The sequence below is a fragment of the Thamnophis elegans genome, chromosome 4 (assembly GCF_009769535.1).
Source record: "Thamnophis elegans isolate rThaEle1 chromosome 4, rThaEle1.pri, whole genome shotgun sequence".
In the NCBI taxonomy this organism is placed as follows: domain Eukaryota; kingdom Metazoa; phylum Chordata; class Lepidosauria; order Squamata; family Colubridae; genus Thamnophis; species Thamnophis elegans.
The window spans coordinates 4,879,981-5,024,159 of NC_045544.1; the positions used below are offsets into that span (position 1 = coordinate 4,879,981).

The 144,179-nt window shown below is 41.6% G+C and overlaps 1 protein-coding gene across 1 annotated transcript; it reads left to right on the top strand.

The window, feature by feature from the left end:
• The first annotated feature begins 6,250 nt into the window (after window positions 1–6,250).
• On the top strand, window positions 6,251–116,402 carry LRRC1 (leucine rich repeat containing 1). The gene is made up of 14 exons (XM_032216858.1): window positions 6,251–6,918; window positions 38,497–38,614; window positions 48,754–48,832; window positions 53,058–53,147; window positions 60,460–60,516; window positions 62,115–62,178; window positions 69,551–69,625; window positions 72,717–72,861; window positions 86,770–86,888; window positions 90,018–90,101; window positions 108,559–108,674; window positions 110,138–110,310; window positions 111,335–111,471; window positions 115,377–116,402. Exons 1-14 carry the CDS (start codon window positions 6,760–6,762, stop codon window positions 115,533–115,535), a joined length of 1,575 nt encoding a protein of 524 aa, XP_032072749.1. The 5' UTR covers window positions 6,251–6,759; the 3' UTR covers window positions 115,536–116,402.
• The last annotated feature ends 27,777 nt before the right edge of the window (window positions 116,403–144,179 follow it).

A 144,179-nucleotide genomic window follows, 5' to 3' on the forward strand; every position in this document is an offset into this window, starting at 1 on the left:
ACACCTATTTCCCCTTGTAATTTGAACACTACAGTAATTTCTTCAGAGAGTAAGCTTGGGGGCGGGGGGGGGGGTTCAGTGCCATAGGCATCCGTTTCTAAGCAAAATGATACAAAAAAGATGAAATCTGTGCTTTGATGTCATGATGCAAGTTCTACCTCTTTGCACTTCCCTTGTGTCACAATGCTGCCCTTAAGTATATGTGGGCTTGAGTTCATGTTGTGCCATTATAACTCCCATTCGATGACAACACCACCACCACCCCACACACAATTGACAACTAGTGTTCAGAGTCATACTTCATCAGGGTCAGAGGAGAATTAACTGGGAATAATAATTATTGGCTTATTGGTAAAGTGGAAGTGGAAATGGCTATTTTTATTTATTTTACTTCTGACGATATGAGAGTTTTGACATCTTTGGTTTTAAAATGACGTTAAAGCCTGCATTATTTTATTTATATTATATTAACCCATGCCTAGAAATGGCGAGAAGGCAACACTATCATATTTATGTCTTGCTTTGAAATGGCAGGCAAAAACACTAGCAATTTCCAACAGTTTCAGGTTGCCGGACTTTAGATTTGCAGGTCGTCCACCTTGCCTTAAATGAACTTGAACTCCAACTGAACTATCAGCTTTCTCTCTTTCGTCTCATAATTGGCACTGCTGTTATTTATTTGATATTCCACATCATTGCAATAGACAAACACACAGGATCAGGGGCACAAACACTGTGGAATGTATCGTAAATAACAGATTCCGGGTGGTGCAATAGGGCTGATGTCCTGCATGAGTCAGAATGTAAGCAGCTGTTAAATGTGGGAGAATGAAGAAGCCTGAACACTAATTCTAGCCACGACATTTGAACTTAAAGGCCCCTTGTGCAAGCTTTTGGCCTGAGTTTCAAAACCCATGGCTCACAGACCACACGACACTGTTGGAAGTGGAGCAATGCTTTTGTTTTTTCTGTGAAGGCACTCATAAAATGCCTATCAATGCATTCAGGTGGCAGCTATGTTGACCACTGTATCAGCCACAAAGGACATTGGCTACAAAATATCTGATGTGAATTGTATTGGGAAAAGAATGTATTTAAGAGAATGATAAGGACTGAAACTTGTGTCTTCTAGTTACAGTTGCAAAGAAATCCTCACACATCCTTCTCCATATCCATTCAAATGTTTTATTTAGGCTATGGAAATCCAGGGTTATGGAACTGCAAAACTGGAAATCTTGGTTGTTACTAAAAAGAGCTTAAAGAACAAGTAGGTGAAAAATGTGTTTTTCATGTATGGGCGTTGGCATTATTAGTTTAATTGGGAATCCAGGAGGCTGCATTTTGCATATGTGTATGGTTAATTTGCTAGGAAGAGTGTTTAACTTCAAAAAGGAGACAAACAATTTCAGAGTTTCGCAAAAGCAACGCCATCACAATCATCTGTCCTCCGTGACCTTGGATAGAGACTACACTTGCCCAATAGAAAGGAAAGGTACTTACCATCAGCCTAGAAATATTTTAGTGTATTTTTGGTGACGACTAGAGACATTTTTAGTGACCAATGCTAGATATAATTTGTGGATTCCTGGCCTCATATCATTTTAATCCTTAATTTACCTTGCAGGATTGTTAGTACAGGTAGTTTTCAATTTACAACAGTTGGCTTAGGGACTGAAGTTACGACACTGAAAAGTGTTTTATGATCGGTTTTCACACTTACGACCATTGCAGCATCTTCATGGTCACGTGATCAGAATTCAAATCCTTGGGAAATGACTCATATTTATGACAGTTGCAGTGTCTTAAGAGTGAAGTGATCGCCTTTTGCACCTTCTGATGAGCAAAGTGAATGGGAAAGCCAGATTCACTTTACAACCATGTCTACTGCAGCGATTCACTTAACAACAGTGGCAAGAAAGGTCTTGAAATGGGGCAAAACTCACTTATCAACTGTTGGGTTTAGCAATTAGAAATTAGCAATTAGAAATGTTGGGCTTAGATATCTTACTTCACCGAATTAGTTTTAGAACATGTCATAAAGGTGTAATGGTATTGGAGATCTGTTGTGACTCAGCAACAGTCTTCTGTGAGTCTTTTCGGAATGCAAGATTAACGATGCAGCTGGGGCTTGTTAGTGGGGTTTTGGAGATAAAAGGATGGATGCTGCCATGCCCTAGTGGCAGGAGTCAACGTTCCTTGGTTCGTTCAACGTTGATTGATCATCAGTTGTGGTTTATGTAAGATACACTTGGAAAAGTGCTTTGTTTTCTGTAACCCTGTTTCAAGAAGACACTTGGAGAAGTGCATTGCTTGTAAGAGTTTTGTTTTGTATTCTGTTATCTCGTGACCCGTCAAAACCGCACTCGACTAAGCCGCGCCCGATTAAACCGCGTAGCTGACGTCATCAACAGGGCGACAACAGCCAGCGCGGAGAAAGAAGGGCGCTTTAAATAGCGCTTTGAAAGCAAGCCGATTCAACTTAAGGTAAGGGTTAGGTTTAGGGTTAGGTTTAGGGTTAGGTTTAGGGTTAGGTTTAGGGTTAGGTTAAGGGTTAGGGTTAGGTTTAGGGTTAGGTTAAGGGTTAGGGTTAGGTTTAGGGTTAGGTTAAGGGTTAGGATTAGGTTTAGGGTTAGGTTAAGGGTTAGGTTTAGGGTTAGGTTTAGGGTTAGGTTTAGGATTAGGTTTAGGGGGGTTAGGTTTAGGTTTAGGGGTTAATTTTAGGTTTAGCGTTTACAGCGTGCTTCTGTCTCCGTGCTGTTGTCACCCTGTTCATGACGTCAGCTACGCGGTTTCGTCGAGCGCAGTTTAGTCGAACACGGTTTTGTGGTGGAACCCTGTTACCTAGTCTGAGACTTTATTTATGTTATTTTTGGGCTCGCAGCCAGTTTGAGCCGAGAACTGATAAAGAGAGTTCCTTTTAAGTTGTTTGCCTATCGTCTGTTTAACGAGCGGAGAAGGGGGGAACAGAACAGAGATCTATTGAAATTGCAAATGAACACCAGTAGGTGGTTGTGTCTTCCAATATAAATGATTCTAGATAAAAACATGTTTAAACAATGGGAACCAAATGAGAATTATGGTACAGGGACAGTAAAATACATAACTTTTCTTTCTTGTCTTAAAGTGTACAACCTGATTTGAATGAAGCGTATGTAAGGATTGTGGAAGAAACGCACGGGATGTATTTGTAACCAATCGATGCGCTTTGAACAACATGTAACGAAAGATGATTTTTTTTCTTATATTTTTTTTTGTTTAACTAAAAGAATCAAAAAAATTCTCAGAAAAAAAGAAAGAAATGTTGGGCTCAATTGTGGTTGCAAATTGAGGACCATCACCATAATCCAGTGGTCTCCAACCTTGGCAACTTTAAGACCTGTGAACTAAAGTTGGGCTCAATTGTGGTGGTAAATTGAGGACCATCACCATAATCCAGTGGTCTCCAACCTTGGCAACTTTAAGACCTGTGAACTAAAGTTGGGCTCAATTGTGGTGGTAAATTGAGGACCATCACCATAATCCAGTGGTCTCCAACCTTGGCAACTTTAAGACCTGTGAACTAATGTTGGGCTCAATTGTGGTGGTAAATTGAGGACCATCACCATAATCCAGTGGTCTCCAACCTTGGCAACTTTAAGACCTGTGGACTAATGTTGGGCTCAATTGTGGTTGAGGACCATTACCATAATCCAGTGGTCTCCAACCTTGGCAACTTTAAGACCTGTGGACTAATGTTGGGCTCAATTGTGGTTGAGGACCATCACCATAATCCAGTGGTCTCCAACCTTGGCAACTTTAAGACCTGTGGACTAATGTTGGGCTCAATTGTGGTGGTAAATTGAGGACCATCACCATAATCCAGTGGTCTCCAACCTTGGCAACTTTAAGACCTGTGAACTAATGTTGGGCTCAATTGTGGTTGAGGACCATCACAATAATCCAGTGGTCTCCAACCTTGGCAACTTTAAAACCTGTGAACTAATGTTGGGCTCAATTGTGGTTGCAAATTGAGGACCATCACCATAATCCAGTGGTCTCCAACCTTGGCAACTTTAAGACCTGTGAACTAATGTTGGGCTCAATTGTGGTGGTAAATTGAGGACCATCACCATAATCCAGTGGTCTCCAACCTTGGCAACTTTAAGACTTGTGGACTTCAACTCCCGGAGTTCCTCAGCCAGCAAAGCTGGCTGAGGAACTCTGAGAGTTGAAGTCCACAAGTCTTAAAGTTGCCAAGGTTGGAGACCACTGTCATAATCCACCTGACAAGGCAGAAAAATCTGATAGTTTAACAAAGGAATTGAAACCCAAAGGATTTCACATTATAGCTGTTTGCAGAGTCTTAACTCTGGGCTCCCTTAAAAAAAACAACAACCAAGTTTTCCATTTGTTCAAGTTCATTTTTTTAAATGGCCATTTGGCAGCAGCTTTCTTCTCTATCACACGTGCACCATACAACCTTCGCCTACAGAACTCTTAAATCCGCCAAATCCTTTGAAGACTCGAGGGTGGCGGCGACTTTCATCTCACGCCCCCCCCCCCCCCAAACTTCCTTCCGAGTTAAAAGACGCCAAAGACCCCGCGCAGAAAAACCTCGCTTTCTTTCCCCAAGAACGTGCTATTTGCTCAAGTAGCGCGCGGGGGAGACGCCGTGCCGACGGCCCGCGTTTCTAACAAAGGCGAAAGTTGGAGGAAAGACTCCTCTCGTCCGCTCCCGGGCCGATTCCGCCCGAAGTTCCCAGCCGCGAAGGCTGGCAAGAAAAGTTCCCTCCCAGGGAAGAAGGAAGGGAAAGGAGAGGAGAGTGGAAGGGAGAGAAAGAGAAGGAGAGATAGCAGGAAGGGAAGAGGAAGAGTGGAGGAGAGGCAAGGGAAGAAGAAAGGTAAGGAGAGGTGGGTGGAAGAGAGAGAAAGCGAAGGAGAAGAAGGTGGAAGGGAGAGAAAGAGAAGGAGAGAAGGCAAGAAGGGGAAGAGAGAGGGTAGGAGTAGGGGAGAGGTAAGGGAAGAAGGAAGGAGAAGGAGAGGAGGAAGGAAATAGGGAAGGGAGGGAAGAAGGAAGGGAAAGGAGAGGGGGGTGGAAGGGAGAGAAAGAGAGATAGCAGGAAGGGAAGAGGAAGAGTGGAGGAGAGGCAAGGGAAGAAGAAAGAGGTAAGGAGAGATGGGTGGAAGAGAGAAAGCGAAGGAGAGGAGGGTGGAAGGGAGAGAAAGAGAAGGAGAGAGGGCAGGAAGGGGAAGAGAGAGGGTAGGAGTAGGGGAGAGGTAAGGGAAGAAGGAAGGAGAAGGAGAGGAGGAAGGAAATAGGGAAGGGAGGGTAGAAGGAAGGGAAAGGAGAGGAGGGTGGAAGGGAGAGAAAGAGAAGGAGAGATAGCAGGAAGGGAAGAGGAAGAGTGGAGGAGAGGCAAGGGAAGAAGAAAGAGGTAAGGAGAGGTGGGTGGAAGAGAGAGAAAGAGAAGGAGAGGAGGGTGGAAGGGAGAGAAAGAGAAGGAGGGGTGGGTGGAAGAGAGAGAAAGAGGAGAGAGGGCAGGAAGGGGAAGAGAGAGGGTAGGAGTAGGGGAGAGGTAAGGGAAGAAGGAAGGGGAAGGAGAGGAGGAAGGAAGGAAGCAGAGAAGGAAAGGAGGGAGAAAAGAAAGAGAAAATAAGGTGGTGTTACAACAGGCGCTAGGGATGGTAAACAAAGCAACCCAAACTGTGTATTATAACCTTTTAAATGGAATAACAAAAGTATAAGAATGGCAAAGAAAAAGAATAACTATGTGAATGTATACCTATAACTGTATGTAAGAGAATAAATGACAGTAAAAATATAAAGCGCAATATAGGTAAATAATATTTGGTTATTAAATAGCTAAGTATAAATAAATAAAGAAATGTACATACAAATGGATAACGAATAAGGAGATTATGAACGCAAGATAGAAACGTATGGAAGGGAAAACACTAACTGCAAGGAAACCGATTCGGAACTGCGGTATGAGATACGACGGAACTTCTTGTTCCTACGTTGTCTTAAGTCACGTGTTTGCCTTTTGTTGCTGTGTTTCAAATAAAACATTAAAAGGGAAAAGCTCCCTCCTTGGGCGCCGGTTGTCACCCGACCCGGGGTCAGATCGCAGCACCGGAGCGGGAGGGAAGAAGGGGCGGGCCGAGGCCCTGGTGATGTCAGCTGGGCAAGAGAAAGGGAGCGAGCGAGTCAGCAGGAGGAGGAGAAGGAGGAGGGAGGGCGGCTGTTCCGGGTCAGGGAAAGGGAGGGGGGGGGAAACCCAAGCCTTCCCAAAGGTGCCTCGGCTCCAGCCAGCCGCCCGCCCAGCGCCTTTGCAAGCCAGCCAGCCGCAGGGCGCGAGAGTCGGCGCTGCAGCCGACTCAACCGGGAGCTCCCCGTGAGAAGCCGGATTTCTCCAGCCTCCCGTCTTCTCGTCTTCCCCGCGGCTCTTTCGCCGGCCGCACCAGGGGAGAAAGTGCCTCCGCAGCCGCCCCTTGCTCCCCGGAGCGATTGCAGAAGCCGCCGCCTCCTTCTGGAGAGGGCGCCCGCGAAGGAAGGACGGCCGTGGGGGAGCCCGGCGCCGGCGAGGTTGCTAAGCGGGGGAGCCCCGTGGGTCTCGCTCGGAGACGCGAAGGCGCAGACAGGCGGAGGCGGCCGGAGGACCCGGGCGACGCGCGCCTTCCCCTGCCCTCCGCGGCTTCGTCGGGTGCCTGGCAGGCGGAGGGAGGCGGGCGGGCCGGCGGGCGTCGTGGCTCCGCCGCCGCCGCTGCTTGGCCGCCGCGATGTTTCACTGCATCCCGCTGTGGCGGTGCAACCGGCATGTGGAGCTGGTCGATAAGCGGCACTGCTCGCTGGCCGCCGTGCCCGAGGAGATCTACCGCTACAGCCGCAGCTTAGAGGAGCTCCTGCTGGATGCCAACCAGCTGCGGGAGCTGCCCAAGGTGAGGAGGGAGGAGGAGGAGGAGGAGGAGGAGGAGGAGGGTGGGTGGGTGTGGGTGGCGAAGGAAGCGGAGTGGGCACGGGAGGAAAGGCGAACTTTCTCTCCTTCTCTTTCTCTCCCTTCCACCCTCTTCTCCTCTTTCTCTCCCTTCCACCCACCTCTCCTTTCCCTTCCTTCTTCCCACCCTTCCCTATTTCCTTCCTCTTCTCCTTCTCCTTCCTTCTTCCCTTACCTCTCCCCTACTCCTACCCTCTCTCTTCCCCTTCCTGCCCTCTCGCCTTCTTTCTCTCCCTTCCACCCTCTTCTCCTCTTTCTCTCCCTTCCACTCTCCTCTCCTTACCTCTTTCTTCTTCCCTTGCCTCTCCTCCACTCTTCCTCTTCCCTTCCTGCTATCTCTCCTTCTCTTTCTCTCCCTTCCACCCTCCTCTCCTTTCCCTTCCTTCTTCCCTCCCTTCCCTATTTCCTTCCTCTTCTCCTTCTCCTTCCTTCTTCCCTTACCTCTCCCCTACTCCTACCCTCTCTCTTCCCCCTCCTGCCCTCTCTCCTTCTCTTTCTCTCCCTTCCACCTTCCTCTCCTTCTCTTTCTCTCCCTTCCACCCTCCTCTCCTTACCTCTTTCTTCTTCCCTTGCCTCTCCTCCACTCTTCCTCTTCCCTTCCTGCTATCTCTCCTTCTCTTTCTCTCCCTTCCACCCTCCTCTCCTTTCCCTCCCTTCTTCCCTCCCTTCCCTATTTCCTTCCTCTTCTCCTTCTCCTTCCTTCTTCCCTTACCTCTCCCCTACTCCTACCCTCTCTCTTCCCCCTCCTGCCCTCTCTCCTTCTCTTTCTCTCCCTTCCACCCTCCTCTCCTTCGCTTTCTCTCTCTTCCACCCTCCTCTCCTTACCTCTTTCTTCTTCCCTTGCCTCTCCTCCACTCTTCCTCTTCCCTTCCTGCTATCTCTCCTTCTCTTTCTCTCCCTTCCACCCTCCTCTCCTTTCCCTTCCTTCTTCCCTCCCTTCCCTGTTTCCTTCCTCCTCTCCTTCTCCTTCCTTCTTCCCTTACCTCTCCCCTACTCCTACCCTTTCCCTCTTCCCCAGCTGGGAAGGAGGCAGCCCCCCGCGGGCGAGGGAGACCCTGGCCACCGAAGCTCCCAAGGGGCCGCTTGAGAAGTTTTGCTCCTGGGTGGAGGGTGGGTAGGGGTGGGTGGGTTGAAGCCGACCACCCTGGAGCAAAACTGGAGCAGTTGTCCGCCTCTGCCTCTCCCTTAGGCTGCTCACTCCCCTCTCCCCTTTTTTTGAGCATTTAGGGAAGCCCCTGACTTTACCTGTCCTTAAGTCCCTCTTGGGGTCCTCTCCTAACCCCCCCCCCCCGAGACGCGAACTCTTGTCTGGCGTAGAAACTCCGATCAGCCCCCCCACAGCAAAAGCCCCCCCTCCCTTCTCCCTCCCTCGGCCAGTTTGCAGAAGGGAGTCGGTGCGTGCGCGTGGAGTATTTGGGGGGGGGGTGTGTGTGGATGAGCGGCAGGGAAAAAGTCTGTTTTTGGCGCCTGACAATCTTCGGGGCTTGCAAGAGTTTTCCCGGAGTTTGGCATCCTGCTTTTGCTTTGGGGAAACGGAGAGACTTGGGAGCCCAGGCTCCAGCCTCGAAACAGCTTGTGCATCAGGGCTCCTGGAGGGGAAGGAGGGGATGTGGGGTCTGGCCTCGAGTGGGGTGCAGCTGAGCCGTTCCGGAGGCCTCTGTTCCTGGGGTATCTGTGAAGAGAAGGAGGCTGTTTTGGACGATTCCCTCTGTGGGTGAGCGGCAGGGAAAAGTCTGTTTTGGCGCCAGTCTTCCTGAGATCTATCTTTTATCTCCTTCCTTCCTTCCTTCCTTCCTTCCTGCCTTCCTGCCTTCCTGCCTTCCTGCCTGCCTTCCTGCCTGTCTTCCTGCCTGCCTGCCTTCTTTCCTTCCTTCTTTCCTTCTTTCCTTCCTTCCTCCCTTCCTTCCTGGCTGCCTGCCTTCCTTCCTTCCTTCCTTCCTTCCTTCCTGCCTTCCTGCCTGCCTTCCTGCCTGTCTTCCTGCCTGCCTGCCTTCTTTCCTTCCTTCTTTCCTTCTTTCCTTCCTTCCTGCCTGCCTTCCTTCCTTCCTTCCTTCCTTCCTTCCTTCCTTCCTCCCTCCCTTCCTGGCTGCCTGCCTTCCTTCCTTCCTTCCTTTCTGCCTTCCTTCCTTCCTTCCTTCCTTCCTTCCTTCCTTCCTGCCTGCCTGCCTGCCTGCCTGCCTGCCTGCCTGGCTGGCTGCCTGCCTGCCTGCCTGCCTGCCTTCCTTCCTTCCTTCCTTCCTTCCTTCCTTCCTTCCTTCCTTCCTTCCTTCCTTCCTTCCTATCTCTACCTACCTACCAACCACTCAAGGTGCCGAACACATCTTTCTCCTCCTAGTTGTCCCACCACAACAACCCTATGAGGTGGGTTGGGCTGAGAGAGAGTGACTGTCCCAAAATCACCCAGCTGGATTTCATGGCTAAAGCAGCACTTGAACTCATAAACTCCCCTTTTCTAGCCTGGTGCCTGAACCACTAGAGACCAAATGGATTCAGTGGCGTCCATTCAATGTCCTATATAGACAAAGGGAATTCGGGTATTTATGAGTTTGTCTACTGCTGGGTCAGGATGTCAGCCAAATGTAGTCTTGTCGTGTGTGTGTGTGTGTGTGTGTGTGTGTGTGTGTGTATCTATATCTATATATAGGTCTTTGGTTATTTGGGTTTTCTCCCGCGTAAAATTGGAGGTGTCTTGGCGACGTTTCGACGAAGTCTCATTCGTCATCTTCAGGCTTCGTGCTTCCAGGAGCAATGTGAGATCTCGGCTGTGCAGTTAAAAGGAAGAAACAGCTGAGATCTCACATTGCTCCTGGAAGCACAAAGCCTGAAGATGACGAATGAGACTTCGTCGAAACGTCGCCAAGACACCTCCAATTTTACGTGGGAGAAAACCCGAATAACCAAAGACCTACATACTAACAGCCGCGAAAACCTCAGAAAACATCTCTATCTCTATCTCTATCTCTATCTCTATCTCTATCTCTATCTCTATCTCTATCTCTATCTCTATCTCTATCTCTATCTCTATCTCTATCTCTATCTCTATCTCTATCTCTATCTATCTATCTATCTATCTATCTATCTATCTATCTATCTATCTGTTGTATGTATGTATATATATATATATATATGTTGAATGTATGTATGTATGTATGTATCTGTATCTGTATCTGTATATGTGTGTATATACTTTGCAAGTGAAAATGGGTGTGTAAGCTATCATTTTATGCATGGGACATAGCGAATACTATTTATATTCCTTTGTAGTGCTTTATTTGGATTTGAGTGGGGCACCCATTCCAGGAGGCTTGGGGGAGGAGTTATGTCATGTTTTAAGTGCGCAGATCCCATAGTTTGTATTTTCCATATAGCACCTCCTTGCGGGAGGATGAGTATCAAATCCTGCTTTGGATGTGTGAGCAGCGTAGCACGTACAGTGAGGTGGTGCTTCGCTAATTATTCCATCGTTCTTAAGCTGGTCTTTAGATCTGCCCACAAAACATTCTTCATGACCTCAAGCCCGCTTCCTCCCACAGCTAATGACTTTCATTATTAGAGTTACTTCCCGTGCTCTTTGCAGAAATTTGGAAAGCGAATGCCAGCGCAGCTACATTGTCTTGCCTTTCTGTTTTTAAAACCTCTGACACGAATTGGGCAAACTGGTGTGGCAGGATAGAATGATGAGCTGTTTAGGCAGCTAAGGAGTTTGCAGTGTGGTTTCCATGAGAAAAGTAAGAGTTGTCAGTATAGTTGGATTAAAGTCCAACAGTTCAGCATCATAGACAAGACTAAAGGTAGATAATAAAACTTGAGCAAAAATGGCTATTGAGACAATTAAAAACTTTACATTACGCTTAAGTTGGTTAAAAAAAATAGTGAAAAGATTAAATTGGGAATAAAGTAGAAAAGGAAGCAGGGAATCCTCTGGGAATGGGAGGATACTTTGGGTAATAGAAATTTGGACTTTAAGAAAAAAAATATCCAAGGAATTGAGGAGATATCTTCTCACTTCTGTAGTAAGATAGAATTGGTTTGGGAAGGCAGTCCTATCGGTGTGTTTTCTCTTTCCTGTTTATTTGTATTACTGCCTTTGGCTAATACTGAACAGAAGACCTAACTTTTGAATTATCTGTTAGTTACTTCTGTCATTTTGCTGGCCTGGGCACAGTTGTATGCTAATAATATAGCAATAGTAATAGCAATAGCAGTTAGACTTATATACCGCTTCATAGGGCTTTCAGCCCTCTCTAAGCGGTTTACAGAGTCAGCATATCACCCCCAACAATCCGGGTCCTCATTTTACCTACCTCGGAAGGATGGAAGGCTGAGTCAACCTTGAGCCGGTGAGATTTGAACTGCTGAACTGCAGAACTGCAGTCAGCTGAAGTAGCCTGCAGTGCTGCATTTAACCACTGCGCCACCTCGGCTCTATATAATGTATGTGTTCTGGATTTAGCATGATTCCTAAGCTACCCATTGAATGCACATATTAAATGTAATTCAAAAAGACAAAAAAAAAACACATTGCTTTCAACTACAGTTCATCGGATAGAATGGCATTAAACCAGTTATGAAGTAGACCATCTGAGCTCAAATGTGGCCTGACTACTAAACAGACAAATCAACTGATGAAGGGAATAATGATGTTTGCCTTGTCAATGTCCAGGCAGCAACTTTTTGATGTAGTATTATTTTTGAATACCGGCAAAAATTAAGTGTAACTTAAAGGACAGATACCCTACATTGTAGTCCTATACTTGTTCTTTTAGCTAGTGTGTGCCATTAGGAATTTTGTCCAAACATTGTCATTTATAGATACACATGCTGAATCAGCACTCCTAAAACCTTCTCATTTTTATCCAGCTACCATTGTACCATTGTAGAGCCGAGGTGGCGCAGTGGTTAAATGCAGCACTGCAGGCTACTTCAGCTGACTGCAGTTCTGCAGTTCGGCTGTTCAAATCTCACCGGCTCAGGGTTGACTCAGCCTTCCATCCTTCCGAGGTGGGTAAAATGAGGACCCGGATTGTTGTTGGGGGCAATATGCTGACTTTGTAAACCGTTTAGAGAGGGCTGAAAGCCCTATGAAGCGGTATATAAGTCTAACTGCTATTGCTATTGCTACTTAGAAAAAAATACTTAGACATACTTAGGATAGTTTTATCAAAACATTGAGGGTATCTGGATACATATTTACTAGAATAAAAGCAGAAGCAAAACTGACAAATCAAAAATAATATGTTGGATGTAGAGGGTTTTTTTTCCCCCTTGCTATTTTTACAGCACTTTGGCAAGGGTTTAGTGATTTGTGGCGATTTAGCCTGTCGATCTATTTCTGCAAGAGGACAACTAGCAATTAAAATATATAGTTACCAAATTTTTACTCAAGTTTTTTTCCCCCTTGCAATATGGGATGTGGGGGGATTTGCAAACAGTGCAACTTTAATTTTCAATATATCTGTACTGATGTGATTTATACACCATTGCCTGCTTATAGCAGAGTTTTAGCTACGACAGCAAAATATGATCAGGGAAACTCAACTGTGATAAAATGTCTAAGTTAACATGTGTGATTGTGTTTTGCAGTTGGATAGCAAATCAGAATAAGACTGCATGCCTGGAAATGTGTGTTTGTGCTAACTCTGACGTGGATTCTATTAATCTGTTGTTCATGAGGCAAGAAAAAAGTATATTAAGTGAGGCAGTGAGATTTTGTGTAGAGATGCATGTATGTTGAAAGCTTTTTCTCTTTTAAAAAAATCTATTTAAATAAGCTTCCACCATTTCTGAAATCCTAATAATGAAGGCATCTGAAACAGGTGGAAACTGATGTGTGTAGAAATTACACATGTAGGTATCACCTATGGATGGTGACAATTTTAACAAAAATAAATAAAGCAGTCTTTAATGTGAAGCCTAGGTTGTTTCTTTTAAAATACTGCATCCTTCATAGAAATGAAGTTGGGAGCGAACCTGGGAACTGAAGGCTAGACAGGCAAAAAGCAAAGATAAACCATTCTTGTCTTTTATGGATTCTTAGAGAAGAGAATCATAGCACAGTAGCTCCTCTACATTATAGTTACCATAATATGCAATTTTAGTGAATAGCTTGATTGACCCTAGGAATGTGATACATTCCTTATTTTTATTTCGCTTATCAAAAGCCACCTTGCCCAGTTCGGTTCACCGACAAAAGGGCGACCGACAAAAGCGCGCCCGACTAAACCGCGGTGACAAAACTGCGAATTCTAAACCGCGCTGACGAATGAGCGCTGAATCGCGCCAACAACAGCGCGCCGACAGAAGCGCGCTGTAAACCTAAACCTAAACCTAACCCTAACCCTAACCCTAACCCTAACCCTAACCCTAACCCTAACCCTAAACCTAACCCTTACCTTAACCCTTACCTTAACTTAAATCACGCTTCTGTCGGCGCTCTGTTGTCGGCGCGCTGTTGTCGGCACGTTGCTGACATCGCGGTTTTAGCGACGCGGTTTTGTCAGCGTGGTTTTGTCGTGCGCGCGTTTGTCGGGTCATGGCCCAATTCACTATTATTTTTTCCTTGCAGACACTTATAATAAATTGACAAAAATTGAAAGTGATCCCAGAGTGGTAGAGATAATTGAATCTAACTCACATTCCAGCTCTTAATCCAAACACATTATCCAATATATATATATATATATATATATATATATATATATATATATGTATATGTATATGTATATGTATATGTATATGTATATGTATATGTATATGTATATGTATATGTATATGTATATGTATATATATATATATATATATATATAGATATAGATATAGATATAGATATAGATATAGATATAGATATAGATATAGATATAGATATAGATATAGATATAGATATAGATATAGATATAGATATATATTTATTTATTTATTTAAAGTCACAACCCCTGGTATGCCCAAATATGGGAGGAAGGTCACACTTCCACTCTCTGTCTTCGGCTCTCTTGTGACGAGCCGAAGACAGAGAGTGGAAGTGTGACCTTCCTCCCATATTTGGGCATACCAGGGGTTGTGACTTTAAATATATACCTCTCACCCTGGCTGGCTGATAAGGAGTCGAGCCTTGTAGCTCAATGGTTAACACATCTGCCTAAGAGGCAATGGAACACAGGTTCGATTCCCAAACTTGGGTATGGCTAGCTGATGAGAGCTAAATAGCTTGAAATAGATCTATACTAGTCTCCCTTTATTTATTTATCAGCATAAATATAACAAATGTAACAAAAAAGGCAACAGTAAAAAATATTGGGTTTCTGTCTGGATGGACTCTTGTGACGAGCCTAATGACAGAGAGTGGAAGTGTGACCTTCCTCCCATACTTGGGCATACCAGGGGTTGTGACTTTAAGTATTTATATATATATATATATATATATATATATATATATATATATATATATATATATATATATATATATATATATATATATATATATATATATATATTTATATTTAGTGTCATAGTATTTATTAGTGTCATAGTATTTATCAGCACAAATAAAACACACACATATATATATATATAAATAAAAATAAAAATAATGGAATATACACACACACACACATATATACCCCAATCAATGTAATTCCATTTAAAAAAGTATTCATAAAACATTCTAAGTGCCGGCACAGGGGATTTGCATACTGTGATAACTGTTGCTATTACAGCTTCCCTTTAGTTTGCCACAGTTTGCATTTCATCTCCTCTGCCAACACTTTTCTCTGTTCTCGTGGAGTAAAACAATAATTTGTTCAGTTAACTAAGCATCTGTTGGGGATAGTAATTTCTTTTGAAAGTGTGTTCTTGGTCTTGACTTCCTGGCATGATCTTTTTTATGTCCTCTTCAGCATGTGAACCGAAAACTGGCATATAGAGCAGGTGGCTGTCATTAATGCATCCATTATTCATTGGGGGCTACAGCCTTCTCTGTGTTAGTTCCCGCCCTTTGGAATAACCCCTTCAAGGTGAGATCTGCCTCAAAGCTTCCTGAAGACCTGACCCTGCCAATTGGCCCTTAAAGAAGGGACCAATTGGGGATCCAGTCGGGGAGCCTTCTCTGTTGCAGCTCCGGCCCTCTGGAACGAGCTCCCTGTTGAGATCGGGACCCTCACTACCCTCCAGGCCTTCCGCAAAGCCACCAAGTCCTGGCTGTTCCAGCAGGCTGGGGGGGGGGGGCTGAGAAGCGTTTACCTCCACGGAAATTGTGAATGTTGGTTTTGTTTTTAATATGTTGTCTTTGTCTCGTTTTTCCCCTTTCCCTTGTCTTTTGTGAGCTGCCCGGAGTCCTCCGGGAGTGGGCGGCATACAAGACAAATAAATAAATAAATAAAAATAAATAAATAAATAAATAAATAAATAATAAATAGTACTACAGCAGAGGTCACTTCTGGATTGATGGCAGACTCTTCCTCCCTCCTCCCTCGCTCTCTACTCCTCACCTGTCCATCTTTTATTCTCATATCACTATATTCTCATGGTTTCTTTTTCATTGCTTATTCTATTCTTCCATTACTTTGCTTTTGTTAATGTTTATACTTCTGTTCATTTCTACATTTCAATTGTTGAAAGCTGCCTGGAGTAGCCCTACAGTGAGATAGGCGGGCAAATAAATGTAATAAATAATAACCTATATTTATAAATATTTATGTATCACGAACCCATTCATTCTTTCCTTGTTAACAAATTAGTAATCATATAGTAAGAGTTCTCTTTGACGGTTCCACCACAAATGCGCGAACGACAAAAGCGCGTGTGACTAAACCGCGGTGACAAAACTGCGCCGTCAAAACCGTGGAGACGAATGAGCGCTGAAGCGCGCCGATAACAGCGCGCTGACAACAGCGCACCGACAGAAGCACGCTGTAACATAATCCTAACCCTAACCCTAACCCTAACCCTAACCCTAACCCTAAACCTAACCCTAACCCTAACCCTAACCCTAACCCTAAACCTTACCTTAACTTAAATCGCGCTTCTGTCGGCGCGCTGTTGTTGGCGTGCTGTTGTCGGCGCGCTTTTGACATCGCGGTTTTAGCGCCGTGGTTTTGTCGGCGTGCTTTTGACGTTCGCGCTTATGTCGTGCCACGCTCTTTGACGTCCCGCTATAACAAGTCCCCAGGAGGAAATTCAGGATCATTTAGAGCAGGCGCGACAAACTCGTGGTGTCACATTGTCATCATGTGACGTATTGCGACTCCCCCCCTTCACTAAAATGGGGGTAGGCATGGCCAGCGCGTGATGCACCTGGCCCGCGGGTCACGAGTTTGACACCCCTGGTTAGAAGGCCAGTTTTTTCCAACCCTTTCTTAGATATTGTATATGAATTGAATTTGTTTGGCTTTCCTACTTTGTGTTGGAGTTATACAACTGATTATAACTATAACACCTGGCCCGAGGGTCACGAGTTTGACACCCCTGATTAGAAGGCCAGTTTTTTCCAACCCTTTCTTAGATATTGAATATGAATTGAAATTGTTTGGCTTTCCTACTTTGTGTTGGAGTTATACAACTGATTATAACTATAACAGTGTTTCTCAACCTTGGCGACTTTAAGTCCTTTGGACTTCAACTCCCAGAATTCCTCAGCCAGCTGTGCTGGCTGAGGAATTCTACGAGTTGAAGTCCAAAGGACTTAAAGTCTCCAAGGTTGAGAAACACTGAACTATAATCTTGTTTTAGTTTCAGTTTAATAATGAATATAACCAACTATGGATTGTTAAAACGCGATTAAACCATAGCTTAGTGTGAAATGCAAAGCAGGTCAGTGACTTAAAATATTAAACACAGCCTTGAAATTTGCTCTTATGCTTGTTATTTAACAATTCCTTCACCTTTATGTTTTCTAATTAAAAAAAGGCAGAGTTCACTTTTTGCAGAGCAGGTTTTATTAATGGAGTGACTGCCTTGTTATTTCAGCAGTCTTCTTTTGAAATATCTAGATTCTCTGGAACAGCAGGTTTAAGTCATGGCAAGACTTCAAGCCACTAAAATATGTAACAGATACTGTACTATGAGTTATGACTAAGGCCTTACCTATGTGAAACTAGAGTATTATAATTAATTATGTACTGTAATACTTCAATAATTTCCTCTAAACAGCTCAGTATCTGTTGTATTTTTTTTTCCTGAATATTCAGCCATCTTGTAAGGATAGATCTGATAGCTCTGGTCAACATTCTAGACCAGCTAGTCCCCACCTGACATCTTCTAGAAACATTTACAACAATTCCCACCATCTCACAAACTTTTTTGGCAATAGACATTTCCATGGAGATTACTGAGTAGCAGTGGTGGGATTCAGCCAGTTCGCACCTATTCGGGAGAACCGGTTGGTAACTTTCTAAGCAGTTCGGAGAACCGGTTGTTGGAAGAAATGTCCTTTTGATTATTTTCCCCACTTTAGAGGGCTAATCCTGTAAGGAAGGCAGGAAGGAAACATTCTGGTGTTGTTTCTAGCCTCATCTTTGTTGCCCTGCTTACAGAAACTGCCTGTCCAGTTAACCCTTATTACCATTGTAACAACTAAAGCGAAGTGTCCATCGACCTGAGTGACATTGACTTGGCCATTCCCACATGATCACATGATCACCGAGCCCCGCCTACCCAGCTGGTCATTAGGGCAGAGAACTGGTTGGTAAATTATTTGAATCCCACCACTGCTGAGTAGGTATATGTAAGTTTATTGTGCTTGCTTTTCCTTTGAACTAGTGTAGTTTGGGAACACAAGCCCAATTTGCGGCGTAGGTTGGTTTAGGTGGTATCAATCTGGCCTATTATGTGTTTTTTTTCTCCTGAAAACCAGTGATGTGTGAATCAGAATACTGCCAAATTAGCTTGTGAGATACTTCTAGGTCCAGGAAACAGGGTCATGTGATAAAGGAAATTTGGCCAGCTATTTTATGTTTCCACAGGTGATTAATCACCTTTTGGCTTCTGTTCGTCTTACAGGATGTTAACATGTCCAGCTTTGCTCCCATCATAAACATGAGGCAATTTGTTACTGTTGTGATAAAATAATGCGCTACTCTTACTGTGGAGAGCGCACTTAGTATGCCCCCCCACAGGTGTTCATGTGGGAATCAGTGCAGAACAAATATTTTCCATTTTAATCTACAGCGTTTTGGATGCTTCTGTCTCACCTTTTATCTGAAGAGAGTTTGTGATGATAAAATAGTAAAAGTTCATGGGAACTTTTGCATTTCTGTAAGATTAACAAATTGAAGTCTTCTTAAATGTTTTGTTTTAATGTTGTATTTTAATATAGATCTGTTTCTCAGTTGCAGCACCCTAAAATAAATCCCATTTAGCAATAACTTTCCACCATAGTCTGTTATTTTTGAACTAGGTTATCTCAAAGAGAATTAATGTAGGTATTTGATATAGCTACATTGTTTAAAACTGAGTTTTACACTAGAGTGGCAAAACAATTATATATTATTTGTATCAGATTGTATTTTTAAGGCTTTCTTGAAGTGTCACTTGAAGGAGAAAAAAAATGTTTAATAATAGGCAGTTTATCTAACTATCAAAACAGTATGAATGCACTTCTGACATAAAGCCAGATAGTAATTGAGGTCTTCAGGAATTTGATTAACCTTTGGATTTTGCTGTCTTGTTATTAATTTTCAACTTTTTATGATAGCTTTTCACTGTGAAGCTAGTGTCTTATGAATGGTTACTTCTACTGTATTCTCAAGCTACAGAATAACAGAGTGGGAAGGGATCTTAGAGGTCTTCTATTCCAACCCCATGCCCAAGCAGGAGACCCTATACCATTCTGCATAAATGGCTGTTCTTTAAAACCTCCAGCATTCCTTCAGGAATTCTCAAAGTCAATCTATTGATTAATGGTTCTCACTGTCAGGAAATTTCTCCTTAATTCTAAGTTGGTAAGTTTCCATCCATTATTTCTTGCCTTGACCTCAGTTGCTTTGGAGAATAGGTTGCCCCTCTCAGCCTTTCAAATATTGGAAGATTACAATGAATAGGAGGACAGCAATAGGTGTAAGCTGCTTTCAGAAACAGTACTGAACTAGTTAGCTATTCTGTGCATTTCCCACAATAAATTGCTATAACATGAAAAGTCTTTGGCGTACTAAGATAATTAGTTAAGGACAGTGGTGGGTTTCAAATTTTTTTTAGAACCCCTTCTGTAGGTGTGGCCTGCTTTGTGGGAGTGGTTTGCTGGCCATGTGACTGGGTGGGAGTGGCTTGCCGACCATGTGACCAGGTGGCTTGGCAGTCATGTGACTGGGTGGCTGTGGCCAACTTGTAAAATGTGGTGAAACTCACTTAACAATGCTCTTGCTTAGCAACCAAAATCTTGGCTCAGAAACTCTGGCATTTGAAGCACGCAAGTCTTAAAGCTGTCAAGTTACAAGACCCTCGCACCCCTAACCCTTTAGACAAAAAAGCCCAGGGGTGTTCAAACTTGACAGCTTTAAGACTTGTGGACTTCAACTCCCAGAATTCCTCCTCCAGTCATGTTGGCTCAGGAACTCTGGCATTTGAAGCACGCAAGTCTTAAAGCTGTCAAGTTACAAGACCCTTGCACCCCTAACCCTTTAGAAAAAAAAAACTCCAGGGGTGTTCAAACCTGACAGCTTTAAGACTTTAAGGTTTAGATAGGACTCTAAGAGGCAGGCAGGGAAATTGGTGAGCCAGCCAATCAGTGAGTGGTAGGCGGGGCAAGCGTGGTGCGGATGGACAGGGGGAGGGAGCTGGAACTGGTTCTAAACGGCACGGTAGATTTGTGGAACCTCTTCTATAGAAGAGGTTAGAACTGGCAGGAACCCACCCCTGGTTAAGGAGCATAACTAGAAGTTATTGTACAGTAACATAAATCTACAGGCAGGCTGTGTAAGCTGAACAACATTTTTATTGTGTGATCTCTGGGAGTCTAGTCTATTTTTGTATAGCAAGTAGTATGTTAAGCTAAAATAATTTATTAAAAAAAACACCTTTGTTGGTTATATTCATAACACAGTAAGCCATGAATCACGATATAGATGCACACAACATGCCAATTTATAAAAGAGGCAAGCCATACCCTGGTTTCATCTCTACTTGGGACATAGGTTTACCACATTCAAATGAAATTTGTATCAACAACATCAGGGAGTTTAGTGTTATGGAAAAAGAATCAGGGCTGGCCTCTCGTTTCCCCCTTTTTGGCAGTAATTTGCATCTCATATTCTGTACAAGTTTAGTCTTAGAAGAGCTTGATTGAATTGGCTTTAAAATAGCAACAGTAACTATCACATTTTACTGCCTCTCTCTGCTTAACTATAATTGCTTAATGACAAATGCTGTTCATCATTATTGCCCATTTTTTTATGATTACTTGCTACTTAAGGCAAAACATCTGCTTAATCCCACATTTTAATGCATGTTTTGGTGGCTTATTATTGAAGACATAATTTGAAACATGCCTTCCTACAAAATACTATGATTAGGAAATCACATTTGCCAGTAGAAAAAAGGTTAAAAAAATGGGAAGGGTAGCAGGCTGGATTGCAACATCACGAACCTGGTACAATCCTAATGTACTGAATTACTATTTCCTTGCTCTTCAGCATGTATGGCTAATATCTGCAGGGATTCAAGGAACCCTGCCAATTTTTTTTTACTGGAGATTTTTAGTTGCTTGGGATTTGGGTGAAATAGTTTTTCACGAAGTCCAACACAAATAGGCTTTCCCTGGATAGTAAAGTTCCTCAGTATTTTCATTTTTCATTTCATTTTAATTTATTTGTATGCCGCCCTTTTCCCTGAAAGGGACTCAGGGCGGCTCACAACTCAAAAAGGGAGGGGAAAAACAAACAAAGTTACAAAAAACATTAAAAAACCATGCATAATTAAAAAAGCACAACAGTCATACCATTCGAAGTGGGGCAGCGAGTCTTTAGCCCCAGGCCTGTCGGAACAGCCAGGTTTTAAGGGCTATGCGGAAGGCCTGGAGGGTGGTGAGGGTACGAATCTCCACGGGGAGTTCGTTCCAGAGGGTCGGAGCAGCCACAGAGAAGGCTCTCCTCCGGGTAGTCGCCAGTCGACACTGGCCGGCGGATGGAATTAGGAGGAGGCCTAGTCTGTGGGATCTAATCGGTTTAGTGGAGGTAATTGGCAGTAGGTGGTCTCTCAAGTACCCAGATCCAATACCATGAAGGGCTTTGTAGGTGACAACTAGCACCTTGAAGCGTACCCGGAGATCAACAGGCAGCCAGTGCAGCTCGCGGAGGATAGGTGTTACGTGGGTGAACCGAGGCGCACCCACGATCGCTCGCGCGGCTGCATTCTGGACAAGCTGAAGTCTCCGACTGCTCTTCAAGGGCTGCCCCATGTAGAGCACGTTGCAGTACTCCATTCTGGAGGTCACAAGGGCACGAGTGACTGTTGTGAGAGCCTCCCGGTTCAGGTAGGGACGCAACTGGTGCACCAGGCGAACTTGGGCAAATGCCCCCCTGGTCACAACTGACAAGTGGTGTTCAAAAGTCAGCTGTGGGTCCAGGAGGACTCCCAAGTTGCGGACCCAATCTGAGGGGTATACTATTTGACCCCCCAGCCTGAGTGGTGGATCACTTGGCCAATTAGTAGGAGGGAAGCAAGTAAATATCCTTTTTGAGGAATTTAGAATTGGACAGTAAATCCAGATATAGAAGTTAAATGAATCCACTGGGCTGCAATACACACTATTAATCACACCCCAAACCCAGTGGCAACTGTTTCTAATACAAGGGCATATGCTTTTATCTGTGTAAATCTGGTCATGTGGAGGATGTCTTGTTGAACACATCTCCAGCCACTGTCATAGAACTGTGGCCCCCTGTTTGCAGTTAAATTAGCCAGAGATACAGCAACATCCAGTCCTGCCTGATTATAGGTTTTCACTGCAGCAGCTGGAAGTGAAAGCTTTTCTCTGCTGTGATCTGGTGAGATTTTCACAGCAGATGTTCTTTAATCTTTCCTGTTCTTGCTGCTCATTCTACATAAAGTGGGGAGGAGGAGATAAATCCCTGTCCAGAGGAAAATAATAATAAAAAACATTGTTGTAATACATTAATCATGGCATGAAAAGAAGACCTTGCTGTTATTTTGAAGTGTCTGTAACAAAAGCACCTATTTTTTTGCTGACTTCTTGCTTCGTTCTTTTTCTACTTTGCAGTAGCAATGGCGAATCATTCCAAATTGGCCTCTCGGGAGAGATTTAGGTCACAATACTGAAAAGCTTTTGTGGGGCCTAGTTGCAGAAACTAATTTGATGACAACAGAACTAAGGCTGGCATTAGCTGGGCTTATTCTGTTAGGTGCTGTTTATTCCGTTCTTCTTTCCATTTTGTGCTTTGCTAACTTTATCTGAAGATCTGTCTGAAGACAGATGGGATACACCTCAATATGGTGAATGCTTTATTTGTGCTCTTTTAAGGCCAAGGACGAGGTGAATTCCATCTGGGAAGATCTATTGTTCTTAAAACTTAAGTCCTGAGGTTCACCAACTAAAGCCTACTGCAACAGAGAGGGTTGTAATAGTAAGAAATTTTAGCTACAGGAATTTGTATACAGAGGCAGAAAACATCTTTAGGATATCTGAGCACAAGTCCAAAATGTGTGCTACTGGGGGTGGGGGGCGGATGAGCCTGCCTACTCAAAAATATTGTGATGGGCATGGTCAGTCAACCAACAATGATTTATCAAAAAGCAAATTGCTAAGATGTTTTTTTGCAGGTATTTTCTGCCAAAGTTGCATTCTCCTTTTTAAGGGTAAATGGGCTTATTTCCCAAAATTACTGGGAAGGAAGGAAGGAAGGAAGGAAGGAAGGAAGGAAGGAAGGAAGGAAGGAAGGAAGGAAGGAAGGAATATTTCTGAAGCTTCATGTCAGTTTCCCACAAGGAAACTGGCAAGAAATTGAAAATTGCTTCTGCTCCCTCTGCTTTTTTGTTCACCTTTCGGTTTCTCTGTTAGGTAAGGAATAACTCTGAAATGATAAAGCCACGGTGCACAAGTTGTCTAGTGACATAAAAGAACAAACCAAACTCTTTCTATGTTATTATTGTGTTCCCTTTTGAAGTATATTTGTATTATTATTATTGTATGGGATAATTTGCTTTGTTTTTATAATCCTAGTCTGCACCTTAAGTTTGTTTACTCGGTATTATTTCAGTTTCTCCAGCTACCCACTTGTGCAAGGCTCTGGGCTGCTTCCAAGGATTAAAACAACAACATACACAATAATACAATGTAGACACATCTGTGCCGCTGTGGGGGTGGAGAACCACAATCATTAAGAACAATCCACCTAGATTTAGTAATGGGTTTATATAATGCCCTGGCACTTTGCCTGATGAAAGAGACAATCGGGGTTCTTTTGAAAGTTGGGAAGGTCAGGGCCGTGTGGATCTCAGAGCAAAAGGTATTTGCAATAGCAGAGGAGGTATATCCTCTGGGTCTCATCGGAAGACGCTCTTTAAGTTGGGATCTAAGGCACGGCAAACTCCTTTGGAACTTTTTAAAGGGAAAGACATAATTGGAGATAGGCAGTCCTGCAAATATCCAGATCCTATATCAATAGCAATAGCAATAGCAGTTAGACTTATATACCGCTTCATAGGGCTTTAAGCCCTCTCTAAGCGGTTTACAGAGTCAGCATATCACCCCCACAGTCTGGGTCCTCATTTTACCCACCTCGGAAGGATGGAAGGCTGAGTCAACCCTGAGCCGGAGAGATTTGAACAGCCGAACTGCAGAATTGCAGTCAGCTGAAGTAGCCTGCAGTGCTGCATTTAACCACTGCGCCACCTTGGCTCGGTCACATATGGCTTTATACACTACATGATGACCAGCACTTTGATTTGCTCCCATAAGTCAAGTCTGTAGCAGAAAGGTTAAATGGGTGTACTGAGATATGCCGGTTCACTGACAAAAGGGCCCCCGACAAAAGCGCGCCCGACGAAACCGCGGTGACAAAACCGCGAGTTCTAAACCGCCCCAATGAATGAGCGCTGAAGCGCGCCGACAACAGCGCGCCGACAGAAGCGTGCTCTAACCCTAACCCTAAACCTAACCCTGACCCTAACCCTTGCCTTAACTTAAATCGCGCTTCTGTCGGCACGCTGTTGTCGACGCGTTGATGACGTCACGGTTTTCGTGCCGCAGTTTTGTCGTGCGCGCATTTGTCGGGTCACGAGGTATGCCCATTAGTGCTGCATTCTGGACCAGCTGGACCTTCTGACTTGTCTTTAAGGGCAATCATATAGAGCATATTATGGTAGGCCATATATGACGTAACCAAGACATCACTGACTACAAGTAGGGCGTCTTGATGCAGGAAGGGGTGCGACTGCCACACGACATGAATCGGCACGGTGGTTTTCCACCAGCTCCTTGAGTGAATCCAGAAAAAAAATCCCAGGTTGCATACCAGTTCATCTGGGGAAGTGGTATCCCCTCAAGAACTAACGTTAAAAAATCTCCGGGATTGGTGGTCCATGGAAACCATGCACTTGATCTTCAACTAGGGTTGGACTTCTCTCCTTCCAACCCCCTAATAAGTTCCAGGCACTGAAATAACATTACAGATACTGTGCATTGCTTGTTCAGCGCAGGGAAGAGATACGTAACAGTGTGTCATCAGCGTTTCTCAACCTTGGCAACTTGAAGATGTCTGGACTTCAACTCCCAGAATTCCCCAGCCAGCTTGAGGTTGAGAAACACTGACCTATGTGGTTGGATGATCTTACCCAGTGATTTATTTATTTTATTTTATTTTATTTTTATAAATTTTTATTTTAAACACATAAGCACATCAACAGAAACAAACACATGACTTAAAAACAACATAGGAACAATAAGTTCCGTCGTATCTCATACCGCAGTTCCGAATCGGTTTCTTTGCAGTTAGTGTTTTCCCTTCTATACATTTCTATCTTTCTTCATAATCTCCTTATTCGTTATCCATTTGTATGTACAATTCTTTATTCATTTACACTTAGCTACTTATGACCAAATATTATTTACCTATATTATGCTTTATATTTTTACTGTCATTTATTCTCTTTCATACAGTTATAGGTATACATTCACATAATTATTCTTTTTCTTTGCCATTCTTATATTATTATTATTCCATTTGGAAGGTTATAAGGTATAGTTTGAAATGCTTTGTTTACCATCCTTCACACCTGCTATGACACCACCTTGTTTTCTCTTTCTTTTCTTTTCTCCCTCCCTTCCTTCTCTACTTCCTTCCTTCCTCCTCTCCATCCCCTTCTTCCTTCCCTACTCCTACCCTTTTCCTTCTCCTTCCTACCCTCTCTCCTTTCTTTCTTTCTCTTCCTCCCTCCTCTTCTTCTTTTTCTCTCCCTTCCACCCACCTTTCCTTACCTCTTTCTTCTTCCTTTACCTCTCCTCCACACTTCTTCTTCCTCTCCTACTATCTCTCCTTCTCTTCCCCTCTCTTCTACCCTCCATTCCTTACCCAGTGACTTAATGTAGACATTACATAGGAGCGGTAAGAGTGTCATGTCCCGAGGGACTCTCTGAGAATTAGGATTTGGCCTTCCCCTCCCCCTGAAAATTGATGGAAAAAGTAATCATGGAGAAAGAAGGAGAATCACTGCAACCCTAATCTGCTCCACCAATCACCATACATTTAGAAGAGTGCCATAATTGTTGATATCAAACCCAACCAAGAGACCAATGGGGACCATCCATATCCTAAGGCTAGTCTACATGAAGGAATCCCTTTAAATCTCCAGGTATAGCAGATATTATAAGCTTTTGTATAAGATTATATAGCTATTATGCAAGATCCCTTGATGTAGAACACGGCTGTCAAACTCCCAGCCTATGGGCCAGATGCTTCACGCGCTGGCGATGCCCACAACTGGTTTAGCAAAGGGGGAAAAAGTCACAATGTGTCACGTGATGCCACTGTGACGTTGTGAGTTTGACTCCCTGATGTAGAAGTTCTTACAGTATCTTCAAATTGTATAGGCAATGCTTGTTTCATGTCAATGTAAAGTATTACCCTGTTTTCCTGAAAATAAGACCAGTCGGGCTTTTGAACTCATGTGCTAAAATAAGCCCTCCCCCAAAAATAAGCCCTCCCCAAAAATATTGCAGCACAGCAGCAGTTGTGAGGTGACCACGCTCCACCTCAAAAATAATAAGATCTCCCTGAAAATAAGGCCAAGCACTTAGCAATAGCAGTTAGACTTATATACCGCTTCATAGGGCTTTCAGCCCCCTCTAAGCGGTTTACAGAGTCAGCATATCGCCCCCAACAACAATCCGGGTCCTCATTTCATCCACCTCGGAAGGATGGAAGGCTGAGTCAACCTTGAGCCGGTGAGATTTGAACCGCCGAACTGCAACTAACAGTCAGCTGAAGTGGCCTGCAGTACTGCACTCTAACCACTGCGCCACCTCGGCTCTTATTTCAAATAAGACCCTGTCTTATTTTCAGGGAAACACAGTATCAGAACTTATTTTGTTATTAGGGAACTGTTTTATGAAGTGGTTTCATACAGTTCTGATTTATGCATCGTGCGAGGAAATGATTCATTAAATAAACCACAATTAGATAGGTTCACACAGGATGCTAAGTCAAAGCTCAACGAACAAGATTTACTTGCTGTAAATTGTAAATTTAAATTGTAAATTGATGAATCCAGTCACCATTACTACAGTGTAAGAGTTGTAGTGAGCAATATGAAAAATGATGGAAAAAATATATTCTGAGTGGTTCTGGAATAGCCCACATTGCCACGTTTATATGGCATGGTTTCATATTTTTAAATCATGGTTTAGCCATGATTTGTTGAATCACATTAGCTGTTTCACACCTACTGTAAGCCACAGCCAAATAAATCATATTGTAGCTTATTTAGATTTTTAAATACTTTTTTTAAATCTTGCCTTTGTTACTTTTTAAGCAACTCAAGGTGATGAACATACCTAATATTCAGGGGTGAAATGCTACCGCTTGGACCGGTAGTAAAAAACCTGTTCGCCCGAACCAGTAGTAAAAAAAAATTCTACTGGTTTGGGCGAATCAGTATTTCAACTGTGACGCACGATTTATATTAGCTAGAAAGCAGGATTTCCCTAATCTAAATCGCGTGGCATAGCGGATTCCTCTCCCCGCTGTTCATTTACTTTTGCAGTCCGTTTTGATGCTCTGCGCATGCGAATGCGCCCGCCTGCCCTCACATTGCTACTGAACCGGTAGCAAAGATGGGCTATAGAGAGCCGAGGTGGCGCAGTGGTTAAATGCAGCACTGCAGGCTACTTCAGCTGACTGCAGTTCTGCAGTTTGGCTGTTCAAATCTCACTGGCTCAAGGTTGACTCAGCCTTCCATCCTTCCGAGGTGGGTAAAATGAGGACCCGGATTGTTGGGGGCAATATGCTGACTCTGTAAACCACTTAGAGAGGGCTGAAAGACCTATGAAGTGGTATATAAGTCTAACTGCTATTGCTATTGCTAAAGATAAGTTGATTTCACCCTGCTAATACTCCTCCCTCCACAACAATCCTGTGAGGTGGGATGTGACCGAGAGAGTGATGGGACTAGAACTCACACTCTCCCAGTTTCTAGCTTAGTGCGTTAACCACAGCACCAACTGGTGCAGTGTGTCAATCCAGCTTAATAAATAGAAAATGAAGGAAGAAGGGATTTTCTTCCTTTTGTTTTTCCTTAAAGAGAAACTTAACATTGTAAGTTTTCCCATAAGCTTATATTAGCCTAAGCCTTTTTTTAAAGGCTTTGCACTGATTATCTTGGAATGTTGCAATAATGACAGGGTGAAAATCTTTACCCCACCTTAATGTTCTTTGAGTGGAAAAAGTTGATAAAACAATCTTTTTGTTACTCTGTGTGCTAAAGGATAAGTTGATTTGACCTTGTCAACTCTCTTTGTGTACATATAACAACGTTGCTGCATTGGATGCTTGGATGAGGATGGAAAAACTTTGCTGTAATATTTTGTTTAGTTCTATAAAGAATTGGCCAGCTCCTAAGAAGCAAAATCAGTCGTTTTCTTTAGCTTTGCGTTCGGATTCACCATGCCAGTTGGCTCCCATTTAAATGAAGGAAGAATGAAGGGTTATTTCTATTTTTGACTGACATAAAAATAAAATTTCAAAAACCTCCCCCAACAATTCAAGGTGTTTGAGCTTTTCTATTTTCTTTATCAAGCTGTTGGGTTAGAATTCAGAAGCTCATTGAACAGAAATTATCTAAGGTGGGTTAGATCTGAGATTTGGTAATGCCTCACAAAGGAAGCTGGAACGTTTAATACATATGTGTGATGAAAATATTACTGTAAAGCGCTCTACATGGGTCTGCCCTTGAAGAGTGTTCGAAGACTTCAGTTAGTCCAGAACGCAGCCGCGCGAGCGATTGTGGGTGCACCTAGGTACACCCACGTCACACCTATCCTCCGCGAGCTGCACTGGCTACCCATTAGTCTCCGGACCCGCTTCAAGGTGCTGGTCGTTACCTATAAAGCCCTACATGGCATCGGACCTGGGTACCTGAGAGACCGCCTCCTGCCGATTACCTCCCATAGACCGATCAGATCTCACAGGTTGGGTCTCCTCCGGATTCCATCTGCCAGCCAATGTCGGCTGGCGACTCCCCGGGGGAGAGCCTTCTCTGTTGCAGCTCCGGCCCTCTGGAATGACCTCCCTGTGGAGATCCGGACCCTTACTACCCTCCCGGCCTTCCGCAAAGCCACCAAGTCCTGGCTGTTCCAGCAGGCCGGAGGGCTTGTGAAACATCCAGCCCCACGGAAACTGTGAATGTTGCGTATTTTAAAGTGTTGTTTTTGTCTATTTATCCCCCTTCCCTTGTTTATTGTGAGCCGCCCGGAGTCCTCCGGGAGTGGGCGGCATACAAGACCAAATAAACTAAACTAAACTAACTAAACTAAAATATATTTCCCTTTTTAATATGGAGTAGCTCCACATTTACCCTCCTTACTTTATTAAGAATATGTCTAGAGTTCCCAGGTTATGGATTTGTTTTTCAAAGTCCCTGTTCTATTCAGTTCTCTGTTAAAATTTATTTGGCTGTCCTTGGCTTGCTACAGATCTGTGCAAAGAGTCTAATTAGAAAATAGCATCCGATTTAGTTTTAATGCAGATTGAGAAACCAGTCCTGGTTTAAAGAGAGGTGGTTTCTGTGGTTTTATCATTTGTTTTTAAGTACGCAAGACACCATATCACATGGGAAAGGAAATGACCGCAAAACCTTGCTCTGCAATTTTTACGTAAACACAGTGGGAAGTAAATTCCAATAACATTTGCCGTAAGTGAATAGTATTTTATATAAACTCTTCTATAATATTATGGTTTGCAAGCCATGATTATGGTCCAGCCTATCTTAATCCAGCCAACTGTTAATTTGTTAACAATGGCTTACAGGTAGCACTTGACTTTTGATCGCTGTTGGGACTGGAACTCCCATCAGTAAATAATGTAGTTGTTAAATGACTCATCACATAAACTGTGTCTGCTTTTACAACCTTTTTTCTGTTGCAGTTGGTAAGCAAATCCAACTTCCCCCATTAATAGCAATAGCAATAGCAGTTCGACTTATATACCACTTCAAAGGGCTTTCAGCCCTCTCTAAGCGGTTTACAGAGTCAGCATATCGCCCCCACAGTCTGGGTCCTCATTTCACCCACCTCGGAAGGATGGAAGGCTGAGTCAACCTTGAGCCGGTGAGATTTGAACCGCTGAACTGCAGTTAGCAGTCAGCTGAAGTGGCCTGCAGTACTGCACCCTAACCACTGCGCCACCTCGGCTCATTAACTTTGCTTGTCAGAAGCCACTTGGGAAGGTCACAATTGGCAGTTCACATGACCATGTGTGACTGTGGTAAATGCACGATAGTTGGCAAGCGTCACAATTTTGTGACCATGCGGACCCTGCAATTGTCATAAGTGCAGGGGGCCAGTCATAAATCACTTTTTCCCAGGGCCATTGTAGCTTTGAAAAGTTGCTAAATGAATGATTATAATTCGAGGACTTCTTGTAGTGTCATTTGTAAATCTACTCAGTGTTTCTCAGGCAGTAGGAAATGCTTCTGTTAGGTAACCGATGCCTCTGTTTCCTTCCTGCTCTCTATATACCGAAAATTATTCTGTAAAATTGACAGACCACCTACTGGAGCAGATGTTAGATCATACTAGATTCCACCCACTGAGTTTTAGTTTTGTGTATAAACTATATAGTTAAGACAGTTTAATTCAAATCCTAAAGAATTGACAGCAAGGCTGCAGTGTTTTGCAATGATCACTTAATTTAATCGATTTTTTTTCCAAAAAAAAAGTGATTAATTTGAACGAGATTCCCAAATTAGTTGATTTACATCAGTGTCTTTTATAAAAGCTGCTGATACAGCCAGCATCTTAAAACAGGTTCCATACTGTCACACAGGAGAAATGCCTCTTTTGTGTTCATATCTGATCAGTGGTGGGTTTCAAAAATTGTTGGAACCTACTCTGTGGGTGTGGCCTCCTTTATGGGAGTGGCTTGCCACCCATGTGACCAGATGGGAGTGGCTTGCCGCCCATGTGACCGGATATGAAATTATGAATTAGTACTTAGGTCGGTCCAAGTAGCTATTCAGAAACTCTGGCATTGAAGCATGCAAGTCTTAAAGCTGTCAAGTTACAAGATCCTTGCCAGTGGTGGGTTTCACAAATGTTTGGAACCTTTTCTGTAGGTGTGGCCTGCTTTCCGGGTCCACTGGTGGAACTTCTTCTAACCGGCCACCAGGCCTAGCAGGGATTGTTGATTTTGTTTTCAAAATAGGAATATTTGGTCTTCCTTCCTTCCTTCCTTCCTTCCTTCCTTCCTTCCTTCCTTCCTTCCTTCCTTCCTTCCTTCCTTCCTTCCTTTTTCTGAGAAATCCCTGTTTCATTGTTTTCTTGTCTTCACTCCTTGAATAACAGTATTGTTTTCTTTATTTAGATATTATTTTTGAGATTGGGCTAGAATATCTAGACTCAATCAACTAATTTTGGAAAGCAAAAATAGATCGGACTTGTACTTATATGGAAGATGTGACTGAGAATTACTAGGATGGAAAGTTTAAAAAGTAGGAAACTACTTCTGCATTTTTGTTAAGCAAACTGGAGGGACTATAACTATGAAGTCACAGGATCTGAGCTTTACTTCATGGAGGCTTAATCTGATTTTGTACTTGGGAATTGCCTCTTCGGCTTAATTCTTGCCAAGTTTCTTCTTTGAGCCTGTATTTATATCTGAATGGTAGTATGCAATTCAGTGTTATTATGCCGTTTTAACACCTAAGCATTTGGACAATGAGCAGAGTTTTGTGCAATGGTTAATGTAAAGTCTTAAATTACAGTTTTTCCACAATTATATCTACAAAAAATCTCATTTCATAACTATTCTCTCAAGAAGCTAATCATGCTTACTTTCACCTGGCTCACACAGCTAACCACAATTTCTTAAACAATTCAGCTGTCTGGGTTTTACAGATCACAAACAGGATCAGCTGAAGACAAGAAATTTCCATCTCTCAAGACCTTCAATTTTAGGGAGTTGTGCAGATCAGTCTTCAGACTGGCACGCTGAGAATAGTGCTGTGACTGGTCTGTATTTTGTGGTTTCAACCACTTGAGATTAAGGAAACAAAAATAGTTTGAGCTTTGAGCCAAGAGACAAAAAGCATAGGAAATATCTCTAAGAATTAAGACTTATTTTTTTCCTACTTGAAGAACTATCAAGAGGAAGGGTTCGCTGTTGCTGTAATTTTATTTTGTGTAGTAAGGATAAATCTATGTTTGCATTAATGAACTTCTAACATATTACAAAAATTTCATTCAGTTACATAGAGTTGAAAATAGAGTAATACGTCCCACGGCCCTCACTGGCCTGCACAGCATCTCTGGTGCATATTTTCGCAACCCATGCAAGCCATCACATATTTGCACATATCATTCATATCCTGCACCATCAAGCAGCCCTTCATTCACTCTCTCACCCGACAGTAGCCATCTACGTGCCCGATGGCCTTGCACTTGAAACTTCCTAATGGCTTCCCAGCAGTGAATAGCAATAGCAATAGCAGTTAGACTTATATACCGCTTCATAGGGCTTTCAGCCCTCTCTAAGCGGTTTACAGAGTCAGCATATTGCCCCCAACAACAATCCGGCTCCTCATTTTACCCACCTCGGAAGGATGGAAGGCTGAGTCAACCCTGAGCCGGTGAGATTTGAACAGTCGAACTGCAGAACTGCAGTCAGCTGAAGTAGCCTGCAGTGCTGCATCTCTCAATGGGGAAGCTGGCTGGAAGCTGGCTGGAATCGAGGGAGGGAGGGAGTTTTCTGATATTCCTTGCCAGTTTCCCCCAAGGAAACTCAGTGTGAAGCCAGCTCAGAGGTGGGTTCCTACCAGTTCACACCTATTCGGTAGAACCGGTTCGTCAAATCTACCGAACCGGTTAGAAGAGGTTCCACCAGTGGACCCAGAAAGCAGGCCACACCTACAGAAGAGGTTCCAAGATTTTTTGAAACCCACCACTGGTGGGTGTGTAATGTCCCGCAGTTATCTACGCATTAATAATGATCTAGTAATATTTCCTTATACATTTTAGGGGCCTTTCCTTACGTAATTGGTGTTTTCTTTCATACTTCTGGATTTCTAATTTCTGTTTCCGTTAGTTGGCAATTGCTGAAACCAATCCCACGTGAAAAAGTATTCAAAGCCTTCTTGATTTTAATTGTCAATTTATTTATTCCTGCATATTGTAATATTTATTCATTTACATATCTCTGTTTTTCCACTGTTGTGCAAACACAATTCCAGCAGCTGCTAACATGCGTAACATTAAATATATGTTATACTCCCTTTCAAACAGCCAACAAAATATTTCTGGTTTTAATTCCATATCTTGCTTTACGATTGCTTCTAACCACTAACTTCTGAATAGCTACTTGGACCGACCCAAGTACTAATTCATAATTTCATATCCGGTCACATGGGTGGCAAGCCACTCCCATCCGGTCACATGGGTGGCAAGCCACTCCCACAAAGGAGGCCACACCCACAGAGTAGGTTCCAACAATTTTTGAAACCCACCACTGAGCCAGCTGGAAGTCAGAGGTCATCCCTGATCCCACTGCTTTTTTGCCCCCCCCCCCCCAAAAAAAAAAAAATTGGCCATTGTGCTTCTCTGTTTAGATAAGATCATTTGAAAAGATGATCCAGTGGAGCAGGGCTTGTTTAATTTCTGATAAGTGAAAAATTAAATTAATCCTCTACTTTTAAAAAAGCTTCTCTTTTGCTATGCCTGTTTCTTATTGCTGGGAACAAATTGAATAGAATAAGAGTGGTTGGCGGCACAGTAATTCCTTGATTTTTCTGCTAGAGGAAATACTGATCAGCTCATAATGCCATCAGCTGCAGTTCAAGCATCAGCAGAAAAGACAATCACAGGTTAGCTGAGCCGGTTCCACCACAAAACCGCGGTCGACTAAAGCGCGCTCGACAAAACCGCATACCTGACGTCATCACAGCGTGACGAAAAAAGCACGCTGTGAGCGCTAAAGCTAAAATTAACCCCTAACCCTAAACCTAACCCTAAACCTAACCCTAAACCTAACCCTAAACCTAACCCTTAACCTAAACCTAACCCTAAACCTAACCCTTAACCTAACGCTACACCTAACACTAACCCTTAACCTAACCCTAAACCTAACCCTAACGCTTAACCTAACCCTATACCTAACCCTAACCCTTAACCTAACCCGAACTCGAACCCTAAACCTAACCCTTACCTTAACGTGAATCGGCTTGCTTTCAAAGCGCTTTTTAAAGCGCCCTTTTTTCTCCGCGTTCGCTGTTGTCGCACTGCTGATGACGTCAGCGACGTGCTTTAATCGGGCGCGCTTTAGTGGACCGCGGTTTTGTCGTGCCACGAGCTGAGCCCCCTTGAAGGACCGAGGTGGGAAACTTTAATAGTGTTGAAGCATCCCTAAACTTCTGCATAAGAAAATTGCAGAGCTTGTAGGGCTGATAATTTTAGGATACTGCATACCTGCATTACATTTATGTACCTTTGAAAATAAATGCACGTTTTGTTCCCCCTTCTTGGCTGACTCCTTTCTAACGCTAGCGGCAATAATAAAATTATAATTCACAAATGATAATTTTTTTTTATTTTTATATACGGTACATTTTTATATAAAAATTATACAAAAAAGGCTTTTTTACTTACTGCTAGGTAAATCTAGAAAATTTCTGACGTACGCTACAAAACAGGTAGCATTAAGCCACATATTATATACTTTATTTTATTTCATGGATGCCAGTTACCCAGTTTCTGTTTCTGATCATTATATCAATTTAACGTTCAATCCAAGATTGTAAATGTATTTTGCCGCAAATCAGTTTAGAGGCAAGGGTTTAGCTTATCTAAGGAGGGAAAAAGCACATTTGAACCGAGGTTCCAGTTTGCTTGTTTATATGAAATCTATAATAGCAATAGCAATAGCAGTTAGACTTAAATACCGCTTCATAGGGCTTTCAGCCCTCTCTAAGCGGTTTACAAGAATCAGCATATCGCCCCCACAGTCTGGGTCCTCATTTCACCCACCTCGGAAGGATGGAAGGCTGAGTCAACCTTGAGCCGGTGAGATTAGAACCGATGAACTGCAGATAACAGTCAGCTGAAGTGGCCTGCAGTACTGCACCCTAACCACTGCGCCACCTGGGCTCTTTGATCTGATGTTGGGTCTCATACTTGAGAATACAGATTGCAAATGATTGGCAGGATGTTTTTCTTATCCTTATTAAGATTAGTAGTGACTTGTTCCTTTGGTTAGTACTAGAATTAAGTTTTGTTTGTACTATAAGAATATATAATTGGTAGTTCAAGTGTTTCCATCCTTCCCCTGTAGACTGATAGATGATTCAACCGTCAAGCTGTTTTTTCCCCCTTTATAATTATTGTCCTTTTTATTAATAGTTACAGCACTGTTTTACACTCATTTTTAAACTCTCTAAAATTAAAGGTTTGAGATATTATTTAAAACAATATCTTTGGGTTCAGCGTTTGGTAATGCATTATATTTACTAAAGTATACTGAATGGCACGAAGAGCCTGAAATGTCTCTTTTAGCAAATGTTGGGAAAATCCCATGATTAAGCAGATAACTGGTAGATGTAATAATGATGCTGTTATAAGAGTTGAGAAAAATCTCTTTTTAAAATTTTGCCGACAATTTTAAATGGCCTGTGTTGATTAAAACTTTGATTTTAGAAAGTTACAAAAGGACAAAGAGTTGAAATAAATTTGAAATAAGATTTTGGAATTAATTGTAAGAATGCAAAAATTCTTTTATTTTGAATTCTTTTTTAAGCAAACATAATAAGATAAGACTTAAGAATTGGATGCTAGAGAGAACTAAAGATTATAATAATGGAAAATAATGAAACTCAAGTCAGTTATAGAATAAGACAAGATATTTCAATATTGGACAAATCGAAGTATATTTTTGAACAATTAGCCCAGAAATCAATTTTAAGAGTATTTGCCTATATATAGATGAACTTTTAAAAGATGTTATGGAAGAGGAACAAGTTTAACCTGACAGTATTTAGACTGATTTGAAGGTGAATTTAAGAATGACAGGCCATAAGAGTGATCTACAAAAGTAACCAGCTGATGTCTTAATATTTAAAAGTATATACAAATAGCAAACTAAGAGAATGATCTGGAAACTATATATACACCCATCTTATAACCAACTCTAGGTGGCTCCAAATCAAATTTGGGAGGTTTTAGAAAATTATTTCGAGGAACTAAAAAACAAGAAATATAAGGCAGGAATATAAAGTTGCTTTATTTGATCAAGGTTAAAATATACATATTGTTATCACTGGTAACCCTTAATGTACTTTTGCTGACATTGGACCGAAATGACGATGATTTATTTATAGATAAGAGATGGGATATGGGAAGAAGATATCATTTATTACATTTTAAGAAAAGATGATAAATTACTGAAATTGCTTATACTTGTGATGAAGGGGGAAATTACTTCTTTACATATTTGATTTTTTATTATATCCCTTTTTCTATCTTTTTATTTCTTTTCCTATTTCTTTCTCCTTTATGTCCCGGCTTATTTGAAATAAATTTGGGGACCCATCCTCCATTATGTTATCCTTCTCCATCTCTCTAAGAGAGACATTAATAGGGAGAGAAGAATATGCAACATAGGATTTGCTGCTGGCACTATCATTTTAGTTGTAAACCCTTGATTAACTTTAAGTTTGCAGATTGCTGGTTGTGCACTAATGCTTTCCTTCAAGACTTTGGGTAGTCTTGAAATCAGGCTACGAGAGTCATAATTTGGTAGAAATATTAATACCAACAGATATAACACTTCTGTTTAAAAGTGTTCTTGGGGTTAGTGTGCTTTGTTTTTCATTAACAGAGAACTCAACTGGTCCCTATTAGGACCCTGCAGATGAAATTCTTTAAGACAAACGATGCATGAGAAAAATGGCAAATGAAGGTCTACTGTCTGGTTCTGTGCTTCTTACACTCTGTGTGATGAGTACCCTATTCATTGTGGGGAGATGAGCTCACACTTGTATTATTAAAGCTACATGGTGCTCCCTGTGTGGGCTGTAATACTTGAACAATGTACCATATAATTTCAAGCAATAGGTGGTGAAAGTAGACCTGAATCACTTGAATAAAATCTAGAGATCAACTTGGTGTGATCTGTATCTTTGTTTGTTAGATGTTATCGTGCATGTGCGCGATCACACTATGCACAGATAAATAACTTATCTCGATGATGTGAATGCCATAAAATTGTGTAAGCAACACAGATGTACTGGATTGGCTATGGGAAGGCTTTACGAAAGGCAGACAATACTTCTAGATCCATTTTTTTTGGCAACTTGAGATAGCATAAGTGCCATTTACTTAATGTATTTATTGAGTTGGCCCAATTAAAAAAATATTCTGGGCAGTATAAAGTATTAAAAAGAGAAAAAACTCATCAGATGATAACGGGGAACACAAATGGCCCCCCATAGGATTAGAACCCTTCAAGAACTCCAGTAGGTTGTTTGTTTGTTTGTTTTATTAGTTTTGTATGCTGCCCATTCCCGAAGGACTCCGGGCGGCTCACAATAAAACAGGGAAAGGGGGATAACTAGGACAATACAACAATTTAAAAAATATACAACATTCACAATTGAAGCGGGGCTGGATACTTCAACAGCCCCCAGCCTGTTGGAACAGCCAGGACTTAGTAGCTTTACAGAAGGCCAGGAGGGTAGTAAGGGTCCGGATCTCCATGGGGAGCTCGTTCCAGAGGGCCGGAGCAGCAACAGAGAAGGCTCTTCCCTGGGGGATCGCCAGCCGACATTGGCTGGCAGATGGAACCCGGAGAAGGCCAAGCCTGTGTGATCGAATCGGTCTTTGGGAGGTAATTGGCAGGAGGCGGTCTCTCAGGTACCCAGGTCCGATGCCATGCAGGGCTTTAAAAGTAACGACTAGCACCTTGAAGCGAGTCCGGAGACCAGCTCGCGGAGGATAGGTGTAACGGGGGGGTACCTAGGTGCACCCACAATCGCTCGCGCGGCTGCATTCTGGACTAGCTGAAGTCTTTGAACACTTTTCAAGGGCAGCCCCATGTAGACCGAGGTTGTGGGAGAATGGACATGGAAAGTTACAAATCTAGCCGAGATGGCTAAAATATCGGCATATCTTAAAGATCATTCAAATGAGAGATATAAACGAGACTGGAAAAAATGGATTGACTATATACAAAATAAATATGGGACCAAGAAATTCCAGTTAGCCTATGCTTAAGATCAGGAATGATTTAAACTGTTCAAAGTTAGCATAGCAAGAAGAAGCTAAGATCAATGTAGAGATGTTATTAACCCCTTTTTTAATTTCTTTTTTCTCAATATATTTTAGACTGTGTTTGTTAAAAATCTATACCGTGTACGGGCTCTGGGAAGTCGGGGGGGGGAGGGAGGTGGGGTGTTGGGGGGGAGGGTGGGGGGAGAGAGGGATATATACTAGGTTAGATATGATGTGTGTGTGTGTGTGTGTGTGTGTGTGTATATATATATATATATATATATATATATATATATATATATATATATATTATATATATATATATATATATATATATATATATATATATAACAATAAAAAACAAAAGGTCATGGGATAATGATACCAAAGTAGAATCTATAATATTGTCTCACATTGATCTTGGAATTGATTTATTTCCTCTCGTGCTGAAACACGGGCTGATTATGACAAACTCAGTTAACAGGATAATGCTAAATGTTCATCAGTGTTGGCCATACTTCCCCGTCCTTATTCTTCTCCGTACGAAGCACCGAAACTACCTATATATACATATATTGCATGTATTGAATGGAAAATTGTTTTCTCTTTCAGGCTTTTTTCCAACTTATAAAATTACGAAAACTTGGGCTTAGCGATAATGAAATCCAGCGACTTCCGCCAGAGATAGCAAACTTCATGCAGCTGGTAGAACTCGATTTGTCTCGAAATGGTAAGCATGAATATGATGTGTAAATCTGTATTAGGGCTTTTTTTTTTTTACAGCACGGTTGAAAATGAGTCAGCCTTAATTATCGCACTATAGAATTAGTTGGCAAATAGGTTAATGTACCTCTCCTTACTCTTCACGACTGACTTGGAAAAACAAACTATTCATATCCAAATGAAAAGCAAGCTAATGAAGGGCTTGCCTAAGACAATAAGGTCCCGTGTTAGCTTGGCATGAAATTGTCCCGGTCCATCCTCCTTTTGTTTGAATAGATCTTAATACTGGCCCAAACCCTGCATTATTACTGCCTTTTTTTTTATGCTGGCTAAACTGTGGCATGCGAAGTTTGCCACATATCCACATTATTCGAGCAAGAGCAGCTACTCTGCAGGACTGGACAAGATTTATGCAGTGTGTTCATCAAATGCCTGGATACACACTTTGCATAATGGGATATTTTTTTTTAGTTTTTCCTTGGTGTATGGTATTAACAAGGTCGTTGGGGTTTTTTTTTGGTGGGGGAGGATAGCGGGAAAAGTGTCTTGTTACAACTCAGTCACCTGTAAATTATTTAGTAAGCACTGCCAAGCACGAGGCGTAAACCCAGTCATTGTCTAGATTTTGCATTATTTCACATATTATTGTATAAGAAAAGGGGAAAAGCTTATTTTAATTGATTTTTGTAGACAGTATGGGGTAGGGGAACTCATAGTTTGAAATGGTTTTTTTTAAAAAAAATATTAAAGCTTGATATGAGGTTAAGAATCAACAAATGGAAGAAATATGCTGTTGAACATACCTTGATCCCAAAAGATTATTTTCATTGTCATGTTCACCCAGAGCATCATGTCGAAGTTGTGGTGTAGGCTGTGCAAACGGTATGTTTTCCGTGAATACTTTTGAGAAAAAAAATCGGCAGATACATTTGGTTGGGATCATTTTAAAACGTTCACAGTTGCTAAATATATTCCTGAGAATCCTATAACCAAAAGCCTGTCCAGGTATTATTTAAACCAGATTCCCCCTTCATATAGTACTTCCACAATAAAGGCTGATATCTCGTATATTTAGAGGGTGTTAGATTAGAAAATGATAATTTTAAGAGACAGTGGAGGCTAGTAACCTTCTCCTGTTGTTTTTAATAACAATTGCATTCTAAAAGCTAACAATTAGTTTCAAGTTTCAAGTTTTAATCGATTTATAGGCCGCCCAATCCTGAAGGACTCCGGGCGGCTTACAACGAAGGAAAAAAAATAATTAAAAATGAAAATAAAAATAAAAACAATTTAAAATCAACACGCATACATTCGTTACGATCGGGGCTGGACCTCAACAATGAGGTCAACAGCCCCAGGCCTGCCGGAATAGCCAGGTTTTAACAGCTTTTCTGAAGGCCACGAGAGTCTGGATTTTTGGGGGTAGCTCGTTCCAAAGGGTCGGAGCAGCCACAGAGAAGGCTCTCCTCTGGAGAGCCGCCAGCCGGCATTGTCTGGCTGACGGCATCTGAAGGAGGCCCAATCTGTGGGATCTCACCAGCCATTGGGAGGAATGTGGCAGTAGGCGGTCTCGCAGGTATGCTGGCCCTAAGCCATGTAGGGCTTTAAAGGTAATAACCAACATTTCATTTGATGAAACCTTGTTGTCACAAGCATAAAAGTTATAACTGACTTTTGGAAATCCCTGAAGGGAAGAAACTGCTTTTAAAATTCTCTACTATGACCCAGAATCTTTGCTCTTTGTGGATATAGTGATATTTGTGCCCACCAAATTTTAAATGCCTGTTTTTATTTTTGCTTCAATGTTCTCCTTTGCACTTTGAGTCCAGAAGTATTTTTTTTTAATCACTTGGGCATACAAATTGTGGTCCTAGACCACATGTGCCTCTTACTGTCATTTGTTTATTAGATTTCTTTCACACTTTTTGTCCAGGAGTTCTTTATTTGAGCCCCATAGGAACAACTTCATAGGGCAGATGAGCTTGAGTGTAATTAGCAATAGCTGTTAGACTTATATACCGCTTCATAGGGCTTTCAGCCCTCTCTAAGCGGTTTACAGAGTCAGCATATCGCCCCCACAGTCTGGGTCCTCATTTCACCCACCTCGGAAGGATGGAAGGCTGAGTCAACCTTGAGCTGGTGAGATTAGAACCGCTGAACTGCAGATAGCAGTCAGCTGAAGCGGCTGCAGTACTGCACTCTAACTACTGCGCCACCTCGGCTTAAAGTCACTCAGAGAATTTTCCTGGCAGAAGACAGAATTAAACTTGTGTTCTTCCAAGTCCTATTCCAGGATATTTCAGCCACTACATTTAAGCCTCTTTCTTGGCTTAATTTGAAAAAAAACCACCACTTTAATCATTCCGTAACATAATAAACATTAGCCCTTTCCCTGCAGTCTGCTGCATAGGGAAGATAGAAGAGACAAGGAGGAAGACTCTTAAGAATTAGTTCTCCATCGTTTGCTCACTTCAGCCCTGCCCAGAGAGTAGCTGGCAACAATTAAAACCGTGAGAAAAAAGAAATTGTCTTCCTTTGACCAATCCTTCCCATACCCATTATATAAGGATAGTTATTGTATTTTCTTTCCTCATCAATACAATAGTTAGTCTTGAACTTTATAACTGATCTGACACTTTCAGAGCCGAGGTGGCGCAGTGGGTAGAGTGCACTACTGCAGGCCACTTCAGCTGACTGCTATCTGCAGTTCAGCGGTTCAAATCTCACCGGCTCAAGGTTGACTCAGCCTTCCATCCTTCCGAGGTGGGTGAAATGAGGACCCGGATTGTTGTTGGGGGCGATATGCTGACTCTGTAAACCGCTTAGAGAGGGCTGAAAGCCCTATGAAGCGGTATATAAGTCTAACTGCTATTGCTATTGCTATTTCTTTAAGTCCTTTTCTTTTCAAGGGTCTAATTTGGAAACTACCTGACCAAAATTCTGGTTTTATGAGAGCTGGAAGTAGGTTTTGCTAGCCGTTGTGGATATAGTGATATCTGTATTCTTGTTATAATGAAATCATCCTATTGGGTGATCTTACTGCCATTTTTTAAAAAAAAATAAGTACTGTAAATATTTTACTGAAGAGACTAAAGGAGGACATTTTAAATATTGCTGAGTAATGCGCTTTGTGTTGAGCATTTGCTATAATTATTATTCTTTTTTTCTGCTGTAAGCTTTTCCTATTTTAGGCATTTTTAAAATGTGGCTACAGTGTAATATTTCACTTATCAGCTATTTCATTATGAGCGTCTTTGTGTGTTGCTTGATGTCTTAGTACTTAGAATTACACTAAGTTTCTTATTGAAGTAGCTTCACAGCTAAAATACAATTGAGCTTCATAGATTTGTTTTTCAGTGTAAATGTTGGAAATATCAAAATGTATGATGTTTGTTAGGAACTTTCTTTACTTCCACGTTATTTGTATTTAATTAAAACTACTTCTTCATTTACAGGTATTTCAGGTAGCATAATTAAGGGTGTGGAATATTTCTTAATCTCAAAGAGAATATGTATGTGAAGATACAGATCTAACTATATATACATACAGAAACACTCATTTTGAAAACAATCAAAGCATTAACTAGACGTGTTGTGCAGAATGCCATGAACGAGCACATTTTAATAGCGGATATTGGTAATTACTAATAGTTCTACAAGCTTGTACCATAAGTAATTGTATATTCTACCTGGTTTGTGAATCTTTTACACGTTTGCGTTGCCAAATACAGATTTTTCTTTTAAAAAGCTGCGAAGAAGTATTTCTTCCTTCTGAGACTAGTCCTGTTTTCATCCTTAAAAGCTGACTGTTTCATGTGGTTTAGTCAGGACAATCCTTCAAAATTAAAAACAAAGTTAATTTGATTGAGATTAATCCTAACAAGAATATGGATTTGGGAAATGGGTGAATCTCAGGTATTATCACATTGCCCTGAATGTGAGACTGAAGAAAGCAGAAAAGATGATCAGGATTCCTGTTGGCTTCCCCATTTATTTTGCTTATGGGAAGCTTGCAGGGAGAAAGTTAATGGGGAAGCCAGTAGGAAGTTGAATGTCCAAGGCAGCAGACAGATAAATGCTTCTGCTGAGTTGGAGGAGGGTGTGAGGAATTATGACATTGGCTGGGAAATTGTCACAGAACATTGAAGCTGAAGATCACATGACCACAGCAGCCTGTAGCATGGAAGCAATCACAACATCACCAAATCCATTCTCTCAGGAATCATGGATCCTGGATTTTGGACATATACTGTACATATTTGCCAGTGGTGGGATTCAAATAATTTAACAACCGGTTCTCTGCCCTAATGACCATCTGGGTAGGTGGGGCTCGGTGGTCATGTGACTGGGTGGGCTTGGCCAACTCAACATCACTCACGTTGATGGGCGCTTCACCTTAGCTGTTACAATGTAATAAGGGTTAACCGGAGAGGCAGTTTCTGTAAGCAGGGCAATAAAGATTAGGCTAGAAACAACACCAGAATGTTTCCTTCCCGCCTTCCTTACAGGATTAGCCCTGTAAAGTGGGAAAAAACAAAATGAGATTTCTTCCAACAACCGGTTCTCCTAACTGCTTAGAAAGTTATCAACCGGTTCTCCCGAATAAGTGCGAACTGGCTGAATCCCACCACTGATATTTGCCCAGTTAAGGGTCGTGACACCAATGGTTTTTGTAGTATATATATGTCAGACCTTGTTTTCATTTGGGTAACTTAGCCAAACATGTTAAACTACTTTTCCTTAACTACAGGTTAACACATTAGTTAGTTCTAGTTCAAGCATTATACCAGGCCTAACCATAAGAGTTTTTGTGTGCTGTACTAATCATGTTACTCTGGATAATAATTAAAATTTTGATTGGCAAACCCAAGTTACAATTCCCTCATTTGATAATGCTGTTTGTTGGTGTTGCATTTGTTTAAAGGAGGTTGAAAACTTCTCTTTTGCTAATATCAGTGGTGGGTTGCAAATATTTTTACTACCGGTTTGGGCTCGCTCATGAATTAGCTCAAAAGCCAGAAAAACAGCTAAACCTTTGAGATCTTTAAATCTCTTCAACAAGCAAACTGTAAAAAGAGGAAATTTTAGATAGAACTGAGAAGGGGCAAAGTTTTGAAAAAATCCAGAATCTCTATTGCCGTTATTTAAATCTCTAGTGGTTAGAAATCTGGGAAGAGAATCAGATGTCCACATTAGACTCCACCTAGTGGCACTTAAGTTAGGTCCATAAGTGTGGTTATTAAGTTCCAGGGATGCACTGTTATTCGTTTGAAAATATAGACATCCAGCTGTACTTAAACATCTCTCCATCTGCAAGGAAAACATATATATATATTCTCTGGAAGATGGAAATAACTATAGAAATGTTATGTTACGTTATATTGTTTTATGTTAAGTAATATTTTATGTTACGTTGTGTTATGTTTTATGTTATAAAACAAACTAGAATTAAACTTGGTATATTAAAACAAATATCTCTGAACATCTTAGAGCTGTGCTAATAAAGCTGTAGTTGGAAGAAGTATACTAACTGTTTAACTGTTTATTAAATTTATAGGCCGCCCAATCCCGAAGGACTCCGGGCGGCTTACAGAAACAGAAGTTAAGAGAAATTAAAAACAGATAAAACATGACAAATTTAAAAAGACACAACATGCACCCAATCTAAGCGGGGCTGGACCTCAATCCAGAGGTCAACAGCCCCAGGCCTGCCGGAATAGCCAGGTCTTAATAGCTTTTCGGAAGGCCATGAGAGTGGGTAGGGTCCGGATCTCTGGAGGCAGCTCATTCCATAGGGCTGGAGCAGCAACATAGAAGGCCCTACTCTGAGGCGTCGCCAGCCGGCATTGTCCAGCTGATGGCACCTGGAGAAGGCCCATCCTGTGCGATCTTATCGGTCTTAGGGAGGTGTGCAGCAGAAGACGGTCTCGAAAACTAAAATGTTTCTTGCAGCCACTATGGCTTAGTAGGCCCTTTTAATATTCTGAATTACTTTTGCAACATTTCATAAAAGATTATTACTTTTCTTTTCAAGAAAACTATCTCTGCCGATAATAGCCTAGCATAGGGAATTTTTCTTCCCTTCTTTTTTCTGTTCCTATTCTCTGCTTTCATTGTTTAGGATGATAAAGAATGCAAGAACCCCTGGTGAGCCATTGTACAATTTTATTTTACAAGTTATCTAAAGCCCTTAAGTATAAATTTATGCTGGTGTTAAATCTATGCGAGGGGGAAAAAAAGAAAGAAATTTCCACCTGGGTACGGTGTAGTTTAGGTTTTGCTTACAGAAACTTCACAGGAAGTCAAGAAAGGATAAAGCACGGTGGAATTGCTCCAACCACCTTCTTCCCTACCTTGGTTCAGATAACAGGGGGTTCACTTGCCATGTTCAATTTTTGTGGGATTTAAGTGAGGCATCATGAAGTAGTAATGTCAGAGTATCTTTCTTATTAGACTCCCAGGCTGCACTGTAGATAGGTTTTCAGCTGTGACTGCAACTCGCATTTTAGCTGTGATTCTCTTAGCATTAAGTGTATGGAGAGTAACGGGTGTCCTCGTATTCATAATCCTGCTTGCATGGCATTTTTCCCGTTAGCCATGCTAACCTTCAGTTGACGGAATGCCTGTTTACACCATCCTGCGTCATAGAGCTTATATTTTATAGCCTTACGGTTTAGCAGTGCCAGGGTATCCACTGCCAAAGCATCTGGTCGGTCACATGTATAAATAAAAGCATTCTGTGGTGCGTAGGACAGAAAGGCTCCTGCACATTCAAGGGAATTGGATCGATTAACTAGCACCATTAAACATTCTTTGACCCAGTTAGCTGTAGAACAGAAATTCATAAAACAGGTGCACATCAGTCTATTTCAGTGTTTCTCAACCTTGGTGACTTTAAGTCCTGTGGACTTAAGTCCCAGAATTCCCCAGCCAGCTATGCAATACTGGTCTATTAAGTATGGTCTATCCATACTTAATAGGGCATTTCCCCAATTATTCTACTTAGTACTGCTACCATCCCCAAACTATTGGCTTTTGGAAGAGTTTGCCAAAAATTCAATCCTGATGCATTTATTTCCCTTAAAATCATAGTTGTTAATTGAGAATAAGGTGTTAAAAAATCTTGTTAGGACAAGTTGACAGTGTTCAGAATCTCTGTTCTCTGGAAGTGAAAATTCCAAATACAGATGAAGAGTTTTAAATTCATTTATTTTGTTTCTTTGTTAGATTTATATGACTACCAAATCAGAAAACCTAAAGTTGTCTTATATAATTGTTTAAAAAAAAAAAAAAAAGCAATCAGGATGCAAATGATATAAATGAAACTATGTGTCTTAACTGATGCCCTAATTAAATTTATGAGCAGGTCAGGAATGCTTCCCTAGTTGACACTATGCTGTGTGTGTGGGGTGTCTTTCTTTATGGTCACAACATAGAGCCTGATTTCTTTGCTGGTAGTGTTGGTAATAGGATAAGTTACTACAAGGTTGTCAAAAGATTGTCAAATTAATACATATGAAATTCTTGGAATACTTTAGGCCCATGTAAAATCTGATATTTTTTTTCTTAATACTGCTTGTATGTGCTGACTGTGGCTAGATCCATACCATATGTAGCAAGCCACTCATGATTTAAGACACTGCCTACACCCACTCAGTTCATTCAATAAATCATGATTAAAGCAACCTCAGCTTAATGTGATATGTGAATCAGGCCTATTGTCAAACAAATAAGCTAACCATTTTCCTCTATGATGCATGGAATTCTGAATACTCACATATTAAATCTGATACAGCTAGCCTTTGACTTACTTGAGAGACCGCCTGCTGCCAATTACCTCCCAAAGACCCATTAGATCACACAGATTAGGCCTCCTCCGGGTTCCGTCTACTAGCCAATGCCATCTGGCTACTACCCGGGGGAGGGCCTTCTCTGTGGCGGCTCCGGCCCTTTGGAACGAACTCCCCGCAGAGATTCGGATCCTCACCTCTCTCCAGGCCTTCCGAAAAGCCGTTAAAACCTGGCTGTGTCGGCAGGCCTGGGGTTGATGAGTTCCCTTCCCCTCTCAAATCGTGTGGCTGTTGGTTCTTTTAAATTCCCTTGTACCTTTTCTGTTGTAGTTTTTGTGTTTCCCTTCCCCTCCTTGGGTTTGTGCGCTGCCCTGAGTCCCCCCGGGAATAGGGCGGCATATAAATAAAATGAACCTTGAACCTTACAACTGGTAATTGTTTGAAGTTATGATTCTGATTAACCAAGATCATAACTTCGATTCGTATGACCCAGATTCAAAGTTCTGACAATTGGACAAAGTTCTTCAATGGTCACATGATCAAAGTGTGGGGACTCAACACAGACACATTAACAGCTTATTATTATTATTATTATTATTATTATTATTATTATTATTATTATTTAATAAATTTATAGGCTGCCCAATCCCGAAGGACTCCGGGCGGCTGTTTACAGTGTCCCACAGTCATGTGACCATGTTTTACAGTGGCTTTGCAAAAACTTGGCACTTTCGATTCTTGGTAAAACTATACCCATAGCAAACCATTGGTTCACTTAATGACCCGTGGGGACTGCTTAATGACTTCTGAGGTGGACTACGCTATACTGCCAAATCCTAAAGACGATAATGTGTTGGTATTTTTTGCTAAAGCTTGGCTTACGTTTACAAAGCCTATTTAATATCTTTCCTCTAAATGCTATTTTGTAAAAGTCATGATTCATTTGTCATTGTTAAATCAAGTTTATTATTACAATTTAAAAAACAGCGTATTAAAAGAAAATAAAGCCAGAATGATAAAATTAATGAAATTAGAATTAATAATTGCCGCGCTTTCACAGAATTCGGCTACTCGGTGGGAGAAAGAAAGGTTGGAGACTGACAATAGATAGTTCATTTGATGTTCTTCTCTCCTTCCTGAGAGATATTGCAGCAGGCGTAGTATGTGATGTTGGTCCAGAAACCCTGCACAATTGCGGTGAAACTATAAATGTTAGGGTTTTTTTAAATTTCCCCAGCGTCACATGGGTAGGTTCTGTTCTGTTAGTGCAGTGGCCCCCCAAACTTTTTGGCACTAGGGACCGGTTCCATGGAGAAAGGTTTTCCGTGGACCAGAGGGATGTGGTTTCACGTGCTAGCTGCATCCCGCTTCGCTTGTTTGTGTGAACTGGTTTCCGGCATGCTGTGAAATGGTGCCAGTCCACGGATTGGGGGTTGGGACCCCTGTGTTATTGAGCATTTGGTGAATTTGCCCTGCAGATGTAAGCCTCTTTATTACTGGCTTCAAAAAAGTCCTAATTCAGCCTGTGGGAAGTTAATACTCGCATGTACCTTGTGGATTGCCAAATGCTTTTTGGTATTAGCATTCTGCTGTTACAGGAAAGACCTTAATTTGGTATTTAGTATCATTTAACTTTTTTCAGGGACTGCCTTTTTTCCCTGGTCAAAAGCAGAAGAGAGAAGTAGGTCTGTGGCAAGCTTGGAGCATCTTAATCTCTGATTCACCGCTAACGCCCATGGTGACAAGCAATCATGTTTCAGAATCAGTGGAACCAGGCCATTAGGAAAGAGAGTTGTCTTCAACCAATATATAGTATAGTTACTGTGTCCGGCTCTTACTTCGGTTCACCGACAAATGCGCGCTCGACAAAAGCGCGCCGATGAAACCGCGGCGAGAAAACCGTGAGGTCGAAATCGCGCCGATGAATGAGTGCAGAAATGCGCCGACAACAGCGCGCCGACAAAAGCGTGCCTTCAACAAAGAACTAATGAAAACCTAATAACCCTAACCCTAACCCTAACCCTAACCCTAACCCTGAACCTAACCTTGAACCTAACCCTGAACCTAACCCTTACCTTAACTTAAATCGCCCTTTTGTGGATGCGGTTTTGTTGACGCGTTGTGGGCACGTTTATGAAGTCACGGTTTTCTCGCCGCGGTTTTGTCGGCACGCTTTTGTCATGTCCGCATTTGTCGGGTCAGGCTTACTTCTGCTTTGGACATGCCGGTCTTGAGCTTAAACATTGTAATAGGAACTCTTTTTGGATCTGCAAATATGGCCCTTAAACATTTGATTTTCTGATTGCAGGAGATAATTAATATTACATAATTAATATCTGATTTTTCTCTCTTACAGATATTCCGGAAATCCCTGAAAGCATCTCATTTTGCAAATCATTACAGATAGCAGACTTCAGTGGAAACCCTCTTACAAGGTAATCTTTGTAATTTATGGAACTGCGAATCCTTTCCATAACTTATTAAAAGTGTAAAATTGTCTTTTTCAGTTTTTTTTTAATATCTTCTTCAAATAATAGATTTGATTCTACTAAAGAAAAGTTGGTGTTTAAAATGAAGTTGCTGTTGCCCCAAGAAAAATTTAATGGTATTCAGAGGTGTTTAAAAATCATGATGGTACTAAACTCATCAACAAAAGGAAAACATGAATTAAGGGATCGATATAACCTCAACTTTGATAAGCATAGCAATAAAGAAAAAGAGGGGGGAATTTCACGCTACTCAAATCTGAGGACAACCTATGACTTAAAAATAGATTCCTGCGATCCCCAGTTGTTGGTTGGAACTCACCAATGATATAGAATCTGGAAAAATTCTTAAGCAGCTTCAAACGTCGTAGGGAAGCTGATAGATGTCTCAGGACTATTATTTAATATCTGATTAGCACATGTATATAATTGTAGTTCTGGGGAATACTTCTGAGCAAAGGATAATAAGATGCCTTAGTATTTAATGATTAGTTTGACCATTTAGCTTCCAAAAAAGCAAACAATAGCAATAGCAGTTAGACTTATATACCGCTTCATAGGGCTTTCAGCCCTCTCTAAGTGGTTTACAGAGTCAGCATATCGCCCCCACAATCCGGGTCCTCATTTCACCCACCTTGGAAGGATGGAAGGCTGTGTCAACCTTGAGCCGGTGAGATTAGAACCGCTGAACTGCAGATAACAGTCAGCTGAAGTGGCCTGCAGTACTGCACCCTAACCACTGCGCTACCTCGGCTCTATAAACAAACCCCAAACTATCTGAAATGCTACTTTTGCTGCTGAGAATAGATATGAGAGATGACTATACTTGCTAATTGTCCTGGAGAGCAAACTCCGGAAAGAAAATTTTCTGGCAGATGCCACTCTATCTCTGGGGATTCAATGTGGTGCTTCATTGCCTCCCACTCATTAAAAGTTCACCCCTGATTGAGACAAATGGTGTAGCCCAGACAAGTTAAAATGTTCCCTATTCTATCCATTTTACCAACAGCTAATTGCTTCCTGTTAAGTACCAAGAACAGGGCTGTTAAATTGGCTCCTTGGAGACAATATCTCACGTGGAAAGTAAAGCAGTTGCCATCCATAATTTCATAAGAAGTTATAGCCAATGCAGCAGAGGTGGGTTCGTACCAGTTCGCACCAGTTCGGTAGAACCGGTTCGTCAAATCAACCAAACCGGTTAGAAGAGGTTCCACCAGTGGACCCGGAAAGCAGGCCACACCTACAGAAGAGGTTCCAAAAAACTTTGAAACCCACCACTGACACACACACACACACACACACACACACACACACACACACACACACACAGAGAGAGAGAGAGAGAGAGAGAGAGAGAGAAAGAGACTCACACAGAGAGAGAAAGAGAAAGGAAGAAATAAAGAAATAAAAAAGAAATAAAAAGTGAGAGAGGGATAAAGAAAAAAATGAAAAAGGGACAGAGAGACAAAAGGAAGGAGAGAGAGAGAGCAATAGCAGTAGACTTAGCAATAGCAGTAGACTTATATACCGCTTCATAGGGCTTTCAGGCCTCTCTAAGCGGTTTACAGAGTCAGCATATTGCCCCCAACAATCTGGGTCTTCATTTTACCCACCTCGGAAGGATGGAAGGCTGAGTCAACCCTGAGCCGGTGAGATTTGAACCGCTGAACTGCTGATCTAGCAGTAGCCTGCAGTGCTGCATTTAACCACTGCGCCACCTCGGCTCTTAGGAGAGAGAGAGAGAGAAAAACAACACATGGCCGGCAAGCCACTCCCACCAGGTCACATGGCCAGCAAGCCACTCCCACAAAGGAGGCCACACCCACAGAGTAGGTTGAAAAAAAATTTGAAACCCACCACTGCAATGCAGAGAACCTGTGGCCACCAATCCCTTCTTTTTTCCATGGTCCCCGAACCCCCTTCTGGTCACACTGTCAATTTCAGGGTATACTTATACCCAAAAACCCATGTCAATGTTTTAGGTGGGATACTCACTAAAATAGTTACGTGCCTTTGAAAGTAGGTTTGGCATACTTAAACCAAAGTTCTTTCCTTGAGAACATTAATAGAAATATTTTGAAAGCCAGAGGTGACTCAGTACATTTTGGATAATTGCCCCCATCTATTTGGCTTTCTTTTCTCTCTGCCACCTTGAATTGCAAATCCTGGTCATCAAACAGTTGTCCATTCTTGCTCTGAAAGTTGATATTTAATATGCAGGTGTCCCTGTTTTAAAATGAGCTCTTACTTAGAGTAAACCACTTTCATCGCACGAAAGACCAATAAATGTTCAATGTTTGACTTGGGCTAGTCTGTTGCGATTTACTACTTAACAACCTTTACTACATGGGTGTAGGAGAGAATATCTGTCAGGTGTGAAGAGCCAGAAATGAGACCAGGAATTGATCAGAATTGACGTGTTTCATGGCTACTTGTCTATTGACAGGAATCTCACTGCAGAAATTACTAGATAAATACAGCAAGGCTTTAGGGCAGATCTTCAGCCACTTCCTCTCCACCAGCAATTCTAGGCTAGACAGCCATTTCACTCCTCCCCTCAAATAAGTTCCAGATTCCATCAATATCCTTGCTTATATTGTTTTGAAAAAATAATTATAAGAAAAGTGACTCTCTTCTTTGGTCTGGTCCAGTGGTGGGTTTCAAATTTTTTTTTTGAACCTACTCTGTGGGTGTGGCCTCCTTTGTGGGAGTGGCTTGCTGGCCATGTGACCTGGTGGGAGTGGCTTGCCAGCCATGTGTTCTCTCTCTCTCTCTCTCTCTCTCTCTCTCTCTTTCCTTCCTTTTGTCTCTCTCTCCCTTTTTTCTTTTTTTCTTTCATCTCTCTCACATTTTCTTTCTTTTCTCTTTCTTTCTTTCTTTCTTTCTTTCTTTCTCTTTCTCTTTCTCTTTCTCTTTCTCTTTCTCTTTCTCTTTCTCTTTCTCTTTCTCTTTCTCTTTCTCTCTCTGTGTGAGTCTGTCTCTGTCTCTCTCTCTCTCTGTGTGTATGTGTTTGTGTGTGTGGCTCTTTGCTTCTCCCTCCCTCCCTCCCTCCCTCCCTCTGTGTCTCTGTATGTGATTCTCTCTCTGTGTCTGTCTGTCTGTCTGTCTGTCTGTCTGTCTCTGTGTATCTCTCTCCTCCAGTGGTGGGTTTCAAAGGTGGGTTTTTTGGAACCTCTTCTGTAGGGGTGGCCTGCTTTCCAGGTCCAGTGGTGGAACCTCTTCTAACTGGTTCGGTAGATTTGATGAACCGGTTCTACCAAAACAGGTGCGAACTGGTAGGAACTCACCTCTGGTCTGGTCTAAGGTGACCCCAGATTCTAGTCTCACCTTAGGCATGCAAGTCACCTGGGTGACTGTAGGCCAACTCATGGCCCAGGGTTGCTATTGCGAGGGAAAGAGGAGGAGGAAGGAATATTATGTACGTTTAATGCCTTGAGTTATTTATAAAAATAATAAAGGCAGGATAAAGGGAAGGGAAGGAACGGAACTTTCCAAAGACCCAGTAAATTCTAAATCATATATACAGAAATATTTGAGTTTGAGTTTGAGTTTATTGGTTTTGTATGCCGCCCACTCCCGGAGGACTCCGGGCGGCTTACAATAAGAAGGGGAGTGGGATAAATAAGACAAAACAACAATTTAAAATACAACAGCATACACAATTAAAGTGGGGCTGGATACTTCAACAGCCCCAGGCCTGCCGGAGCAGCCAGGACTTAGTAGCTTTACGGAAGGCTGGGAGGGTAGTAAGGGACCGGATCTCAACGGGGAGGTCGTTCCAGAGGGCCGGAGCTGCAACAGAGAAGGCTCTCCCCCGGGGGGTCGCCAGCTGGCATTGGCTGGCAGATGGAATCCGGAGAAGGCCAGGTCTGTGCGATCGAATCGGTCTTTGGGAGGTAATTGGCAGGAGGCGGTCTTTATTTGTGATAAACCAAGCATATTTTTCATATTATGAATACAATCTAGAGTTTCAAGGCTTGCTGTGGATATATGATTTTAATTCTATTCATGTCTCCAGGAGTGTTTGCTTCCTGCTTTATAAACTTCCAACTAAAACCAAATATACTATTTCCAGTAAATAAACTTGAAACGTTAATAATGCCAGGTTTCCTTCCGGAGAATTGAATTTACTCTTTGTCATTCTCAAGGATAAGTTTTAACTTTTTCTCTATAGGTTGCCGGAAAGCTTTCCTGAATTACAGAATTTAACATGTCTCTCTGCGAATGACATCTCTCTTCAAGCACTACCTGAAAATATTGGAAAGTAAGCTTTTTCACTTACAGAATGTTTGAAATCTAAAATGTGTCACAAATGGACTTTAGATATAAATTTAGATCCTCATGAGTATTTCAGACAACAGTCCCCTACAGGCCAAGGGCATTGTTAATATCCTGGATCATTTGCACGTGGAGTAGTGGGTCTACTAAAAATGTAGGAATGGAGGAATCTCCATTTCAGCTTCAACTTATGAATGGCATCCAGCACAATTTCAGTCTAGAATCCTCCTTTGGCCCGAGGATGGTTTTAAATATATTCTTTTCTATATAAAATGAAAGTATGCTGCCCTTCAATAAACATATGTAAAACCTATAAACAGTAAAAAATGGGAAATGTCAAAATGACATGATGCAGATAACAGATGTCTTACATGAAAATATAAACTTACAATTCTTCTGCGTATAATTTACATGTTGGCCTCTTCATGTTTGTTGATGCTTGGTAGAAATAGCTGCGTCACTGATTTTTCCTTGCTTTTACAGCAAGGTTCTCTTGCATTTGGCATAAATACTTTTCAATCCTCCAGTTTATTTCTAATTCACGTTGATAGACTTTGGTTTTCAAAGTAAAATGAAAATCCTGGAGGATGGATTCTTTTCCTAAGCATTTCAATCTATAATTCCTGGTGAGGATTTGTTTGAAGTTAAACCATCTTTTGACTGGAATAGAAATGAGGATCTGCATATTGCATAGAATTTTTTTTTATTTTCCATTTTCATAGCATATAATCACATGTATACTATTACATAGTCAATATCATGTTGTATTATTAAGTAATTACATCAATTCATCTTACCATCAACTACCAAAGGGGGAAAAAAACACCAGTTATTGGCTCTTCTGCTCTCCATACACCATATTTATACCTTATCTTTCTTCCCCCTCTCTCCTTCCCCTTTCTACATCCTTTCCTCCCTCCATCATTTTCTACTCTACTTCCCCTTCCTTTCTCCTTCTCCTCTCTCCCCTTACCACTCCTCCTTATACACCTCATCTTCCCCCTTCACCCTCTCGCCTGTCCCTCTCTTCCTATCTTTCTTCTCTGCTTCCCACTCTTCTACGTCCTGTCTTCCCTCTATCATTTTCTACTCTACTTCCCCTGCCTTTCTCCTTCTCCTCTCTCCCCTTACCACTCCTCCTTATACCCCTCATCTTCCCCCCTCACCCTCTCTCCTATCTCTCTCTTCCTATCTTTCTTCTCTCCTCTGCTTCCCACTCTTCCTCTAATTCACTTGGTGCATTTCAGCTTCTGAGCAAACTCCCTTTTGTGTTGATGGTATTTATAATTCCATTTCAATATACATAAAAAAGAAAAAATAGCAGTATACATGTACAATCATAATACCTTAAAATCCAACACTCCTCCTCCAACTTAGTAAACTCCGCTCCCTCCCCCCCTCCCCCCCAACCTTCCCCCCCTGTCTTTCCAGAACCAATACAAGGTATAAATCTTTAACAAAAACAGTTTAAAATATACTTAAATAGAAAGTAGAAAATTAATAACGTCTTTGAATTGAGCTTAGCTCCTCCTTGCTAGGCTAACTATAAACAATTTGCATCATTTCTGATCTTAATCATAAGCTACCTGAAATTTCCTCGACCCATATTTATTTTGAATATAGTCAATCCATTTTTTCCAGTCTTGTTTGTATCTCTCGTTCGAATAGTCCTTAAGATATGCAGATATTTTAGACATCTCTGGAGGATCTGCATATTAAAAGGGCTAAATATAGCTAGCTACCATTTTAAATCAATATAACTTCAGAAACAAAAATGACAATTTTTTTTTTAAAGTCAAGATAATTTTCTTCAGTGTTCAATTTTTTATTGCACGGAGCTTGGAGATTATTGAACAGGATGTACCACTGTAAAATTAGACTTCATAGGTGAGAAGAAAATATTATAAAATCATACTCGGAAAAAAACACACACTTGCTTTTCTCTTTTCTAAATGTTCTCTTTTTTATAATATGCAATCTGTTAAGCCCACATATTAGCTCAAGAATTTTGATATTCAATCTCAGATTGAAAAAAAAAAGTATTTTCCCCTCTTTTCTTCAAGTTTACTTTGCAATTTTGTTTTCAGTTAGTGTTGCCTGTGTATATCATTATTCAGGGAAGTAACATTTTGGTTGGTCATCAAGTATAAAATTATGCTTGAAATATAATTCATGGAGCAATACAGTTTATAGCTGAAAACAAACATATAAGTAACGCGCTGTAACCCTAACTCTAACCCTAACCCTAACCCTCACCCTCACCCTCACCCTAACCCTGACCCTGACCCTAACCCTTACCTTAACTTAAATCGCGCTTCTGTCGGCGCGCTGTTGTCGGCGCGTTGATGATGTCGCGGTTTTAGCTCCGTGGTTTTGTCGGCGTGCTTTTGACGTGCGCGCATTTGTCAGGTCACGCCAGATGTGGAGGGCACATGGCAACAGGACTGTTTCCCCCCCCTCTTACTCTAGGTGCTTTGTGAGTAAGTTAGAAGTTACTTTCAGTTTTCAGGATTCTAAATCACAAGGGGCCTCAGCTGAATTTCCTTCTACATACAGAAACCCAAAAGCAGCCCATTTCCCTCCTCATGAGTAAGAAGAACACATATTTAGAATTCCTGGTATGGTCTTCTGAGCACTCTCCACATTTTACTGTTAGTGTGAGATCTGTGATTTTAATATATTTATTTTATTGCTTAATATGTTTTTGGAATGCTGAGAAACCAAACTGCATTTTGCAACTGGCAGAACCTGGAAATGGCTGTTCAATTAGATGTATACACAACATGTGTAATTACTAGTTAACAGCTCTAATGCCTAGCCAAGATTGCTTTACAAATTCACATGTGGATGAGAAACTGCTGTGTAAAGCATGGCTCTAATTTAAAACCCAGCCAACTTGTTTTGGAATGTATTCCCTAAGGCTCCTGATAGGTTCTATACTTCAAACCAGAAGTGACATCTGGAATACTCAAGGAAGAAAGCAACACTCTTATTTATTTAAGAAATTGCATCTTCTCTTATGTTGACGAAGCTATTAGCTTGCATGGAATATTTAAGCGTTCCTAAAACATATGGTTTTCTGAGATTTGGCTGAAAAACCATTTTTCCACCATAGCATTCAAAATGTGCACATAATTTCTGACCCGATACATCTCTAGAATAGGCCAGTATTATAAATCCATGATTCATGATCCATGATAAGAGCCGAGGTGGCGCAGTGATTAGGGTGCAGTACTGCAGGCCACTTTAGCTGACTGTGATCTGCAGTTCAGCGGTTCAAATCTCACCGGCTCAAGGTCGACTCAGCATTCCATCCTTCCGAGGTGGGTGAAATGAGGACCCAGATTGTGGGGGCAATATGCTGACTCAATTTGTTAAAAAAAATTTGTAAACTGCTTAGAGAGGGCTGAAAGCCCTACAAAGCGGTATATAAGTCTAATAAATAAATAAACAAACAAACAAACAAATAAATAAATAAATAAATAATTCTATGGCCCAATCAATAAGCAACCCAATTGGTCCTCAATTTACTACAGTTCATTTAGAGATGTTCAAAGTTATAACGTCACTGGAAAAAGTGACTTACGATAATTTTTCACACTGATGAAAGTTGCAGCATCCCCGTGGTCTCGTGATCAAAATTCAGATAGTTGGCAACTCACTCATATTAATGACATTTTGCAAGATCACGTGATTCTGTTTTGCGACCTTCTGACAATAGCAATAGCAATAGCAGTTAGACTTATATACTGCTCCAAAGTGCTTTACAGCTCTCTCTAAGATGTTTACAGAGTCGGCATATTGCCCCCACAGTCTGGGTCCTCATTTCACCCACCTCGGAAGGATGGAAGGCTGAGTCAACCTTGAGCCGGTGAGATTAGAACCGCTGAACTGCAGATAACAGTCAGCTGAAGTGGCCTGCAGTACTGCACCCTAACTACTGCGCCACCTCGGCAAAGTCAATTGTGGGAAACCAGTTTCACCTAACAACCATGTTACCAATTTAACATCTGCAGTGATGTGGCCAAAAAGGTCTTAAAACGGGGCAAAACACACTTAACTAATGTCTTTTTTTTTTTAGCAACATAAATTTTGAGCTCAATTTGTAGTTGTACTGATTAAGATTGAGATCTCGTACTGTATATCAGAATACTGGGAGGTTCTATAAGAAAAGGAAATTCATAGCCAGAATCCTGTGAATTATTTTACTTGGTGAGCAAGGTGGATCTGCTTAAGAATATTGCATACTAACCCAGAGAATTGAGAAAAGAGTATTCCTTATACAACTATTAAAGAAGAGTGGTGCTGGTCTGGAGCAGGGCAAAATGTCACCTACCATCCTGCAGTTTGCTTGGTAATGATGCAGAAAGCAGCAATCTCTAGATTAAGAACAGGTTCTGTTCCTAACTCAGTATTTTAACTCAAAAGTGTATTTATTGGAACCCCTTATTTACAAATGGGCTACCTATTAATGGAATGGTGGATGGCACTGCCCTTTCTCAAGCTTTGAGAAACCTCCAGGAATACAGGAAAGTGTGTTGTATAGCGTTTAGCGATTCTTAAAATCATCGCACAGCTTCAGCGATTTCTTGGTTCAAGGAAGGTTAAGGTTAAGGTTTATTTAATTTGTATGCCGTCCTATTCCCGAGAGACTCAGGGCGGCTAGCCATCTGGGGGGAAGGGGGGTACAAAATAAAAGTAAAAAGATAAACAATTTAAAAATATGGCAACATTCATACCTCGGATGGGGTTGGAAGATTCAACAGCCCCAGGCCTGCCGGAACAACCAGGTCTTAGTAGCTTTGCGGAAAGCCGGAAGGGTGGTAAGGGTCCGGATTTCGATGGGGTGGAGAATACCTTCTGACATTTTTAGTAATTTGCAGCCTGGTTCATATCTAGGGGTTATCCTTAAGTACTGCAGGCCACTTCAGCTGACTGTTACCTGCAGTTCAGCGGTTCTAATCTCACCGGCTCAAGGTTGACTCAGCCTTCCATCCTTCCAAGGTAGGTGAAATGAAGACCCAGACTGTGGGGGCGATATGCCGACTCTGTAAACCGCTTAGAGAGGGCTGAAAGCCCTATGAAGCGGTATATAAGTCTAACTACTATTGCTATTGCTATTGCTATTAAGCCAAAATGGCTAAGTTAGATTTTATTAGCAAGTTGCAATTACTGTGTCAAAAGTTTAGAATTCAAGTTTGCACATTAAGAAACTAATATGTTTGCTAATACTTAGCCAATAGCTCAAAGACATGCACTGTGACAGATAAACTCAATTTTCTTTTCTTTTATACTTCCCTAACTACAATACTATCATTCCCACCCCTGTGTTTACACATCTGCCAAGTAAGGCAAAATTTTGTCACCTGACAAATGTGGTTCTAGCATATGGCCGTTCTGTTAAGTTCTCTGGAGCTTTTTACAAATGATTACTTTGGCATTTTTTCCCCCTAGAATCCATTACCAAGGCAAAGGCAGCTATGTTTTAGAAAATGCGGATATATTGCTATTTTTATTTTGAAATTGAAGGATTAAAACAGATTATAGCATTGGGGAAAATATCCAATTCTTTGTGCTCCATTTAGTCCTAAATAAAGCGCAGAGAGGGAAAATGTTACTATGGTGATATAGACTTTTACTGTATTATGAAGAGGCGACAATGAAAAACTTAGCCCGTATAAGGTCATTTACAGTGAGAACTTCATTATGAAATGCTATGAATAGGATCCTTTTAATTGATCCTTCTATGGCTAATCCCTTAAATCTTAACGATCAAGCCAATAAATCAAATTACTGTACATTCAGAAATGAGGACCCAGACTGTGGGGGCGATATGCTGACTCTGTAAACCGCTTAGAGAAGGCTGAAAGCCCTATGAAGCGGTATATAAGTCTAACTGCTATTGGTATTGAATAAAGAAAATGGTGCACTTACCAGGAGTGTAGTGATTTGGCCTCCTTCATGGCAGGTAGGGCACTTGGAGGGATGCCTAGTGGCACTGCCCCACTCGTGATCTGTAGAGGCCAGAGGTGGGTGCCTACCAGTTCGCACCTATTCGGTAGAACCAGTTCGTCAAATCCACCGAACCGGTTAGAAGAGGTTCCACCAGTGGACCCGGAAAGCAGGCCACACCTACAGAAGAGGTTCCAAATTTTTTTGAAACCCACCACTCTCTCTCTCTCACAGAGAGAGAGAGAGAGAGAGAGAGAGAGAGAGAGAGAGACAGACAGACAGACAGACAGACAGAAATAAAGGAAGAAAGGAAGAAAGAAATAAAAAAAGAAAAAAAGAAAAAGAGTGAGAGAGAGATGAAAGAAAAAAAGAAAAAAGGGACAGAGACAAAAGGAAGGAGAGAGAGAGAGAGAGAGAGAGAGAGAGAGAGAGAGAGAACACATGGCGGCAAGCCACTCCCACCAGGTCACATGGCCAGCAAGCCACTCCCACAAAGGAAGCCACACCCACAGAGTAGGTTCCAAAATTTTTTGAAACCCACCACTGGTAGAGGATAAAGAGAATGACATTGATGGGAAGAAGGACGATCTGCTACCAAAGCAAGTAGATGAACATTGCTTAAGCCCAAAGGAGAAGAGAGAAATATGAAAATGTCTCAAACAGGCACCCCCCCTCCAATTTACATTAATTTAAAAGAATAAAGAAAGGAAGCCCAGTCATACTTGCAAGATTCTGTTACTACTGCCAATGTTAATAAAAGTAGTTTTAGGCCTGTGTGGAGCTTGTTTATTTATTTATTTATTTATTAGACTTATATACCGCTTCATAGGGCTTTCAGCCCTCTCTAAGCGGTTTACAGATTTTTTTAGCAAATTGAGTCAGCAACTTGCCCCCACAGTCCGGGTCCTCATTTCACCCACCTCGGAAGGATGGAAGGCTGAGTCAACCTTGAGCCGGTGAGATTTGAACCGCTGAACTGCAGATCACCGTCAGCTGAAGTGGCCTGCAGTACTGCACCCTAACCACTGCGCCACCTCGGCTCTGTTGATCTGATCTAACCCATAGGGTGGGGGAAACCATCTTCTACCATCTAAAAAGTCTGGTATCTCTCAGCATCTTCTTCCCACCAGTTCTGCTCCTTGCTCCTTGGCTTACCTAGTCAGAAATATTGCTTGGTGTAGATTTCAACTTATGCAAAAACCAGCTTAGGTAATATATCTACCGGCTTACTTAGACTTTAAGGAAATGCCTGGGACGTTCTATTTGCAACACCTACTTTTTGTTTTCTTTCGTAGCATTTTTTTTAATGTCACAAAAGATTAACCATATTTATTCTGTGTCTCTAGCCTCTATAACCTGGCGTCACTGGAATTAAGGGAGAATCTATTAACGTATTTACCCGAGTAAGTATTTTCTCTGTTTGTCTTGTATGCGTGGACAGCATGAATTGAGAATCTTTTGTTGGATTGGATTGGATTGGATTTATTACATTTATATGCCGCCCTTTTCCCCAAAGGGGACTCAGGGCGGCTCACAATTCAATCAGGGAAGGGGTACAGACAGGGGGATAAAAAGACGAGACATAACAATACAAAATTTAAAAACACGCAACAACCATACCATTCGAGAAGGGGGGCAAAAACTCTTTAGCCCCAGGCCTGTCGGAACAGCCAGGTTTTAAGGGCTTTGTGGAAGGCCTGGAGGGTGGTGAGGGTTCGAATCTCCACGGGGAGCTCGTTCCAGAGGGTTGGAGCAGCCACAGAGAAGGCTCTCCTCCAGGTAGTCGCCAGTCGGCATTGGCCGGCGGATGGAATTCGGAGGAGGCCTAATCTGTGGGATCTAATCGGTCTATTGGAGGTAATTGGCAGCAGGCGGTCTCTCAAGTAATTCCATTTCCATATTCCCTGAATATGGAAATGGAATTAAAGAATAGAATAAATTTTCCAGCAGGAAATGGATATTACTGAAGAGTAATGTCTTTATTTCATCATGGAGAAAATCTGTGTGGTTTGTTAGGAGTCAAAAATGACTTGATGACACAAAATCAATCAATCAATCAATGTCTTTATTAACACTAATTGATGTAATGCTCGGAAAATCTAGACAACGCATGCCCTCTTGGGTCATTCTTTCCTTACCAGATTCCTCAATCGCTTCAACAATGGCAGAGCTTTTAATGCATTTGAAAAGCCCTTGGAAATTCAGAGAGATATTCAGAGATGTATCTGCCTTGAAAATACATTGATCTGTATAGCACAGTCAAGCATCAGGAGTTGATCACAGGAAATAATTTTTGACGTTTTGGTTATGTCATAAAATACTTTAGGATAATGTTATGTCATAATATGTTTTATAAAGTTTCCTGAATGTCAGTTCCATGAGAGTCAGTCATGGGTCCTAGATTTTGAACACTTTCTGTAAGTTAGCCCATTTGATTGAAGTACCTTGGTTCAAGAGGTTTTGCCCTATGACGAGGCACCATTTCTCCCAATTAAAGATTATGGACATGAGTGTGTCAGGCCTGCAACGGTTCCTTTAAGAATCTTTGGCCTGCCACACTCTCATTAAGGAGGGTGGGGAGAATAGCAAGGGGTAGAATGTGTTGTTTTCAAAATAAAAATTGACCGGAAGCATCTGGGTGTGGATGCCAGCGTGGAAGAAGAAGATTGGACCATGTGATGGATTGTGGGTGCGGGGACAAGATCATGAACTTTTAACTGGGTGGGATTCTGGTGTCATTTCCAGAATTGGGATTTTGCACAGATGTGCCTAAGATGTCTGATTTATTAAATTGGAACTTTCAGGATCGTTTTGCCTTGGACTCTGATTTAATTCTACATGATACTTGGAACGCTGACATTATCCTAATCTGGGATAATGTCCCAGAGCTGACAGAGTGTTTTAATAGTATATAAATCATATTAAGAATGTCCTAATCTAATTACAATGCTAAACTTTGTGTTTATGATATTTTAAAATTATATTGTTCCTGATTTTTCAGGTCAGTTGCCCAGCTGCAGAGACTAGAAGAACTAGATTTAGGAAATAATGAACTTTATAATTTGGTAAGCACTGCACATTTTGAAAATTCAGTACACAACTACCTAAACTCTCAGTTGTAAGATATCAAAAATAGGCTGAAGAATTGACTTGATTATGTGTAATTTGTTTTTTTCTAACAGTTCTTCAAAATTATCTGTTTCTTGGCTACCTTAACCATGTTAAGTTACAGCATGCAGTTTTCGGTGTGTCTATTTTTGTGATTGTTTTTTTTTTTAATTCAAAAGGAAAGGCTGAGGATTTTGTTGCTTTTTAAAATGTATTTAAATCTCAAAAAGATATACAAAATAACAAAAAGAAAAACTAGGAAGGAGAGGATAGAAGAGGGGAAAAGGTGAAGAATGAAAAGGGGGATGACTTTCTTTAGCACACTAAGCTCTTAACTGAAATTAAACCAAAGCCACAAAAATATACAGATTAAACAATCAAGATAACATTAACATTATTCAAAGAAAAAATCTCTTACTCTAAATTTAAACATAAGCATAAAAAAGCATAAAAGATACAGGAAATATGTCTAACAATATGAACATAAAAATATGGCATTTTCATAATAACAAATCTAGTAATCGAATCCTAAAATCCAAACTTTATTTTTTACCTTTGTCAAGAAAGAAGTCCAAAAGTGGCCTATAAATGGAAATAGCAATAACAATAGCAATAGCAGTTAGACTTATATACCGCTTCATAGGGCTTTCAGCCCTCTCTAAGCGGTTTACAGAGTCAGCATATTGCCCCCAACAACAATCCGGGTCGTCATTTTACCCACCTCGGAAGGATGGAAGGCTGAGTCAACCTTGAGCCGGTGAGATTTGAACCGCAGAACTGCAGATAACAGTCAGCTGAAGTGGCCTGCAGTACTGCACTTTAACCACTGCACCACCTCGGCTCTAAATAAAACCACACAGGCTTTTGTCTTTCACCAGTTAGTCAGTTTTTGGCATTTCTGCCAATTCCATGGATCTCTCTCCCTTATTTTTCTCCAGGAAAGCCTGAGGATTTTGACCCAGATTGGGATTGCAACACGAACATACAGGGATTATTCCTTCAAGCCATCAATGCAATTGTGTCTTCCCCTTGTATCGACTCAGAGATAATTAATTTTTAAAAAAAGTTCCATTAATGCCCATGGTAGAAAAAATGACTTCTATTGACCCACGGGACATGTCCGATGTCCATCATATGTCAAAGGGAAGGATTAAATCTCATGTTCCCACTTGATCTCATTTGGGGTGCCTGTTTTTGAGTTAAGAGAGGGGGGAAAAACATGCTATATATTTAAATGTGCCAAATAGTTGATTTGGCGTTACTTTGCTAAAAGAGCTGGATGGAGAGCTGACTTCACTTCCCACGAAGATAAATAAGGAATCACTTGAAGCAGGAGAGGGAAGGCTTCCTTGAAACCACCTGGATCACAAAGGTGTAGTTCTTTCTGCTGTTATTTGGCCTGAGTAAAAACTCTGATTCACTAGGCCATGAGTCAGCAGCTTTTATGATTAAGGCAGAACAGGGCTTCCAAAGAGCCATCCCTTCTTTTTGGAAAGACATTTGCATTCTGCCTCTCTCTGAAGCAAGGAATGTCACCAGACTTCTTTCCTAAATTGAGAAGAAAGCTTCCCTTTCCTTCCCTCCTCTTCCTCTTCTGGCTGACATCTGAAAGCATGCATCGAGTTGCATGCATTGTTTTAAAATTATACTGCGGAGCAGGGGTGAAATTCAGCAGGTTCTGACAGGTTCTGGAGAACCGGTAGTAGAAATTTTGAGTAGTTCGGAGAACCAGCAAATACCACTTCTGGCTGGCCCCATAGTGGGGTGGGAATGGAGATTTTTGCAATATCTTTCCTCCAGGAGTGGGGAAGGAATGGGGATTTTGCAGTAACCTTTCCCTGCCACACCCACTAAGCCACGCCCACAGAACTGGTAGTAAAAAAATGTGAATTTCACCACTGCTCTGGAGCAATTTTTCTGAAATTTCTCAATGCATTTTTTTTCCTTATACGTGTGATTCTATATTTTGTTTGGAAAAGAGGAAAAAAAAAGTTAAACCCAATTTGAAAGAATGTGCAATTAACATTGCCTATATGTTTTTGAAAGTTTTGTTATACAGATACAGTGTAATTGACCCGCATATAGAAACTCTAGAGAAATAATGTATTTTATTAAAATAACCGTCCTTGTGAATGCTTTTTATGTAGTTTCTTCCGGTTCACCCACAAAACCGCGCTCGACTAAACCGCGCTCGACTAAACCGCGTCGCTGATGTCATCAACAGGGCGACAACAGCGCGGAGACAGAAGCACGCTGTAAACCCTAAACCTAAAATTAACCCCTAAACCTAACCCCCCCTAAACCTAATCCTAAACCTAACCCTAAACCTAACCCTTAACTAACCCTAAACCTAACCCTTAACCTAACCCTAAACCTAACCTTAACCCTTAACCTAACCCTAACCCTAACCCTAACCCTAACCCTAAACCTAACCCTAAACCTAACCCTTACCTTAAGTTGAATCGGCTTGCTTTCAAAGCGCTATTTAAAGCGCCCTTCTTTCTCTGCGCTGGCTGTTGTCGCCCTGTTGATGATGTCAGCGACGCGGTTTAATCGGGCGGGGTTTAGTCAAGCACGGTTTTGACGGGTCACGGTTTCTTCTTTATGAAGTCATCCCTTTGCTCTTGTTCAGCCAATACATTCCCATGTTCAGCAGGGATAGTAGTGAGATGCTTCTCCACGCTAGTAATTTACACTAGTGTAAATGAAAAAAAAAAGTTCTCCATGCTTATAATATGATTGCAGCAGGCTGCATTCCTATACCCATGTATGCTTCCATTGTCATTTCAGTTCACACTGAAACAATTCTAGTAACTTGTTAGCGCTGGTGAGTTCTTGTTCTGCAATTGCACAATAAAAGAGGTTTTGCTTATTTCGCCAAAAAAACTAGGAGAGTTGAAGGAAAGGTCGTTGTTGCTGGTTTGTTAAATTGAACACTGGAAGACCAACTCACTACAGATAGTCCTCAACTTATGACCGCAATTGAGTCCAAAATTTCTGTTGCTAAGTGACACAGTTGTTAAGTGAGTTTTACCCCATTTTATTACCTTTCTTGTCAGAGTTTTTAAGTGAATCATTGTTAAGTGAATCACTTAACACTGTTGAGTTAGTAACATAGTTGTTAAGTGAATCTGGCTTCCCCATGGAGCCCAGGACACTGCAACCACGCTCTACATGGGGCTGCCCCTGAAGAGTGTTTGGAGACTACAATTAGTCCAGAATGCAGCCGCGCGAGCGATACTGGGTGTACCTAGGTACACCCACACTACACCTATCCTCCGCGAGCTGCACTGGCTTCCTATTGGTCTCTGAGCACGATTCAAGGTGCTGGTTATCACCTTTAAAGCCCTACATGGCCTAGCACCCGGATATCTACGAGACCGTCTTCTGCCGCACACCTCCCTAAGACCGATAAGATCGCACAGGATGGGTCTTCTGCCAGTGCCATCAGCTGGACAATGCCGGCTGGCGATGCCTCGGAGTAGGGCCTTCTCTGTTGCTGCTCCGGCCCTATGGAATGAGCTACCCCCAGAGATCCGGACCCTACCCACTCTCATGGCCTTCCGAAAAGCTATCAAAACCTGGCTATTCCGGCAGGCCTGGGGCTGTTGACCTCGGGATTGAGGTCCAGCCCCGCTTAGATTGGGGGCATGTTGTGTCTCTTTTAAATTTGTTGTGTTTTATTTGTTTTTTAATCTTTTTTTAATTGTTTGTTTCTGTAAGCTGCCCGGAGTCCTTCGGGATTGGGCGGCCTATAAATTTAATAAACAGTAAACAGTAAACCGTCATAAATATGGGCCAGCTGCCAAGTGTCCAGATTTTGAGCACAAGACTATGGGGATGCTACAGCGATCATAAGTGATAAAAACAGTCCAAGTCACTTTTTTCAGTGCTGTTGTAACTTCAAACAGTCACTAAACTATTGGTTGTAAGTTGAGGACTACTGTTACACTTTTGAAAATGCCCATATTTATTGAGTTTTTGTTGTCCAACACTGTATTTCCACTTTTCCTGTTTATGAGCAGTTGCAAAAAGTTTCTTTGTTCTTGGTCACAACTATGCATAGACGTAACCATATAGGTTTGTTAAGGGTTTTTCTTTTGTGTGTGTGTGGGGGGGGGGGCACAATGTTATGGAAGTTTTATTGATTTGATTTTTTTTTAACTTTCTAGTCTAGATCAGCCAAGGTTGCCATATGGGATACTTCATTTTAAAATCAACTTTAAACCACTTGTTTTTACTCCTTGTTATCTTCGGTGGTAAGAGAAAAGGAAGTATGTGCAAGAAAAATCCCTCTTGCAAATATTTACGGATACTAAACAGGGTCAGGCGTGGTTAATATTTGAAAGAGCCTCTGGGGTATTATCAGAGTTGCAGACTAGACCAGGAAATAGGAAAACATCCTGGAAGAATGCAGGGGTAAACTGCTTCTGCATTGCTGCCAAGAAAATTATATAGCCATATTAATGAAGTCACCAAGAGTCACGTTTGACTCAAATGAGACTTTATCTTTTAAATGATTTCTCTTTAAATTCTTATTGCTATATAGTTTGGTGCCATATAGCCTGAGATAGTGCTGCCATTGGCTTAGATTTTTAACCTAACCTTGGCATAGCACAGTACAGGTTAGGCCATGTAAAAAAAAAAAAAAGCTAACAATTTACAATTCAATGTGTACAGGCAACTAATATTGCTATGTATCTTGCCTATCCTCCAAGGCAGGGTTTCAAGCTGTTTAATGAGTAGCGCTATAAATAAACCCCTTATAAATTAACATTTTAAAAAGGAAACGCCCAAGGAAGAGATTAATTAAAAAAAAAAAAATCTAAGCAAGAAATATTCAGCTTTCTCATTCCCTCCCACCACTGTACCACTGGAAATCAACCTGCAAAAGAATGAAAAAGAATAGAGGCTGTTACTTAACATCCACAAAATGTTCCTGGCCACTAAATATAACTCTGAGGTTAGGTTCCAGTCGTTCAATTTACTCTGTAGATTTGAAAATTAAAAGAACTGAAGATGAAAAAAATAAATGATACCCAATTCTTTCTCCACATCTGCAGTTTCCCCAAGTCATTCTGGGTCCTTCAAACATTTGACATTTTTTTCTTAGGTTGCAGGAAAAGTGTAACCATAATTTTCAAGAGACTCTAGCAAAACATTTTTTTTTTAAAAAAATCCAACAATGGAACTTTTTAAAAATTAAAACTGGTTATATCTAGCCATAATTCTTGTCTTTTTAAAAGTGTACATGCATGTTTTTGTGCATGGATTTGATTTTATTTAAAATTGTATAGAGAGAATATTATGTTCCTCTGCAGATATATACAATCTAAGAGTAATCTTCTTGTGCTGAAGGCTTTGTCTTTCTGTGAATCTGAGAACAGTTCATAATCAGGAAGAGAATTAGCTATAGTTAATGTGAAAGTTATGATGGATTTCTTAAGTCAACAGTGTTTACATATAATCTTTATAATTTGCATGATCAATCAATATAGAATATCACATTCAATTAAAGCATTTGAAGGGGCCAGCATGGGAGACCCAAAACCACTTCTCCACCCTACCCCCAAAAAAACTGTATGAGAGGGATGTGCTTTCAAAATATGAGAAAATGAAAGAAAATAGGTGTTTCTTCAGTTAAGCAGATATTTTGTTCTAACCAAATCTGTAAAAATATATTTTTTTTAAGATTTCAAAGGTAGTATTTTAATTGTTTTTCCATGTGTATAATTCTCTGCATGATTATAGCATCATCAATAGAATATAAATAACTTTTCTTCTTTATGACTTGAAAATAATTATGTAACTTAAAAGGAAATTCCCAACTTGTAAATGAAACTTGTCCTGCATACTTTTTTCTATCAGTAGTTTAAATTCCTTTTGTTCACTGATGTCTTGGAAGAAGGATGTTTTCTCATTGCCATCTCCAGATCACTTGATTTTCTTATAATTTTATCTTCTATGTTGAATTTACAAATATGACCAAAAAGCCTCCAAGTTTTTGTGTGTTCCTAAGAGAATAAACCCAACGAGCACATTCAATAGCTTTATCCCTTAGGTTCAAGTCAGAGCTCAGGTCGTTAATTTTCTAAACAAGATAAGCAGCCAAAAGGGTTGTTCCACTTTTCTTTGACACTCCTTTCATCCTTAAATAATGTCTCCTGCTAACCCTCCTGTAAATCTGCTAACTCAGCCTCCACTTCAGAAATATTCTTTTAAGCCTTGTTTATCTCTAGATTATTCCTTGAAGCCATATCATAAGCTTTGTTGATTACTTAAAACTAATCTGCCACTTGCTCTGACATTTCCATAAATTGTTTATCCATTTGCTCAGATATATATCTGCTACGTCTTTAGTTACTTCCACCGTCTGTTTATCCCGTTCTGTCTCCAGTTCTTTTTAAAGTTGTTTCATTAATTGTGTCCATATCATGTCTGTGGACAGTGGACGGTGCTTTCTTCCTCCATTGCTGCTTCTTCATTACTGGGAAGAGGTGCCTCCTCAACCTCCTTTAGGTCTTCCAAATAAGTTTTGATTCCCTTTTCCTTGCAGAGGGTCTCTTTCCTTAACATCCTGCTTAAATTATCTTACTGTTTGATAAAAAAAGAGCAAGGATTCTGTTCATAGTTTGGGCTAATTATATTGTAGTTATGGCAAATAGCTAACTTTTCTGATTGGATGAAGCCATAGCAGCTGTAAAGTTATCAGAAGTCAACACAGAAGTCAGGAAACCATAATAGAGCCGAGGTGGCGCAGTGGTTTGGGTGCAGTACTGCAGGCCACTTCAGCTGACTGTTATCTGCAGTTCAGCGGTTCAAATCTCACCGGCTCAAAGGTTGACTCAGCCTTCCATCCTTCCGAGGTGGGTGAAATGAGGACCCAGACTGTGGGGGCAATATGCTGACTCTGTAAACCGCTTAGAGAGCGGCTGAAAGCCCTATGAAGCGGTATATAAGTCTAACTGCTATTGCTATTGCTATACTAGGTTGCGCTGCACCATCCTTTCACCTCCGTGAAGTTTAGAACTGCCAGCAGCCTGGAAGGATTTGTACAATTGATTACCTCGGATTAATTAGTCTAACAGTCAGGAGTGTCATTCAGTATTCCAAAGGGCATCACTTTGCGTGTCCCTAACCTAATAAGGACACAGGGGATAGCTAACAGGGAATGGCAATCATCCTTTTTTGTGCTTAACTTTATTTGTTTGCAAAAAGAAAAAAATCTGGCTATTTAGGGTAAAATAAAATGAAGTTGGATTTCTTTATGGGTTATGGTGCTATATTGTTTAATGCTAATCATGGTACCTTATCTTTTATATATTACAGCCAGGAACTATAGGTGCACTTTATAACCTTAAAGACCTCTGGTTAGATGGAAACCAGTTGGCGGAAATACCTCAGGTAAGATTAGGTACTTCCTGGATCTTTGCAACTAAACTCACCTGCTTATTGAAATTTAAAACTTAGTGTGCTGTTTTTTTTCATTACATGTTTATCCTCAGTATATTAGCGCCTCTTCATATTCATTATCTGTGCCTTCATTTTGAAGCTGAAGAAGTTTTTTTTTGGGGGGGGCAAGGACATTATGGTGGTTCTTTCTCTTCTTGTTTATGAAATGAATGCGCTTGCTTACTTGGAAGTAAGATAACACATTTTTCCCTGAGCAGTGGAGAACTTGGTGACAGTGGAATATTAAGAGCTGGGTCTGTGAAATATTCACAGAATTACCGGTGGATATGTGACTGAATGCCAAATAGTTTCTTCAGAACAGGTCCAATTTCAGGGGAAGATTTGTGACCATGCAGATTTGTACTGCTAAGATTGTCCTCCTGATTTAGCAACTTTGAAATACCTCAGGGAAGGTTTATAAATAGATATTTGGAAGAACTGATAATAATGAAACAGGGTGGCCAACTCTGCCTTGGAGATTAGAAAGAGAGCATGAAGACACGTACTTCCTTTAGCAGGGGTAGACAACAATGGCAACTTTACAAACCTGTGGATTTCAACTCCTGGAAGTCACAGAAAAATAGAGTTGGAAGGGACCTTCGTGGTCTTCTAGTCCAGTGGTTCCCAAACTTGGCAACTTTAAGACTTGTGGACTTCAACTCCCAGAATTCTCCAGCCAGCAGAGCTCTGCTGGCTGGAGAATTCTGGGAGTTGAAGTCCACAAGTCTTAAAGTTGCCAAGTTTGGGAACCACTGTTTTAGTCCAACCCCTGGCTTAGGCAGAAAACCCTATACTATTTCAGACTACAATTGAGTCCGCAGGTTATAAAGATTTAAGTTTAAGTGTTAATTGATTTGGAGGCCGCCCAATCCCGGAGGACTCCGGGCGGCTTACATAAAAATAGTTTAAAAACAAATACAAAAAAGTTAAAAATACAAAACAACAGATTAAAAAAGAACACAACATACACTCAACGTTAATGGGGTTGAAGTTCGATCAGAGATCAGCAGCCCCCAGGCCTGCCGGAACAGCCAGGTCTTAACAGACTTTCGGAAGGCCGAGAGAGTAGGGAGGGTCTGGATCTCAGGGGGTAGATCGTTCCATAGGGCCGGGGCAGCTACAGAGAAGGCTCTCCCCCGAAGAGCCGCCAGACGACATTGTGTAGTCGACGGCACCCGGAGAAGGCCCACCCTGTGCGATCTTATTGGACGCTGGGAGGTATGTTGCAGAAGGCGGTCATGGAGATATCCAGGTCCTAGGCCATGTAGGGATTTAAAGGTGATAACCAGCACCTTGAAGCGTGTCCGGAGACCAATAGGGAGCCAGTGCAGCTCACGGAGGATAGCTGTAACATGGGTGTATCTAGGTACACCCAGTATCGCTCGCGTGGCTGCATTCTGGACCAATTGTAGTCTCCGAACACTTTTCAAGGGCAGCCCCATGTAGAGTGGGTTACAGTAGTCGAGTCTTGAGGTGACGAGGGCATGAGCGACCATTTGGAGTGCCTCCTGGTGGGGACATAGGGGACACTTATAAAGCCCTTCATGGTATTGGACCTGGGTACTTGAGAGACCGCCTACTGCCAATTACCTCCATCAGACCGATTAGATCCCACAGACTAGGCCTCCTCCGAATTCCATCCGCCGGCCAGTGTCGACTGGCGACTACCCGGAGAGCCTTCTCTGTGGCTGCTCCAACCCTCTGGAACGAACTCCCTCACCACCCTCCAGGCCTTCGCACCCTCACCACCCTCCAGGTCTTCCGCAAAGCCCTTAAAACCTGGCTGTTCCGACAGGCCTGGGGCTAAAGAACCATGCCCCTATCTCGAATGGTATGATTGTTGTGCTTTTTAAATTATGCATTGTTTTGTGTTGTTGTCAAATTGTCTGTATCCCCCTTCCCTTGTTTGAGTTGTGAGCCGCCCTGAGTCCCCCTCGGGGGAAAAGGGCGGCATACAAATGAAATAAACATACAAACATACAACATACATAGTTGTCCACCCCTATTTGTTAGCCTCTGTCATAAAGGGGTAGTTTTTGTTGCTTGTTATTAACCTTGTCCTACACAGAAGTTTGCTGCTCAACAGAGCAGGTGCAGAGAGGCTGTTTGGATATGTCTGCCTTCCTCTGTGTTGATTTAGCAGAAGGAGTGCTGAGACCAATGATTGCTAACTGCAGTCAAAACACGTTTCAGTGATGCCGGTTTGTATATAAATCAGGGAAATAAATATTTAAAATGTTGCCTTGGTAAAACTTCTCGTAAAACAAACGAAGGCATAAAATCTATGTATGCCATCCTTGAATGAGTCCTGACATTTGTTCATGTCAATAGTGGAAAGTTGAATTGATGTACCTTTTTAGGTTAAACTGTTGAACCTTGAGCTAGTACTAAGGGTTGGGTGCGGGTTTAATGTACCCTCAAAGTCGGAACATATAGTAACAGATTATTGGCCCTTGCTAGATGTTGCACATACAGATTTTACTGGTGATTTTAGATTTAGATTTTTTTAGATTTTATTAATATTTGTAGGCCGCCCTTTTCCCTGAGGGGACTCAGGGCGGCTCACATAAAATCAGGGGAGGGGAATACAAACATTGACATAGAGACATATAATAAAATAGTAAGCAACATACATTCATCATTCGGGAGGGGCGGCTATCTTTGTCCCCAGGCCTGACGGGCTAGCCAGTTCTTAAGGGCTATGCGGAAGGCCTGGACGGTGGAGAGGGTACGAATCTCCACGGGGAGCTCGTTCCAAAAGGTCGGGGCTACTACTGAGAAGGCCCTCCTCCTTGTAGTTGCCAGCCGGCACTGGCTGGCCGATGGAATACGGAGGAGGCCTAATCTATGAGATCTTATTGGTCGCAGGGAGGTAATTGGCAGAAGGCGGTCTCTCAAGTATTTACCTGTGATATCATCACAAGTGTGTTATCATCCAGCAGGGAGACTTTCTAGTCTTGTCCTTAGGAATGTTGTAATTGGACAAATGTCAGATCTCTGGGTATTGGCACGTTGAGGCATGACTTTGTCTTTTGTTGTGTAGGAAATAGGAAACCTGAAAAACCTGCTGTGTCTGGATATCTCTGAAAACAAACTGGAAAAGCTACCCGAAGAGATAAATGGCCTGACCTCTTTAACTGACCTCCTCATCTCTCAGAATCTCCTTGAAACCTTACCAGATGGTGTAGGTGCGTGGAATCTTTTCTTTTAAACCATAAACGTTAGAATGTTTAATCCAAGGAAGAAGTTGAGTGACACCAAATCAGTGGTGGGTTTCAAAAATTGTTCGGACCTACTCTGTGGGTGTGGCCTCCTTTGTGGGAGTGGCTTGCCGCCCATGTGACCGGATGGGAGTGGCTTGCCGCCCATGTGACCGGATATGAAGATGCTGATGACACTTGTCAGAACCACCTTAAATTACCTCACACACAGCACTGGCATGCATAAGAATAGGATGTAAACTTGTTTTTTAAAAGGCATCTTTGGTTTGCGTTAAAACAACTTCAACACACGCAATGTTCTGATTGCACCACAAACACAGTAGTCATCCTTACCTTCCACAGAGGCACTGAGTTTTATAAATAGGAGCATGATAGTGTAGAATAATCATATCCAAGGACCAGTGGTGGGTTTCAAAAACTTTTTGGAACCTCTTCTGTAGGTGTGGCCTGCTTTCCGGGTCCACTGGTGGAACCTCTTCTAACCGGTTCGGTAGATTTGACGAACCGGTTCTACCGAATAGGTGCGAACTGGTAGGAACCCACCTCTGCACCAAATGCATGTTGTCTAATGTGCATTATTACTATTTTTGTTAGGAACATGTTTTGGTTTTCTGATGCTAGTGCAAATAAGGGCAAATATTTGTACATAACTTTAAGGCATCAGTGGGCCTATGATCCTGGATTGTTTTATGTAGCATTGGAGTCTCCTTTAGGGTTCTGTGATCGCTATTCCTTTATTAGATCATGATTTAATTGTGAATCAACTTATGAAAGTCTCAGTACAGTAGTCATTATTGCCTTTGTCTATCAAAAGTTTCTCCTCTGTTTATGATCACAGTTTGCAGTTGTTCCTAAACGCAGTACATTGTGGTTAATCTAAGGTGTAATTGATGGAAACAATCCCAAGTTCATATTGGTTGTTTGGAGGTCATTTTATGGCCAGTGAAAAAAAAGAACACGAGGCTGAAGCTCACACACAATTATGGAAGCCATAATTAAAACATGGATCTGAAAGCACCTACCTGCCACTTGGCCAGATCATTTCATTTGCCTGCAGATGTTAATTACACTGTTTCAACACATTATGGCTTGGCCAAGGGCAAGAGGGGAAAATGTTCACTCTGTGATGATGGGAATGTATCACGGAGCTAGGATTGTATCGCACATTTACAGAGTGGGAAGATATTGACATGAGACATCCTGACATTTGCAATGATGTCTGGTTCCACCTATGTGTTTTCTTTAGGCTCCCCCACCTCCACAGTGTGATCTTAAATCTGCTAATTATATCAGTCTTATACCTACACTCCTGATGACATACCTGTATATATGCCGAGGTGGTGCAGTGGTTAAATGCAGCACTGCAGCTACTTCAGCTGACTGCAGTTCTGCAGTTCGGCTGTTCAAATCTCACCGGCTCAAGGTTGACTCAGCCTTCCATCCTTCCGAGGTGGGTAAAATGAGGACCTGGATTTTTGGGGGCAATATGCTGACTCTGTAAACCGCTTAGGGAGGGCTGAAAGCCCTATGAAGCGGTATATAAGTCTAACTGCTATTGCTATTGCTATATATTATTAGGGCTGAAGAAAGCATTTGAAACACCGGCTTCGCAACTCACTTTGACACCCAAGAAGCACCTCTTAAGTCTAATGGTTGAAATAATAGCATCATTGGCAGGATGCCAGCCACATGACCACAGAGACATCTTTGGACAGTGCTGGCTCTTCGGCTTTGTAATGGAGATGAGCACTGCCTCCTAGAGCTGGGAACGACTAGCACATATGTGCGAGGGGGAACCTTTACTTAACATGTTGAATCTAAGCTTCACGGAGCAGCAGTGTAGTGTATATGTATATTAACAATAATAATTAAAGAGATTGCTGACGTGATTTTCCCAACAGAAACATTTCTATTTACATACTGCACGCATTATTTTGATTTTTTTTTATCCTGTCTATACTGCTCAAATCTCTTCCTCTTTATCCTTATTTTCCCTCCCACTTGCTAAACATCCTGGTTGCTTGTTTTCCTACTCCTGATAATATTACTTACAAGCAGCTAATCAGCAGTTTTACTGCAACTGGTTACATGTTGCAATTAGCTGAAATACATTACCCATTGCTGAGGGGACAACTTAAGATGCATGAATAAGTTAGGTTCCATTAATTAAGCTTCACCTGGCTCTCTGAGTTATTCATGGCATTCAAAAAAAAAAAAAAATCCTGCCACCTTAATTTGTCCTGAGAGTAGTACCAATGAGTATGAGCTGAGGTGGTGCAGTGGTTAGGGTGCAGTACTGCAGGCTACTTCAGCTGACTGCAGTTCTGCAGTTCGGCTGTTCAAATCTCACCGGCTCAAAGGTTGACTCAGCCTTCCATCCTTCCAAGGTGGGTAAAATGAGGACCCGGATTGTTGTTGGGGGCAATATGCTGACTCTGTAAACTGCTTAGAGAGGGCTGAAAGCCCTATGAAGCGGTATATAAGTCTAACTGCTATTGCTATTGCTATGATATATTGATGGATGGCATCAATATACTTAGATTTGATCTTCAAATGTTTATTGTGAAGGTAATGGGGACACCTGCATTTTTATTAGTATACCTCTCAGTGATTGGTGAGCGTAAAAATCAGACGATTCCGTGAATGCAAGAATCAGATGTGACAGATATGATTATCTGTCAGAAATAATAGATAATGTCCTTCGGTGCAGAAGATCAATGTTTTACCTGCACCGCAACGTTTAATAAATGTTCTGATGTTTGCTTGGAGATATTTTTGTGATGAAGCCACTGTTTGCAGCATCCTATAGAGATTTCCAAACAAATGGAAATGTACGTATAGGAACAGAAATTTCCACTGGACTGTCCATAAACATTCACAGACATTCTAAGACCGCGATGATCAACCTATGGCACACATGCCAGAGGTGGCACGCAGAATCCTCTTTTGAGGTTGAGGTTTATTCGATTTATATGCCACCCTTCTCCCAAGGACTCAGGGCGGCGTACAACATTAAAAGAAACACGTACTACAAAAGTTAAAAAGAAATTAAATAGGATATCCCCAAACCCAATTAAAATTAACAATTGCACATTTTTTTTAAAAAGAATTCAAATTCAAATTAACAATAATCAATACTTCGATTTGTTTTGGTTCAGGCCAGGCTGGCTTGCTGGAAAAGCCAACTTTTTAGGGCGCGTCGGAAGGACCGGAGGACAGGGATTATACGAAGCTCCGGGGGGGCAGCTCATTCCAGAGGGAAGGCGCTCCCACAGAGAAGGCTCTCCCCCTGGGGGTCGCTAGCTGACACTGTCTGACCGACGGCACCCTGAGGAGGCCGACTCTGTGGGATCGCACTGGACGGTGGGAGGCTACCGGTGGCAGTAGGTGGTCTCACAGGTTTTGGGGGCACACGGACCGTCGTCGGCTGCCCTTCTGTTTTCTGGCATGCACATGCGCAGCTGGTCTTTGCAGGCACTAGAGCACCGGAAAATGGCCTGAAAACAGCCCCCAAAACAACAACAACAAAAAAAACAACAGGCTGTTTTCCAGGGCATTTTCATTTTATAGCAGTTAGACTTATATACCGCTTCATAGGGCTTTCAGCCCTCTCTAAGCGGTTTACAGAGTCAGCATATTGCCCCCAACAACAACAATCCGGGTCCTCATTTTACCCACCTCGGAAGGATGGAAGGCTGAGTCAACCCTGAGCCGGTGAGATTAGAACCGCTGAACTGCAGATAACAGTCAGCTGAAGCGGCCTGCAGTACTGCACCCTAACCACTGCGCCACCTCGGCTCTTCTCTTGTTTTCAGACTGTTTTTCCAGCCAAAACCAGCCTGAAAATGAACCAAAAAACAGCCTGAAAACAGGCATGCACGACCAGCTGGTCTTCGGGTTGGTGCTCTGTTGAGTGTGAAGATCAGCTGCCCAGTGCACATGTCCATGCCATAAACCCGTACCAGCCAGCTGGTCTTTCGGGATTGGGTGGCATACAAATCTATTAAAATTACAAATTAGAAATTAATGGTCTTTGAGTTTCTGGCACTGCGGCGCACAGACATACATGCACATTCAAATTTGGGCACCCGGTGCCTAAAAGGTTCACCATCACTGTTCTAAGAGTTGCAGTCTTAACTGTGTCTGGACAACTCCAGGATCTTAGATGTATTGTATAATCTTCAATAAGCTTATATTAATGCGTGCCGGTTTAATTGCAGGTTTAATTTTTTGCTCCTTGGTTTCTTACATTTACTATTTATTTCTTTGGAAATCTTGCAGAGGAAGTTTTGATTTTCTGTTTGGGCTTAGAATTGGCATTTATGGCCTTTTGTGCATCATGTTTTTTTTTTTATTTCGATGGTGGAACTCGGTAAAGGGTCTTACAGCTAAAAGCAAAAATAAATAATGAAGTATTGTATTGTATTGTATTATTTGTATGCCGCCCTTCTCCGGGAGGACTCAGGGCGGCGAACAATTCAAGGGGGAAAAAGGGGAACATAAAAAGACAAAATACAAATAATAAAAGTAGACAACAGTCGCACAACCATGCATGTCGAGAGGGGAGGGGAACTCATCAACCCCAGGCCTGCCGGCAAAGCCAGGTTTTAACGGCTTTTCGGAAGGCCTGGAGAGAGGTGAGGGTCCGAATCTCCGCGGGGAGTTCGTTCCAAAGGGCCGGAGCTGCCACAGAGAAGGCCCTCCCCCGGGTAGTAGCCAGGTGGCATTGGCTGGTAGATGGCACTCGGAGGAGGCCAACCCTGTGAGATCTAATGGGTCTGTGGGAGGTAATTGGCAGCAGGCGGTCTCTTAAGTAATTGACACAAATATTTTATCCTGGAACTGTGGGATTTGGTTTTCTCCAATGGTACTTCCAAACACATTCTCCTGATGCTATTGTTGCCTTGATAGGTATTTTTCTGCAGAATACTTTAAATATGCACTCACCCACCACTATTTGTGGTTTCCATGGATTGCCTGTTATCTATGTTCCAGCCCAATGGCGGTATAACTTTCAGGTGAATCATCTTAAAAGCTTAAAACCAGTTTTGCGAATTTTTCCTATTTTACTCCTTTGATTCCAGATGGCTTATTGATGTTTGCAGACAGAGAAGTGTCTTTTAAAAAATATTTTATTTTAAGGCTATTTTTTTCTAGCTGAGCAGTTGTGAGCCACCACACTATTTATATTCCTGCACAGCTGTGCAAATGCATGTACATTACTAGATTTTTTTTAAAAAAAGAAACTACAAACCATTTGAACCAGTGTGATTTCCAACTTATCTCCAGATTACAGCACTGTACTATGGCTTGCAACATCCACTTATGCTGCAAATACAAATTATTAAATATACACGGCATTTCAATTTCTGCCTACCACAGTTATACAGCTACAACTTTGCATAAATGTATATACAATTTGGCTATGCTATACGCATGGAAATACTGTATTACATTTATGAATACATGCATTTCAAGCAGTAATTAACTGCATTCGAAGCAAAATATAGAAATATAAATAGAGAAATATAAAGTGCTTTCCTACAGGAAGTTAGTGAAACAGGAATAAAGATGATAACAAAGCCATCAATGCTTTGTGTAAATAAATTACACAATAGAGCACAGGTAAATTAAATATCCCCATGAAAACTTCCCCCAATTTTTAGCATTGAACTGGATCACTTGCAAAGAGAAGACACGTGATTTGTTTTCAGCAGGAAGCTTTTTATTTTGGTGGCGCATGAAATCTTCCCTCTTATCCATACCCATACCCAGAATAAGATTGTTTTTTTTATTTTTTATTTTTTATAAATTTTTATTTTAAACACATAAGCACATCAACGGACACGAACACATGACTTAAAAACAACATAGGAACAATAAGTTCCATCGTATATCATACTGCAGTTCCGTATCGGTTTCTTTGCAGTTAGTGTTTTCCCTTCTATACATTTCTATCATGCATTCATGGTCTCCTTGTTCGTTATCCATTTTTAGGTACAATTCTTTATTTATTTATACTTAGCTACTTATGACCAAATATTATTTACCTATATTGTGCTTTATATTTTCACTGTCATTTATTCTCTTACATACAGTTATAGGTATACATTCACATAGTTATTCTTTTTCTTTGCCATTCTTATATTATTATTATTCCATTTGAAAGGTTATAAGGTATAGTTTGGAATGCTTTGTTTACCATCCTTCGCACCTGCTATGACACCATCTTATTTTCTCGTTCTTTTCCTTTCTCCCTCCCTTCCTTCTCTACTTCCTTCCTTCCTTGTCTCCATCCCCTTCTTCCTTCCCTTACCTCTCCCCTACTCCTACCCTCTTTCTTCTCCTTCCTACCCTCTCTTCTTCTCTTTCTCTCTCTTCTTCCCTCTTCTCCTTCTCTTTCTCTCTCTTCCTCCCTCTTCTCCTTACCTCTTTCTTCTTTGATTGTTTTAATGGAGAACTAAAAGGGATCTAGTGACTCTAGTCCAATTGCCTTACTAGATTCATATCCTTGGAGGCTGCCTTTTAGCTATTATTATCCGTACCTGGGAGTTGTCAAATTTTGTGGATGTCCTAAAATGATAAATGAATTTTTTGTGATTACTCCTCACCTCAACAAAACAACAACGAATGAGCTTCTTCTTGATAGTAGTGAGATGGCCATTATTAGCAATAGCAGTTAGACTTATATACCGCTTCATGGGGCTTTCAGCCCTCTCTAAGCGGTTTACAGAGTCAGCATATTGCCCCCAACAACAATCCGGGTCCTCATTTTACCCACCTCGGAAGGATGGAAGGCTGAGTCAACCTTGAGCCGGTGAGATTTGAACCGCCGAACTGCAGAACTGCAGTCAGCTGAAGTAACCTGCAATGCTGCATTTAACCACTGCGCCACCTCGGCTCATCCCGACTTAGCACTCTGTCCCTTGTCCCCCTCCCCTTCCCCTGGCTGTGAGTCTTCTCTGTCCTTAAGTGAATGTCTTTGTAGCCATTAGTATGCCTCCTCCCTCAACCTTTGGAAGGCGGGAGGCACAGTAGAGCTTTTACGGTGTGTTTAAAAAGCACACCGTGTATAAATAGGGCTAGCCTCCATCCTTCATCTGTCATGCCTTGCTAAGCAGCTGCTTATCTTGAAGGTCAGCCTGCCCCTATTTTCCAACCTGTGATTGTTAGTGTCTGTCCAAAAGTATACCTTGCGTTATTCCACCCTCAAAACTCTTACATTACCCTTGACCTCAGGGAAGGGAACATGATTACAAGCTCCCCATTCAGCTCCGACGAGGCGCTCTGAAACCGGTCATCTGAACCAGTTCTCCCTGAAAAACGCACCTTGTTGGTTTCATCAAGGGAAAGATCAGAAGCAGATTAACCAATACTTGATCTGGGAAGTCAAAAAACAAGCCAGTCCTGCGATGGGATGAGGAGATTTCCCAGTGTGATCTGGTGTTGCCTGCAGTTGGAAGAGAGGAAAAAGTCTGAGAACCAGCTTATTGCAGGGAAGTGCAAAACTGAGAGAGGAATGTGAGACTCCCTCCATTCTTAAGGTTATCATGGCTTTCCTTGCGGCGAAACCCTGGTGGTTCACCTCTTTTGCATCCTGAGTCATTATTTATGTTTCCAGCCAGCTCAGCAGATGGATTTCCCCTAGACAGGTTGTTCTGGACTTACAGCTGTTCTTTTAATAATTCAAAGTTAAAACAGCCTCAGGAAAAAACAACTGACGGTCCATCCTCGCACTTATAGCAATAGCAATAACAGTTAGACCTATATACCGCTTCATAGAGCTTTCAGCCCTCTCTAAGCGGTTTACAGAGTCAGCATATCGCCCCCACAGTCTGGGTCCTCATTTCACCCACCTCGGAAGGATGGAAGGCTGGGTCAACCCTGAGCCGGTGAGATTTGAACCTCTGAACTGCTGAACTAGCAGTCAGCTGAAGTGGCCTGCAGTACTGCACTCTACCCACTGTGCCACCTCGGCTCTTATGGCCATCACACACAAATGCACACATGCACACAGTCACAACCAGTTTGCATTTGTGACAGGTTCAGCGTCCTGAGTCATGTAATCATGATTTGCAACTGTTTTGCACTGATTTCCAGCAAAAGTGCCTATTGGGAAACTGGATTCACTTTACAAGTATGGTGATTTGCTTAACAATTGAGGTAAAAATATTTTTTTAAAAAATGGGTCTGACTCAACTTGTGGCCACAACAACTTACGATGGAATTCCAGTCCTAATTGTGGTTGTAAGTCGAGAACTACCTGGACTACTGATGGGCAACCTGAAAGAATTGTTTAATGTTGTACAGTGTGTGGACTCCAAAAGAGCTGTACTTGACCTCAGGATATGAAATTGGAGTCAGGAGTATTTGGCTTGTAACTACTCTCTGCACAATTGGATGGGGGAAGATGAATTAGCAGTCCCCATCTGCTGGGATACTTCAAGGACTTTATTAACAGACGGACAAGACCTTGGCAGCAATCCAGCACAGTCCAAGCCTTGGCAGCAATCCAGCACAGACAATACGTTGGCAGCAATCCAGGCTGCCAAGCTAGCCCCAAAAGTTCTCCCACTTTAGTGCATACGTTGACTCCTGCAAAAGGGGGTGTGCACAATCATTCCTTTTATAGTCTTGAGAGGAGCCTAATTACCACCAGCTGAGTGCAGTTATCTCCTGTAACTGAGCAACTGTTCCTTCTGCCTATCAGCTTTTCTGTGCCGGGCATCCAGGAAAAATTCCCTTGGCTCCTCCCCACTGCTCCAATGCATGACTTCAGGATCACACTCCCTTGTCTCCTCCCCACTGGTCCAAGACTCAGGCACCTCCTAGTGGCCAACCAGCTGCTCTGCACCCTGCTCGGAGTCGGAACCCTGTCCAGGATCCTCCACATCCTCCAGAGCCAACTCATAGGGCCCCTTGCTGTCGGAGTCTGGTGGCAGCTCCAACGGCTCCTGCTGGGCCACAACAATTAAGTATGGCTGTCACCTATTGGCTCAACATCCACTCATGATCGTCTGCCAATGTGAACACACCCCTATTTTATTGAGTGGGGAGGGAAACCTTGGAGACATTCTTTTGCCCAAGTACTATGTTCTGACCCCTGATTTTTGGGGCTGCTGGCCCAGCATGAGCCTGCTGGATGGAGCAACTTGTGGACAACTCAGTCATGGATCCAACCTTTTGAGGATGAAGGTCACTCTTCTAAGCTGTGCAGTGTAGCTTTTTGTGCACTGTTTTTCTTCTGGGTTCCTGCTCCAGTTAAGCCTGTGCCCTGGGAAACAATAACAGAAACACCCTAGGATGGTCTTTGCAACAGGTGTGACAGGTGTCGGGCTAAATAGGAGGGAAGAACAGCTGTCCCTGCCAGCTGAAACTCCCCTTGGCTTTAAGAAGCTTCTGCTTGTGGGCACAGGGGCAAGAAGGATGTTTCCTGGTGGCTTAGTTCTATGGAGTTCCCTTGCCCTTAGTTTCAAGTTTCGAGTTTTGAGTTTCATTTTATTTATATGCCGCCCTATTCCCGGGGGGACTCAGGGCGGCGCACAAACCCAAGGAGGGGAAGGGAAACACAAGAACTACAACAAAAGTATAGGGAATTTAAAACAACCAACAGCCACACGATTCGAGAAGGGAAGGGAACTCATCGACCCCAGGCCTGCCGACACAGCCAGGTTTTAACGGCTTTTCGGAAGGCCTGGAGAGAGGTGAGGGTCCGAATCTCTGCGGGGAGCTCGTTCCAAAGGGCCGGAGCTGCCACAGAGAAGGCCCTCCCCTGGGTAGTAGCCAGATGGCATTGGCTGGTGGATGGAACCCGGAGGAGGCCGACCCTGTGCGATCTAATGGGTCTTTGGGAGGTAATTGGCAGCAGGCAGTCTCTCAAGTACCCAGGTCCAATACCATGAAGGGCTTTATAAGTGACGACTAGCACCTTGAAGCGTATCCGGAGACCAATCGGTAACCTTATCCAAACTTGCCCACAGAATCCAGCAGCAGATAGAATAAGAGGAAGATGATAAAAAGAATTCAGGCTTAGCTTAAGTTCTCACAGCTCCCATTTCGTATGAGCAAGCCTCTAATCATTTCCACCGTCTCCCACTCTGCTTGCAACTACTCGGGGGTCACTGCCCATAAGAACTCAGATCCTAATCCCTTTTGGATTTCGTCTTTGGAATCCCACCCTTCCTCTCAAGAAGGGCCACATACAATTATCTAGGCTTCATACTGTTTTGCAAACCCCAAGAGAGGCAAAGAGGTTTTATCTGAAGTGCTCACTTGATGCTATCATTGTTGTTCCTGAAAATATGTTCCACTATAGTACCTGGATCAGTGATAAAATGTGCAACAAATAATAGTTTGTGAAGATTGCTTTTAAATATTGAATTGTTGAACACTTGTTGGTAGCCAAAGTTGAGCAATCTTTTAGTATTTATGATCACTTTTGACATCTTTTGCAGTGTGCCCCTGAAATTTCTCCTCTTAGTAGCCATAGATTACTTGCTGAAGGATGCTTCCTTGCTTTTCTGTCAGAAATGTACTTTGGTTGTTAACTTGTTAGAGCAGTGATCGCTAACCTTTTTCCCATCGCGTGCCAAAAGTGGGGGGCGCGCAGGGGGTTCATGCACGGGCATGCACACACCCATAATTCTATGTGCTCGTGATCATCGACTTTTGGCAATTGATGGACCCATTTTTCGCCCTCTTCAGGCTCCAGAGGCTTTCTAGGAGCCTGGGGAGGGTGAAAACGGCCTCCCCGTCCCCCTGGAAGTTGAGCTCCCCCCTGGAAGAACATGCTCCCCGTGGAGATTCTGGCCTTCCATAAAGCTACTAAGTCCTGGCTGTTCCGGCAGGCTGGGGGCTGTTGAAGTATCCGGCCCCAGTTCAATTGTGAATGTGGCTGTATTTTTAAATTGTTGTATTGTCTTGTATTGTCTTATTTATCCCCTCTCCCTGTTTTATTGTAAGCCGCCCGGAGTCCTTCGGGAGTGGGCGGCATACAAAACCAAACCAATAAACTCTAAACTCCTCTGGAGGCTTCAGGAGGCTTCCTTAAAGCCTTCGGAGGGCAAAAAATGGCCCAAGGGCAACCTGGAAATTTGGGACAGACTTCTGGTTTGCTTGTAGGGCCATTTTTTGCCCTCCGGAGGCTTTAGGGAAGCCTCCTGAAACCTCTATAGCGCGAAAAATGCCCCTATGGGCAACCTGGAAGTCTGTTCCTGAACTTCTGGTTTGCGTGTTAGGTTGTTTTCGCCTCCAGAAGGCGAAAACTGGCTGAAAATGAAGACCAAAGTCAGCTGGCATACGCTGGAGCTGACAGGGCAACGCCTCACATGCCCTAACAAATGGCTCCGTGTGCCACCTGTGGCTCGCATGCCATAGGTTCTCCATCACGGTGTTAGAGCCTGGCTTTCTTTTTAGCAGTTAGACTTATATACCGCTTCATAGGGCTTTCAGCCCTTTCTAAGCGGTTTACAGAGTCAGCATATCGCCCCCACAGTCTGGGTCCTCATTTCACCCACCTCGGAAGGATGGAAGGCTGAGTCGACCTTGAGCCGGTGAGATTAGAACCGCTGAACTGCAGATAACAGTCAGCTGAAGTAGCCTGCAGTACTGCACCCTAACCACTGCGCCACCTCGGCTCTTAACTGCGCCACCTCGGCTCTTTTCTGGTAGTCAGGTCCTATCTTCCCAGATGTTCTTTCGAAATATTGTTGAACCCTCCCATCAATCTAGCCAGAAGAATCAATGTTGAAAGATGATAGGAATTCTATTCTAACAGCATCTGGATATCCATGTGTTGCCCTTTGGTCAACCAGAAGAGAAGGCCCATTTCAAGTTTAAAAGTTGAATAACCTTATTTTTGACTGGTGTCTAAAAGAACACAAAGAGAACACCAGGTGAGGCTTCTTGAGGAAAGTAGTTATTGTCTTTAGAGGGTAAAGGGACTAGCCTGGAGGGACAGGAGGAAGACAATGATCAGATAAAAAAATGACTGAGTCCAGGGCAGGAATGTAACATGAGTAAACACCTCAGACTAAACCCTTTCTAGTTCTCATGAAAATAAAAGGGAGAGAAGAGGGAAGTATATTCAGACTATATAGCTTTTCAGTAAAAGTAATACCGACCTATATGGCAATGGTTTCTTAGCCAGATCTGCCTTGAAGGGCTACAGTTGTCTTACTGCATCTCTCCCATAGCTTTATTAGAAGACTTTTACCAAGATGAACACAAATGGTATGGGTATAATGCAGTGGTGGGATTCAGCCAGTTTGCACCTATTCGGGAGAACCGGTTGTTAACTTTGTAAGCAGTTCAGAGAACCGGTTGTTGGAAGAAATCTCCTTTTGTTTTTCCCCACTTTACAGGGCTAATCCTGTAAGGAAGGCAGGAAGGAAACATTCTGGTGTTGTTTCTAGCTTAATTTTTATTGCCCTGCGTACAGAAACTTTCTCTCCGGTTAATCCTTATTACATTCTAACAGCTAAGGTGAAGCACCCATCGATGTGAGTGATGTTGACTTGGCCATGCCCACTCAGTCTCATGACCACCGAGCCCTGCCTACCCAGCTGGTCCTTAGGGCAGAGAATCGATTGTTAAATTATTTGAATCCCACCACTGGTATAATGTCTCAAATAATTACTTTCGTCTTTAATTTTTCAGCTAAAATAACTAGTTGGGCAGGCTTTTCACAAGCTTATGACTTTTAGACAATATTTGGTTACAGTTTCTACAATTTCCAATCAGGATGACCAGTGGCCTAAAGAAAACTTTAGAACAACTAGATGAGATTGCTAGGGTTCACTGCTTTAGAAGAGTGAGGAAAATCCTCAGGAATGACTTGTGCCCTGGATGCCACTTCTTTACCCTCCTACCATCGGGAAGGAGATATAGAAGCATAGCCAGCTGCACAAACAGGCTGAAGAACAGTTTTTATCTATCAGTGGGCTGTCAGACTCCTGAATGCGAAATAACATCATAACTATGTAGTATGATAGACTTGCAGGGCTGGCACACCATGTAACATGTTCACACTGGTGCAATAGGATTGGGTGTTTGTTAATATGATTTATTGGGTTAGGGATTTTTTTTGTCTTCACTGGGAGTTGTGTTGTGTTGGGGGAGGGTGCACTGAGGAAGCTCAACAGGGGTGGGTTCCTGCCAGTTCCCACCTCTTCTATAGAAGAGGTTCCACAAATCTACAGTGCCGTTTAGAAGCGGTTCCAGCTCCCTCCCCCCGTCCGTCCGAACATCATCAAGATGAAGAGCGAGAGGAGGAATTCTGGGAGTTGAAGTCCACAAATCTTAAAACTGTCAAGTTTGAACACCCCTGGGTTTTTTCCTAAAGGGTTAGGGGTGCAAGGGTCTTGTAACTTGATAGCTTTAAGAGTTGCGTGCTTCAAACGCCAGAGTTTCTGAGCAACATTTTGGTTGCTAAGCAAGAGCATTGTTAAGTGAGTTTCACCACATTTTACGTTGGCCATGCCCACCCAGTCACATGGCCAGCAAGCCACTCCCACCCAGTCACATGGCTGGCAAGCCACTCCCACAAAGCAGGCCACACCTACAGAAGAGGTTCTAAAACATTTTGAAACCCACCACTGAAGCTCAACCAACCTCATTGTACATATGTTGTGCACTGACAAATAAATAATAATTATTGATAGTTTTTTAATTGTAAAAAATCTATTGGAAAGCTGATCTTTTGAAAGATATCCAGACTTTACTAACTGAAAAGGTTTTAAAAACTCAGTTTTTCAAGGACATCTGAATATTCTGAAGAGTTAGTTTAAGATTGTTTTCTCCTTAAATAATTGATATTTGCTGCAACTAGCTTTGTTTTGCCTACACAGCTTATTAAAAGGCTTTTTGTGCCCACAGGAAAGTTAAAAAAGCTATCCATCTTGAAGGTTGACCAGAACAGGCTGACTCAATTAACAGAAGCTGTAGGAAACTGTGAATGTCTTACAGAATTAGTTCTTACAGAAAATCAGCTGTTGGTAAGTATGCTGTTCAAATGTTGGCATTAAATGAGGATGGCATGCTTGATTTATTTTGACTGCAGAATCTTTATTTTAAGACCTTATGACAGTTACAGTGAAGTACAAAATAACTGAATTGCTATTCATCAGGATCCATTTTAAGCACAGTATTGAATACCATGAAATTATAGTGGACCAAAACTGAACAGTGAATGAGACAGAGATAAGCATGAAATCCACTTCAAAGCAGATTTCCCTTGAATTTGGTTGTAATAACAAATTATCCATCAAAGATTAGGATTGTAGGGAAGAAACCAAATTTATGAAAAACATGATAACTAAGTATAAGACCTAATACAAGGTGATTATTTTACATAATGTAGTTGAATGCTGGCATGCTAAATTATGTTTTGCCTTTCTGCAATCACCTCTCTCAAACTTAAATATTCGAGTGCTTCTTAATGTAATTTATGAAATTTAATAAATATTTAGTAATTTAAGTAATAAAGATAGTTTTGCAACAGCTTTCCCAGGAGGAAATCCCATTAAGCGGATAGGAAAAAAAATAACTGCAGAGAGGAAAAATCTGTGCCAGCTGATTTTGGAGGAAAATGAAAAAGACCTTAATTAAAATTGATAATATGTCTTAAAAAAAAAACAGACTGGTTTCAAAAGCATTGGGATTGAAGAGAAATTAACCTAAAATGTAAAAAAAAAAAAAATCCTTGATAAAAGTAATTTGTTGGCTGTGGTCAAACAGCATGAGCTGGAATGGGAATCAAACGTTCCAATCTCAGTGAATTTCACATTCCTGGTTTCTTACAGGCACTCTGCCATCACTGAAATTTAGTCAACCTGAATGATTTTGTAGGCTTCTCCAATTTACAGAGGTTTAAGGAACAGGTGTGTGTGTGTGTGTCTATGTCTGTGTGTGTCTGTATATGTATCATAAACTCATCTGTCTTGTCCAAAATATTAAAAAAAAATTTTTTTTATATTTTAAAAGTATTTCAACTAAGTATAATTCAGTTCTAATAGTTCTAACAGTTCTAACAATAAAGCTATAATAGTTGATTTGAAGTAATAGTGGGAGATGCAGAGATTGAGTTTCAATTTTGGGCTCTGAGTTTGCTTGAATGGCTTTCAATTATTCTTATTCATCAGAAGTCTTTCATCAGACAGTTCATTAGATTGTCATTTGCACTTTTGTATTTTTCCCTAATTGTTTTGTTTTAATATTGATGGATCTTTCTGACCATAGCAGCACATTGGCTGTTCATTTGCTGCATCAGATTTAGCAATAGCAATAGCAGTTAGACTTATATACCGCTTCATAGGGCTTTCAGCCCTCTCTAAGCGGTTTACAGAGTCAGCATATTGCCCCCACAGTCTGGGTCCTCATTTCACCCACCTCGGAAGGATGGAAGGCTGAGTCAACCTTGAGCCGGTGAGATTAGAACCGCTGAACTGCAGATAACAGTCAGCTGAAGTGGCCTGCAGTACTGCACCCTAACCACTGCGCCACCTCGGCTCCTTCAACCGGTTGCAGATCAGTGACAGAGTTAAGAAGTAGTTTTATCCCCCTTGTAGGACAGGGTTACAGAATAATTTGTCTAATAAATGGGGAAGAAGAAGGAATAAAAACCTACAAAGGCGAGGAATGGGAGGAGTAAGAATGGAACACCAGATGTTACAGTAAAATAAAGGCTGCAATTAGTTCTCTCTCTATTATTGTTCTAACTTGAGACTAATTTACTAGCCACTGTTCAAGAATAAGAGAATACTTGAGAGAGAGAAAGAACCACAGTAGTAATCCTATGTAATCTGCCATAATGTGTTTTTATGAGTACAATAACCACGAATCTCTTCCTTACTATGTGGATTGCCTTCATTTTTCTTGTTCTCCTGTGAGTGGAGAAAAAAAAAACATAGGTGGCCTTCCCCCATTGATCTCTGAAACATCAAAAATATTAATTGGAAAATGAGGATCCATCGCCATGTAGAATGGCTTCTGAAACAAACTAGATGTGATTCTCTTTTAAAATAAGCACTTCTTATCTTGGTTACTCATTAGGGTTTTGCAATTGTACCAAAAAATCTGAGTCCTTTAAACTTTTAAAATCTCAAGACATCTGAAATTCATTGTTACTTTGTTAGAACTCCTCTTAGTAAAGTTTTTGGCCATCTTAGAATTCAAGACTTCCTGTATCTGTTCATCATTCTGTTTAAAGATGAATTCTTTAAAAAGTTTTAGCATATGAATTAGCTCGCTGCTTGCTATCCACGACGTACTTTGAAATGTCAATAATATTAATTGGTACTGCACAGTACTGGAAGAAGGAAGAACTGCCTACTATTCAAGAAGGGACATTAAAAGTAACAAACTTAGCAGAGATGGCTAAAATATCAGCATATCTTAAGGATCTTTCAGATGAGAAATACAAGCTGGAATGGAGAAGATGGATTGATTATATTCAGAATAAATATGGGACTAAGAAACTCCAGATAGCTTATGAGTGAATGAGCAAGGAATGATACTTGTTTAAAGTTAGCTTTACAAAAGGAGAGTTAAAGTACAAGTGATGCTAACGTCTGTTAGTTTATTTTAGAATATGGTTGTTAAATGTTTAGGTTTAGGTTTCATTTTATTTATATGCCGCCCTATTCCCTGCGAGACTCAGGGCGGCGCACAAACCCAAGGAGGGAAAGGGAAACACAAAAACTACAAATACAAGGATTTAAAAACAACCAACAGCCACACGATTCGAGAGGGGAAGGGAACTCATCGACCCCAGGCCTGCTGACACAGCCAGGTTTTAACGGCTTTTCGGAAGGCCTGGAGAGAGGTGAGGGTCCGAATCTCTGCGAGGAGTTCGTTCCAAAGGGCCGGAGCCACCACCGAGAAGGCCCTCCCCCGGGTAGTAGCCAGATGACATTGGCTGGTAGACGGAACCCGGAGGAGGCCAGCCCTGTGTGATCTAATGGGTCTTTGGGAGGTAATTGGCAGCAGGCGGTCTCTCAAATGTTTATACCCTGTATTTGCTCTGGGAGGTTGGGTTTTGGAGGGGAGGTATATATTTGTAAACCTTTTTTAAAAAACTTTTAATAAAAAACATAATATTAATTGGTGATATTGTTTTGTTTCAGACCTTGCCAAAGAGCATTGGAAAACTAAAGAAGCTGAATGTACTGAATGCTGACCGAAACAAACTTGCATCTTTACCTAAAGAGGTAATTAATGTTTATTACTTTATTTGCGCTGGGAGAAATGAAGTATGTAGTTTTTATTTAGAAAGAATAGAATGAGAGCTACGAATAAATGAAGAATATAGATGTAATAAAATTTGCATGTTGAATAGTGACTACATTGCACTGAAAATAGGCCTTTCCATTTGTTGGTGATTGTACTGTGACTGATATTTGTTTGGAGACTAAGCAAAATAATTAAGATTTTACCTCCTAGCCTTGGGCTTCTCAGAAAAAGGAGGAGGACAGCTGTTATTTGTGTCAACATCTTTCCTCCCTGTAGGTGGGAATCTGAAATATTATCTCATGTTTTAAGAATAATTGAAGGCCAGGTCATTCTCCCACAGCAATGTTCTGGAACATTATCTGCAGTTAAATTTGGGATTCTCTGTCAAACTACTGTTGAATGTCTCTAGCTATTAGGAGTATTTAGCTTATTAAAATTAAAATTACTATGTAGAAGTGTATCTCAAGACTGTGCAGGTTCTTAGATAATTATAGCAAATCGTGTTAAGAATATTAGATGTTTAAAACTGCTTGATTTTTAATCCAGTAAGGATACACTGCTGAAAATGAGTCAGCACAGTGACGTGCGGTGAGGTTTATGGCTGGTGAGGCACTGACAAAGTGGTGGGTTTCAATTTTTTTTAGACTTGTGGACTTCAACTCCCAGAATTCCACAGACAGGCATGCTCAGTTCCGGTTTAAAGCGACAGCATTTGTTTTTCTCCTTTGCAAAATAAGTTTCCTTCTTTCTTTTTTTCTTCTCCCTTCCCCTCCCTCCCCCCTCTCAAACACAGACACACAGACACACACAGAAGTTGGATTGGACTATCTCTCCTACCCCCTTCCCTCTCTCACTCAAACAAACTCTCTCTCAAACAAGCGCGTACACACACACACACACACACACACAAAGTTGGATTGGAGGGAGTCAGGGAGACCACAGGAGGAGGCAGGAAGCCAGTCAAAGAGCCACACATTGAGTTGTCTGTATTTTTCCAGAATACAACCTGATCCATTTTTCTTTTTTATGGAAAGACATCTTGAAATATTTGGAGTGTTTTGGCCGTAGGAAACAATGGGATCACCCCCTCAAAATATCTTGCTTCTTACGTATCACCCTATGATCAGAAGAATAGAAAGCGCAGTAGCTGATGAAAAGTGCGACTATTATTGTAGTGCTTGTGGAAAAAGAGAGAGAGAAAAAGAACAACTTTTTTTAAGATTCCAATTATGGAATGATTAGGCTCATTCTTCACCTATACTGCCACCCCCCACTTAAAAAACTCAAAAGTGTAGCCTTCTGCTTTGCCCGAGAGGTTTGCTAAATGAAAGGATCATGAGGAAAGATTACTAATCTGGCTTGAAAGAAAGAACACAGAGACCTCACTTTCTCGCACATCTCTTTCAAGTGAATTATCTACAGGACAAGATGCAGCCTGGTAAATAAAATGAATTGAAGCCGGCTTATTCACACAATTGGGGCTTCTTTCAGAAATGTTTAGCCTTATGTCAGCCTAATCCTAACCCTGAGGGCAGTCGGGAACATACACTGTCTCCTTCTGTCTTTGTTTTTACAGGCTCATTGCAAGTTTATCATTTTTTATACGCTGTATATATCTTGACAGTCTTGTTTCTTGAACTCCCACTTCCAAAACCATTTATGCAAATCTAGGCAAAACATGCATGGCTTTTAGGAGAGACAAACACCCTTCTTCTCTATGGTTCACCGACAAAAGGGCGAATGACAAAACCACGCCCGACTAAACCGCAGTGACAAAACCATGTGTTCTAAAGCGCTCCGACGAATGAGCACTGAATCGTGCCGACAACAGCGCGGTGACAGAAGCGTGCTGTAAAACTAAATCTAACCCTAAACGTAACCCTAACCCTAACCCTAACCCTAACCCTAAACGTAACGCTAAACCTAACCCTAAACCTAACCCTAACCCTAACCCTAACCCTAACCCTAACCCTCAACGTAACGCTAAACCTAACCCTAAACCTAACCCTAAACCTAACCCTAACACTAACCCTAAACGTAACGCTAAACCTAACCCTAAGCCTAACCCTAACCCTAAACCTAACCCTAAACCTAACCCTAAACCTAACCCTAACCCTAACCCTAAACCTAACCCTAAACCTAACCCTAAACCTAACCCTAAACCTAACCCTAAACCTAACCCTAAACCTAACCCTAAACCTAACCCTAAACCTAACCCTAAACCTAACCCTAAACCTAACCCTAAACCTAACCCTAAACCTAACCCTAAACCTAACCCTAAACGTAACGCTAAACCTAACCCTAAACCTAACCCTAAACCTAAACCTAACCCTAAACGTAATGCTAAACCTAACCCTAAACCTAACCCTAAACCTAACCCTTACCTTAACTTAAATCGCCCCTCTGTCGACTGAAATCGCCCTTCTGTCTCCGCGCTGTTGTCAGTGCGTTGTTGGCGCGTTGATGACGTCGCGGTTTTAGCGACGTGGTTTAGTCGGTGCGGTTTTGTCGTTTGCCCTTTTGTCGGGTCACACTTCTCTATACAGGTATTAGGTTGACAGGTCAACAGTCTTTGAGGAGCAAAACAATAGAAATAAAAATTGATTGGATGGAGCACCTAGATCTAACAAGACTATCCTAGCACATACTCTGTATGACTATTAATGGTGACGTTTGCCCAGTTGGTAATGTTCACATTTTTCCTTAAAAACCTACCAATCACTGTTTTTGCAAGGTTGTGTGATGCAGTGATGTGCAGTCAGGGGAGGCAGAGCCTCACCATTGTCATCATGAAAAAGAAAAACAAATTTAAAAGGAAAAAGGCCGAGGTAGTTGCTGCCAGAGTCACAGTGGATGACTCTGCTTAGTGCTTAACTGCAGGAGGAGGCGAGAGAACCACGTGCCTCCTTTACTCTATCTTTATGATCACTTGAGCAGAGTTAAGCAAGGGTTAAAAGGCGAAAAATTCCTTATGTAAAGGAGGCACGTGGTTCTCTCGCCTCTTCCTGTAGAGGGCGTTTTTAGAGGCTTTTTAGAGTTCTCTGGAATCAATGAGCTCAGTCTGACCTCAGAGCTCTTGCCTTTCTCCTTTTACATTTTTTTTTCTTTTTATGAGGGCAGGCAAGAGCAGAGTTGAAATCCTCTCTGAAACAGCTGGAAAAGGTGTGTGTGTGTGGAGGGGGGAGGAATTCCAAAAGTTTGATTGCATGCAGTGCCACGTTGCCTTTTCAGACACACACGCACACACACAAACACAGCTGGATAAAAGTATATAAGCCCAGCTTCACTGATTACAAGTTTGAAAAGGCAACGTGGCTCCACCTGCAATCAAAGGCTCGGATCAGAAGGCAGCAGGGGAATGGGAGGGGGGTATGGCAGAGGAGCTGCTTTCAAGCCATTGGAAAATATATCCAATCCAACTTCTGTGTTTGTGTTTGTTTGAGAGGGAGTGAGTGAGAGAGGGCTCCAACTTCTCTGTGTGCGTGTGTTTGTTTGAGAGAGGGGGGAGGGAGGGAGGAAGGAGGGGGAGGGAGAAGAAAAAGAATGATGGAAAACTTTTTCGCAAAGGAGAAAAACAAAGGCTGTCGCTTTAAATCTGAACTGAGCATGCCTGGCTGTGGAATTCTGGGAGTTGAGGTCCACAAGTCTAAAAAAATTTGAAACTCCTGTGTCATTGGCTCACCAGCTATAAACCTCACCGCACGTCACTGGTGTGATGGAACTCCCTGGGGCAGAAGCAGCACAGCATAGCAAAGTGTGTTCAGTACCACTTTGGGGGGGGGGGGTAGCATAATTTACGTTGATATGATTTCCTCCTGGCTTTGAGCAGAATGGAAAATGTGGCAAAGCAGCTGTGTTGACACATTGTGAAGTCCAGCTTCAGCAGAGGAACAGAGATTTACCTTGCTAGGTAGTCAAACAATGCCATGATCGGTAGAGGGGAAAAATCAGATCTAAAAAGCCTCCTTCATTGTACCAGGCATTCCTTAAATGCCTTCTACTTAACTCCAGAACATTTCCCCTGCTCTCCTCAGCCTAAGCCAGTAACAACAAAGACGTGTCCTGTCCTTACTGTCGTAGCCTGGGGGCGGAAAGTAAAAAAGGAACCCCCAGTTGCAAGAAAGAAGGGAACTTCCAATCAAATCATCTAAAGTAGCACAGAACACTTAAAAACAATTCCACTCAGGGTGTTTCTTTCATACTCAGACCAAACCAGCCTAGCTTGTTCCGTAATCGGACCAAACCTCACTAAAATATGCATTTTTATTTTGACAATGAATCACTCAAAGCAGTACTCAAGCTTGAAGTCTTCAGTCCATCCTTAGAGGAGAGCTGAGGACTTCAGGACCAAGGATGAAATCGCAAAAACTACAGTACTTCTCAAATGAGGTTCTACCACAAAACCGCGCTCGACAAAAGCGCGTACGTGACGTCATCACAGCACGACAAAAACATCACGCTGTGAGCAGTAAATTTAAAATTAAAGCGAAAACCTTACCCTAACCCCCCCAAACCTAACCCTAAACCTAACCCTAAACCTAACCCTTAACCTAACCCTAAACCTAGCCCTTAACCTAACGCTAAACCTAACGGTAACCCTTAACCTAAGGCTAAACCTAACCCTAACGCTTAATGTAACCCTAAACCTAACCCTAACCCTTAACCTAACCTTAACCCTAACCCTAACCCTAACCCTAACCCTTACCTTTATGTGAATCGACTTGCTTTAATTTTATTTCAATTTTAATGTAATTTATTTTTTATTTTTTTTCGTCGCGCTGCTGATGACGTCAGGTACGCGCTTTCGTCGAGCGCGGTTTTGTCGACCGCGGTTTTGACGGGTCACGCTCAAATGAATCCAGTTGGTCTCCTAGAATAGTGGCCATTCTCCAGTCCAAGAAGATTTCCCCCCACATGCATTTAGCCAACTTGGTTCTCTTACAGCAGTGTTTCTCAACCTTGGCCACTTGAAGAAGTCCTGACTTCAACTCCCAGAATTCCCCAGCCAGCGAATGCATTCGCTGGCTGGGGAATTCTGGGAGTTGAAGTCCGGACTTCTTCAAGTGGCCAAGGTTGAGAAACACTGTCTTACAGCCTCAAGCGACGGAGGGATTAAAAACATCAAATAGAAATACTTCTGGTGGTGAATGCTGTTTCTAATGTGCTTGTTTGATTTCTGTCACTTGCTTGAAGCAAAATATGAGCATGTGCTATAAATAAGAAAAGCAGCACATGGTGTGAAAATCAAACGATTGAAAAAGATGTATTGCTTTCAGGGAAGAAAGACTTATTCAGGGAAAAGAGAAGGACTGGTGGGTAATTGGCAACAGGCAGGGATATAAACTCTGTACGCTAATGGCAGCAAGGATGTTGGTCTTGGAAATCAGTTTTGTCTTATTTAAAAGGCTTAAAGCAGTATATAATTATTATCTGGGTGGATGTGATATTGCTGTATATATTCCCTAAAACTCTTTTATAGTCTATGCCCTGCCTTTCAAGGTAAAAGGAAACTTAGTCAGAGGTTCTGCCATCCAAAGGGTTGGAAGCTGGAGACATTGTAAGATTTGCTATGCATTACTCTCGTGTAATAGCAATAGCAATAGCAATAGCAGTAGACTTATATACCGCTTCATAGGCCTTTCAGGCCTCTCTAAGCGGTTTACAGAGAGTCAGCATATTGCCCCCAACAATCTGGGTCCTCATTTTACCCACCTCGGAAGGATGGAAGGCTGAGTCAACCCTGAGCCGGTGAGATTTGAACCGCTGAACTGCTGATCTAGCAGTAGCCTGCAGTGCTGCATTTAACCACTGCGCCACCTGTAAGGTTTTTGTATGCCCTTCCATCTCTTAACTGTCCAAGATCCAGCATAGGTATGAGGCAATGAACATATATTGATCAGGGAAACTTCTGAATTGGTAAAAAATATTAAACAGTTTTATATATTAAGGACCCATGCTTTTACCTCGGCTTTTATAAATAAATTTTTACTCTACATAATGTAGTAATTGCATTTCTCTCATAATTTAGACAGTAATCTATCTCTGATCTGCCTGGATAATTTATTCTGGCAAAATGAAGTGTTAATAACGTGGAATAAATCCGAGAATCTGACCAGGAAGATACAATCCTACAAATACACCAGCAACGATTCTGTTACAAGAGAATAATTTACTGAAAGCAGAGCAATATTTTCTCTTAACTAGATAGAGCAAAACAAATTGTCCTCTTAAGGAGCCGAGGTGGCGCAGTGGTTAGGGTGCAGTACTGCAGGCCACTTCAGCTGACTGTTATCTGCAGTTCAGTGGTTCAAATCTCACCGGCTCAAGGTTGACTCAGCCTTCCATCCTTCCGAGGTGGGTGAAATGAGGACCCAGACTGTGGGGGCGATATGCTGACTCTGTAAACTGCTTAGAGAGGGCTGAAAGCCCCATGAAGCGGTATATAAGTCTAACTGCTATTGCTATTGCTATTGCTATTGCTATTAGGTGAACACAGATGAGACATGATTATAGAAGTCTGTCTAGTTTAAGTCATTTTAGTCTTTGGTTGACACAATGAATGCCTTTGGTTGTTAACTGAGAAACATCATGGAGGGAGAAGTAACAGAATAAGAGAGTTGGAAGCCAACTTGGAGGTCTTCTAGCTCCAAGAAATGGTATAGCTCAAGCAGGAAGCTATACCAGTTCAGACAAATGTCTTCTTAAAAACCTCCAGTGATGGAGGAGCAACCTGTAGGAGCACCCACAACTTCTGGAGGCAAGCTGTTCCACTGGTTAATTGTTCTAACTGTCACGAAATTTCTGTTTAGCTCTAGGTTGGATCTCTCTTTGATAAGATTCCATCTGTTATTTCTCGTCTTGCCCTCAAGTGATTTGGAGAATAGGTTGACCCTTCCTCCTGTGAAAGCCCCTCAGATATTGGGAGACTGCTATCATGTCACATTTAGTTCTTCTCTTCATTAGACTAGACCTACCCAGTTCCCCACAACTGTACAGTTTAGCCTCTGATCTCCTGAAAATCTTTGTTCTTCTCTGCACTCTTTTCAGAGTCTCAACATTTTGAGTAGCTAGAACTGAACACAGTACTCCAAGCAGGGCCGGATTTTCCTATAGGCCAACTAGGCTTCAGCCTAGGGCCTCAAGATCAAGAGGGGCCTACATTCAAATTGTTAGCAAAATTAAAATTACACTATTCTAAAAACAGTGAACACTAAAACACTGAACCGAAAATAAGGAGAAATTCTACGCATATGACTAATAAACAAACATAAAAATGTATTGGTTAAGATCGTTCCGGCGCTGCGGCAGTTGGTGAGCCCGCTCACGTTCCCGGCACCGGCGGTCGGGCGAGAGGCGCAGCCGCTCCCAGTAGCCGCCCCGTCGATGCGGAGCCCACCAGCGGCCAGGCAGGTGAGGGTGAGGGGGCCGAGCCGGGCAGCTGAGCGCAGCAGGGGAGGCGGCTGGTCTCGCTGCCTTTGCCGCAGAGCAGAGCCGCCCTCTGTCGAGAGGCCAGCTATGTATATTGATATATATCACAGTAATGATGTATTTTATTGTCTCTCATGTAATTTACAAACTTAAAAATGGGAGGTGAAAGGGCCTCATAAGTGGAATAGCCTAGGGCCTCTTTTCATCTAAATCCGGCCCTGATTCCAAGGGCAATCTTACCAAGGATTTATGAAGGGGCACTAAAACTTCACATGATCTTGATACTATCCCTCTGATGATGAGTCTACAACTACATTGGTCTTTTTGGCAGCTGCAACACATTGCTGGTTCATACTTTAGTGACAGAAAGAGAAGAATACAAAATTGGTAGACATTTACATATGCTGAAATGGTAGAAGATCCACTCATCAATAAGGCATATGGCATGATTTGGTGAGATGTCCCCTATTCCACAATACATCATGGGTAAAAAGTGTTTGGGAAGATGGAAGTGATATTTCCTGTTCTTACAAGATCAGTTGTATCAAAAGTGTTAGAACACAACAGAACTAGAGTTGTGCGGATGAATAATCTTTGACATAAAAAAATAAGCACCCCTGTAGATGGGCAAGCGAGACTGAATGGATTTTAGAATGGAAGATAATTGTTTTGTTGAAAAAGGGGCAGAAAATAATGAGTAATGCCAATCTTAGGCATATACAGTGTGTTATACTCCACTTTGTAACTGATGGGTAGTTTTTATTTACAGGTAGTCCTTGACTTACAGCCATTCATTTAGTGAGGTGGCGCAGTGGTTAAATGCAGCACTGTAGGCTACTTCAGCTGACTGCAGTTCTGCAGTTTGGCTGTTCAAATCTCACCGGCTCAGGGTTGACTCAGCCTTCCATCCTTCCGAGGTGGGTAAAATGAGGACCCGGATTGTTGTTGGGGGCGATATGCTGACTCTGTAAACCGCTTAGAGAGGGCTGAAAGCCCCATGAAGCGGTATATAAGTCTAACTGCTATTGCTGTTGCTATGTTCAAATGGCACTGAAAAAAGTGCCCATCTTTCACACTTACAAAGAATCATTCCCTAGTGCAGCATCCCCATGGTCACATGATCAAAATCCAGATGCTTGGCAACTGGCGTGTGTTTATGATAGTTGCAGCGCCCCGGAGGTGGTGGTCATGGGATCCTCTTTTGTCCTCTTCTGACTTGATAGCTGTGGCAAGGAAGGTTGTAAGATGAGGGAAATTTCACTTCACTGTCTCGCTTAGGAACAGAAATTTCGGGCTCAATTGCCAGCGTACGTCGAGGACTACCTGAATACATGTCCCATAGGTGATTTTTCTTTTGCCTAATCTGCTGGGCTCCAGAACAGGCGCCAAGGATACATTGCAGCAGCTGGTAATAATGTAAGCCTGATTCAATTTCTGAGCCTGCTGGCTTTGTCATGCGATGTCAAAAACACCCACCCCATGTGCCATTATGTTATTATGAGCCGAGGTGGCGCAGTGGTTAGGGTGCAGTACTGCAGGCCACTTCAGCTGACTGTTATCTGCAGTTCGGCGGTTCTAATCTCACCGGCTCAGGGTTGACTCAGCCTTCCATCCTTCCGAGATGGGTGAAATGAGGACCCAGACTGTGGGGGCGATAGGCTGACTCTGTAAACCGCTTAAAGAGGGCTGAAAGCCCTATGAAGCGGTATATAAGTCTAACTGCTATTGCTATTGCTATTGATGCATAAGCCTCATTGGGAAAGCCTCAATTGGCTATTTACAATATTTGTTCCTTTGAAAAGATACATTTCTACGGCAAGCTCAGATAGTTTCATTATTTACTATGTGAAAATGCCTTTTTTCCACCAATATCATTCCAGCAATATACAAATATCCCCAAATACTATGATGCTTTTAGGACCATAACAGCCGAGGTGGCGCAGTTGGTAGAGTGCAATACTGCAGGCCACTTCAGCTGACTGTTAGCTGCAGTTCGGCGGTTCAAATCTCACCGGCTCAGGGTTGACTCAGCCTTCCATCCTTCCAAGGTGGGTGAAATGAGGACCCAGACTGTGGGGGCGATATGCTGACTCTGTAAACCGCTTAGAGAGGGCTGAAAGCCCTATGAAGCGGTATATAAGTCTAACTGCTATTGCTAAGTCTAACTGCTATTACTTTGGTCACTGCAAATGCTTCACTAATTGTGTTAAAAGCAACATTTTATACACTAGAAAGATCCCTTTTAAAATGCTCTTCTAAATATAATTTTATGTCATAACTGGCTGTCTCAGAGTTTGAAATCCCATTTATATGTCTGGTGTTTTATTGTTAATCATAGTCATCAGTACTATTTTCAAAAATAAGGCAATGTAACAAATGTGCATTTTTGCAACTGTAAAGGTATTGAGATAGAAATCTGGTGAAACTCCAGACCAAAGAGATCCAATAAATGGTATCTTTAGGTTGCTCTTACTCAGAGGTCGGGAACTATGGGCCCTTTTACGACTTGTGAACTTCAACTCCCAGAATTCCTGGGCCAACTATGGAATTCTGGGAGTTGAAGTCCACAAGTCATAAATGGGCCATAATTCCCCATCTCTTGCTCTAACTAGAAATGATAAGCACTGACTTTGGGGTAGAATTCAGGCAGGCAGTTACATTCCACAGAGGAATATCAATTTATTTTATTTCTGCCTGTTTGAAATCTCAGTGGAAAGTGATTTCGTTTCATTTCATACAAACATGCAGTGCCTTATTTTATCACTCTGCTGGGCAGTTGATAAGAGTGGGAATTGCTTTTCATAAGATACTTTCCTATGTGCTGTACAGTGATAATGAAAGTCCTAATGCTCGGTCTTTGATTCCTGCTGTATGTCTACAAGTTTGCTTTCTGTTTCCCTTCATGGCTCTATCTATAGATATATTCTTGCTCCCTCTCCTGATGTATTAGATTATTTTTATCCTACCTTAATTATTTTTATAAATAACTGAAGGCAGTAAACATATCTAATACCCTACTTTCCCCACAACCCTGTTGGGTAAGCTGAGCTAACAGAGAGTGACTGTCCCAGGTGGCATTCATGGCTAAGGTGGGATAAGAACTCACAGTCTCCTGGTTTGTAGTCTGGTGTCTTTACCACTAGACTAAGCTAGTTCTTTTATAAAGAGCATAACTCTGCTAATAAACCTGTATTCTTAGCAATAGCAATAGCAGTTAGACTTATATACCGCTTCATAGGGCTTTCAGCCCTCTCTAAGCGGTTTACAGAGTCAGCATATTGCCCCCAACAACAATCCGGGTCCTCATTTTACCCACCTCGGAAGGATGGAAGGCTGAGTCAACCTTGAGCCGGTGGGATTTGAACCGCCGAACTGCAGCTAACAGTCAGCTGAAGTGGCCTGCAGTACTGCACTCTAACCACTGCGCCACCTCGGCTCTTGTTATGACATACTTAAAATTTCTTTTGTCCAACCACTATATCACAGGTGTCAAACTTGATCGCATCACATGATGTTATGTGACATATCGCCATGCGTTTTGCCTTTGTGCAGCCGCGCGGGGGTGGGGGTGGGGGCGGCCTGCACATGATATATCTGGCCTGCAGGCTGCCAGTTTGACAACCCTGTGATCTCTATACTCAGTTCTGAATTCTAGTAAATTGTCCTACTTGAAAATGCAAGGGAAGAAGAAAGAGGTAAGGAAAGGTGGGTGGAAGGGAGAGAAAAATAAGAAGAGGAGGGAGGAAGAGAAAGAAAGAGAAGGAGAGAAGGTAGGAAGGAAAAGAAAAAGGGTCGGAGTAGGGAAGAGGTAAGGGAAGGAAGAAGGGGACGGAGAGGAGGGAGGAAGAGAGAAAAAGAGAAGGAGAGAGGGTAGGAAGGAGAAGAAAGAGGGTAGGAGTAGGGAAGAGGGTTAGGAGTAGGGAAGAGGGTTAGACACGAGGTGGTGTCTTAGCAGGTGCGAAGGATGGTAAACAAAGCATTTCAAACTATACCTTATAACCTTCCAAATGGAATAATAATAATATAAGTATAGGTAATATACTTATGACCAAATATTATTTACCTATATTATGCTTTATATTTTTACTGTCATTTATTCTCTTACATACAGTTATAGGTATACATTCACATAATTATTCTTTTTCTTTGCCATTCTTATATTATTATTATTCCATTTGGAAGGTTATAAGGTATAGTTTGAAATGCTTTGTTTACCATCCTTCGCACCTGCTAAGACACCACCTCGTTTTCTCTTTCTTTTCTTTTCTTCCTCCCTTCCTTCTCTACTTCCTTCCTTCCTCCTCTCCATCCCCTTCTTCCTTCCCTTACCTCTTCCCTACTCCTACCCTCTTTCTTCTCCTTCCTACCCTCTCTCCTTCTCTTTTTCTCTCTTCCTCCCTCCTCTCCGTCCCCTTCTTCCTTCCCTTACCTCTTCCCTACTCCGACCCTTTTTCTTTTCCTTCCTACCTTCTCTCCTTCTCTTTCTTTCTCTTCCTCCCTCCTCTTCTTATTTTTCTCTCCCTTCCACCCACCTTTCCTTACCTCTTTCTTCTTCCCTTGCATTTTCAAGTAGGACAATTTACTAGAATTCAGAACTGAGTATAGAGATCACAGGGTTGTCAAACTGGCAGCCTGCAGGCCAGATATATCATGTGCAGGCCGCCCCCACCCCCACCCCCGCGCGGCTGCACAAAGGCAAAACGCATGGCGATATGTCACATAACATCATGTGATGCGATCAAGTTTGACACCTGTGATATAGTGGTTGGACAAAAGAAATTTTAAGTATGTCATAACAAGAGCCGAGGTGGCGCAGTGGTTAGAGTGCAGTACTGCAGGCCACTTCAGCTGACTGTTAGCTGCAGTTCGGCGGTTCAAATCCCACCGGCTCAAGGTTGACTCAGCCTTCCATCCTTCCGAGGTGGGTAAAATGAGGACCCGGATTGTTGTTGGGGGCAATATGCTGACTCTGTAAACCGCTTAGAGAGGGCTGAAAGCCCTATGAAGCGGTATATAAGTCTAACTATTGCTATTTACTTATTTACATTATATTATTTATTTACTTAAGGAGCCGAGGTGGCGCAGTGGTTAAATGCAGCACTGCAGGCTACTTCAGCTGACTGCAGTTCAGCAGTTCGGCTGTTCAAATCCCACCGGCTCAAGGTTGACTCAGCCTTCCATCCTTCAGAGGTGGGTGAAATGAGGACCCGGATTGTTGTTGGGGGCAATATGCTGACTCTGTAAACCACTTAGAGAGGGCTGAAAGCCCTATGAAGCGGTATATAAGTCTAACTGCTATTGCTATTGCTAAATATATTAAAAATTAAAAATTGTTTTGTAAAAAGAGAGTGAAATATGTAACAATGGCTTACAGTTCAACGTTGAAGTTTTACTTTTGGGACGTCAGTAATAACTAGGCAGAACTGCATAATAATGTATCATTTAGTTTGTACTCATACTTAACAGTTAGGGTTTTAGTATGTCAATTTGCTGATGTTCAGAATGCACCAGGTGTATGCAGGTACTAAACATCTGGTGATTGTTCTGTTCTATTTAACTAAGTTTCACATAATATTTTAAAAAAATCCTCAAGCCATGTCTGTATGTCATTTTATTATATTCATTTGTAAAGAAAGGGTGTCAAACAGCTACTTACCGTAAGCAAGTGGTAAATACTTCGAAACACTGCAGAATGCATGCAGAAATAATTTGGGGAACTGGCGGAATTTGACCCAAAGTTAGGTAACAGTATAACATTTTGGATTGGTATATAATTGTGGCGAGACTAACTTTTAAGATATTGGGAATTACTGAATTATACGTGACTGGCATCTTTATAGCATTAGGGGAGGTACACCTTCACTTCATTTTGTAAAACCTTAAATTAATGAAAATGCTGTGTTCTCTTGTCATTGTGTGTGTCTGTGTGTCTATGTGTGTGTGTGTGAATGGCATTGTGCAGTCTGTGTTTACAGTACAGTGCTCTGTATTAAATCAAACAATTGTATCTTGTGTTTTTCTTAATTGTTAGCTGCTTGGAAATTGAGTCAGGTAAATTCTTGTCCCTGTAAGTACCATTCAGCCCACAGTTTCACCAGTTCCCTTCATCTGACTGCTTTCAATGCATGATGACTCAAACTGGCTGGCTCCACCAATGCACTTTCATTGCCCCCCAAATCTTGACTTTCCCAGCTTAAGAGAGAGGATGCTTTCAAAGAGGCTGCATGGCCAAGTTCATTTTGCTTATATGTCCCTGAGGCACAGCTGTTCAAAGCAAACCACTCCTTGTGCACAACAAGGAATCATCTAACCATTCACTAACCACAATAATTGTGTGCAGTTTTTATTTTAATTTTAGATGTATTTTAGTTAGACTAGTACAATATTTTTGTTGATCCTGCAAACCGACAGAGCACTTCCAGAAATTTAGTGCATGGTTTCTCACTTTTAATAGTAGCCTATGATTTAAAAATACACAATGAACTTGCTGTTGCTCCCATATTTGACTCCTTGCATGGAAATAGGAAAGTGTATGTGTTCACAATGGAAGGAAATATGAAAATATTTGTTGGTAACATTTTACACAATGTTAAACTGTGATGAAAAGTATAGTGCTTGGAGTGGCCATTGAAAAAGAATTTCATTTATAAAGGTAATAGCTCAAAATAGGTTTAGTTGAATTGACCTCAATAGCTAGGGATTATTTATTCAGGAATTTAGAATTGTATTTAATTGGATTTAACTACATCAATGTATTTTTACTTTGATCATCACGACTTAAAGGTGACTTTAAAATGGCTTGCTGATAAAAGAATTGTGCTCAATTTTAAGGAGTTCAGTTCCTTTTTAAACCGATGTTTACCATTTGTGGCAAATAATGTTAGGATTTCTTTATCCATTAAAATGGGCAATTGATAGAAATGTCATTCATATTGTGCATCTTATAAGGGGAAATGTGATTGCATTTGTCATAGCATGCTAGCCATCTTAAATTAGATTTTCAGCTGTGGATTTAGAAAATTTTGTGGTTCTCCATTCAACATGCATAGTGTTAGCTATCTTAAATTTCAGACAGAAGGCATCACAATAAATTAAAAATATTCTTCAACCTATGCATAGTAACCAAAATAAACACAATTTTTGTAGTTTGGTAGTGATTTTCTAAAAGGATTACTTGTTAAAATAAAACTTTAGAATTGCTAACTTATTACGGTAATAGATCAATTTGATTTCGTACAATTTAGACCACACCTAGTAAGCAAGGTATTGTTTTTCTTTCTCTTTTAAAAAAGAAAGACTGCGGTTTACAGTTAGGTTGAAGATTTGGGGTATTAAGTATTATATAAATGTCTGAGAACTCGGTTTGCCTTAAACCATTAATTGAAGTGTCTTCAATTAATGCATGATGCAGATGGCAAACATGCAGGAAATGTATGTCTTTGTATTTTAAATACTTACACTGTGAGCAGTGTGAAATGGAGAGGCAAAGACTTTGCCTTGAGTGAATAGGTCCGTCTATTGTATTTTAATACTGAAGTGGCACCTCTTAGCATTTGATCTACATTTACACATAGAAAGAAAAAATGGGATTTGGGAGCTGAATATTAAACAGTGGCAGAATAATTATTACAAGATCTACAATTATTAGAGCAGTGCAGTGATCTGGATTGAAAAGGGAAAAGAGGATTTGGAGCAGTGGTGGGTTTCAAAAATCGTTCGAACCTACTCTGTGGGTGTGGCCTCCTTTGTGGGAATGGCTTGCTGCCCATGTGACGGGATGGGAGTGGCTTGCCGCCCATGTGACCGGATATGAAGATGCCGACGACACTTGTCAGAACCACCTTAAATGACCTCACACACAGCACTGGCATGCATAAGAATAGGATGTAAACTTGTTTTTTAAAAGGCATCTTTGGTTTGCGTTAAAACAACTTCAACACACGCAATGTTCTGATTGCACCACAAACGCAGTAGTCATCCTTACCTTTCACAGAGGCACTGAGTTTTATAAATAGGAGCATGATAGTGTAGAATAATCAAGGACCAGTGGTGGCTTTCAAACCATTTTGGAGCCTCTTCTGTAGGTGTGGCCTGCTTTCCGGGTCCACTGGTGGAACATCTTCTAACCGGTTCGGTAGATTTGATGAACCGGTTCTATCGAATAGGTGCGAACTGGTAGGAACCCACCTCTGATTTGGAGTGTGCCTTAAAGAAGCAAGTATTTTTTTTCTTACACCAAGACATTTATCACTGATTTCCACATTGCTTTAGTCTAATTGACTAATCGGCTAACAAAGGAAGCAAACAAAAAAACACTATTTCTAGGACACTCTCTTGTTGTCAGGGACAAATTTATTCTGTTCTGAAATCCACTTTAAAAAAAAAAGCAAACTTCTAAAATTCTTTTTTTTAAAAAAGAGACAATCTCACCATCGGGGTGAGCCATTTTGTAAATTTTCAGCTGCGGAATTAGGAATGTATGTTGTTGTGAGTTCAACCTGCCTAGTGTTAGCTACATTAAATTTCAAGCTGAAGACATTGATTTACCACAATAAATTAAAAATGTTTTTCAATCTGTATGTAGTAACCTCCAAGCAACCTCCTCTTAAATTTCTGGATAGGGAGAGGCTTCCATCAGTCACCCTCTGTTTATCCTTATGGGGTCTTGAGTGGTCTTGAAGATAATTAGATCTAAACCAATAAAGCATTATATAAATAATTAGCACCTTGAATTGGAAACAGACCAGTAGCTGGAGCAACCTCCACCACAAAAGTATATTAGGAAAATCATGGGTCTGACCAGTTATCAAATTCATCTGTAGTGAATTATAATGCTCCGGCTAAGAGAATACAGGGACAAAGTAATACCTCAGGTTCTAGAGAAGGTCACACCTGGCGCACCAATTATAATAAATAGATGAAATCCTATCTGGCAACAGCTCCCAGCTGTTCTTCAGGTGTGAGTCGAGGGACATGACTAGACTGCTCTCTCAGGGGGAGCACCCCCCCCCCCCCCCAAATCCAAATGCAAGCTCTTTATCATCCCGGAAGGAGCTCACTTCTGAATTAACAGGCAATTCATCTTACTTGCATTCAATTTAAGCCTGTTCCCCCGCTTCCCCACTTTATAGTATGCTAGTAGATTACCTCTCCTAGTGGCTTCATGTACATGTTAAACTAAGTAGCAGGGAATGCTTGATTCCTTTGTGAAGGTGAGACTGTCTGCATCTCTGCCTTGTTTTAATAACTTTCAGCCCTTTCGCCAACTTGAGAAGCAAAAATTCTCTCTCTGTCTCTCTCTCTCTGTCTGTCTGTCTGTCTCTCTCTCTCTCTCTGTCTCTCTCTCTCTCTCTCTCTCTCACACACACACACACCTTCATAATAATTAACCAGAATTGCCCAGTTAGGAAATGGTAGAATGGTCCCAACATGGTTTCTCCCAAGCTCACCCCTGAGAAGCAACTCAGAAAGTGTAATATTAACCTGAAAACCACTGAGAGGGGGACCTCATCTAAGTGCCATCATAGTTCTTCCACAAGAATAAGCAGGGGTGTTTTGTTTTTATTTTTTAAAATTCCTAACTGGTATATTCTCCCCACCATCACCACCACCTCCTAAGCCACCTTTCCCCATTTAAGTCCAGATTGCCTCATAGCTCTAATAAATAATACATTTAGAGTACAATCTTATGTTCTGTCCCAAGCCTCTAATATATACTGACATAGAGTTGGCTGTCTGCCAAAACTAAGGAGGGAGATAAGCAACCCCTTGGCTAGGAGCCCAGAAAATTATCTCTCTGAAAACAAGGCTTGAACTCACGAAATTCTCCCAATCTTTCACTACGCCTGGATTAGTAAACCTGCAAAATTCCCCTCCCGTCGCCCCACCTCTAAGCTCTCCAGGAGGGGCCAATCAGTAGCCACCTGTTCCCATTTCCTTCTGTGAACCTTTTCCCAAAGCTGCTCCCTCCTCCTCCTCTCAGCCCTATGCATACATACGTCAGGGGCAGCCTCACTCTGTTCTTCCTCACTGCTCCCTGACTCAGACGCCACCTGGTGGCCAACAGGCCTCTCTAGTCCCTGCTCTGACTCCGAACACCCCCCAGGGTCTTCCTCAGCCTCCAGGGCAGTCCCATAGTGTTCATCGCTGTCAGATTCTACCAATAGCTCAGCCGGCCGCTGTTGGGCCACAACAGTATGTTAGAAGTATTTTGAATGCAATAGCATTTTTCTGACTAAATGTATAGGGTTACTGCCTCGTTGTAATTATTTTACAATCATATCAGACTAAACTTAATGATACTAATACATAGCATTTGTGGTCTTACTTGAGCAGTGGAACCATAATATATATTTACTTATTTGCTAGATTTATAACCTACCTTTCTTTGAGCTCAGAGCAATGTACAAAAAGGCCTCCCTTAATTTTATCCTTATAAGAACATCTATTTAATAAGATGGATTGAGAGAGGATGATTAGGCCTGGGGATGAAGATAACCTGTCCCCACCCGAACGATGAATGAATGTTGTTTGCTATTTTATTTTTTATGTACTATTTGGTGTCTATTGTCTGTACCCTCCCTTCCCCATTTTATGTAAGCCGCCCTGAGTCCCCTCAGGGAAAAGGGCGGCCTATAAATATTAATAAACATAAACATAAACATTAGCCCATTTTCCCCTTTGAGCTATCCTGACTAAGAATCTTTCCAGTCCTATCCCCTTTAATTGCCATACCACACTGCCTAATTCGTGTTTTTAAATCGTTTTTGTTGCTTGTTATAATGTGGTCAGTTCTTCTCCATATCTGCAATTAGATCTTGAGATTCTTGTTTTAAGGTCTCCTAAGATTGCTGTTTAAGTGAAATGTTGCACAAACATGATTATCCTCGTTACCAAGTATTGCCTTCATTTGTAGTAATTTACTATAGCTTGTACTCAGTTTACATGATTTACCCGATACTTCACACTGCAGCAGTAATTCAGTCTGCTTTTCTTCCTATAAAACAGATCGGTGGGTGTTGCAGTTTAAATGTATTTTCACTACGGGACAATCAATTGTCTAGGATTCCACCAGAGATCTCGCATGCCACCGAGCTTCATGTCCTTGATGTAGCTGGAAACAGGCAAGTGTTCATATTTGCTCTAAATTCATTTTGTAATGGATTTGAACTGACAAATTTCTTAATGTTCTTACTATGGGAAAGGGTGGGTTGCGGGTCAGGGGTGAAATGCTAGTGGTTCTGACAAGTTCATTAGAACCGGTAGCAAAAAATGCCAAGGTTCGCCCGAACCGGTAGTTAAAAAAAAAGCTGTAAAAAGTGTGTGTGGGGGGGGGAAGGTTCCGTGACACTCAGATATGCCACGTGGTCATCGGAACCTCCCCCCTCCACTTTTTAAAGCATTTTTTTAACTATATATTCGCCAGAACTGGTAGTAAAAAAGTGACAATTAAGGGGGTAGAAAATAATCCTGCATCTAAAGAAATACAATGTTTGGTGCTAAACAGTGTGATATGTAAATGCCAAGTTCTTTCCTGGGCACACAGTATGTTTTTTTATTTATTCTGAATGATGTAGTACAACTGTATTTAACTTGGAACACCTGATACCTTACCGACTTTAGCATCACTATCAGTGGTGGGTTTCAAAAATTGTTGGAACCTATTCTGTGGGTGTGGCCTCCTTTGTGGGAGTGGCTTTCCACCCATGTGACCGAATGGGAGTGGCTTGCCGCCCATGTGACCGGATATGAAATTATGAATTAGTACTTAGGTCGGTCCAAGTAGCTATTCAGAAACTCTGGCATTGAAGCATGCAAGTCTTAAAGCTGTCAAGTTACAAGATCCTTGCCAGTGGTGGGTTTCAAAAATTTTTGGAACCTCTTCTGTAGGTGTGGCCTGCTTTCCGGGTCCACTGGTGGAACCTCTTCTAATCGGTTCGGTAGATTTGACGAACCGGTTCTACCAAATAGGTGCGAACTGGTAGGAACCCATCTCTGATCACCATGTAGCTAAATTTCTATGGCACTGCAAGGGGGAACCTCTATTGGGTATATTATAACATGGTTCCACCACAAAACCGCGCACGACTAAACCGCGTCGCTGACGTCATCAACAAGGCGACAACAGCGCAGAGACAGAAGCACGTTGTAAACCCTAAACCTAAAATTAACCCCTAAACCTAAACCTAACCCCCCTAAACCTAACCCTAAACCTAACCCTTAACCTAACCCTAAACCTAACCCTTAACCTAACCCTAAACCTAACCCTTACCTTAAGTTGAATCGGCTTGCTTTCAAAGCGCTATTTAAAGCGCCCTTCTTTCTCCGCGCTGGCAGTTGTCGCCCTGTTGATGACGTCAGCGACGCGGTTTAATCGGGCGCGGCTTAGTCGAGCGCGGTTTTGACGGGTCACGTTATAACATGGACCTTGAAATACTGTATGCTCTCTTTTCTTTCCAAAGGGCAATAGTAGGTTATTTTCTTTGTAGGCCAAGCAACAAATATGCTGCAAGTGTCTTTAATGCTTTGCCTTGTTCTGCGTAGCTGGATAAGAAATCTTAAACCAATTCCTTGTTTTCTCTGCTAGGTTGATATATCTTCCCATGTCGCTGACTAGCTTGAAATTGAAAGCTCTGTGGTTGTCTGATAACCAGTCCCAGCCTTTGCTGACCTTCCAAACAGATACAGACCCTGAAATGGGAGAAAAAATCTTAACGTGTGTTTTGCTTCCTCAAATGCCTTCTGAGCCTAGTTGCCAAGGTAAGCATTTTTTTTTTTTTGAGATCATGGGAAACAAAGATGGGTTTCAGCTGCATAAGGGAGGCGGGGGGGAATCGGTCCCTTTTGATAGCAAGCAGTGTGGACATATGCAAAACTTTTTAAATGTACAAATTATGAAAGGTGCTAATGTTGTGGAAAATATTAGGTATGGTTACATAGCATTGAAGATGCCAACAAGTAAAGAGGAGGTTCTTTTTTTAAAGGAACAAAGGCCTCAGATCTCTCCTACTTCCCTTAAGCAAAATATTTTCTTCATTATATTCTTTGTTCTTTGTTTACTGCTTCCTTTCTCTGTCTATCGGCTCGTCACAAGAGACCATCCAGACAGAAACCCAATATTTTTACTGTTGCCTTTGTTACATTTGTGTTGTATTTGTGCTGATAAATAAATAAAGGGAGACTAGTATAGATCTATTTCAAGCTATTTAGCTCTCATCAGCTAGCCATACCCTTACTGGGATTCGAACCTGGGCTGTATTACATATTAGGCAGATGTGGCTTAGTGGTTAACACATCTGCCTAATATGTAATACAGCCCAGATTTGAATCCCAGTAAGGGTATGGCTAGCTGATGAGAGCTAAATAGCTTGAAATAGATCTATACTAGTCTCACTTTATTTATTTATTAGCACAAATACAAAACACACACACACACACACACACACACACACATGCCATTAACTCCCTATGAATCTGGATGGTTAATGAATTTTAACCATTTCCTACACTGAAAATATGCATAATATTGGAACAAAAGAAAACGGAGCTTATTAACATGCAAATGTACTGGCATGTTTTTTATTTCACTAAAAATAAGTTTCACAAAATGAAAGGTTACTAAACATGGAGAGTTTAGGCAATGAAAAATAATCTAATAGGCTTAAGTGAATGTTGAATGTTATTTTCAAAGAGTTTTCAATAAAATCTTGGCATCCAAGCTTGAATACACGGTGACATTAACATCTATGACATGCACATCTGTTGTCTCTACTCATCATAACAGATAACCTTCCCCGGTGTGGCGCTTTGGAGAACTTGGTGAATGAAATGTCAGATGAAACGTGGAATGAAAAGGCGGTAAACAGAGTCAGTGCAATTCGCTTTTTAGATGATGAAAAAGATGAAGAAGACAACGAGATGGTGAGTTTTCTCAGGAAGCAGGCGCAAAATTATGGATGCTGGAATAGTAGGCGGATAATAGTCTTGGAATCATGTTCACAACAGCAGTAGACTGCAAGGCATATAATTTGTGATCCCAATCTGTTTTTTTTTTAAAAAAATCAAAGCCATTTTGTTTTAAACACATGACTTTGTGCTAGTTTTCTTTTTGCTTCTTTGATGAAGAGGCGGACCCGATTTTTCCTAAAGCGAAAAGAGAGGTGAGAATTCTTACGAAAGGTGCAAAGTTTTGTGTTTTAGGCAATGACCTCTGGGCCATTGGTCCACTGGTCTATTGGCTACCATCACCACCACCATCCCATCCACCTCTCTGCTGTCCCTTCCATCGTCCCTCCTTCATTTCATAACTATTTGGCCCTGATGCCCGGAACCTTTGATCTACCAGGAAGAATTTGGTATCCTGTTCAAATGAAGGAGAGTGTGGCGGGAGCGTCTGTCACCATTCTTATGAGACCTCAGTTGAAACACACACAATGCACACTCACATTCAGAGTTGTTCTGAAGGAAGGTCAAATGTCAAGCAGCAGCCAATCATGCTTCCAAATTGTAATTGGGTAATAGAAGAGTTTCTGTGGCATACAGACGTAAGATATTCTTGGGTCTAAACCAGTGGCGGGATTCAAATAGTTTAACAACCGGTTCTCTGCCCTAATGTCCAGCTGGGTGGGCGTGGCTTGGTGGTCATGTGATTGGGTGGGCGTTGCCACCTCAACGTCACTCACGTCGATGGGCGCTTCGCCTTAGCTGTGACAATGTAATAAGGGTTAACCGGAGAGGCAGTTTCTGTAAGCAGGGCAATAAAGATGAGGCTAGAAACAACACCAGAATGTTTCCTTCCTGCCTTCCTTACAGGATTAGCCCTGTAAAGTGGGGAAAAAAACAAAAGGAGATTTCTTCCAACAACCGGTTCTCCCAACTGCTTAGAAAGTTACCAACTGGTTCTCCCGAATAGGTGCGAACTGCTGAATCCCACCACTGGTCTAAAACCAAGCCAAAACTTCAGCTTAGCTTGTTTTGTGAGCCAGGCTTTATAGTTTATAAATTGTAATATATGTAGCTCGATAATAGGAATCCAATCCTATTAATTAAGAAAACAATTTAGCGTAATGTATAAAACCAAGCTAACATCTGAAATGAAGTGTAGTATGAGCCTAAAATAAATTTAAATACACATAGAGAAAGAATGTTCCTGCTTTGAAAAATCCACCATATTTTCAGTTAAAGAGATATGATTTTAATTTTATAGTTGATTAAAGATCAAAAATTAGTCTACTTACCCTGATTAATTAATATTTGAAAAATTAAAAGTAAAACACGAAACAGAAAAACAAAACAAACGAAACAACAAACATTTAACCCTGAAACAATAAAAAAGGGGGGGGAAAGTTTTTCTGTTTTATATTTTATTTTTTATGATAAAAAATGATAAATAATAAAAAAGGAAAATTAATTGTTTAAAACAATTTATGCCTACTTCAGTCTTCACCCCTAATCGATAAGGCTGATTAAAAAGGTGCATTTTCATATAAATACTATCCTCTTATCAATCCGTGTTGCTAGAATTTATTAATTTAATTTCATTAAAACTTGCCAAAATTTTAAGTACCGTATAGATTAACACCATGTTTAGAGTTTATGAACTATATTAGCAATATATTATTAACATTAAGCTGTATGGATCTCACATACACTTACATACAACTTACAATAACCTTTGTTGTTTGTATAATTATAGCAAGTGGTTGCTGAAATCACATAATAATTTAGAATTAGAAGAATTAGAATTAGAATTTTATTATTTGTATGCCGCCCTTCTCCGGGAGGACTCAGGGCAGCGAACAATTCAAGGGGGAAAAAGGGGAACATAAAACGAATACAAATAATTAAAATAAGCAAGAGTCACACAATCATACAAGTCGAGAGGGGAGGGAACTCATCACCCCCAGGCCTGCCGGCAAAGCCAGGTTTTGACGGCTTTTCGGAAGGCCTGGAGAGAGGTGAGGGTCCGAATCCCTGCGGGGAGTTCGTTCCAGAGGGCCAGAGGGCAAATTTAACTAGCATTATAAAAAGACTATTAATGGTAGAAAGGATATTCCATAATGGGTGGTTTTCTTTTAAACATTGATAAAAATATAATATTTGCTACCATATAATGTTGTGGGTCACTGAAAATTATTTTGCATTCCAGTAGTCTCAGGGATATTACAGTAATCTAAGATTGTTTTCTTATCTTTTGGTTACATAAATACATTGGCTTACGATACAAGATATTACAGTGTAATTCTTGTATGCTTGTAGATCTGACTATTCACATATGAGAATTTAAAACTATAGGCACTGACATTTCTGGTTTATTTCCCAGACTCCATGTTACAGAGTTCTGAAGAGCAGATTTGTCTTGAAATATTGTACATAGCATCTTAAGTATGGTTCACCGACAAATGCGCGCACAACAAAAGCGCACCGACGCGGCGAGAAAACCGTGATGTCGAAATCGCACCCACAACAGCGCGCCCACAACAGCGCGCCCACAACAGTGTGCCGACAAAAGCGTGCCTTCAACAAACAATGTGAAAACAACGTAATAACCCTAACTCTAACCCTAAACCTAACCCTAACCCTACCCTGACCCTAACCCTAACCCTAACCCTAACCCTAACCCTAACCCTAACCCTAACCCTAACCCTTACCTTAACCCTAATCACGCTTTTGTGGGCACGGTTTTGTCGGCGTGCTGTTGTGGACGCGATTTCGACATCGCGGTTTTCTCGCCGCGGTTATGTCAGCACACTTTTGTCGTGCGCACATTTATCGAATCACGCTTAAGTATATATCCACATCATTTATATGCACATCACTTCTTCAGATATAAATATCCTTGGCATAATTGCCAGATTAAGCATGAATAGAACTGAATAATCCTCTATAATTTCTGGAGATAAATCATACAGAGATCTCAGGTTATGGTTAAAAGATCCCAAATGAAATAATCAGAATATCAAATTGTGCTCCCTTCTGATGACTAGTAATGCTTTACAGTGGGATAACACGCTGTTTGAAGATGTTATTAAGAACCACAGTTTTTCCTCTTCTCTTCATATACTTTCCTGGAGCATCAGATTCCTATATTACGGCATAAATCTCTTTTTGAAACTTTTATATTTCAAATCACATTTTTTGTGGCAGAATCTGTTGTTCAAGAAAAGAAGTTTTCTATTTCTTCTTGGTGAGATATGAATATTCTCTGGAAAACAGTAGAGGTGACTGTGTGAAATCCATATGCTAGGGAAAAAGCTGTCATCTTTATAAAATACTTAAACTGGGAATAGTGGACTCAGTGATAGCAACCAATCAAGACATTTCATCTAAGAACAATTAAATTAATCTTAATCCCAATAACCAGTGGTGATAACCAATTAGTCCTGTGTATTTGTATGACAGGAAGTTCATGAACTTAGTAGATGAGAAAGCAGCACATCAGCTTTTTGCATACTAAGTTTGTGCAGCCCATCAGATTTGACATGGCAAAGGTCCTCTGAGCTGGCTTTGATATTTGTGTTGAATCTGTAGGCAACTCCTTACCAGCTGCTTAAAGGAAATGCAGACAGGTGTCCCACAAACACCTTTGCAGACTCCAAGGCACCGTTTGCTGGATGGTTTCTCTGCAAAAAACATTCCTCCTTATTTCTCTCCCCAACTATTAACGGCGTGAAAATGGTGATTGCTTGTGTTTCTATTTCACAATACACCCAACTAATAAACCTTTTAGCTGTTAAAAAACGTGAAAAGCCACTTTAATGAATAGAGAAATACAGTTTTAAGAAGGAGAACGCTGGGAAATCATTTACTCCCCTGTTTGTTTTTAGCGGACACTCCTAAGGCGAGCCACGCCACACCCTGGGGAATTAAAGAACATGAAAAAGACAGTGGAGAATTTACGGAATGATCTGAATGCTGCTAAAGGATTGGATTCAAACAAAAATGAGGTCAATAACGCCAATGACAGGGTGACCACTTCTGTGTAGAGCCTCACATCCTCCAGATTGCTGCTCCCGTGTCTTCTCTCCACATTTACTGTTGCATCCTGGAAATGCCATCCATTCAACTCGCCTCATATGTCTTTGAACGGAGATCCAACTCATCTTGTCCATTTCTTGGGAAGGTGCTTCTCGGCGGAAGAAAAGTGCCTGACTTCATTCCAAGCATTTGAACGCAGCACAAGTTCATTGAGCAAAATTCTTTGCTGTCATGTCTCCCATTTGTCTGTCAGTGACTTTCCCCTGTTGTCATTTCCATAAATGTTAAGCTGTTGGTTTCTGGTTTTTTTGGGGATAAGGGAAATACACTACTATAGAACCTTGTCAGTTTTCTACTCTCCTCAAATCCCTTCATGGCTGAATTATTTATACGGCTGTTTGACTTATCACAAAAAGAACTAGTTCTATGGAGAAGTTATATTTTTAATCTCCTGGGCAGCTCAGATGATGTACATTTTATAATTTTGTATAGGAGTTTCGTAACAAAAAAAAAACAAATATGTTTTAAAAAGAATTTTTTTTAAAAAAGTAGATTTTGCTCTTTCTATTGGATTAATTCCAAAGATGTACATGATTGTCCTATTGCATATGCCTTAATGCAGCCTAAATCAAGCTGTTACTGTTACTGTTTACTGCTAAACAGAAAATGTAATGAGATCAGTTTAAAACCAGGGTGCCTTTTTCAATTTGTTATCTTGCAAATAATTAACTTTTACTCTTCTTTACAAAAGTTGATAAGGGCAGCTTTTTTTTACTGTGGTGATGATGCTAGATCCTCAAACTCTGTCTTCCTTATGATATGATTCATCAACAATTATGAAAAAATAATTTTGGCTGCCAAAGCGTTGCAGTCAGTAGAATTCCAATACCCACCTTTAACTATACCATCTGTAAACAAGTTTTAAAAAGTGAACAAAATACACAGCAACTAATGCCTATGTCGTGGAAACAAATGTTATCTGCTATACAGACATGCTATTCTCAAACATCTGAAGGTTTTATAGATACATAAGACCTAATAAATACCTTAAGAAACATAATGGCTCAATAACTCTCATTTTACTAGGGAAAAAAATCTATTTTGTTGGAGGTTGATTCATTTGAGTTTCAATGAACCAACTCCTATGTTATAAAGTTTATAATCATGGCTCAAATTTGTTTTGAAATGTAAGCAACCAGTTCCTAGGGAAGCTAGGAAATTGTTGCTTATATTTAACTGACTAGTTGCTGACATTTTCAGGCTTAAATAGAATCAATGTTCTCTATAAAGTTATTTTCCATTTTCTAATAACTCGGAAAAAGAATGAATAAGTTGACAATTTAGTTTATGACTGTATTTTGGTTCATATCTTGGTTGTGACATGTGAACACTGGCTTACTATTGAATTACTGAATTCCCCCACCCCCCATCAAAAAAAAGGAAAAATCCATAAGCAACCCGAATGGCTTTTGTAAACCTTTTATGCAGTCCCCAATACACTAAAACTCTTGATAGTATACTTACATAAGATTATAACTCCCCATGGAGATTCGGACCCTCACCTCTTTCCCTGCTTTCCGAAAAGCCGTTAAAACCTGGCTGTGTCGGCAGGCCTGGGGTTGATGAGCTCCCTTCCCCTCTCAACAGGTGTGGTTGTTGGTTATTTTAAATGTCTGTTTTGTACTTGTATGTTTCCCCTTCCCGTTTAAGTTGTGCACCACCCTGAGTCCCTTTTAGGGAATAGGGTGGCATATAAATAAAATAAAACTTAAACTTAAACTTATAAAAGATGATCTAATTCTCAAACTCCTATTTAATAGGTGAATATTCATCAATATGTGAAGTGTATCTGGAAAGTGTGTGTGTGTAGCAATAGCAATAGCAGTTCGACTTATATACCGCTTCATAGGGCTTTCAGCCCTCTCTAAGCGGTTTACAGAGTCAGCATATTGCCCCCAACAACAATCTGGGTCCTCATTTCACCCACCTCGGAAGGATGGAAGGCTGAGTCAACCCTGAGCCCGTGAGGTTTGAACCGCCGAACTGCCGAACTAGCAGTCAGCTGAAGTAGCCTGCAGTACAGCACTCTAACCACTGCGCCACCTGTGTGTATTTGAGTGTGTATGTATGTGAATGTAGTACTTGAGTGCAATTTTAATTTAGAGAAAATGAACAGAAAAATCCCAATAAATTTGGCTCCGGGTTTTTCCCTCCCCTCTTCTTTAATTTCCTCGCTATAAAAGAAATACCATCAAATTGCCTAAGGGAAACCAAAAATGCATTTTTTTTCTGTCTATAAAACATCGTGAGACCAGGAGGGATGAATTTAAAATATTTAGATGAATTAAAAATATACTCAACCAAGACAGCTATAAACAGGCCTGCATATGCTTAGTGCTCCATATGTTTTTGAGCAGAAGCGTCTGTTGATGTTTTAAAAGCCTGCTGCAAATACTTTCGACTTCCCTGTTAATACATATGAATCATATATAGCAGTTTTTTTCTTCATACTTTGCTGATTTTAATGAGACTGAAACCCATGAATGCACAACTTTCAGTTGTGTGATCAGTTTCGTTCATTTGAATGGACTCCTGTGAGGTCATCCTCAGAAACACAAATTTAAATAAATGGTCCAGGCAGATAAAAGTAAATTGGGGCAGTGGTTAAACGCAGTGGTTAAATGCAGCACTGCAGGCTACTGCTAGATCAGCAGTTCAGCGGTTCAAATCTCACCGGCTCAGGGTTGACTCAGCCTTCCATCCTTCTGAGGTGGGTAAAATGAGGACCCAGATTGTTGGGGGCAATATGCTGACTCTCTGTAAACCGCTTAGAGAGGGCTGAAAGCCCTATGAAGCGGTATATAAGTCTACTGCTAAGTCTACTGCTATTGCTATCATTTAAAAGTTTTTTAAGAAAAGGACATAACTGGGCTAGAATCAAGTGGCCGGAAGAACGTCACTATAAACCAATTTCCATGTTGCACTTGGTTTGCTTATAACCACTATCTGATATCAGGAGTTAGCTTCTCAACACTTGAAAGTAAGACAATGCAAGAAAAATAAATAAAGTAAATAAATAAAGTCAAATAAAGTAAGACAATGCAAGAAAGTAAGACATTGTAAGAACCGAGGTGGCGCAGTGGTTAGGGTGCAGTACTGCAGCCACTTCAGCTGATTGCTAGTTCTGCAGTTCAGCAGTTCAAATCTCACCGGCTCAAGGTTGATTCAGCCTTCCATCCTTCCGAGGTGGGTGAAATGAGGACCCAGACTGTGGGGGCGATATGCTGACTCTGTAAACCGCTTAGAGAGGGCTGAAAGCCCTATGAAGCGGTATATAAGTCTAACTGCTATTGCTAAGTCTAACTGCTATTACTATTGCTAATGCACAGCAAGTTTATTCCCCATTCTCTTATCTCCTCACTTCTACCACCATTATGGCTAAATATCTATGGAGTGGTTCAGTCTTTCAGACAGTGGTGGGATTCAAACAATTTAACAACCGGTTCTCTGCCCTAATGATTTCTTCCAACAACCAGTTCACCAAACTACTCATAAACTGGTTCTCCCGAAGTGGTGCGAACTGGCTGAATCCCACCATGGTTTTCAGGTTACAAGGTGCATCCTTGGGACACCATTATGGCTATTCCTCATTGTTCAGGAAAGGCATTTTGGAAGTTACAAGAAGGAGATAAAAACTTGCCTTCAGGGAACTTGTGCATAAAGTATAAATCATGCTCATCAGGTTTGAAACATGTGAATTGCATCCCTGAAGAATCAGTAACATAGGTTTGCTATTTGATTCATCGAAAGGTTAATGAGTGATTAAATACGAACTTTTCTTTCTTGGGACGGATATACAGGTAACTCTTCAATTTATGACCATAATTAGGAATGAAATCTCCATTGCTAATTGATGTAGTCATTAAGTGAATCACATCGTCATTAAGGAAATCCCAGGTGTTTTTTTCCCACTGACTTTGCTTGTTGGAACCCCCTGGGAAGATCACTAAGGAAGATTATGTGGCTCTGGGATGCTGCAACCATAATGAATACAGGTAGTCAACATTGAACCCAAAATTTATGTTGCTAAGTGAGATAGTTGTTAAGTGAATTCTACCCCATTGTATGATCTTTGGCACAGTTGTTAAGGGATCACTGCAATTGTTAAGTTAGTAACATGTTCATTAAGTGATCACATTTTGCCACCTTCTGTCAAACTTTGCTGGTTAGAAGGTCGCGAAAAGGATTCCATAACACACACATTTTTTGTGATTCAGGAGATCGAGATCAGACTTTCCAAAGTTGAGGTGAATCCTTGGGGAACAACAGAGTTGATTTTGTTGCATTGTTTTCATTGTTCATTGTGGTGCTTGGATCTGTAAGGGATATGTGTACAATAATATTACGCTAAAGGGAGACTTGATGGCAGAAAGTTTAGGGACCCCTGATTTAGCAACCACATTTAAAAAAAAGGAATTGTGCTAAGCCTTAAAAGTTTTTAAAAAAATTTTTTTTGCTTACCTTTGGCTTAGTATAATACATAAATCGGGCAATACAAATTGTAGTTATGTCTGATATATAGACAGAGCCGAGGTGGCACAGTGGTTAAATGCAGCACTGCAGGCTACTTCAGCTGTCTGCAGTTCGGCTGTTCAAATCTCACCGGCTCAAGGTTGACTCAGCCTTCCATCCTTCCGAGGTGGGTAAAATGAGGACCCGGATTGTTGTTGGGGGCAATATGCTGATTCTGTAAACCGCTTAGAGAGGGCTGAAAGCCCTATGAAGCAGTATATAAATCTAACTGCTATTGCTATATTCAGATCGTAGCTCCCACTATTTTTTTCCCAATATATTTTTATTATTTTTACATTTAAAACCATGCAGTACCGTGAAGTCGAAGTGACCATACATTCACATTATATACAGCTAGTCTCAACCATTGACAATTAGCCTACTTAATACATTATCAATCCTTCTGTCCAATCACAATATTTACAGTTTGTTCCAATCTTGTCACCTTGTCTTATACCAGTCATAAAATCTGTTCCAGACTTCAAAATATTCTGATTCCCCTTTATTTTTAAGTTCAAGAGTGAGCCTCTCTGCTTCCGCACAGGCCAACACTTTTCTGATTATATCTAGCTCTGATGGTGTATTTTCTTTTTTCCAATATTGTGCATAAGTTATGCGCGCGGCAGTTAGTACATGAATAATTAGATAAAGTGTATCTTTCTTATACCCCTCTGGTTATTATACCTAGGAGAAGTAGCTCCCACTATTTTTGAAAGTACTAGGGTATTATTATTTATTTGGTAAATTTATATTGCCACCCATCATAGACATCAGTGGTAGGTCCCTACTGGTTCAAACCGGTTCGGCCGAACTGGTAATGGTTTGGCAGCCTGGGTCACTGGAACCGGCAGCAACCCAGGCCTGCCACGCCCCTAAACTGGTTCTCCAGGCGACAGTGCCATCTTGTTTTTTTTTCTTCTGCGCATGCGCGGAGCAATTTTTATTGCACTGTACATGCGGGCATCAAGCGCGCACACACGCGAGGCACGCCCCTAAGCAAACCGGCAGGAGTGACTGCCAGAACCCATCCCTGATAGACACGGGTGTATGACCCTTGAGTTGTGTACAAACTTAAAACACAAAACAGTATAATACACATTTCCTGATACCCCTGCCCCTGGCTATGGATGGCCTCACCCAGTGGCTTCATGTAGCTGAATTCAGGGGCACCTCACAACGTAGGGGCCAAGGATGTGACTTCTTGCTTCCGATTGACACTTCAGTGGAACCAAGCATGAAGGAAGGAGAACCATGCTATCCATCCGCAATTCTCACAGCCACTCCAAAAGGTCCTTCTATAGTCAATTGTTCTGACCCTCCTCGTCCCACACCAAAGCACACTGAGCCAAAGATACTTTAAGGAATTTATTAGCAGACAGATAGGTCCTTGGCAGCAATCCAGCACAGACAAGCCTTGGCAGCAATCCAGCCTGCCAAGCTAGTTACAAAAGTTCTCCAACTTTTAGTCAATGCGTTGACTCCTGCAAGGGGGGGTGTGCACAAGCATTCCTTTTATAGTCTGGAGAGGAGTCTAATTACCACCAGCTGAGTGCAATTACCTCCTGTAACTGCGTAATTGTTCCCTACGCCTATCAGCTCTCCAGTGCTGGGCATCTAGGAACTACTCCCTTGGCTCCTCCCCACTGGACCAAGGCTCAGGCACTTCCTGGTGGCCAACCAGCCTCTCTGCGCCCTGCTCAGAGTCGGAACCATGTCCAGGGTCCTCCACATCCTCCAGAGCCGACTCATAGGGCCCTTCGCTGTCGGAGTCTGATGGCAGCTCCAATGGCTCCTGCTGGGCCACAACAGTCAATGGTACTGAAGGCCTCCATCAGGCAGTGGTGTATTAACCATTAAGCAGACTAAGCACATGCTTAGGGCCCCAGGCCCAAAGGTGACACCACAAGTTGAGAAAGAAAGAAAAAACAATGAAGATTTGTACAGTGTGTACAAAGGAGGGGCACCAAGATTTGTCAGTGCTTAGGGCACGAGTGAGTCTTAATTTGCCACTGCCATCGGGTCAAGTAGAGCAAGGATGGATGCATTACCCCCATGCTTCTCCTCCCAGAGGTCACGTAAAAGCATCACCGGTGCTATTTTAGTCCCCCATCCAGGCCTGAAAACCAATTGAAAGGGTCCAGGATAACACGTTTCATTCATGACCCACTAAAAATGCTGAATCGCTACCTTTCTCAATGATACTTGCCACAGGACTCACATAAACAGTTCCAGATGGCTGCAAAAGGTCTTCCTCTTTACAACATGTTTACTCATACTCTTAAATCAGGCGTGTCTAACCTGCAGTCCACAGGGTGCATGCAGCCCTGGACAGCTGGGAATGCGGTCCAACAGGACTGTAAACTTTTAAAACTTATTTACACCCACATCCACGTGCGCACACATCCCTCCACACACCCCGCACACACACTCCTCTTTGTGGTTGGACATGCCTGCTCTAAACATTCTCTAGTTGTTTCTGTGCTGATGGTGTCTCTTCGTATCATAATATGTGACGTTGGCTCAGTGAATCCAGGCTGAAAATCCAATCCAGTCTAAGTCACTCCAGACCAGTGGTGGGATTCAGCCGGTTCGCACCTATGTGGGAGAACCGGTTGGTAACTTTCTAAGTAGTTCGGAGAACCGATTGTTGGAAGAAATCTCTTTTTGTTTTTCCCCAGTTTACAGGGCTAATCCTGTAAGGAAGGCAGGAAGGAAACATTCTAGTGTTGTTTCTAGCCTCATCTTTGTTGCCCTGCTTACAGAAACTGCCTCTCCGGTTAACCCTGATTACATTGTAACAGCTAAGGCAAAGCGCCCATCAACCTGAGTGACATTGACTTGGCCACGCCCACCCAGTCACATGACCACCGAGCCCCACCTACCCAGATAGTCATTAGGGCAGAGAACTGCTTGTTAAATTATTTGAATCCCACCACTGCTCCAGACCTAATCTAAACTGGCCTTTTTTTTTTTTTTTTGATAAAGCAGAATGGATGTTAAAACAATGATCACATATATCTTGAATGAAATGGAGTTCATTGCCAGGGATTCAGGCAAAAGTATCAAGAATGAAATGGTCATCGTTCCCACAAAATGAACCTGTTGCAAGACCACGTGTCCCCCTTTTGACCAAGTGGCCAAAAAAGTATTGTTACCACTCCCTCTTTCCCCAAGAACTCCAGTTTGAAGTGAAATAAATTGATAACTGGCATAAGTCAATGGCATGCAGCATTCTTTTTTTTCATAGTCTATAGAGCAGACACCATGGCCATTGATGAATGCATTCCATCCTTCATCTGCCATCTAGAGCTTTCTGGAGGGCAAGAATTAGATAAGAATGCTTAACAATTATAATAATTTGTATAAATGTATCTTAGATTGATGATACTAATAACGGAAAAAAACATGGAATTGAAAATTATTAGAGAATGTTATTAATAGAATGATTATTAATAACATTATTAATAGAATAATAGAATGATTTAGAATAGGATACAAAAAATTCTTTATTATTGGATATATTGAAGATGATATAATGAATCATTATAACACCAATGGATACATAAGAGCCGAGGTGGCGCAGTGGTTAGGGTGCAGTACTGCAGGCCACTTCAGCTGACTGCTATCTGCAGTTCGGAGGTTCAAATCTAACCGGCTCAGGGTTGACTCAGCCTTCCATCCTTCCGAGGTGGGTGAAATGAGGACCCGGATTGTTGTTGGGGGCGATATGCTGACTCTGTAAACCGCTTAGAGAGGGCTGAAAGCCCTATGAAGCGGTATATAAGTCTAACTATTGCTATTGCTATTGCTATATTTAGAATACCTTGTTTAAAATGGTGAAACCATAGTGATAATTAAACAAATGAAGTACAATAATAACGTATACAAAGATATTTGATTGACAGTATGTGATTTTTGATAAAGATAGTGGAAAGGACGCAAAAAGATCTTATAACCAATCAACACACTGTATGCAGTTGAAGAGGTTTTTATGTTATATGTTTTGTGTGTTTATGTTTGTTTGAAAATAATTTTTTTATTAAAAAAAAAGAATTAGATAGGAGTAGGTTCAAACCAGAGGTGGGTGGCTAATTTTTTAACTACCACTTCCGTGATGCTTCTTCGCATGCGCAGAAGTGTCCGCGTGGGTGGGCGGAGCCTCCCGCTGCTGCTACTACCGGTTCGTCCAATCCAGGCCGAACCGGCAGCAACCCACCACTGGTTCAAACACATCCATTCTGGTTTGCTAAATTCAAATCCATTCGGAGTTGACTCTGCTCTGCCTTAGAATCTGGACTTGGCCAGTGCAATAGCAATAGCAGTTAGACTTATATACCGCTTCATAGGGCTTTCAGCCCTCTCTAAGCGGTTTACAGAGTCAGCATATTGCCCCCAACAACAATCCGGGTCCTCATTTCACCCACCTCGGAAGGATGGAAGGCTGAGTCAACCTTGAGCCGGTGAGATTAGAACCGCTGAACTGCAGATAACAGTCAGCTGAAGTGGCTGCAGGAGAGCACTCTAATGCCTGTAGCACTCTAGTGCAATGCAAATGCCTGTAACATTTCAGCTAAATTGTGAGCTATTCAAAATCCAGTGTTGGAACACTTACAGTATCTTCATACATGATGACCAAGTTTTATAAGTTTCATTTCTGTCCATCAGATCAGGACAGACAATTTGATCTCTTTTTTTTTGCAGCCCTAAGGAATCTGATCTGATCACAATTACTTAAAAATGATTATGTGGTTTTTTAAAATCTTTTTGAAATGGTAACACCCAAATCTATCCATATTCACCTTAAAATTGTGGGGAATAGTTTAAAAAAAACAAAGAAAGACTGAAACTGAAGCTCAGGGAAAATAAAATCTCCATCTTGTCCACACTTGTGGCATATTTCCTATATTCTCCAACCCTTTGAATCATTGGACAGCTATCATGTCCAAACACTTGTCTGTTCTGACCCCCCTCGTCCCACACCCAAGCACACTCCGAGCCAGAGATAAATTACGGTATTTAATTAACAGACAAACAGGTCCTTGGCAGCAACACGGCACAGACAAGCTTGGGCAGCAATAAACACAGATAAGGCTTGGCAGCAATACAGCCTGCCAAGCTCATACAAAGTTCTCCGACATTCGATTCTGTGTTGACTTCTGTAAAGTGGGCGTGTACACAAGGAATCTTTTTATAGTCTGGAGAGGAGCCTAATGACCACCAGCTGAGTGCAATCACCTCCTGTAAATGCGCAACTGTTCCTGATGCCTAGTAGCTCTTCGATGGTGTGCATCCAGGAACAACTCATTACTGGCTTCCGGCTCACTCTCCCTTGTCTCCTCTCCACTGGTCCAAGGCTCAGGCGCCTCCTGGTGGCCAACCAGCCTCTCTGCACCCTGCTCGGAGTTGGAACCCTGTCTAGGGTCCTCCACATCCTCCAGAGCCGACTCATAGGGCCCCTCGCTGTTGGAGTCTGGTGGCAGCTCCAATGGCTCCTGCTGGGCCACAACACTTGTCCATCCTCGCCGTAGATCAGGGGTTCCTAACTGCAGATGCGAGACAATATTTCAGGGGGTGTGAAAACTTGCGTTTAGATGTTTCAAAATTATAGCGTATATGCATAATTATAAAAGGGCTGTGAGATTATTTCAGAAGCCTCCTAGGGGTGCGGAGTATAGAAAAGGTTGGGAACCCCTGCCCTAGATGATGGGAATAACATACATGGACTTGCAGAAGTCTTGTGAAATACAAGTGATGAATGCCACACGGTACCCAATGTGTTCATGTTAAATGTTTGGAGAGACATGTGATTGTTACATCCTGAAAGTCTTTCAACACATGACCTTAGTCAGCCCATTCTTTTTTTTGGGGGGGTGGGTGTCTTTTGCATGGCTTCTCAATAGTATCAAAGCATCAAAGAATGGCAATACCTCTGGTTCAGAGGTGGGTTATTACTGCTTCGCACTGCTTCGCACTGGTTCGCACTGGTTTGCTCTGGTTCGGGTGAACGGGTAGTGGAATGTTGGCCTGGATCTCAGAACCGGCAGTGACCCAGGCTGGCCACGCCTCTGAACCAGTTCCCTGGTTACCATGGCATGTTTTTTTTTGGCATTTTTAAAAAGTTCTGCACATGCACAGACCTATTTAGAGGCTACTGCACACACATGCGGAATGCACACGGAGCACGCGCGCACTGAACTGGCAGTAACGCCAGCAGCAACCCACCCCTGCTCTGGTTCCTATATGTTGGCTTCATAATGTGCCCTTCAAAGAGCTATGTGGTAATAGCCATAAATGGTGACATTTAAGACGCCCTTTTGAGATCCAAATTGTAAGTGTTCCCTTGGCTTATTTTAGATAACAGAATAATAGAAGTTGCGGGGACCTTAGAGGTCACCTAGTCCAACCTCCTGCTCAAGCAGGAGACCCTATACATTCCAGATAATTGGCTCTCCAGTTTTTTTGAAAAAACCTCCGGTGACGGAGCACTCACAACTTCTGAAGGAAAGCTGTTCCACTGCTTAATTGTTCTCACTGAAATTTCTCTTTAGTTCTAGATTGCTTCCCTCCTTGATTAGTTTCCATACATTGCTTTTTGTCTTGCCTTCTGGTGCTTTAGAAAATAGGCTGACACCAGGGGTGGGTTCCTGCCAGTTCTAACATCTTCTATAGAAGAGGTTCCACAAATCCACTGGGCCGTTTAGAAGGTTCCAGCTCCCTCTCCAACACCCGTCGGCACCACACTTGCCCCGCCCGCCGCTCATTGATTGGCTAGCTCACCAATTGCCCCTCCTGCCTCTAAGAGTCCTATCTAAACCTTAAAGTCTTAAAGCTGTCACGTTTGAACATCCCTGGTTTTTTTTTCTAAAGGGTTAGGGGTGCAAGGGTCTTGTAACTTGACAGCTTTAAGACTTGAGTGCTTCAAATGCCAGAATTTCTGATTTTGGTTGCTAAGCAAGAGTGTTGTTAAGTGAAGTTTCACCACATTTTACAAGTTGGCTACGCCCACCCAGTCACATGACTGCCAAGCCAGTCCCACTCGGTCACATGGCTGACAAGCCACTCCTACCCAGTCACATGGCTGGCCAGCCACTCCCACAAAGCAGGCCACACCTACAGAAGAGGTTCTAAAAATTTTGAAACCCACCACTGGCTGACACCCTCATCTTTGTGGTAGTCCCTCAAATAGTGGAATACCGCTATCATATCACACCTAGTCCTTCTTTTCATTAGACCAGACAAATCAATTCCTGCACCCAGCCTTTATATTTTTCAGCCTCCAGCCCTCTAATCTTCTTCGTTGCTGTTTTCTGCACTCTTTCCAGAGTCTCAACATCTTTTTATAATACAATGACCAAAACCGGATGCAGCATGCAAAAATGTGGTTTTACTGAGGCTTTATAAAATGGTGCTAATACATCATGTGATCTTGATTCTATGCCTCTGTTAAGGGCAACTTAGGATTGCCTTGGCCTTTTTGTCTGTAAATAATGTATGGGAAATGCATACTTAAACCAATGTACGCATAAAATAATACAAAAAAACCTGGAAAAACTCTGGTCCACAAGAAGTTGTAGAACTACAATCGAGACAGTCCCAGGCAGCTTAAAACATGGTGTGGAAAGCTGGGATCTATAATTGGGCATTAGTCAATAGAACCACAACTTCACCAGCCCTGGACTGGATGAAGGAAGGAAGAACGAAGGGCCTCTACAGCTGCAGCATCATAATTCCTTTCTTCCCTTAGGTAGCTCTTTCAAAAGGGTTCCTTTATTTTGAGGAACTGAGGGAATGTCTGCCTTATTCTTCCTATTCTCCCTGCGCCGAGGTGGCGCAGTGTTTAGGGTGCAATACTGCAGGCCACTTCAGCTGACTGCTATCTGCAGTTCAGCGGTTCAAATCTCACCGGCTCAAGGTTGACTCAGCCTTCCCTCCTTCCGAGGTGGGTAAAATGAGGACCTAGACTGTGGGGGCGATATGCTGACTCTGTAAACCGCTTAGAGAGGCTGGAAAGCACTGGGAAGCAGTCTATCTATTTATATAGAGCCGAGGTGGCGCAGTGGTTAGGGTGCAGTACTGCAGGCCACTTCAGACGACTGTTATCTGCATTCGGCGGTTCAAATCTCACCGGCTCAAGGTTGACTCAGCCTTCCATCCTTCCGAGGTGGGGGAAATGAGGACCCAGACTGTGGGGGCGATATGCTGACTCTGTAAACCGCTTAGAGAGGGCTGAAAGCCCTATGAAGCGGTATATAAGTCTAACTGCTATTGCTATTGCTATTGCTAACTGTTTTAACAGAAAGAAGCGGGGTGGTGAAGGCGAAATGACATTTCTCCTCCCTCCAGAGCTTTGTTGCTAAGGAATTCCTCAGACATTCATCGGGGTAAAGAAAAAAAATCCAGACTAGCTGCCTGATAGATATTAAAAGTAATGTTCGGTTAAATCAAAGGTATCAAACTCACGTCATCATGGTGGCATCATGTGACATATTGGGACTCTCCCTCCCCTCGCTAAATTGGGGATGGGCATAGCCAGCGTGTGACGCATCTGGACCGAAAGTTTGACAGCCCTGGGTGAAATCTTTGGCATTGAGAAGAACATTTTTGATCTGTGGGAAAAAGAGATTTTTTGAGGGCTTCTTTATTTTTTCCCCCCTCATGGCATGTTCATGATTTTAGATAGTAGTGTGTCTCTGCACATTTCTGTTTATGATAAAACAGAAAATATATTAAACTTTACTATTTTCCTGATTCAAAAAAGTTAGTGAAGATCGTATTCCTCCACGTTCTGTGGAGGTAAGTCTATTTTGTTAAATCCTCAGCATTTCTTTTTTTTCTGGATAAGGAGAGTGTAATGGTAAGCATGTCCACGTTATATATACACATATAAAATTAGAGTAATTTTGTTTAATTTTGGTTAGGGACTGCTTAAAATGGAGCAACAGTTTTATTTCCCAAACACACGAATTAAATTTTATATCTGGCGCATTCCACAGAATAGAATAGACTTACATGATCTTATCTTTGAACTTAAATTTCAAAGTCCCAATTTAGGCACAAAAAAAAAAGACCCACCAGAAATTTATTTATTTTCTGACCAATTTTGAGAATTGGAAATTATTGAATTGGAGGAAAATAAATGTAAAATGCATTCAACCCGAAACTAAGCTGTCATATTTTATAGCCTAGTTCATTAAATTGTTGAAATCCAGGCAAACGGATTAATTCTGAAAATCATGACTTAATTATCTATAAGTAAGATGTCTTTCAAACATAGACATTATGTTAGGCTTATTTCTATTTTTCAAGCCTTGTCTACATCTTTTTCCATCATTTTTACAACTTTAGTAGCTCTATACCCCTATAAGCATGTTTGTGTTTTTTTGAGAAGGTGAAGGGGGAAGAGATTAAAAATGTCTCATATTGAAGAGTTCATTCATTGCACTAACAATAATCTAGTTGCTTTGTGTTTTGTGTGGCATGTGTGATTTATAAATGTCTCAGCACAATGTATAAACCCTGCCAATTGTGGTTTATTCAATAGATCCCAGTAGTATCCTATTTGGTAGCGCTGGCTTTTGTTAGTATGGGGCAAAGAGTCTACACGAATTTGAGGATGCTGTCAGTGATAACTTATTCCACTTGTGATTGGATCTACTGAGCTGAAGAACAACGTTTTCTTGCTTTAATATTCTGGCTACAGCCAATGATATATGATTATGTATAATTTAGTAGATACCTGCACAAAACAATGTGCAATAGAAACCACTAGATGGCAGTATTGTAGACGGGAATATTGAAAGCGCTATTAATCATGACAAATTACTCAAGGATGTTGAATCTCAACTCCTTGTGAATTTTGGCATGCTTGGGGTTTTGCCTCCAATTCACAAATTCATTAAACTGCTGAGCATGTCTACCGTCTTCAGAGCATCATTTTTTAAGAGATTCAAAGCTTTCAGTTCTCAGGGAATCGTCTTTTTACTCAGGGTCCCCAATCCTTGGCACCTGTTTTCATTTTCAGGTAGGGTAGAAGAAATTCTCCCAAACCCCTTGGGGAATGTTCATTGCTCCCATTGTCAATGAAAATAAAGCTGGCTTGCTAGACCAGAGGGCCCACTTTCCTTTGTTCCTAAGAAAACAGCACAAAAGTAAGAAAAGGGAAGAATAAAAACAAACAAATTAAAATTTCTTCCAGTTAGTTGAAAGAGAAAATACTAGGGGGGATCCCATGATGGTGAAAGAACTGCTGATGACATACACCTTCCAGATATCTTTTGCTTTCCAAAAATGCTATAGATATGGGGAGGGAGGGAGAGAGAGAGAGGAAGAGGGAGAGAGAGAGATTGAGAGAGATTGAGGGAGATTGAGAGAGAGAGAGATTGAGAGAGAGAGAGAGAGGGAGAGAGAGAGAGATATTGAGAGAGAGAGAGAGGAAGAGGGAGAGAAAGAGATTGAGAGAGAGAGATTGAGAGAGAGAGAGAGAGAGAGAGGAAGAGGGAGAGAGAGATTGAGAGAGAGGGAGAGAGAGAGAGGAAGAGGGAGAGAGAGAGATTGAGAGAGATTGAGGGAGATTGAGAGAGAGAGAGATTGAGAGAGAGAGAGAGAGGGAGAGAGAGAGATTGAGAGATTGAGAGAGAGGGAGAGAGAGAGAGGAAGAGGGAGAGAGAGAGATTGAGAGAGATTGAGGGAGATTGAGAGAGAGAGAGATTGAGAGAGAGAGAGAGGGAGAGAGAGAGAGAGAAAGAGAGAGAGAGAGAATCTCTGCAGTCACTCACTGAATGACAACTTAGAAATAGTATCACATTCCCAAATAAGAATGTCATAATCACTAGAGTTATCCGTTATCGAATGCTTTTCTTGCAGGATTGTGTCAGGTGGCTCCCCAAATCTCCGAAGCTGCACGGGAGCCATAACTGGAATTCTCAGGGCTCTCACAGGGCTTCTCTCAAGGGAAAAGAAAATATCCAGGGATCAAAACTCTACAAATTCAGCTCAGTCAATGAAAACTGGAAGGAAGGTCGAATCAGTCCTGAGCAGGAAGCTGAAAGATTGGAGGATCCAGATGAAGATGTGAGTTGTTGTTATTATTATTATTATGGTTCGTCCTACAGTCAGCCAGATGTTTAGATTGGATTGGGGATTGTTTTTTAATCAACCTATTGAGTCCTTCCTAAGGAGCTGGCATAGGGAGATGTTGTTCTTTAATACTATTAAAGATTGTTGAAGATGTAAACTGTTCCAGGTAAAGCTGCCTTTTGCAAATGGTAGTTTTGTCAATGCAGACAGTCTTCAAGTGGTGTTCCAGATGTTTTGGGATTGCCCCCAAGGTAGCCATGGCTGTTGGCCCTACCTTTGCTTTCTTTTGCCACAGTCGTTCTATTTACAATTGATCGTTCTATTTATTTTGCTCCAATTCTTTCTCTTCTATTCCCCAGATGCTGCCGTGTTCACTACCCAGATTTCTTTTGGTCTCTCTTATTTATTTGTTAAATTTATTTGACGCCTCTCTGGCCATCTCTAATTCTTATCAGCATTGTTAAGTCTGTGGTGTTATGTGACAGGCGCCTGTCTGTTCGGATTATTATTAATCATGATAGCCATATTGGATTGATTTAATATTAAAAAAAGTAAAATCAAGTTTAAGTGTTGCACTAGAATCACTCTTTTTTTGGGGGGGGTGCAGGGAATGAGATCCCTGAAACGAGATTATAAAACATGAGATGTCCTTGGCCATAAATGTCCTGACTGAAAGGGAGAAAAAAGACACACTAATTTGGAATCTGAATTGATCGCTGACTGTCAGACACCATTTGATGTAATGCATATAAGAACAGTAGTAATATATATTATCTACATTCTAGAGAGGAGTATATTGTCAGCGTTCCAAGTATCATGTAGAATTAAATCAAAGTCCAAGGCAAAACAATCCTTTTGGTTCCAATTTAATAAAGCAGACATCTTAGGCACATCTGTGTTAATCCCAATACTGGAAATTACATCAGAATCCCACCCAGTTAAAAGTTCATGATCTTGTCCCCACACCCACAATCCATCACATGGTCCAATCTTCTTCTTCCACGCTGGCATCCACACCCAGCTGCTTCCGGTCAGGTGTCAAAGTATGGAGACAAAGGATGACCTTGGCTTCTAGTAAAAAAATGGAAACAATACATTCCACAATCCTACTCCTTCTATTCCCCGCTCCCATCAACTATACTAATGAAACAGCATAATGAAATAAGAGAAAGTGTGGCAGGCCAAAATTCTAAAAGGAATATAATTGCAGGCCTGACATATATTTTATAATGACTATTAAATATATTAGTATGGCCCTATGGATGAAATCCAGGCTTTTTGTTTCTACTTTAGATACGATTAATACTAACCTTTAAGCTGTGGTTAATCTATGATTAAGCTAGGGTGTGTGAAAACAGTCCTTGTAGATGTCTTGCTTCCATTAGTCATAAAAAAATGACTAGCCATAGTTAGAATGATACAGATGCTACATTAAGTTTTAGTTATTGTAGAACAAGGCTCAGCAACCTTAAACACTCAAGGAGGCACAAAGGTCCTAACCAGAAGCCCCCCCCCCGTTCAATTCTGGAGTCGACTGGAAGTCTGGTTCCCCCACCATAGAGTCTCCTCCTAGCATGGCATCCTTTTTCCTCTACCTGTCCTAACCGAAAGCCCTATTAATTGTGGAGCTGACCAGAAAACCTGCCCCTCCTGGCATGCCCAGCTTCTCCCCTCCAACCGGAAGCTCCTCTCAATATTGTGGTGCTGGCTGGAGACAGGGAGCCACAGCAGAGGGTTGAAAGAGCCACATGTGGCTCCAGAGCCACGGGGTTGCTGACCCCTGTTGCAGAAAAACAGGAAAATACTGCAATCAATTGATCTTAAAGGAAGGTACACAGAATCTTAGTTAAGAGGGATAATGTAGTTCAGGAATCCTAATCCTCTGTTCAGTGCAGAAATCTAAAATATTTGTCATTTGCGAGTGACTCACAAAACAGCCTCCGCTTGAACACGACAATAAGCTCTCCCACTTCTCTGAGTAACTGGGTGCACTGTCAGACTGATGGTATGTTGATGGCGTTTTTTCCCCCCCCTAACATCTGCCTTTTTTGTAATGGTATGCGGGCGTGTCCTTGAGAGATTGGGCGAAGAGAACCTGCCAAGGATACGATATGATAAGAGGCACTATAGCCTGCAGCTGGATAATGGGTGGGGCAAGGAGCTCTCTGTGCTTTCTCAGGCTGTACAGGAGACAGGGCGGAAGGGGGAAAGCGTACTTTCGACTTGAAAGATCGATGTCAGCCTGGCAAGGCAAACCAGATGGGAAACACAGCCAGGAGAGTTAATTCTATTTTATCATTAAGCTGCATGGACAGCATCTTGAAAGTTTGAAAGTATGTTTCTTCCCCCACCTCCTTTACAGCCTGAGAAACTAGGGAGGACCTCTTGTCAGCTTCTTGCCTCACCCAGGTTCTGCTGTCTCCTATCTGCCCACACCAGAGGTGGGTTCCTACCAGTTCGCACCTATTCGGTAGAACCGGTTCATCAAATCTACCGAACCGGTTAGAAGAGGTTCCACCAGTGGACCCGGAAAGCAGGCCACACCTACAGAAGAGCTTCCAAGATTTTTTGAAACCCACCACTGGTCCTTGGATATGATTATCCTACACTATCATGCTCCTATTTATAAAACTCAGTGCCTCTGTGAAAGGTAAGGATGACTACTGCGTTTGTGGTGCAATCAGAACATTGCGTGTGTTGAAGTTGTTTTAACGCAAACCAAAGATGCCTTTTAAAAAACAAGTTGACATCCTATTCTTATGCATGCCAGTGCTGTGTGGGAGGTAATTTAAGGATGGTTCTGACAAGTGTCGTCGGCATCTTCATATCCGGTCACATGGGCGGCAAGCCACTCCCATCCGGTCACATGGGTGGCAAGCCACTCCCACAAAGGAGGCCACACCCACAGAGTAGGTTCGAACAATTTTTGAAACCCACCACTGGACCATTCCCTTGGCAGTGCCTCTTTGCCCAGTTCATTCGCATATACCATGAGACTTCCTGTGATTTAAATTCATTTCTTGGGAACAGGTCTTCAGCTTTTTCTATGTAGCATCCTTTGAGGTATTAGAACTCATCTCCAAATTCAGCCACTTTTTCTCAAGGCTAAATGTAGACAGCCATCTCTTTTAATCTTCCTTCATAGAATTTAGATTTCGAGCACCCGCTTGTCCTTCTCTGAACTCCTTTCAATTTATCTGCAAGCTTTGTAAAAACCCAATGCCAGGAGGGGGGAGAGGGGACTGACTGAAGGAAAATTATTCCCCTGATTGAAGATTGTTTTTCTATTGATGAAACCCAAAACTGCATTTGCCCCCCCCCCACCTTTTTGTACCTACATCATGCTTTTGGTTCATATTCAGTTAGTAGTCAATTATATTCCATATTTTCCCCCACCTAGTATTATTACTATTACCTAGTAAGATATTCTCATTCTTTTATTTTAAAGGGAAGAAGCTTGTTTCTATTCAATTTTATTCCGTTACTTTCAACTCACTGCTCTAGCCTAACAAGGGCATTTTGAATTTTATTTTGATCTTCTTTGGGTATTAGCCAGTGGTGGGATTCAAATAATTTAGCAATAGCAATAGCAGTTAGACTTATATACCGCTTCATAGGGCATTCAGCCCTCTCTAAGCGGTTTACAGAGTCAGCATATTGCCCCCAACAACAATCCGGGTCCTCATTTTACCCACCTCAGAAGGATGGAAGGCAGAGTCAACCCTGAGCTGGTGAGATTTGAACAGCCGAACTGCAGAACTGCAGTCAGCTGAAGTAGCCTGCAGTGCTGCATTTAACCACTGCGCCACCTCGGCTCTCTATTTAATAACTGGTTCTCTGCCCTAATGTTTTCTTCCAACAACCAGTTCACCAAACTGCTCATGAAGTTAACAACTAGTTCTCCCAAAGTGGTGCGAACTGGCTGAATCCCACCACTGGTATTAGCTCTTCCACACAATTCTGTTTTATCGTCTGCAAATTTGTCACTGTTCCTTATCCAAGTCCTGAATTTAAAAACAAAAACTGATGAGTACACGACCTAGAACTATAATTTTATTTGATAATTGATTAGCACCTTTGGGGTATAGCTTTCAAGCCACTTAATGTTTATCTTGCTGGTTAGGCTACTGTTAATGACTTGTTAATTAAAAAGCCAGAGTTTATGTTGACAAATGCTTTGCTGTCATTAAGAGGCCCATACAGAAAGAGCATGGGAATGAATACCGTATTTTTCAGAGTATAAGATGCACCTTTTTCCCTCATAAAAGAGGCTGAAAATCTGGGTGCGTCTTATACACTGAATACACCATTTTTTGCTTCCTGAAACCCCACCCCCTTCACCAAGATGGCCGTGCATAGCTTGTAGGAGGCTTTCAGAGAGCTCTTGGGGGCTGGGGAAGGCGAGTTTTTCATGTTCCTTCTCAGCGACCCTGCTATCACCTGGTATTGCGATGTCTATGATTGTGACCTTATTTTTCTCAACCAGTGTGATGTCTGGTGTATTATGCGCCAGTATTTTGTCTGTTTCTATGCGAAAATCCCACAAGATCTTGACCATCTGATTTTCGGTGACTTTTTCAGGCTGATGTTCCCACCAGTATGTTGCTATTTTAATATTATAATTTTTGCACAAATTCCAATGGATCATTTGTGCTACTGAATTGTGCCGCAATTTATAATCAGTCTGCACGATTTTTTTACAGCAGCTGAGTATGTGATCAACAGTTTCATCAGCTTCTTTGCAAAGTCTGCATTTGGCATCATCAGAGGATTTTTTGATTTTGGCGTTAATGGCATTTGTGCGGATCGCTTGTTCTTGCGCAGCCAGGATTAGTGACTCTGTTTCTTTCTTTAATGTACCTGTTGTTAACCATAACCAAGTTTGTTCACTGTCCACTTTATCTTTTATTTTTTCCAGAAATTGGCCATGCAGTGCTTTGTTCTGCCAACTCTCCATTCTTGATTTTATCACATCTTTTCTGTATTCTTGTTTCGTCTGTTGGGCCTTCAGTAGTTTTTTGTTCTTTACTTCAATTAATAGATGTTCTTGACTTTCTTTTAAATAATCAGCCAGTGCATGTTTTTCTTCTTCAACTGTTTGCTTCACTTGTAATAATCCTCTGCCACCTGATTTTCGGGGCAGGTACAGTCTATCAGTATCACCACGTGGATGTAAACTGTAGTGCATTGTCATTAGTTTCCTGGTTTTTCGGTCCAAAATGTCCAAATCAGCTTGTGTCCAGTTAACTATACCAGCTATGTATCTTATAACTGGTATTGCTCAGGTATTTATGGCCTTGATTGTATTTCCACCATTCAATTTAGATTTCAAAATTTTCCTAACTCTGTTGGTGTACTCTCGCCTGACAATACTTTTTTCTTCTCCATGCTTGATGTTATCCAACTGCAGAATGCCTAAGTATTTGTAGGCTTCATTTTCTTTGCATTTAATTAATTGGCCATTGGGCATTTCAATTCCCTCACATGCAGTGATTTTGCCCCTTTTTATGGATACAGTGGCGCATTTTTCCATGCCAAACAGCATTGAAATATCGGTGCTGAATACTCGGACTGCGTTTGTCAATGATTGGATTTCTATTTATGACTTTCCATAGAGTTTCAAATCATCCATATATAGTAAATGCAAAAATTTTTCAGCTTCTTTGGCTGTTTGGTAGCCTAATTTCATTTTTTTTAAGATTACTGATAGTGGGATCATTGCGCTATCAGTAATCTTAAAAAAAATGAAATTAGGCTACCAAACAGCCAAAGAAGCTGAAAAAAATATTATTATTATTATTATTATTATTATTATTATTATTATTATTATTATTAGTAGTAGTAGTAGTAGTAGTAGTAGTAGTAGTATCAAATGACCAAAGACCGTGTGGAGAAGAGTCTTGGCTTTCTCCTCAAGTTTATTCATGTGCCTTTTGATACTGACCTGTTGAGTGACTGCTATATTTCCTATCAGGAACCGATATCTAAATTTTCCGGGAGCCTCTTTTCTTCGAGCGAGAGTGTTAGAAGTCAGAGCAACGCAAGGACTCCACTTGGACAAGAGAGGCAGAAGATTTCCACAAAACCCAAACGCTGCCCACCCACCAGCCATAAGGAGCAAGTTGCAAACCACGTTGCAACGGAGGGCAAAAAGGCCTCGAAGCAAAACACGGAACGAACCCCGGGCAGCTCAGAGGACATCCAGCCGCTCTTGAAGGTAACTCAATGAATTGAATTGAATTGAATTTTATTATTTGTATGCCGCCCTTCTCCGGGAAGGACTCAGAGCGGCGAACAATTCAATAAGGGAGAAAGGGGAACATAAAACGACATACAAACAATTAAAATAAGCAAGAGTCACGCAGCCATGCAAGTCGAGAGGGGAGGGAACTCATCACCCCCAAGCCTGTCGGCAAAGCCAGGTTTTGACGGCTTTTCGGAAGGCCTGGAGAGAGGTGAGGGTCCGAATCTCTGCAGGGAGTTTATTGCAGAGGGCCAGAGCTGCCACAGAGAAGGCCCTCCCCCGGGTAATAGCCAGGTGGCATTGGCTGGTAGATGGCACCCGGAGGAGGCCAACCCTGTGAGATCTAACGGGTCTGTGGGAGGTAATTGGCAGCAGGCGGTCTCTCAAGTACCCAGGTCCAATACCATGAAGGGCTTTATAAGTTACGACTAGCACCTTGAAGCATATCCGGAGACTAATCGGTAACCAGTGCAGCTCGCGGAGGATAGGTGTAACGTGGGTGTACCGAGGTGCACCCACGATCGCTCGCGGGGCTGCGTTCTGGACGAGTTGGAGTCTCCGAACACTCTTCAAGGGCTGCCCCATGTAGAGCGCATTGCAGTATGGGAAACTTTTAGTTTAGGCAACTAGTTCACTTTTTTCTCCAGTCACGCAGGGATCACTGACCTTTTGAACCTCAGGGACCACTAAATCCATAATTTTAAATCCTGCAGAGCGTTAATATGATCTGCCTAATGACCAGATGGATGGGAGTAGCCAGGTGGTCATGTGACTGAGTGGGTGTTCAATACTCAGAACATGTGTGGGTGTCTCAAACAGGCAGACCGTTATCTTTTCAATAACCTTTATTCACAACTGCAACGATATAACTAACACGGTGTCTGGACTCAAAACTAACAGTAACAGAATTAACTGCCCCTTTTATAGCTATCAGTCAGCCAGCCAATCAGATGTTATTGAATTAAAACTCGCAGGCGTTCTAGCTAGCATGATTTATGGGAAGAAGTGATGGGAACTGTACAGTGGTGGGATTCAAATAATTTAACAACCGGTTCTCTGCCCTCATGACTATCTGGGTAGGCGTGGCTCGGTGGTCATGTGACTGGGTGGGCGTGGCCAACTCAATGTCACTCAGGTCGATGGGCGCTTCGCCTTAGCTGTTACAATGAAATAAGGGTGAACCGGAGAGGCAGTTTCTGTAAGCAGGGCAACAAAGATCAGGCTAGAAACAACACCAGAATGTTTCCTTCCTGCCTTCCTTACAGGATTATCCCTGTAAAGTGGGGAAAAAACAAAAGGAGATTTCTTCCAACAATCGGTTCTCCGAACTGCTTAGAAAGTTACCAACCGGTTCTCCCAAATAGGTGCGAACTGGCTGAATCCCACCACTGGAACTGTACTTCAGCAGTAAATGGACATCTTTATGTGGATGGTGTGGAAGAAGAGATACTTTGCTTTTAGCTGAGAAAATGTCAGTAATTCAAAAGGATTAATTTATGAAAGAGGGCTAAACAACCCTGAATCTTGAGCATAGGCTAAATATATCAACAGCACGTTGTTGTTTTTTTAAAGGAATTCTGAGGTTCATTTATGAAATGGCATCCGATTACAGAATGTGAATGATGTTTATGAGCTTTCTGCTAGCATCTTATTTTAAAGTGATTTTTTGAGGGAAGTACAGATTTTAGTAATGAATCTGTCAGGTTTTTTTTAAAAAAACAACTCACTGTTGTAAACATTCCAGATTAAATTGTTCCAAAGCTGTGAAGACAAATACACACAAAACATTACTTTAGGGGGAAGAAAGTTATAATGGCTTTAGCAATCATCAGAGCCTTACAGGCAAGGCATTTCTACTTAAGTAGTTAAAAGTGCAAGAAAGAAAGAAAAAGAAAAAATAATACAAAGTGGCTTCTAATCTTTTTTACCAATGTTATAAGTACAATTATATATTTACTTTGTCTACAGTTACATCAAAAATCTATTCTTTCTATAATTTACCCTGCCTGGATATCAAAACTATAAATCATTAATTTATTTTTTTCTGTTTTACATAAAAAATCAATAAGGATTTTTCCATTCTGCAATAAATGTAGATATTGCCTTTTCTCTAATGAAACTAGTCAATTAAGTCACTCAGCAATTTCCACCATATAAAGAAACATAATTCCATGATGTTCTCTGACAATTTATCTATCAATCATAAGAGCAAGAGATCTGGGCTCAATTGTATATCAATCTTTAAAATGCTCTGAATGAATCTGAGTATGCGTTTGAATCCAAAATTTTCTACTTTTTTGCATGTCCATCAAGGATGATAAAGTTTACTTGTTCACATTTCCAATATAAATTTGAAGTTTTTTTTTTCTTTTTATATTCTAGACATACTCTCTGGTGACATAGAGCAACAATAAATCCTTTTGCAAACGTTCTTTCTAAAATCTTAACATAGTGTAAATTCCAGTTCTTTCAACCACATATTTTCCCATTGCTCCAGATCAGGGGTGGGTTTCTGTCAGTTCTAAGCTCTTCTATAGAAGAGGTTCCACACATCTACCGTGCCGTTTAGAATCGGTTCCAGCTCCCTCCACCCGCCCATCCGCACATCATCACGAGGAAGAGCGGCAGGAGGAATTCTGGGAGTTGAAGTCCACAAGTCTTAAAGCTGTCAAGTTTGAACACCCCTAGGGGGGGGGGTTTCTAATGGTTTAGGGGTGCAAGGGTCTTGAAACTTGACAGCTTTAAGACTTGCGTGCTTTAATGCCAGAGTTCCTGGAGCCAACATTTTGGTTGCTAAGCAAGAGTGTTGTTAAGTGAGTTTCACCACATTTTATAAGTTGGCCACACCCACCCAGTCAGATGGCTGGCAAGCCACTCCCACAAAGCAGGCCACACCTACAGATGCGGTTTTAAAAAAATTTGAAACACACCACTGCTCCAGATATATATTATAACTAACATTTTTGCCCACTACATCATACTGTCTTTCGCTTGTTCTTCTATTTCAAATTTCATTAAAAGTTTATACATTTTAGCAATTGCACATTCAATTTCCCTCCCTCCCTCCCTCCCTCTCATTCATCCTACCTTCATTGTTTTACCAAATAATTCAAGATAGCAAACATACCTAGTACTCTTTTCCTCTTTTCCCTACAATCCACTTCTGTACATTATATATTAAATATTATATAATAGCAATAGGACTTCCAGCAATATATTGATAATGATTGTTTCCTGATTGCTTATTTGTACCCTATGACTATTATTGTTCTACCTTATGATTCTTGATGAATGTATCTTGTCTTTTTATGCACACTGAGAGCATCTGCACCAAAGACAAATTCCTTGTGTGTCCAATCACACTTGGCCAATAAAGAATTCTATTCTATTCTATTCTATTCTATTCTATTCTATTCTATTCTATTCTATTCTATTCTATTCTATTCTACTCTACTCTACTCTACTCTACTCTACTCTACTACTCTACTCTACCCTACCCTAATATATTCTTTTCTATCCTATTGTATTCTACTCTATCTACTCTAATTCTACCCTACTATATTCTATTCTATCCTATCCTATTCTATTCTATTCTATTCTATTCTATTCTATTCTATTCTATTCCATTCCATTCCATTCTATTCTATTCTTAGACTTATACACCTCTTCACAGTGCTGTGAAGAGTCAGCACATTGCCCCCAACAATCTGGGTCCTCATTTTACCCACCTCGGAATGATGGAAGGCTGAGTCAACCTTGTAATAGGTTTGTGATTGTAATATAAGGCCGCTATAAATGTTCCTCCTTTATAAACAATTATATTTCAAAATCATTCTTACAATGTCCGATACCGCAAATTCTTTTATCATATTTAAACTTGAACTATCTTCTTTGTGACAAAATACACTATATCATCCCTTGGAGCACTTCTTATTCTCAGAAATCTTGTATTTCTTCTATGTATTTTATTAATCGCACAGACTAGGCCTTCTCCGGATTCCATCTGCCAGCCAATGTCGGCTGGTGACCCCCCGGGGGAGAGCCTTCTCTGTTGCAGCTCCGGCCCTCTGGAACGACCTCCCCATTGAGATCCAGACCCTTTTTTTTTTTTTTTTTTTGTAAAATATTTTATTCAATTTTCAATTTTCACATTCCATTTGCAATCATTTATACACAGGGTATTTACTATAAGAAAAGAAGAAAAAAAAAGGAAAAAAGGAATAAAACGAACAAATAAAAAGGAAACACAACTCATCATTCCCAACCCCACCTAACCCTTGCATCCTCCATACACCCCATCTACCCCCTCCAACTTTCCTTTCTCCCTCTAACACTCCCCTCCTACTTCCCTTTCCCCTCAAACCTCCCTTCTCCCCTTACTCCCCAGACACCCTCCTTACATACTCCTTACATTCCCCTTACTCCTTCCTTACTCCTCCCTCTTCCTTCCCTCTACCTCCCTCCTTGGTGTATGCCTTTATTCGAGTGTTGTTTGATCTAATAAATGTAAAATGAACCAAGGGAAAAAAAAAGATAATAATAATAATAATAAAAAAAGGAACCACCGTATATAAATACATTCTTGTTCTTATTAAGATTATGTTAACCCCCCCCCACCCCACCCCCCACAATCCCCATCCCTAATCCTCCCGGCTTCCCAGGGCCCACACCTGGCACTACCTTCTATCTAAAATATCTTGTATACATATGGATTAAAAAATAAAAGTAATATATAAAAAAGAAAAAAAAAGAAACCACTCTTTGTGTTGATCTCAGCCCCCCATCTTTATCTATGCTTAAATAGTATAAATCATTCTATCTATATTTTATTCTCGTCTCTTACTTCTTTGCTATTTACCCCGATCTTCTGTAGACTCTCCCGTTCCCTTCCTAAACCTCATGATCCCTTCCAATAAGATTTAAGCAGCATAGTTCCTGCCATATATTCAAATATAACTTTACAGACAAGTAATCAAACTTTCCCTTCTAGTAAAATTTAAACAACGTGAATGATCTTTCTTTACCCCTTTTTCAAACCGTAATTCAAAATAATCTAACCAGATTTCCCCTTCTTAGTAAAGTTAAGCAACATAGATCAGATATTACTTTACACAGGAATCAATTTCTATCTTAAGATAATTCCAACCGACTTCCCCTTCTAGTAGAATTTAAATAACTTAGTTCATTCCACATGCATTTTACTCTCATCCCCCACTTGTCTGATATTTACCACTATCAAATTTATACTAACATTTGTTTAAAATATAGCTCAGAGCGATTTGTAGCATGAATCATTCCACATATTCCAGTAATACTTTCAACAAGAGTCAGTTAACCTTCTATTTTAAGGTAGTCGCTTCTAACAAAGTTTAAACAACATAAATCATTCCGCATTCTTTTTACAGTTATCTTAAGATAATCCCAAGCGGCTTCCTGTTCTAATAAGCTTTAAACAACGTAAATTTTGCCCTCTTCCCTTGCTTGTCTGGTATTTACCACAAATAACGTAATTCATTCCACATACATTTTACCCTCATCTCTTGCTTGTCTAATATTTACCACTATCAAATTTATACTAGCGTTTATTTAAAAAGTAACTCAGAACTATAACAACCAACTTTCCCTTCAAATAAAAGTTAAATAGCATGGATCATTTTCAAATAATACTTTCAGCAAGAGTCAGTTAACCTTCTATTTTAAAATAGTCCCATCTAACAAAGTTTAAACAACATAAATCATTCCGCATTCTTTTAACCACTATCAAATTTGTGCTAACGTTACTTTAGAATCTAGCTCAAAGTAGTTTCGTCCAGCTTTCCCTTCTGATAAAAATTAGTCCACTTTTTCTACCGGAGAGAGGTCTCAAACCCCCATTCAGTCCTCAACTTTAGGAAGTCTTTTGAAGTATCTAAATTCTCGATCTGCGTTCTTCTGCTTCTCCGAGGGAGGAGGGGCTACCCCCTCCATCTTGCAGCCGCATGGCCAGCCGTTTGCTTTCTCCTTCCGCTTGTCTCTCCTCTCTTCCGAGCGCGTCAGGAAGTCCCGCCTTCAGAATCCTACAATAGAAATCTTGAGCCTCCGAAATAGAGTTAAGACGAAATCTTTGATTCTCAAATGTAACCGTGATGCCGGCAGGGGCCTCCCATCTGTATCGAATCTGTTGACTCCTAAGCTCTTTAGTTAAAAAGGCGTAGTCCCTTCTTGCTCTCAACATCTGGAAAGGAATCTCTTTGAAGACAATCAGGTCCTGGTCATCAATTCGGAGCCTGTTATTATGAAAATTTTGCACAATCGCGTTTCTAGATTCTTTTGTAGAGAAATATATAATTATGTCCCTCGGGAGCTGTCGCTGTTCCGCTATCAATGAGTTCTGGCGATAGATTTTCCGAATCTGCCAATCAAAGTTAAGTCCCGGGCTTCCCAGCGCGTGGCTGAAGGCTTCAGCAAAGGTCTGTTTTAAATTCTCTTGCTTCTTTTCACGGAATCCTCTGACTCTAATTGCAAATGCTTTCCTATTAAAATTTAGTATCATAAGCTGTTCTTCGTTATTTCTAATTTTTTCTTGTAAAATTTGAATATTGGTAGTCAAATTAAAATTAGCCTTCTCCAGACTTTCCAATTTGTTTTCTATTTCAGCAGAGTAATCTGACAGGGCAGACACAGCTGCAAAAGTATTCGCCTTCATTTGATTAACTTTAGATTGTAAATCATCAAATAATTCCAATACAAATTCCCTGATTTCTTTCTTAAAAGCGTTAAG

Coding starts and splice junctions, on each gene's coding strand:
- LRRC1 (XM_032216858.1), top strand. CDS start 6,760: ATGTTTCACTGCATCCCGCTGTGGCGGTGCAACCGGCATGTGGAGCTG. Junction 86,889..90,017: donor TTACAGAAAATCAGCTGTTG/GTAAGTATGCTG, acceptor GTTTTGTTTCAG/ACCTTGCCAAAGAGCATTGG. Junction 90,102..108,558: donor TTGCATCTTTACCTAAAGAG/GTAATTAATGTT, acceptor CCTATAAAACAG/ATCGGTGGGTGTTGCAGTTT.